Here is a 139,550-nt window from a genome sequence, read left to right as displayed (position 1 = left end):
AACCAAATATTAAAAAAACAAAAAATGTTACTTGCGAATAAAATGAAACTTGGCCATAGGTACAAAAGAAAGAGAGAGAGCTAAACTGCTAGTTGAGGACCCATGACAGGAGCCTGGGCTCCAAGCTCAGTTCCATCATTCCTTACTGAATGACCCTGGACAGCTGAGTTATTTTCTCTCAGCCTCAATTTCTTCATCTGTAAAATGGAGCATTAGCTAAATGCAGTGGCACACTACTGCAATCCCACTACTCAGAAGGCTGACATAGGAGGATCATAAGTTTGAGATCAGCATCAACAACTTAGTGAGATCCTGTTTCAAAACATAAAGGGCTGGGGGTGTAACTCAGTGGTAAACCACCCCTGGGTTCAATCCCCAGTACTGAAAAAAAAAAAGGGAGGTATTATTTATCTCACAGAGCTGCTAGGGGAATTAGATGAAATAACTTATGTAAATTGTCTGAGTTAATACCCCCCACCCCCACATCCCGAGTGCTTAAGACCACCAGTGACAAATACCAGCTCCAGTCTTCTCCCCACTTGGTGGGGAAGACCCTCTGCCCCATTTCACTGCCAGCCTTCAGATTTCACTTCTTCTGGGCTGAGCCTCCTCTGACAAGAAAATGCTGTCTGCCCCTCTAGTGCATAGAGCATAGAGCATAGTGCATAGAGCAGAGGGGCACTTCCAGGAGCTCCAAAGGTTGGTGGGGGAGATGCCCATGTCACCTCACCAGAATTGCTCTTCCTCCCCCTCTCCCTCCAATTCTGGCCACACCCCAATCCTGCAAACACCCTGGATTTTCCCACCTCCTGGGGAAAATTGCTCCCTCCTCATCCTTCCAGATCTTACTTCAAGTTGTGTCCCTGTTAGGAATGAAAGTCCAAAGGGATAGGATTTTTGTTCGTCGCTGCCCCGCTACCTCTTAGCACAGGGTCAGCATATCCTAGATTTTCGACATCTGCCTAAAGAATGCAACCAGGCCACCTACTCCAGGAAGCCTTCCAGGGCTGCCTCCGATTCGTTTCTTCCAGAGAACACCCATAGATCGCTCCTACACACACACACACACACACACACACACACACACACACACACACACACACATCCTAAGCAGCATTCCCTGCCTTTCGGAACTCTGGTAATGTGGGTATCAAAGTATGGGATGGGCCATGGGCTATTCCAAGGCAAGGAGTTGGTTCTGGTTATCGCTGTTCATAAACCACCCCACAATCGCTGCAGCTGAGCGCCTGGCACCGAGAGCCTTTTCTGCATCCAGATGCACTCAATTGTTACAAGTTTCCAGGAAAAGTGAAACTGAAACCAGTTTGGGGGAACTGGCTCCTCGTCACCCCCAGTACAGCTCAGGAAGCTAGTGACATTCCCACCCCACAGGCACCCTCCCCACCCCAACCCCAAACTCCAGCTCTGGACCCTCTGGCAGACCCTTTCTTCTAGCGCGAGGGTGGGGATGCCTGGGATTCGGCCACCCCCGTACCCAGCCCAAATAAATAAATAAATAAATAAATAAATAAATAAGCGCTGGAGGAGCGGCGGAGGGGACGGCGGGAGCGGGGAACCGAGGGCCGCGAGAAAGGCGTCATCCCAAACGCGATTACCTTCGCCACTCGCTTGCTGGCGGTCATCTTGGCACCGAATCTGGGGCGCCCGCGGGCTCCGGCGCGGACACCGTGCGCCCCGCCCCAAGGGCCACACCTCCCGGGCCCCGCCCACGGGCCGCTCCACTTGGTCCCGCTCCCGGCTGTGTAGACCTGCTCCCACCTGCTCCGCAGAGACGCGGAGGGAGAAGTAGAGAGGACGCTCTGGCCGCGGCCGGGTCCCCGCGCGACGGTCCCGGAGCTGGGGAGCGCGCGCTGTTCTGGAGACCGGGCAGGTCCGCCTCAGATGCGCGGGGCTGCGGGGGTCCCTGCGCTCCGCTGGGGGGCGCCGTGCCAGGTCCGCTATCGCGCGGGAGCCGTCCCAGCCTGCAGCCGCGCCGTGGGCTCTCCGGTCTCCATCAGCCCCCCAAATGCACACTCGCCCTAAGAAAATACCGAATGATTGCTGTGCAAACGTTTCTCCGCGACAGGTCGCTTGGTGGCCTCCACCACCGGACCACCACCCTAAGTCCCTCCTACATCAAGAGTCCCAGAGTCCCTTGGCCAGTCCCCTGCCCTTCGTGCGCCCAGTGCCCCATTCTAAAACTAGGCGAGGGGTGTGGCTTAGGCTATATTCCCTCCTAGGATCGCTCCTTTGGCGCTGGGGATCCGTTGTGCTGTCCAGCCTTTGGTGACGCAAGTGCAAAGTTTATTCCGGACACCGCAAGAAGGCGCTGTTAGGGGGTTGCTTTTGTCAACCACTCAGTCCCTTACTAGTCTTACTGAGTAGTAAGCGCCTGTTGTATGCTGATTTGGGAAACAGTTGGATAGCCGAAGCCCCAAGACACGAAACAGCATCTGGAGATCTTCGTTGCAATGGTGAACTAGCTAGGAGCCCCCCCTTCCTCACCCCCACCCCCGTCAACCCAGAAGTCGGCTAGTTCCTCACATAGTTTTTATCTAAGTGTCTTAGAACCATACGACTTCTCTGCTAAGGTGTAGGGTGTATTGGCACAACAATTCTCTTTAATTCAATTCAATAAACTTGAACTGAACACTTTCTATGTGCTAGTCATGTGAACAATTCCTTAGCCTAGGCCGATGAGGGAACCTAGGCATGTGAACACACCGTTGGTCAACAGTCTCAATTATCATGGGAACATGGGGTCCCTGTCCCTGGAGAAGCTCTCAGGCTGTTGGGACAGAGGGAGGGAATGCACCCTATTCACTTTTAATGATGCTGATAGGAGAATGACCTGGTTCTATGAGAGCCTGGAGAAGGCTCATGTGATCTCACCCCAGAATGAGGCAGAGGTTTCCTGGAAGAGAGAAAATTCCAAGAGTCGTGTGGAGCAGGATGAGTTAGCTAGAGTAAGAGCAGAGAGGGAAGGACTTGGAAGAAGAGGGAACAGCCCATGAGCAAAAGGGAGGTGCTGGTGTAGCTCAGGCTGAACGACTTCACAGTGTGGAGCTCAGGTCTCTATTTACACTCCTTGGCCCTCCTTCTCTTGCCTTACAGAAGTCCTGCATCCCCAAAGTGAATTTGTACTCATCCTGGGATGGATCCTCAATCCCCCCAGTCTGGAGGCCCAGATGCATGGCCTTCATGCGCTTTCACAGTGCAGATCTTTGTGTCAGACCAAGCCCTGAGGACACCTGGGTCGAAGTTCCACATCTGCTCCACATGCAGCGTGTTCTCAGCTGAGCCATGGAAACTCCTACCTGCCTCCTAGGACCATTGTAGACTTAGCTCACAGACACAGGGAAACTCTGAAAATGACAAATTGAAGCTAAAAATAAAAAAGTTTGAATTCCACTATTATTGGTGGAATAACTTTAGGCAAATTACTTAGCCTGCCTGTGCCTCTATTCCCAAATGGGTAAAATGGGGCTATTAACAGTGCATATGAGGAACAATGAGTTGGTATTTGTAAATAATTTAATTCAGGGCCTCGGGATGGAGGTCCATGGTGGAGCACTTATCCAGCACATGCAAGGCCCTGGGTTCCATCCTCAGCACTGCAAAACAAAAACTTAAAACTTAACTGAAAAAAAAAAAAAAGAGCTTAATGTAGAATGCTGGACCATAAATGACAGTCATAACCATAATAATATAATAAATAGTGCTAGGGCTGTGGCTCAGCGGTAGTGCACTTGCCTGTCATGTGTGTAGCACTGGGTTTGCTTCTCAGCACCACATATAAATAAATTAGATCTATCAACAAATAAAAAATATTTTAAAATAATAATAATATAATAAATAGTAAAATAATAGATGCCTCCCAGGAGTGCATGAGCAGGGTTGGAGAAGAGCTACTGAGCTTACTTGCTTAATAATACTGCTTTCCGGGCTGGGGATGTGGCTCAAGCCATAGCACGCTCGCTTGGCATGCGTGCGGCCCGGGTTCGATCCTCAGCACCACATACCAACAAAGATGCTGTGTCCGCCGAGAACTAAAAAATAAATATTAAAAATTCTCTCTCTCTCTCAAAAAAATAAATAAATAAAATAATACTGCCTTCCTTAATAGGAGACCCAGTGCCGTTGGGTGTAGTGGTGCACGCCTGTAATCTCAGATGCTCAAGAGGAGGAGGCAAGAGGATTGAGAGTTCAAAGCCAGCCTCAGCAACTTAGCAAGGCCCTAAGCAACTCAGTGAGACTCTGTCTTTAAGTAAAATATATATTTAAAAAAAAAAAAAAAAGAGGGCTGAGTAGGTGGTTAGCACCCCTAGGTTCAATCCCTGGTACAAAAAAAAAAAAAAGAGGAGACCCATGCTTCTTGGCATTTATTTAGCCATTCAACAGAATGTGCTGAGCACCTACTTATTCAAGTGCTGTGTTGAGCACTCCTCGGGACCTAGGCAGGGGGGAGGCCCACTCTGTATCTTCCCTATCCAGCAGAAGAGACATTTCATTCGTAGACAGCAAAAATGAAGGAGAAGGGATTCCAGGATGGACTTTTCAAGACTCTGCTTTGCCAGCTCCAGGCCTTGCCTATTTATTTCGAGCATACAATGGGATCCTGTAGGTGAGGGCCACCCTCTAGGTTCCAAAGCACTTTATTTATTTATAATGCAGTGTTCTAAGCAAAAGGGACTTCTTCAGAAGTCTCCCTGAACCTTCTGTGAATTTTGAGAGATGGATTTGAGCTAGTAAGGAGCAGGTGATTTTCTGTTTATAATTTTTTTTATTACTGATTAATTGATTGATTTAATTTTGGTACTGGGGATTGAACACAGAGACACTTTACCACTGTAATACATCTCCAGTCTTTTGTTTTATAATCTTTGAAACAGGGTCTCACTAAGTTGCTGGGAGTTTTGCTTAGGTACTGAGGCTGGCCTCAGATTTGTAATTCTCCTGTCTCGGCCTCCCAAGTTGCTATGATTATAGGTATGTGCCACTGCGTCCAGCTAGGAGTAGTTAATTTTCTTACAGACCTGTTCTCTGGGTTTGATCCTGTTGAGGGTAGGGAGAGTTCATCTCAGAACTACCTCAGCCCGTCCTTTCTCCCCAGGGCCCAAAGAAGCTCAAAAGGAACCAGAGGCAGAGAATATTCTGCTTCTTTGATTAAGGAAGGGACCTCCTCCTCCTGATCATCTCATACCCCAAAAATTTGCACCCCAGAGAAGGCAAGTCCTGCCTTAAGATTAAAGAAGAGAGGGTTGATCAGCCAGGAGGCAAAACCCCAGGCTACTGACTCAGGAAACCTGCTTCCTTCACCTGGCTCAACCAGTCAATTACTTGCTTGCTGCAGGACTTTGGACAAGAGAGGTAACCGTGACAACAGTGATTACAACAATAACTATGTCTATTTGACGTTTCAGGAAGTGTTAGTTTACTCAGTCTGCTATAACAGAAGACCACAGGCTGCCTTTGACTCATGCAACGTGATATGCACATCTGAGTCCTTGCTTGCTCTTTTTCTTTTTCCCTTTTTTTGTGGTTCTGAAATCAAACCTTGTACATGCTATAGGCAAGAGCTCTACCACTGAGCCACACCAACCAGCAGGCCTTTTTACTTTTGGGGACAGGGTCTCACTATGTTCCCCAGGCTGGCCTCAGACTTGCAATCCTTCTGCCTCAGTACCTCCTGGTCACTAGGATTACAGGCATGCACCACTGTGTACCCCTTCCTTGACTGGTTGTAAGGTGGGCTCTAATGTCCCCTCCAATTCTGTCTCTGGGCCTCCTCCAACTCAGGCAGAGCTGCCAATGATTAGTCCCAGGATTAGTGGGTGAATGTTCATGATTAATGAGTAGAATTAAATCCTTAACTGGTGTCCATATTGTACATGCGTGAGTCAGGATTTTACCTTTGACTAAGGCTTATCTTTGAATAGTTATAGACTAGCCTGGGAGAATGCTTAAGAAATAGGTGAGTGTTTTTGTTTTGTTTTTATGGTGCTGGGGATTGAACCCAGGGCCTCAAGCATACTGAGCATACACTCTACCACTGAGCTATATCCCCATTCCCAGTAAAAGTGATTTAATAGTTTGGAAAGGGAAACTGAGTGTCTTAGGAAAGAAGTAGGAAGAGACCTACTGTCCACCGATTTGCACTGTTAAAATTTCCTATGAAGCTGGGTGTGCTGGCACGTACCTGTAATCTCAGCAACGCAGGAGGGCTGAGGCCTGAGTATCACAAGTTCAAGGCCAGCCTGAGAAACTTTAATGAGTCCCTCAGCAACTTAGTAAGGGCCTGTCTCAAGATGAAAAATAAAAATGAGGAGCTGGGGATATAGCTCAGTTGGTAGAGTGCTTGCCTCTCATGCATAAGGCCCTGGGTTCAACCCCCAGCACCACAAATAAATAAATAAGTAATTAAAATAAAAATGGGTGGGGATGTAGATCAGTGGTAAAGCATCTCTAGATTCACTCCCCAGTAACCACCACCCCCCCAATTTTTTCACATGATAATTTTTTCATCATTTTTTTTATTTTTTAAAAATGTTTTTAAATTTTTCATTTTCAATCGACACATAACAATGATACATATTTATACTTACGATATAGAGTATGATAATTAAAACATGTATATAACATGTAATGACCAAGTCAGAATAATTAGCATTTCCGTTACCTTAAAAATTAACCAATTCTTTGTGTTCTATGAACTCTCTTCTCATAAGTTGCTATAAAGTATAGTCACCCTAGAATAGGTGTTATAGAACCCTTGGAATTTATTCCTCTTATCTAATTGTATTTTCATACCTGCTAGCAACCTATGTCTATTTCTCCTCCTGCTACCCTTCCTAGTCCCTAGGAATCATTATTCTACTCTCCACTTCTATGAGGTCAACCTTTTTAGTTTCCATTTATGACTAAGAATATGCAGCATCCGTCTTTCTGTGTCTGGCTGATTTCACTTAACATGTCCTCCAGTCACACAGTAAAATTGGAATCGAACTTTTAAGTAAAGAAACTACTCACTCAGAACTATAAGCAAATACAACATATTTAAAGAAAATTAATTAAAATGAGAGAAATGAAAATAGGAAGTGTAATCTAGTGATTAAGAGCATGAGATTGAAGGTCAAGCAGACCTGAATTTAAAACTCAAATATTTTAAACAAATTGATTAACTGCTCTAAGCATTAGTTTATTTGTTGGATGGAGATAATGATATCTTGTTTCTGGTGTCACTGTGGGAACTGTATGAGATTTGAATATTTAAAAAAACTTTAAACTGGGCCTGGTATTGAGTAAGATCTCACAACAAATGCGGATCACAATAACATAATGTTCAACATTATCATTGTCCTCAATAGTATCATCTAATCCAGGGTCTTCCAAGCTCAGGATGAACCCACCAAAGCATTTTGGGTGATATTTGGTTTGTTTTTTACAGAACTGGGGATTGAAGCCAGGAGCACTCTACCATTGAGCTCTACCCTCAGCCCTTTCTAAATTTTATTTTAAGAAAAAAAATCTCACTAAATTGCCCAGGCTGGCCTCCAACTCACAAACCTCCTGTCTCAGCCTCTAAATTGCTGGGGTTACAGGTGCATGCTACTGTACCTTTTTAGACAGTATTGGATACCTAAACACCAGACTGGCAGTGTGGACAGAGGCAGAGTGTTTGCCCAGCATGTGTGAAGGCCCAGCACTGCTTTTAAAAAAATAAATCTCGGAATGAGAAAGTATTTTTCAATTTCTTTAAATCCTTCTTGAGGGGCCGGCTTGTGGCTTAGCGGTAGAGCGCTCGCCTAACATGTGCGAGGCCCTGGGTTCGAGCCTCAGCACCACATAAAAATAAATAAGTAAAATAAAGGTATTGTGTCCATCTACAACTAAAAAGTCTTTTAATAATAAATAAATAAATCCTTGTTGTTATCTCAGTTTAACTCCTAACATATGCTAATCTCCATTTCTAAGAAAGAGGGAAGAGGCCTCAGTATACCTTTAAGCAGACAGAATCAGTCAGAATTTAGTAATAGTGTTCTATTTTCGTTTTATAGCTACATTTATTCTAGTGCACTTTTGTCTCATTGTGTCCCTTCCCTTCCTCTATAGAATTTTTACTGGGAATTGAACCCAGAGCTGCTTAATCACTGAGCCACATCTCAAGCCCTTTTTTATTTTATTTTTTATTTTAAAACAGGGTCTCACTGAGTTGCTTAGGGTCTTGCTAATTGCTTGGCTGGCCTCAAACTTGCAATCCTCCTGCCTCAGTCTCCTGAGCCTTTGGGATTACAGGCAGGCACCACTGTGCCTGGTTTGGATTTTTTAAAATTATATTTTATGATTGCATTGTTATAAATAAGAATAAAATCCAGCCAGGAATGGTGGATCACAACTGTAATCCCAGAGACTCAGGAGCCTGAGGCAAGAGGATTGCATGTTTGAGGTGGGCATCCACAATTTAGCAAGACCTCCGCTCAAAGTAAAAAAATAAAAAGGACCAGGGATGTAACTCAGTGATAGAGCCCCCCCTGGGTTCAGCCCCCCCTACTACAAAAAACAAAACCAAACAAAAAATGAATAAAATCCTGGCTAGATAGATTCACTAGAATATATTCATTACTATCATATTCATTTTTTTCCTAATTAAAAAAAAATTATATTAAAGCATTTTTGCAGGCACCTAGAAGTGGGCTCAAGATGCTGTGCCTGCTTGACCCTGATTCATTCTACTTGTGGCAAGTATAAAGGAGACCTACCATCCACTGATTTGCACTTTTAAAACTTCATATGAAGCTGGGTGTGCTGGAACACACCTATAATCTCAGACAGAGTTGCCAATGGGGCTTACTCACTTACTTAGTGTTCCTGTAGGGAGATGAACTCTCCCTACCCCGCCTATAATCTCAGACAGAGTTGCCAGAGAGCCAGAATCCGCATTTACAGAGAAGATGTCAAATTACCTCTTTATATAAGTGCATTCTGGTAAACAAAATGAGCAAGTGAGACCTTGTCTCTAAACAATGTAAAAGTAAATAACAGTAGGAGGGAAGGTGGGTGAGAATATGGCAAAATGAAAGCCCTTCCCTTTACAGACAAGGAGACTGGGCTCTGGGGATGTGACACCTTGTGGAGCAGGGACCAGGGTTCAGCCATCCAGACCCTGCAGCATGTTCAGATGAGGCATCTCAGCCACTCTCCCCCACCCCCCACCCCTGCACATTCCCAGGAATGGGATGATCCCTCCCCACTGGCCTTGGACCAGCTCCACAGGGATGCGGGAAGTTCCTAAATTACCCCATAGCCTGCTCTTGCCAAGCCCCAGGGCCTGGGGAGACAGCTTCCCAGAGGATCCTGGGAGGAAACGACTTCAGAATTGGGTTTTATTTCCATCAGACCACTTCTTCAGAGAGGCCCACGCAAGGAAGGACAAAGTCCCTTTAAATCCAGGCTGCCGTACCTTATTAGAAAAAGGCATTGGGGTGGGGTGGGGGATTTGAGGAAGAGTAAATTATCAGCATTCTGACTGGGGGGGCTTCTTCAAAGGACCAGCACTGACTTGTGTCACCCAGGGAACCACATTCAGATCCCAGGACCCATCCTGAGGTGTAGAGAAGGGCCCCCAGGGTTTTAGTTGCCCCCTGCTTTTCTGTTTTAACTTAATGGAGAGGAGGCAGAAGAGAAAGTCCAGAGGCCTGGCCAGAGAGCCAGAATCCATCAGTGACGCAGCTTCCTGGGGCAGCTCTCTGGATGGCAAATTGGAACAGTGGTGAGAGATGAAAGGTGAGTCTTTAAAATCTCAGGGGCTGGGGCTGTAGCTCAGTGGTAGAGCGCTTGCCTCATGCGTAAGGCACTGGGTTCGATCCTCAGCATCACATAAAAATAAATAAAAATAAAGATATTGTGCCCATCTACAGCTAAAAAACATATTAAAAAAAAAAAAAAAAACTCAGGCAGAGCCAGGTACGGTGGGCTAACCTGTAATCCCAGCCTCAGGCAGGAGGATCTTGAGTTCAAAGCCAGCCTCAGCAAAAGCAAGGTGCTAAGCAACTCAGTGAGACCTTGTCTCTACATAAAATACAAAATAGGGCTGGGGATGTGGCTCAGTGGTTAAGTGCTCCTGAGTTCAATCCTTGCACACACACACACACACACACACACACACACAAACCCTCCAGGCAGAGGATGAGCTCTGTGAGATAGGAACTTTTGCTTACTTGGAGCTGCTCTGTGGCCTAAAGCAGGGCCCCCAAAGGAAGCTTCCCACCAAACGGAAAGAGTAAGCCCAGAAGTGAAGTTAAGTAGTTACACAACACGGCCGCTGGGCTAGATAGGAAGGACCAATGGGGCCGATTTGCAAAGATTTTCCACCTTTGCCAAAAGATCACTTCCTTGCTGCTCACATGCAAATGTAGAACAACTCGTGTTGTGTTCGTGTTTAAATGTTCTCTCTACTTAATAAAGAGGTGCTTTTAGTAGGCGAATGAGCATAACCCAGGACTAGAAGGCATAAGGGAAGCATGACTGAGGGTCCCTGGGGCGGGAGCAGTGGAATGCAGAGCATGCCCCAGCCCTGACCGTGTTTATGTTCTCCTGATGCAGCTGGTTCTCTGGAATTTGGGGCCAGTTTGCTCTCCCCCTCCCCTTGCTCTCTGCCTCCCCACTCCCACCTCCACACAATATTTTTGTGTCTTTCCTCTTGTTCTTATCAGCTGCTTAGAGGAAGAAACAGGCACCACCAGCCTCCTGGTAGCAGCTGCTAGAAGACACTGGAAGAGATGGGCATAGGGATGGGCGTGGAGGGGAAACTAACTGCTAGAGAAGGCACAGCTGGACAACTTAATCTGCGTCCTTGACAGCCAGTATCAAAGGACTTTGCCAATTCAATTGTTCAGGGAATATCTATTGAGTTTCTGCTGTGCGCCAGGTGGTGGGCTGACAGGAAGTCGCACACACCAGAAATGAAATCAGATCCTCCCAGGAGGCAGGCAAGAAGTCTGACCCTGGACCACAATGGGCATCCCCGTTGAGTGCCTCTCGGTGGCCCTCAGCTATAGCCAAAGTTAGCCGATGACATGGTGTGCAGTCTGGGTCTGCTGCTTTGAACACCGCATGCTACCCGTTTGTTGGTATTGTTCCTGTCACTTACTCAGATGAAGGATGGAGATGTATCAGAAAAAACTGGGGCTGTTAGGCATCAACAGACGGGACTCTCAAGTTGCCTCTAGTTGGTGAACTTTCGTACTGGGTGGATTCCCAAGTCATTTACCCTTCCACTCTCAAAGACACACATGGTCATATTGTCATGGTGCAGAGTCATTTAAGCTTTTCAGTTTGTCCTGGCCCCTGGTCAGGGGTCCTTGACACCTCAGAACTTCTGTCTTTCAGCTTAGGCGTGATGTATTCCCTGATTCAACAGGCATTTATGAAATATCCTTTAGATATTTAGTGGGGAAAATAAATAACAACCAAGTAAACAAAGAGCAAATAAAATGATTGTCTTTTGTGTGATAACTGTGATGGGGAAACCCAAAGGGCCACTATTATGGAGAATATCAGGGATGGTGTCAGAAAGCCCTATTTGAGGAAGATCTTTTAAATTTTACACCCTGAAGAATGAACTGCTGCCAGATGTGGTGGTGCACTCCCAGGAATCCCAAATCGCTGGCTTTGAGTTCAAAGCCAGCCTCAGCAAAAACAAGGCAATAAGCAACTCAGTGAGAGCTTGTCTCTAAAAAAAAAAAAAAAAAAAAAAAAAAATACAAAATAGGGCTGGGGATGAGTTCAATCCCCAGTACTCTCCTAAAAAGAATGAACTATCCATGAAGAAGTACTCCTGGCACAAAAAGCAGCAAGGCATTTTCTAGAATCTTCTAGAAAGCCAGGGACTAGATGTAATAATGGGGTTTGGGTCATACAGGAGGAAGTTGGACAGGGAGACAGAAGCCAGCTTGGACCTAGTCTCATAGGCCAGCAAAGAGAGTCTGGATTTCATTATACACGTGAAAAGAAAGCTTTTTAAGTGGCTTCCTAGAAAAATGGTGTGTCGTGGAAAATGAATGTGTAGTTTCATAATTCTGGCTGTGGACCAGAGAACAGATGGAAAGGGCATGGTTAGGAGACTATCCGGTGGTCTGATGAAAGATGGCTGTGGCTGCTTGGGGTCATGACACCAGATGGAGAAAAAAAGGAAGTAGATTCAGGATTTATGCTGGGGATATTACTGAAAAATCTGCTGATGATAAGGATTTACGAAAAGATGGATCTTCCCCTGAGTTAGAGGCTGATGAGTCTTCTACCATTATCTACAGGCATACTTCAAACTGGAGGTAGAAGCAGAGGGCTCAAATCCAAGACCAAAGACCTAAACTCAACCAAAGTGAGAAGCTGAAACAACTGAAAAGTAAATACAAAAATCCCAAACTAGGGGAAAAAATGATTGGGGGTGTGGCGGGGTACTGGGGACTGAATCTAGGGGAGCTTGACCACTGAGTTACATCCTCAGCCCCTTTTTAGTTTTTATTTTGAAACAGGGTTTCACTAAGTTACTAAGGGCCTTGCTAAGTTTCTGAGCTGGATTTGAACTCGTGATCCTCCTGCCTCAGCCTCCCAAGTCACTGGGATTACACACCTGCACCACTGCTCCCAGCTTAAAAAAAAAAATGATTTTTTTGATAATATGATTAGACTAAAATATAAACTATGTTTAAAACCATAAAATATATCAAGTACCTAGGAATAAAATGAACAAAAACAAGTGGAATATGTCTACAGAGAAAAGTATACAACGATTTTGAGAAAACTTGTGGAAGCCCCAAATAGTTCTGAAGCTATAACATATTCATGGATTAGAAGATTTGCTACTATAAATCTGTCAGTTCACCCCAAACTGATCTAGAGATGTAAAGTAACACTAGTCAAAATTCCAACCTGTTTTTTTGTTTATTTTATTTTGTGGGACCTGACAAGCTGATTCTAAATATATACAGAAATGCATGATCTGGGCACAGTGGTACATTCCTGTAATCCCTGCTACTCAAGAGGCTGAGGCAGGAGGATCACAAGATCAAAAATAGTCAGGGCAGGGGCTGGGGATGTGGCTCAAGTGGTAGCGCGCTCACCTAGCAGGCATGAGGCACTGGGTACGATTCTCAGCACCACATAAAAATAAAATAAAGATATTGTGTCCACCTAAAACTAAAAATTACATATAAAAAATAGCCAGGGAAACTTAGCAAGACCAATCTCAAAATAAAACATAAAGGTCTGAGGATGTTGATAGGTGGTAGACTGCTCCTGTGTTCAATTTCCAGTACCAAAAGGGAAAGAAATATAGCTCAATAAGAGCAGGGTCCATTTATGTAGGATGTGTCAAAGTGTATTCTACTGTCATGTAAACTAATTAGAATTTAAAAAAAACAAGAGCAGGGAGTGGGCTGGGTGGTAGAGCACTTGCTTGGCATGCATGAGACCCTCACATCAGTTTCCAGCACTGCAAAAAAAAAAAAAAAAGGCAGAGAACTTCTAGAAGGTCAAAGAGGACTTAGTCTACCAGGTAACAAACTTATAAATGGCGTAGTTATGATTTCATATCACACAGAAAAGAAAAAAAAGATGACAAGACAGGAACACATTCTTGATGACAGAAGGGGAAGTTTTATGAACCTATACAAAATAATACTAGCCATAAAGAAAAAGAGTGATATCACAATGAACACATTTTATTCTTTAAAAGGCATTATTCATAGAATGAAAAGGAAAGCCCCAGGGTAGAATATATTTGCAACATATATAACCGACAAAAGATTTGGAACCACAACATCTCCTAAATCAAAAGGCCCAATAGAAAAATAGGAAATCTAAGTTAAGATGGACAAACAGCTAGGACAACCAACCCCAAACCTTGGTGCCTTGTACAATAGAAGTTGTAGAAGTTTATTTATTGCTTAGATAAACCCTAACAGTGATGGTCCTGATGAGGTGGCTCCACACCACAGTGTCATTCAGACACCCTAAAGGCTGACGGACACTCAGCTCTCTTCAGTGGGAAACCTCGAGAGTGATCCCAGACATTAACATCTGGTCAACAGTGGGGAAGAAAAGAATTTCATGTATGGAAAAATTTTCAAGATCAGGCCTAGAAAAACCTTCCACCAGCATTTCATTAGCTAGATTTCAGTCTTATGGCTCACAAGACTGCAAGAGAAGCCATGAAATGTAGTGATATCCAAAGAAGAAGAAGAAGGAGAAGGAGAAGGAGAAGGAGAAGGATAAATTGTACCCAGAAAAAGAAAAAAAAAATTTTACTTGCTTTTTCTCTTGATCTGTAATGCCAGTGGCTCAGGAGACTGAGGCAGGAGGATCTTAAGTTCAAAGCCAGCCTCAGCAATTTATAGAGGCCTTAAGCAACTCAGTGAGACCCTGTCTCTAAATAAAAACATTTAAAAGGGCTGGGGTTGTGTGGCTCAGTGGTAGAGCGCTCACCTAGCATGCACGAGGCACTGGGTTCGATCCTCAACACCACATAAATGTGAAATAAAGATATCGTGTCCACCTAAAACTAATAAATAAATATTTTTAAAAATATTTATTTAGTTGTAGATGGACACAATATATTTATTTTATTAATTTATTTTTATGTGGTGCTGAGGATCCAACCCAGTGTCTCATGTGTGCAAGGCAAGCCATTGAGCTATAGCCCCAGCCCCAGGAAATGATATTCAATAGCATCAGGATGGTGGTTTCCCACGGCAGAGTGGAGTTGTGGCTGAGAAGAACATAGTGTACTTCTGGACTGCCAATAAAATTCTGTCTCTTAAACTGGGTGATGAATGGTAGTTTCATGATGTTCTGTTAAATTGTATATTCATTCTTTTTTTTTTCAAGTTTTGTACGTTTATTAATCAACTTGATCTCATGCATTTGAAAGAGAAATATTTCCTAGTTAAGTGGAAAAGTGTGTAGATGGCTTCTGAAAAAACCTTCTTTCTAAGCAGCTTTAGAAATCTGGACCTCCTTTTTTCAGTTTGCTGTAATCCACATTCACTGAGTAGAATTTGTCTTAATTGTTGGGACCCAGTTTGGACAACGGTGAAGGCATCACTTATAACCTGCTCCAGTGGTTCCCACTCCAATAAATATGAAGAAGGGGCTTGAGCCTGGAAGCTTCCTGACCTGACTGATGATCTGGTGGAGCATGTTCACAACAGAGGCCTACAGCACAAATGGAGATAAGAACATCTTCCAGGCCTAAGACTAAGCAGCCTCTGTATCCAGGCTGTGTGGTGATCCAAAGTCACTAAGTTGTATATTTATTCTTATGTAATTTTCTTGATGAATTATATGTCACTGTAAATTTTTTTTTCTGGTACTGGGGATTGAACTCAGGGGCACTCCACCACTGAGCTACATCCCCAACGCTTTTTTGTATTTTATTTAGAGACAGGGTCTCAATGAGTTGCTAAGCACCTTGCTGTTGCTGAGGCTGGCTTTGAACTCATGATCCTCCTGTCTCAGCCTCCCAAGCCACTGGGATTACAGACATGCATTACTGTACCCAGCCTGTAAATGCTTTTTAACTGATAGAAACACATTGTAGCTACTGCAAATTCTGCCAGCATCACATATGTCATCAGAAAATGAAAGGGAAAGTCCAAGTGGTCCTACAAACATGCTTGTTTCCAGAACAAACACACCCACTTATCACTGTAAACTCCAGTCGTGAACTACCAGTGCCTGACTACCCTCCTGAGAAACAGAAGTGGTGACTTTCTCTGAAAAATTATGAAAAATTAGTCAATGATGCCCAAATAAGTAGTTAGTAGGGAACTAATCATAACCACTATCACTTTCAAGTACTCTCAGGTGCCTTCAAACCTATCTTATTTAACCCTCAACAATAGCCCTGCAAAGTGGACGGCATCACCCACATCCAGATTTTGTAACTATGATTCCTGAGAGGGGTTAAGTTCCCTTGGACAGGTAATAAGCAGAGAAGCAAAGTCTGTGTGGCGCAAAGGCACAGGCATACCCTTTCTCCTCTCTGCACTGTGTGGAATCATATGTGATGCTGGGAGGGGAAAGGCATAGACACTCTTCTATCTGAAATATATATATATATATATAAAAATTACAATCTGTGGCAGAGACATACTGGGTGATGACTTGTAATTGCATTGTAGAGGTTGAAGCAAAGTCTGACCATAGGAGCCTCAGGTGCAACTTGAGCAAAGACAGATGGGTGCCCCTGTCAGTCACAGAAGAATGTTGGATGAATCAGTTCATTGGCTTCCTGCAACTGGAGCAGGCGCGTTCACCCTCCAGAACAGTGCACAGGTCAACACAAGAGACCACAATCTGAAAAGACCAAATTCACAGCTGAGTCAATAGTCCAAATCTGGGCTGTCTATCCAGAGAGGTGGCAACAGAGCTGGAGCAAAGAATGGAAGTAGAAAGGGGGCAGAGAAACCAGCCAAGCAGCTGCACAAGGACAGTAGAAGTGGGCAAACAATTAGGTAACCTTCTGGAACCAGCCTGCAGTTGTCACAGGGGTGGGTGGGTAGGGGGATTGAGGAGTCAACCCAAATATTGCTCAGTATGAGATCAAAGAGATTGTGCTCTATTGGTACATACGGAATACTATGCAGCTGTTGAAAAGAATGAAGGGGAACAGTATTCAGGAAACTTTATCCAGTGTGTTACTCAGCTTTTGTGCCACTGTGACCAAAACACCTGATAAAAACAACTTAGAGAACAAAAGCTTTCTTTCCCTTCCTCTCTCCCCCACCACTCTTTCTTTCCTCCCTCCCTCCCTTCCTTCCTTCCTTCCTTCCTCTCTTTCTTTCTTGACCAGGGATTGAACCCAAATTATCCACTGAGTCACATCTCCAGCCCTTTTTTAGAAGCAGGATCTTGCTGAGTTGTTTAGGGCCTTGCAAAATTGCTGAGGCTGGCCTTGAACTTGCCATCCTCCTGCCTCAGCCTGTCGAGTTACTGGAATTACAGGCACACACCACCATGTCCGGCATGGAAATATTTATTTTGACTCACAGTTTCAGAGGTTCAGTCCGTGGTCAGCTGGCCCCAAGCAGAACATCATGGGAGAAGGGCATAGAGGAGGAAATTTGCTCAGCTCATGGTAGCAAGTAGACAGAAATGGGGGTGGGGTTTGGAGAAGATGAACCCTTTCAAGCACATGCCCAGTGACCTACTTCCTCCACCTCTCAGTGATCCGTTCAGCTATCAATGGATTAATCCACGGATGAGGTCAGAGTCCTCATGATCCACTCATTGCCGAAAAGCCTCACCTCTGCAGCTTGAAGCATTAAAGACCATGCTTTCAACACACACATTTTTTTTTTTTTTTGGAGAATGTTCTAGATCCAAACCATAACATCCAGTAAGAAAAGAAATTATGGAGCCAGGTATGGTGGTGCACACCTGTAATCCCAGGAACTTGGGATGCTGAGGCAGGAAGATCACAAGTTTCAGGTCACTGGGCAACTTAGAGAAACCCTGTCTCAAAATAAAAAGTAAAAAGGGCTGAGGATGTAGCTCAGTGGTAGAGCACTCCTGGATTCATCTCAAATACTACAAAGAAAAAGAGGAGGGGGAGGAGGAGGAAGGAGGAAAAATAAATCATGTGTGGGGTGAGATGTATAAAAATTAATAAATAGGAGAGTCTGAAAGGACACACTTGGACTGGTTAACAGCAGTTGTGTCTTTTATAACTTTTTTTGTTCCTTTGCAGTACTGGGGACGGGATCCAGGGCTCATACTTGCTAGGCAAGTGCTCTACCACTGAGTTATACCTCAGTCTCTGGTGTTCCCAATAACTTTTAATCTTACAAATGTCTGAATTGTTTGAAAAACTTTGCAAAGTAGTTAAATGACATTGTAGCAATGACTAAAAGAATAATCTGAAGGGTCTTTAGATCAATAAGAAAATGAACCACTGTGGAACATCTACATGCGGAATCCTCAACCTTTCTGTTCTATTCTGAAAAGACTTTCCAGAGTCTTCAAATATGGTATGAATCTAGGGGTTAGAGTGTTTGTGACTCAACACTTATTTGGATCTAACCCCACCTTTGTGGCTCATCCCCACCCACCTCCTTGCTCCGGTTACAGATTGATGGGAGGATGTCAAGAGGGTAGTGAGCCGGATACTGTGAACAAGGTCTCCAGTGAGACTCCTAGGAAGGCTCCCAGTGCGGCTCTGGGGAGTTGAGCAGGACAGAGCCCAGGTAAGTCAGGGCTGGTGAGAGAAGTACTGACTAGGATGTGGGGGTCTGGGGGGCAGGTGGCAATAGCACCAGGAGCCCCCACCAGCTCTCACACATGCTGATCAAACCTGTGTCCTTCTCCAGAGAAGACTGTGCTGAAGGAAGTAAGAGACAGGGCTCCGTGAAGTCAAAGCACCCATGACCTACGAAAGCATGTGTCCACCTATGGATCTCAAAATGGCAGAAACATCATTCTCATACAAATATATGAAGAAAACCTTCCAGGGGCAACCATCAGGATGCCAAAGCTGGGTCAAAGAGTGATGGGAGAAAATTGGCTTATGTGTGTTTGTGTGTGTGTGTGTGTGTGTGTGTGTGTGTGTCCTGAATCTTCTGCCTTATTGACAAATTTTGGATAATTTTTTCTTAAGAGGAAAAACTATAGAGGTATAATAGAGTGTGAGAAAGACTTCAGTTACAGCAATTTGGCCTTTAGTAACTAAAGGACGTGCTTGGGAGAAAAATTTGATAAAATTACTTTTGAGCAAGAGCTTTAGTGAGAACTTGAACCTCATCCAACACCAGGAAATGCACAAGAGGGAAGCCATGCACACTTAGCACTCGAAGGAAAGGTCCTCATGGTGGAGAAATGCTGAACGGGGCCCCAGGACTGGATTTACAGGTAATTGAATATATAAACATATACACACGGAGAAATTTTGGAAACACCTTGATTAAGTGCGTTTCAACTCCAGCTTCATCAGGCAGTAGAGTCTCGGCAAAGCAAGGGCCCTCTGCATGTCCAGAGTACAGAAGCAGCTTTGGCCAGGAGCTAAAATGAAGATCAACCCATAGTCTGGGAAAATCTCTTCACTGGGCCTGGTCCAACCTGAAATTTTGGCCCACAAACCACTAGAAACCCTGCAGCTACACTCAGGATGTTTATTCTGCTGCCTACTTCAGAATATACCCAGTGTCTTTTAGTCATTTATAAGAATAAATAGAGGATTTCAAGGTCAACCAGACTAGGTCCACATCCTGGCTCTGTCAATCCCTAGCTACGCTACATGATTTGAGGTGAATCAGTTAATTTCTCTGAGCCTCATTTTCTTTTTCACTCACTTAAGATGGGATTAATATTAGCACCCACTTCACAGGAGTCATGAGACCGCACGAGAAGGTGGATTTAAACACGTAGTTAAGCCCTCGTGAATGAAATTGCTTTCTACCACTGGCTTTTTGTTTGGCTTGCCCATTTCCCAGAATTCACAGCTCAGTCTCTGTAAGGTCATCAGCTTGAGCCCTGGGCATGGAGAAGCCCTGCAACTTGGGCAAAGATGGCTCTGGTGTTACAGAATTTCCCCCATGGCTTAGGAAGTTCCCAAGGGACTACAGAGAATAAAGCACAAAGCTGGAGCTGACTCTTTCTGGGTCTTTTCCAAGGACCCCCTGGGAGACACAGAAATGTTCTCCTGTTTGTCTTTGGTGGATTGCTTAGAGTAGCAGAAATGGTACTAGCAGCAAACTTTCCTTAATGCGCCGAACATGGCTAGAGGGTGAGGCCTGGGGTAAGACGGTTATAGAGCATCTCACCTGAACTGTATCACATCAGAGGCAACCTCCTTGTTTTGCAGAGGAGGAGGATTGTCCAACTTAGCAAATAAATGAGAGAATCTGAGTTAAGTTTGAATTTCTGATGCAAGACAATCACAAAGATTTTTGGCGTAAGTATATCCCAAGATCGTATGGAATATACTTATATTAAAATTTTGTTGTTGTTGTTCTTGTTGTACTTCTGACATTCAAATCTAACTGGGTTTCCTCCATTTTATCTGGCAACCCTGAGAGGACAACTAGGTGATAAAGGAAAGTAACTTGCCAGAGTCCCACAGCAAGTTGGTCCCATAGCTAGGTCTGTTGTAGTATCCTAGCCACCAACATATACTTCAGCTTTCAGTTTTTAGATTTTTTTGTTTGTTTGTTTGTTTTGGGTTGTTGTCAACATCATCGTCTTTGTTTTGTAGTTCTGGGGATAGAACCTAAGCCTCGGTTTTTTAATTGAGGTGAATGGTGAGCTGGGAGCCTCAGATTCCCTGTCTCGTTTCACAGAGAACCACTGACTATGTTTCCAAGAGATAAAACAGAATTAATACCTACCAGGGGCAAAGTGGGATGGTGGGCTGAGGTTAGGATTTCAGGAGACTTAGATCCAAGTCCAGGCTTATCTCCAAGTGGGGGTGACCATGGGTCAGACATTTAACTGCTCTGAATTGGTTTGTTAACTATCAAATGGACACAGCCAGTCCTGTTTCCCAGAGATTGCTTTGTGGATCCACTGAGATAAGCAATTCCCGAAAACCTTATTCCTTGTAAATTGTGGAGCCCATTTTACTTTCCTGCCGATTTCAGCACGACCCATGAGGACAGGAGGAAGTGTTGGTTGGTTGCCTAGAGCTGAGAGCTGCTCCAAGCTCCTCCACCCCAGCCGGCACCCAAGGGGCTTCGGACTAAATTCCTAGCTTGGCCCACAAAGCGGGACCACTCGGCCCGGTTTACGGGAACTCACTCCAGCGATCAATCATCCTTAATTTGTAACTGGGCAGTGTCCCGGGCCAACCAATAGCTAAGACTGCCCCCCCCCACACCCCACCCTCCCTGACCCCGTGGGACTTAAGCACTCAGTCTGCACTGGTACTGCCTAGTGACGAGGAGTTTGGAGCAGGTTTGGTGCTGGGGGGTGGAGGTGGGGAACCACAGAGTGAAAGGCCTGGGGAGGGGGGTCTTCTAGTCTCCGTCCCTCTCTCCTCCAGTTCTCTGCTCGCTTTTACCTCCAAAGTCTCTGCGGAGGTTTCCACTGGAGACTTGGGTCTCCTCCTCCTCCTCCTCTTCTCCCACCCCCGCGCCCTCCCCAGAGCTGTTGTGCCCAGCCCCCTCTGGACCTCCCGTCCCCGCCGCCTGTGGCCTTATTGTGTGGCTAACGCAGGACCCCTCGACGGAACAGATGGACGGAGACCCGGGCTGGGGGAGAGGGAGGGCCGGCCGGTGCCGGGAAAGGGGAGCGGTTTGCGGAAAACAAAACGGAGGGCGGGGCCAGGGAGAAGGTGGTCCCCGAGGGAGGAGGCGGGGTTGGGAGACCGCGGCCGGGGCCCGGACCCGAGTGGGGGCGGGCCGGGGGATGGGGTGGAGGCCCCCTGAGCTCCCAGCCTCCGGCCCCCGTTCCGACGCGGGCTGGCTTCGCAGGTCGCGGCAGACGTCGCCGCCCAGATGGCCTCCAGGCTGACCCCGCTGACCCTCCTGCTGCTGCTGCTGCTGCTGGCAGGGGTAAGTGGCCCCTTCGCGGGGTGGGGATGGGACGGGGTGGCGGTGGGGCGAGAATTAACCCTTCAGGCCCCGGAGAGTGAGGAGAGCTGCTCCTGGATCCGCACGTGTCAAGTTTGCACCGCGTTCTCCCGCGTGCAAAGAGCCCCGGACCCGGACGGACGCGGGTTCTAATCCTGGCGGGCCACAAGCTGTGTGGCCCTGGACGGGTCCCCCCTCCCCGTCCTGATTTATAAAAGAGAGAGGAGACCCCACCCTGCCCACCAGACTGGCTTGGCTGGAGGATCACCCACCGAGGGCAAGGAGAGGATAGCGGTGGCTGAACCCGAGCCGAGCAGAGTAGGGGCTGCTGTGACGCTGGTTCTCCGAGGGGGGCCCCAGGAGGGACACACCTGGGCCTCAGTAGAGGTTAATGACAGGGAGGTCCCAGTGCTCTGGAGGTCGGGGATAACAGCTAAAAGCTCAGGTGCAGGAGAAAGGTGATTTTTTTTTTTTTTTGCTTGCTTCCCACTCTGTGGGTGCTGCGTGCTGTTTGGGGGAGTCGGCTTCCTGGGTGCGCTTTGAGATTCAGCAGATGATGTAGTTATGAGCGATGGCGGGGGGGGGGGGGGACTTGACTCAGAGACCTGGGTTTGACTCCTGGCTTTTCCTTCCAATCTCTGAGACTCTGGGCTAGTTACTTAATATGTCTCAGGATCAGTTTCTCTGTCTGAAAAAATGGGGATAATACCTGGTTTCTCAGCTGGGGAGCTGTTGACAATTAGAGTTGGGGAAAAAAATCACTGAGGGGCAGCCCTATGCTGATGTGAGATGTTTTGTAGGACCTCCGACCTCTCCCCACTGGATTCTAGTAGCCACTTCTCTCCTTATGACAACCCAAAAATGCCACCAGTCATTGTTAAATCTCCTTTGAGAGTCAAAATGGCCTCAAATGGTCTGTACTACCTTTTCTGTCTGCCCCTCTCCCATTTCCCCCATCTTTCCCACCCTTTCTTCTGTCCTTCCTTTGGGAATGCTAATTGTTTGCAGTACCCACCAGCGGGTTCCAACTGACACTTTGAAAATCCAGTTCCCCTAGAACAAGGGCCAACAAGCTGGAATGTCTCTTGCTGACCAGGCAAATGAGTCAAAACGGGTGGATATTTTAAGATGACCATCCCCTACATGTCAGCAGTGGGTCAGAGAAAACAGAATCCAAGATCACTCCTTTTCTTCTGCAGAGAATATCCTAAATGCTCTGCCCCTAGCATTGTCCCAGCTCTCAAGAATAGTGACCTTAGGGCTGGGATGTGGCTCAGTGGAAGAGCCCTTGCCTTGCAAGTATGAGGCACTGGGTTCAATCTTCAGCACCACATCCAAATAAATCAAGAAAGATATTGTATTAAAATAAAAAAGAATTGTGATCTTAGTCTCAAGGCAGGCCCTTCACCGGCCAGACTGTAACAGAAATTACTAAGTAGTACAGAATGTTTTGTATATCCCCAGCTCCTCTTCCTGCTTTGAGCATTTCAGGGGACTGTGCTGTGGATGAAAAATGAAACTCGGTTTCTTGGACCACAGGGCAGAGCCTCCTCAAATCCTCATGCCACCAGCCACAGCACAGAGGATCCAGAGAGCCTGCCAGAGGAAAGCAAAGGCATGAACTCGGAGGAAGATGTCTCCAAGAGTCAGTCTTCCGGGCCAACAGCCAGCTTAACAACCAACTCGCCCACCACATTGACAGCTAACACCACTAGTGAATCCAACTCCCAACCAACTACCCAGCTCCCCACCAATCCTCCCACTGGGCCCTTCTGCCCAGGGCCTGTCACCATCTGCTCTGATGTGGACAGCAAATCAGCGGAGGCCAAATTGGGGGAAGCCTTGATCGATTTCTCCCTGAAGCTCTACCATGCCTTCTCAGCCACGAAGAAGGTTGAGACCAACATGGCCTTTTCCCCGTTCAGCATAGCCAGTCTCCTCACGCAGCTCCTGCTTGGTAAGACTGACTTCTCTCCAGGCCAGAGGTGGGACCCTCTCATAAGTGTCACCAACCCAGATACCTGCAAAGCTATGCCACTGGGAGGAAGCTGTAAAATGGGCTACATGGGGGTGTTGGTGGTGGCATATCTTTTTATTCTTGAACATTCCTTTATTCCAAAATGATTTAATAGGCATTATGTCTTATAAAACCTTGTGGACTAATCAAGAACATAGACAACAAGGTAACCCAAAACCACCATGGTTCAAAGTAATGCTATAAAGGAGATGAATTCATCAGAGGTTGACCTAGAACAGAATCATGGTAATGCTTGCTGTGTGACCTTGGCAGGTCACTTTAACCTCTCTGAGCCTGAGCCCTGATGTGTGGAGATGGTGATATCTCAAAAGATCAAGAAGCAGGGGCTGGGGTTGTAGCTCAGTGGCAGAACACTTGCTTAGTATATGTGAAGCACTGGGTTCGATTCTCAGCACCACATTAAAGAAATAAATAAAGACATAGTATCCATCTACAACTAAGGCTCTGGAGGCTGAGGCAGGAGGATTGTTAGTTCAAAGCCAGCCTCAGCAAGTGCGAGGCGCTAAGCAACTCAGTAAGACCCTGTCTCTAAATGAAATACAAAAATAGGGCTGGGAATGTGGCTCTGTGGTCGAGTGCCCCTGAGTACAATCCCTAATAACCCCCCCTCCCAAAAAAAGAGCTCAAGAAGCAGCAAGGTGCAGTGGTGCACATCTGTAATCCAAGGGACCCTGGAGGCTGAGGCAAAAGGATTGCCTGGACAACTTAACCAGACCCTGTATTAAAATAAAAAATGAAAAGGGTCAGGGATGTAGGTCAGTGGTCAAACACCTTTGGGTTCCATCTCCAGTACAGAAGAAGAAGAAAAAAAAAATCAAGAAGCAGATAGATAGTCTAGAGCCTGACTTGGTTTGAGGCCAAAAAAAGTATTACACCCCCTTCTCTTCTGAGGGATTGCTGTGAGGTCCTGTGGTGTAATTCTCCCAGGAATTGGCACTAGCAACATGGCACAAGCAACTTAACAGGAGCAATAGAGTGAGAGCTGTCACTCTGGAGGGGAATTCCAGGATGGCTACTAGAGGCCCTGCTGTGAGATATAAGATCCTCCCTCTGGAGTCCCAGAATCCTCACATCCCACTAAATTGCCAACAGCACCGAGATCCCCAGTGAGGACAGACACATTGTATCCAAGTTGCCAAATGTCTCCAGTCACTTGGTTTCAGTTTATTTATTGCCCAAAATGTACAGCTCAATTCCTGCCTCCTCCTTTCACTTTATTACCTCTGTGCCCTTGAATTCAGTAAATTATTTGCTCTCTTACACCTCGGTTTCCTCATCTGCATAATGGGAATAATAACTGTCCTTCTGTGGAAGACTTAGGGTAATGATTCAGTGAGATCTGGAAGAAGCACTTAAAATTCCTGAAACCCAGTGAGTGCTCAGTAAATTTTAGTTATCACTTCACAGAAGACGTGCACAATAAGTATTGAATAATGAAGGGATAAACTGGAAGGGTGTGAGCATCCATCCTCTTTATGACTTTCTGGATTCTGCTGTAAATAGCCATCTAGCTTCCCTGCCTGTAGGGTGAGCCAACTAAATAATGGTTAATGTGGGACAGGCAGTGTGGTTAGACCTGGCTTTGAGAGATGCCTGGGTTTAAATAGAGAAATAGGAAAGAGGAAGGGGGATATTCAAAAAGCCTAAATGGAAAAGCTGAACTCTGGGATTACTCAAGATTCCCCAGCCCCCATCTTTGTGACCTACTTATTGTCTTCCAAAAGAAGGCTCTAGTTCCGGTGTTCTGTGATCCCCTCCATAGCAGGGAACTCAATCCTGCTTCTAAATGGTGGGTCCCCCACTTCTCTTGCAAGAACCCATCATCGCTGTCTTTTCTTGTAGGGGCTGGGGATAGCACCAAGAGCAACCTGGAGAGCGTCCTCTCCTACCCCAAGGACTTCGACTGTGTCCACCAGGCCCTGAAAGGATTCTCGTCCACAGGCGTCACCTCAGTCTCTCAGATCTTCCACAGCCCAGGTGAGCATTCAGTGAGGGCAGCAGCTACAGAGGACCATCCTGAGGGTCCTAATTGGGAAGAGAAGGCAGAGGGAGTGTTGGAGCTAGAATATTGGGAATGGAGTCCAGAGGAGGTAAGGGCATTGGTAGGAGGATCTAGTAGCTGAAGGAGCTGGATACTCCCCTGGTGAGACCTGGGAAAGTCATTTATATTCATTGACTTTTTTAAGGGGTAGGGGAGTGGTGAGGCTACCAGAGGATTGAACTCAGGGGCACTGGACCACTGAGCCACATCTTCAGCCCTATTTTATATTTTATTTATAGACAGGGTCTCACTGAGTTGCTTAGTGTCCCCCTTTTGCTGAAGCTAGCTTTGAACTTGAGATTCTCCTGCCTCAGCCTTCTGAGCCACTGGGATTACAGGCATGTGCCACCGAGCTGAACATTGACTTCTTTTAGAATAGAAATGAAGGGGGTGGAGTTCTTGCCTAGCATGTGTGAGGCCCTGGGTTCAATTCTCAGTACCGGGGGAGGGAAAAAGTACCAGTAGAATAGAAATGCCCTTTGTATTCATTAATAGGTAGAGCTAGAGAGCCATAGACCTAAAATAGACAAAAATTCTTTTGCTAATTTTTAGGTCAAGGGAATTTTGAGACTCTAATTCTTTGTTCTTTTATGTTATAGGAATGTGCTATCATTTACATGTATTATATTATTAAATAGCCAATAATACTAATCAATTATAATATACTTCCAAAATGATCTAAAGCATTCGTTTTTAAACCCGAGCACTAGGGGTTCTACAGAGTTGCTTCAGCAGTAATGATGGGGCTGGGTATCATGGAGGCTGAGTGGTGGGGAGTGGGGCATCTCTCTATGAGAGGAAAGTGGACCCGATGGTCTCTGAGCTCCTACCCAACCTCACTGAGACCCATTTATATTGTGAGCTTTAGAGGTGATGTGATTTGAAAACAGCTCTGCTGCTATAAATAAAAAGTTTAAAAATTACAGATCTGGTCTAATGCACCTTTTATAAAAGAGGAACATTTTCTGTCTTTTTTTTTTTACTGCAAGCTATATAGAATATAGAAAATACAAAGAAGTTTAAAAAAGAAAAGAAAAGAAATAAAACTCACCTAAAAAAATCCTCTTTAATATGGAAAAGATACCGAGTGTGATGGTGGTGCACACCTGTAACCCCTGCAGCTCAGGAGGCTGAGGCAGGATGATCATGAGTTCAAAGCCAGCCTCAGCAACTTAGTGAGGCCCTAAACAACTCATGGGACCTTGTCTCTAAATTAAGATATGAAAAAGGCTGGGGAAGTGGCTTAGTGTTTGAATGCCTCTAGGTTCAATACCTGATTTTTTTATATATATATATAAAACAATATATATATAATATATATATATATATATAACACACACACACACACACATATATATATATATATATATGAAAAAATGACTCAGAGGTGTCAATAAATATTACATTTACTTCCTTGCTATAAATCAACTTTATCCTTTTTTGCCCCTGAAAAATACAATAGTATTTTAGGGCTTCTCCCCAGGCTGTGCCAGGGCTCTGGGTCTTATGTTGTAACTAAAACATCAGCAAAGCCTGGGGAAATATCTTTGATCTATTTAGACCAGGAAATTTTTCTTTTTCAAACACTGGTTTTTGTTTGTTTTTTAACTTTTTTCCAGTAGATTTGGGCTTTGGAGGGCACAAGTCAGGAAGTCTTATCATGAACTGCCCCCTAAGGCCAGGAAGCAGTCTGTTCCCTGGTGAATGGAGGGGGGAAAGGAGGGGAAATACAAGCGAATGGCCGTTAACATCCCAGTTGTCTTGCCAGGCAGGCCGTGGTCACGTGGCCAGCAGAGAGCCCAGGAGTTCCTCTCCTGCTCTCAGTTCAGGGTTTGCTTCCTTTGGGCCTCATTTCTGCATCTGCGACAGAGGCGTGGGAGGGAGCCCTGCTTCAACATGAGCAGATGCCATCCTGGGAAGCTTGATCACTCGCCGAGCTTGCTCTTGGGACTGGCAAAGGTGTTCAGGGGCCTCCCTCTGTTGACCTGCCCCTCAGACCTGGCCATAAGGGACAGTTTTGCGAGCACCTCTCAGAGTCTGTATGGCAGCAGCCCCAGAGTCCTGAGCAATGACAGTGATGTCAGCCTGAAGCTCATCAACGATTGGGTGGCTGAGAACACCAACCACAAGATCTCCCAGCTCCTGGACAGTCTGCCCTCTGACACCCGCCTTGTCCTGCTCAATGCTGTCTACCTGAGTGGTAAGGGACACCTCCCAGGTAGTATTCTCATTTGGGGTTCTTCCTATCCTCCTGGCTTCAAAGTCCACCCAACCCTGAGTTCCACAACCATATCCCAAAGTGCCTGTCCCACTCTTTGCTAGGAGAGTCTTTAGTTTCTCTTCATCCTTTCCCTAACTGCATTAGAACACCCTTTCTTCCCTTTAGCCAAGTGGAAGCAAACATTTGATCACAAAAAAAAGATGGAGTCCTTCTACTTAAAAAACTCTGAGATACAAGTGCCCATGCTGAGTAGCAAGAAGTATCCTGTGGCCCATTTCACTGACCCAACTTTGAAGGCCAAGGTAAGTTCCTGGCCTATTCCCCCCTCCTGTTTCAGACCTCGGTTTCTGCTGTGGCCACATCATTTTGCAGTGCATCCTTACAAAGCCATCATTTCTACTCCTTCCATCTGTATTTCCATTCTAACTTTTGCCCTCCTCCTTTCTCCAGTCTTGACGGAGCCACGCATTCTGTATTTTAGATAGAAAACATGATTCTGAAGTTTCTTGATTCTGCTGCATCGAATGGCAACGAGTGGCCATGCTGCTATTCTGGGCATCTGTTTCTCTTTTCAGTCAGCCCTCTGGGTGGACTGGTGGCTTCACGAGTCCTCTGTGTGTATGTGTGTGTTCGTGTGTATCTGCGTGTGGCATGCATAGTATGTTCATAGGTATATCCACGTGGGTGCATATGTGTGGTAAGGACATGTTTGCACACGTGGTAAAAGGCATAAGTTCCTAAGCAAAAATTGAACAATGATTTCAGTAGGTGGGGAAGGAAGGAATATAGAATATGGAGCCCAGAGGATTCTGGTTATTGAACTATCTCATGCCCGGTGACCAGGTGTGTCAGCCTTGTTGGAAGTGCAGACAGGAATCTGTAGGATAGAGATCAGTGGGGGTGCCTCAGTAGGAGACTGGGAAGGAAATCAGCTTTCCTGGTCAGCCAGGTTTGTTCTGTCCTGGGAGCTTTCTCGAGCTTTTCTCTGCCTGGATTCTTCTTCATTCAGATCTTCTTTAGTTATTTGAGTGTCAGCTCAGAGGTCAATTGAATGGAGAAGCCTTTTCCCCTTTCAAATAACTCCTTCTCACCGGGCAAAGTGGCACACACCTATAATCCCAGTGGCTTGGGAGGCTGAGGCAGGAGGATAAAGAGTTCAAAACCAGCCTCAGCAAAAGCATGGTGCTAAGCAACTCAGTGAGACCCTGTCTCTAAATAAAATACAAAATAGGGCTGGAGATGTGGCTCAGTGGTTGAGTGCCCCCAAGTTCAATCCCTGGTACCAAAACAAAACAAAACAAAAAAACCCCAGCTCATTCTCATCCTGTAAATTCACCCCATCTTATTATATTCATGGTACCAATCACCATCCAAAATTATGTCATTGATTTGCTTATTTGATTATAGTAGTGTCTATCTCCCTGAGATATATTGTCTTTCTACTTGAGTATAGGGACCCATATTGTTTGTTTCTTTTCTTTTTCTTTTTTCACCATACTAGGGCCTTGTACATGTTAGCGCAGTACTCCACCACTGAACCTCCAGTCATATTTTTTATTTTGAGACGCTGTCTTGCTAAGTTGCCCAGGCTGGTCTCAAACTTCTGATCCTCCTGCCTTAGCCTCCTGAGTTGAGTTGCCGAATGGCTACATAGGCTTGCACCACTATGCCTGACTTTGATTTTCTTTTCAAACATGTCAAATGCCTGACAGTGCAGAATTGCAACTCTACATGGCCATTATCATCTTAGTACCTAAAGCCCATTTGTGAACTGCAAATTAAATTTAAAGAGTAAATCAACTCCCAAGTAACATTCCAATATCATTCTCAAACTTAATGAAATTATTCTGTACCTTTTTGCCCCAAAGCATAAAAATTAGCATATCAGATTCTTTTAAAAATTGTAAATAAATGGGTTCAATCCCCAGAACCACATACATTCACACACAAAATTGTAAATACAGGCCAGGTGTGGTGGCATGTGTCTGTAATCCCAGTGGCTCAGGAGGCTGAGGCAGGAAGATGGTAAGTTCAAAGCCAGCCTTAGCAATTTAGTGACGCTCTAAGCAACTTAGCAAAACCCTATCTCTAAATAAAATATAAAAAGGACTGAGGATGTAGCTCAGTGTTTGTATGCCCCTAGGTTCGATCCCTGGTACCAAAAAAAAAAGAAAAGAAAATTGCAAACACAGATTACCTGAGTGTAATCCCTGATGTTAATGTTATTGAATTGGTTTACTATGTCATTCCCATGCTAAATTCCAAATCTTCCTGGGACTTCGGGTGTTTACCAAGTATAGGAGTTAGATTTGCTGACGCTGGTATGTTGAGGTCATTGGCTTAGAAATTCAAGACCACCACATGGTAAATATTTTTGGTCAGAGATTCAAAGTCCATCATTCTTCAAAGTTCTTGTCTACCTCCTCACCCCAACCGTAATGTCATCTAATGATACTCCTCTCTTACTGGAATTTTTCAGCCTTGGCACTGTTGACATTTGGGTTGGATAATTCTTCCGTGTGGGGAGCTGTCTTGTGGGATTTAACATCATCCTTGGCTTCTACTCACTAGAAGCCAGTAGTAGCACTGTTTGCACATCCTGCCCCACCCCATTGGCCAGGCCACCAAAATGTCTCTAGCCATTACCCAATGTCCACTAGAGGAGACATTTGCTCCAGAACAAGAACTACAGGTCCTGCACCTTCTCACATACTTATTTTTTTTTGGGGGGGGGGTGGGCAGGGGAGGCGGCATCAATTAAAGTCCTTTTTTTTTTAATCTCACAATGCCTTTAGTTTATTTATTTTTATGTATTGCTAAGGATCGAACCCAGTGCCTCACATGTGCTAGGCAGATGCTCTACCACTGAGCAACAACCCCAGCCCCCAGTTAAAGTCCTTCTGATGGCCAACTGGAAAGCCAGGCTAAGCTGAGCCTGGGAGCCATCTTGAATGCCGAACCAACAGATCAGCACTTAATCTCATCGGCAGTGAAGTGCCATCAAAAGTTTTTAATGACCCGAGCATCGTAGGTGCACTACCAGTGACTCAGGAGACTGAGGCTGGAGGATGGCAAGTTCGAGGGCAGCAGATAACTTAGGAAAGACCCTGCCTCAAAAACAATTTTTTTTTTTTAAAGAACTAGGGATTTAGTTCAGTGGTAGAACTGGGTTTAGTCCCCAATACCACAATAAAAAAAAGTTTTTAAAGGGATTGACCTGGTAACTCTGGTGACTCTTGTAGATTGTATACTTCGTGCACAACCCACTTGGCAGAAAGGAAGCAGGGCCCTCACAGGGGTGATCCCTTGCCTGTTACTGCATAGCTGCTAGTCAGTGGTAATCAGGGATGAATTTTGTGCGGTTCCTCTGCCTCTCACTAGCACAGTTAGTCCAGCCTGTTGGTTTTGACCAGCTGGGAACTCCATTGCATAGCACAGCACGGGACTAGTTCCGGCTGCTACTTGTCGAAATAGCACACACTGGAGACAGCCTTGGAACCCAAGGTGGGGGCCAGGAGAGAGCTGGGGAGGAAGACGGAGAAGGTGCCTGTCTTATCCTCTAGGTGGGGCAGCTGCAGCTCTCGCACAACCTGAGCTTTGTGATCATGGTGCCTCAGAAGCTGAAGCAGCCTCTTGAAGACTTGGAGCAGGCTCTCAACCCCACCGTTTTCAAGGCCATCATGAAGAAGCTGGAGCTATCCAAGTTCCAGCCCACTTACCTGATGATGCCCCGCATCAAAGTGAAGAGTAATCAAGACATGCTGTCAATCATGGAGAAACTGGGTGAGTCCCGGCAGCTTGAGGTTCCTCTCAGGCCATCAGAGGATGAAAGTGAGGGTGTCCCCTAAAACACAGCATTCTGGGGTTTTTTATTCATCCACCATCTCGGGTGGTCCCTCAACCCTGCGAGTTAAAGGAGTAGGTGCTATTGTCCCATTGGATCCCACTGAGGAAACACACTCCAGAAACTCTATGAGGACTTACTCAGAGTTTACATGACCTACCCTTGAGCTAGTTAGAAGCAAACCAGAACACCAGTACAGATCTCCAGTTCTCTTGGAGGCTTCTACTATGGCTCACTGTGACACAGACACTGAGTGAAGTGGCCAAGGTGGGTCATGGATGCGCCTCCCCCAGAGGCATCTGTAACAGTCAACCACCCCATGAAACACATCTGGGCATGAATTTGGGAGAAGCAACAGAGACTCCATTTCCTAGCCTTTGGCCTCAGGCCTAGATCTGTCACTTCGTTTCCTGTGATAGGACCTGACCACCCCATACACAATCTCACTTTCTAGGATGTGGCATCTGCTTTACTCTGCATTCCCATTTGATCCTTCTGGTCATCAGCTGGGTGGCGGTTTCTTTCCCCACCCCAAACAGTTCTACAGCTCTCTGCAGACACAAACTGTGTGTCCTCCAATTTAAGTCAGATTCCCCTATCAAGAGAGAGCGTCAGATCCCATTCTTTAAGAACTCAGTCCCTGCAAGACCACCCCGACACAGATACCTGTCTCAAGACTAGGATGATACCCATGCTTCTGAGCAACCATCTATGAACCAGAGGGTCCCACAGCCCCCTCCCTGGGTTTCGTCTTTGTTAGAATATGGCTGACAAAACTCAAGGAGCTGCTTTGTTTACTAGTTTAATTATAAGAAAGGACACAGAGAAATAGCCAGATGAAAAGGTAAGTAGGGCAAAATCTTGAAGGGTCGCTGGCAGGGAGCTCCTGTCCCCAGGGGATTAGAGTGCACAACCCTTCCTGCACATGCATGTGGTCCCTAACCGGAAGCTCTCTGAATCCCATACTTTAATATTACTTTTATGGCAGCTTTATTACAAAGGCCTGAGTGATTATTAACTCACCCACTCCCTGCTTCTGTCCCCTCCGTAGAGGATGGGGAGTGGGGCTGTCATTTCCAAGCTCTGATCATGACTTGGTCATGCCGGAGGTTAGCCCCCATCCGGGAGCCCACCGAAAGTCACCTCTTTGGAAGAAAAGACACTCCTATCACCAAGGAGATTCCGAGGGAATTAGGAGTTTAGTGTCAGGAGCCAGGGTCAAAGACCAAATGTTAGAACAAAAAGATGTTCCTAGCTCCCCTATTTGCTAAGGCAATTGTGAAGGTGTTAGGAGCTTGCTGTTAGGTATTTTAGGCAGAGACCAAGATATGTATTTCTTATTATTTACAGCATCACACCCTTGTAGGTGATCTTGGTTCGTAACAAATGACCTCTCTCTCGTAGATCTCTTTTCTTCCAAAGACCTTGGGAATAAAGAAGCAATGACATCATTTTTCAAGGGTATTTTGGAGGTGGGTGGGGATAAGGCCTCCCATATTTGAGAAAGAGGGCTGGTTGGGCCCACTGATAGAGGATTCCACAACCCGGACCAGAAGGCACCAGAAACCACAGTGTGGAATCTGACAAGCTGGGGAGGAGGAGGAAGAGAGTGCAGGGCCCTGAGACTAATAGAAATTTTAAGGCTCCATCATTTGAGTTTCCTGCTGATCTCTGACTTTGTTTTTCTCTGGGTTTGCCCTAGAATTCTTTGACTTTATAAGTGACCTCAACCTGTGCGGACTCACAGAGGACCCGGATCTCCAGGTGTCCACAATGCAGCACCAGACCCTGTTGGAGCTCACTGAGACAGGTGTGGAGGTGGCGGCAGCCTCTGCCGTCTCCATGGCCCGCAGCCTGCAGGTCTTCGAGGTGCAGCAGCCCTTCCTCTTCCTGCTCTGGGACCAGCAGCACAAGTTCCCTGTCTTCATGGGACGGGTGTATGACCCTAATGTCTGAGATCTGTGGGGGATCAGGTTAGGGTAAGCCCTACCACCCAAGCCTCAGCTCTCCCACTTGAAGCTATGCCACTGCCTGCCCAGCCACTTTCCACCTAAAGGGCTCTTGTCTCCAGCCACTTTCCACCTAAAGGGCTCCCTTAGGGTGTGGCAGAGCGACCTGCTTCCCCATGGCCCTGTCATGTTTTCCAGATCACTTTTTGCAGCTTTCTCTGGTTCAAGTTCACCAAACTCTACAAATAAACCCTGGCAGACTATGGTTTCTCTCATTTTCCTTTGGATAGCAGCTAGCTCAATATTAGGCAACCAGAGTTGCCATGCTCCCTCTATCAGCTAGCTCTTGCTGGATCATAAGTCATTCTAAAGTTGGTAACTTAAAGCAGCAAGCAACCATTTATTATTTCCCATGAGTCTCAGGATTGACTTGGCGGTCTTGCTGATCTGGGCTGGACCTGGCCCACCCTCCAGGGGCTCACACATACATCTGTCATAGTTAGCCAGTTGGTTGTGGGATGACTGGTCTTTGATGGTCTCAGCTGGCACTTGTTGGCTCTCTTCCACATGTCTCCTGCATCCTTCCACCAGATTAACCTGAAATGGCAAGGTGCCAAGAAAGAAATCAGAAGCAGACAGTCTCTTCAGCCCACATCTGCTTGCATGCATCAAGTCCCATCAGCCAAAGCAAACGATGTGGCCAAACCTACAGTTAAGAGTGGAAGGGTTCTACAACATCATGGGGCAGCAATCCATTAATGAGGATCCTAATGCAATCCATCTATAACAGTCCTAATCTTGTTTTTATCTGTCTACAACAACTGTGACCATAGTAATTGTAGCTGACATTGTTGAGATTTGCATAGGCATGCTACAAAGACTTTTGCAGACATGTGATCCTTTTTTCCTCTTCCTCCTCCATCTCCGGCCTTTCTTTCCTTCTTTCTTTCTTTCTTTCTTTCTTTCTTTCTTTCTTTCTTTCTTTCTTTCTTTCTTTCTTTCTTTCTTTCTTTCTAATTACTTATTTATTTTTAATTTTGAGACAAGGTTTTGCTATGTTGCTTCAGCTGGCCTCAAATTTGTGATCCTCCTGCCTTAGCCTCCCAAATCACTGGGATTACAGGCATGCACCACAGTGCCTGGCTAGACATTTAATCCCTGCGATAATCTTACCTGGTAAACTCAGACTGTTCAAAGTCATGCAGTTAGGATATGGTAGAGCTGGGATTTGAAAGCAATCTCTATGATTTTTAAATATGTCTAAAGACATACCTACTGTCTTCTAGGTCTTTGACCTTCTCAAACACCTGCTTTTTCTTAATATTTATTTATTTGAAAAAAATTTATAGAATGCTTTGTACTATGTGAAGCACTGAGGATGTAAAGATGAAAACCTAGTGCTATCCTTAAAACCTGTGGCCTGAAAGGAAAGACAGATAGGAAAATAGATCCCAGGGCTGGGGATATAGCTCAGTTGGTAGAGTGCTTGCCTCACATGCACAAGGCCCTGGGTTCAATCCCCAGCACCACACACAAAAAAAGAGATTCCAGCCAGGTGTGATAGCACAGGCCTGGAGTCCCAATGACTCAGGAGGCTGAGGCAGGAGGATTTTAAGTCCAAAGCCAGCCTCAGCAATTTAGCCAGACCCTAAGCAACTTATGGAGACCCTGTTTCAAAAAATAAAAAGGGCTAGGGCTGGGGATGTGGCTCAGTGGGTAAGTACCCCTGGGTTCATTCCCCTATCCCAACCAAAATAAAATAAAACAAAAATAAATAAATAGAGATTTATTATTAGGGATTGGCTCACCTGATTATGATAGCTAAGAAGTCACAATCTGCAGTCTGCAAGCTGGAGACCAAGGAAGTTGGTGGCATAGTTTCAGTCCAAACCCAAAGGCCCGAAAACCCCAGGAACCAACCGTCTTAAGTTCCAGTTGGAGTTGAAGGTCTGAGAACTCGAAACGCCCATGTCCCAGGGCCGGAGACAGGAGGTGCCAGCTGAAGAAGACAGGGAGTTCATTCTTCCTCTGCCTTTTTGTTCTACTCAAGCACTCAGTGGACCGGTGGATGCCCGCTCATGTTGGTGGGGCAATCTTTAAGACAATCTAGGGATTCTAAATGTTGATTTCTCCCGGAAACACTCTCACAGATACAATGTTTTACTGACTATTTGAACATCCCTGAGGCCAATTAGGTTGACACGTCGATTCATTAACACACTCTCTTTTCTCAGTCTCCTCTAAGCCAATCTTTCAGGCTGCTGAGCTGATCTTGCCCTGACTCTTATCTGAGGAACTTTTGACAGCAAAGGCTCCTGCCAACAGGGAGCGTCCCACTGCCCTTGGAGAAGATCCTGATGAGATGAAGATGGTGCTCAGGACCAGCCTGAAATGTCGGCAAACCAAGTGAAGAAGCAAAAAAAGTGGCAGGACACAGCAGAGCACGTCCGTAATTTCAGCACACAGGAGGCTGAGGCAGGAGGATTAAAAATTCCAAGCCAGCTTGGGCAATTTAGGAAGACCCTGTCTCAAAATAAAAAATAATTAGAAGTGGACATGTAGCTCAGTGGAAGAGCACCCTAGGTTCAATCCCCAGTACAGGGGGAAAAAAAAAAAAAGAGGTTTTGTGACCCATGATAGGCACAATACCCTGCAAATCGCTTTGCCCCTCCCCGTCATGCTGAGAGCCAGGTAATAATATTCCTGTTTGTGAAATGAGGAAACAAAATGTCAGATAGACTAAGTAATTATTCAGAGGTCACGCATCTGTAAATTGACCCCACATTGTTTGAATTCAAATGTCGCAGGTGATTTATTTGGTCAGGCTTATTTCCTTTCTTCCTGAACTAGAATATAATTCAGATCTGTGTCATTTTAGGCCCTTTACAACATGTCCTCGCCCAAGCCTATCAATGTACCTTCCACCAAAAAGGAAAAAAAGAAATCTATTAAATAAACAAATGAATCATCACATGCAGGTAACAGGAAAGAGGAGATTCTGTTTTTCTTTCTTATTTTTTTGGTACTGGGGATTTAACACAGGGCACTCAATCATTGAGCCACATCCTCAGCCCTTTTTAAAAATAAAAAATTTTGTTTTTTAAATTTTGATACAATGTCTCACTAAGTTGATTAGGGCCTTGCTAAATTGCTTAGGCTGTTCTCATACTTGGGATCCTTCTGTCTCAGCCTCCCGGGTGGCTGGATTATAGGTGTGGGCCATGGTGCCCAGTGAAAAAAAGAGATTTCTTATTCATTTGGAAACAATAGAAAATCTGGGAGTGAAGAAAATTTAAACATTTTTTGTCATGGCTTTTTATTTATTTTATTTTTTATAAGCGGTGTCACATTATGTTTACTTAAAACAAGGAACATTTATTTAGCTCAGGTGTTATTTAGTCAGTGTGGACCTGGTAGGTCTAGGGTGGCCCTGGACGGGTGCCCAGGGGCTAGCTGGACGGTCTGAGGAGGTTTGACCTTGCTGAGCTGTGTAGACTATTTCACGTGTCTTTTTTTTTTTTTTTAAAGAGAGAGAGGGAGAGAGAGAGAATTTTTTAAATATTTATTATTTAGTTATCAGCAGGTACAGCATCTTTGTTTGTATGTGGTGCTGAGGATCAAACCTGGGCCGCACGCATGCCAGGCGAACGCGCTACCGCTTGAGCCACATCCCCAGCCCTGTTGCATGTGTCTTGTGCCGTGGTAGAAAGGGTCAGCTGGCTGACTCTCTCCTGTGTGAACTCTCACTTCCCAGGAGGCTATGCAATATGGTCTTATTCAAATGGAGGTTGTAAAAGTTCAAGAAGACAAGCCCAGGCATTCAAGGACCCTTGAATCTGAAAGTGGGAAGTAATACTTCTGCTTTGTGCTATTAGCCAAATGGAGTCAACAAACCAGCTCAGATTGGAGGAGTAAGGAAAGAATCTCCATTTCATGAAAGACCTGCATGGGGAAGAGAGAGGTCACATGTCTATGATCCTGGCCGCTTGTGAGGCTGAAGTAGGAGGATCACCAGAGGCCAGTCTGGGCAATTTATGAGATCTCATCTCAAAAAATAAAAGGACAGGGGTGGAGCTCAGTGGTAGAACGCTCCCGGGTTCAATCCCCAATATCTAAACGGTTGGGGATATAGCTAAATTGGTAGAGTGCTTGCCTTGCCTTGCATGCTCAAGGCCCTGGGTTCAATCCTCAGTAACACACACACACACACACACACACACACACACACACACACACACACACACACCCTGAATCTCAATATCACAAAACAAGCAAAAAAAAAAAACAAACCCTGTAGTCATTCTGCAAAGGGCATGGATATATGGAAACATGAATAAATCTGACCATGTTTCCAACCTACGTAAGTAGTCTTACATATTTGTAGAGAAACTATTAGCAAGTTTCCTAGCAAGTTGCTCCTCTTGAGTTTTTCCTTAAAGATTCAAGAGATTTTTTTGAGGGCTGGGGATGTGGCTCAAGCGGTAGCGCGCTCGCCTGGCATGCGTGCGGCCTGAGTTCGATCCTCAGCACCACATACAAATCAAAGATGTTGTGTCCACTGAAAACTAAAAAAATAAATAAATAAATATTTTAAAAAGAGATTTTTGACTATATCATTATAATATTAGAAACAAATCTGATTCATATAGTTTCAAGCTGCTTGCCTTGTAAATTTATTCTTCTTTTTATTTTTATATCTGTGTGTTTAGCTTCTCCCCCTCTTCTTCTACCTGTGTGTACCTTTTTTTAATTTTTAAAAATTTATTTATTTATTTTTATTTTTAATTAGGTATATATGACAGCAGAATGCATTTTGATTCATTATACACGAATGCACCACAACTTTACATTTCTATGGTTGTACACAATGTAGCTTTGCACCATATGTGCAGTCATACATGTACCTAGGGTAATGATGTCCATCTCATTCCACCCTCTTTCCTACCCCCATGCCCCCACCCCACCCTATCCCTACCTCCCCTTTGCCCCATCAAAGTTTCTCCATTTTTCCCATGTTCCCCACATTATAGATCAGCATCCACTTATCAGAGAGAACATTCAGCCTTTGGGTTTTGGGGATTGGTTTACTTCACTTAGCATGATATTCTCCAACTCCATCCATTTACCTGCAAATGCCATGATTTTTTGGGAAAGACAGGGATAATCCACTCAGACCATAACCTTAAGACCCCCCCTCCCCATCCTGCAATTCTACTCTGGAATCGGCCAAGTCTTGTATTTTGGAACCTGTTCCCTGGTCTGCTTCCTGCCCTCAACTACACACGCACCAACTGTCTAATTAGGGTTCTTTTGCAGTTAGTCTTTCCACCACATGATGGCGCTGTTGAAGCTTTGTTCTGTATAGCCTCGTGGTCATTGCCATTCCTTTTCCTATGAGATGTTTTTGCTAACCCAGACTCTTTTATTCAAATACAAAATGCTTCACGAATTTGCATGTCATCCTGGAACAGGGGCCATGCTAATCTTCCTTGTATAGTTCCAATTTTATATAAATGCTGATGAGGTGAAGACTGGTCCAGATTCCTAAACTGCTCAACATAAAAAGAGTTTAAACTGTAATTCAGGGATAGGATATGGCTGAGTGGCAGAGTGCTTGGCTACTCCAGAGCCTTGAGTTTTATTTCCAGCACTGTAGGGGGGAAAAAAGCAATGGGAAAAAAAAAATCAACCAATGAAGCAAACAACAACAACAACAACAAAAATCCTTTGATTCTTAAGTTTAAAGTTTATACTAGTTCAGTCACTATTTCCCAAAGGTCAATACTTTGGATTCTGCCTGGATTCTTAAAAGTTCAGACCTGAGCCACATGTGGTTTCAGAACCATACTTATCCCTACAAATCCTTAAGGTCTTTTCTTGAGCCATGACTGGTGAGCACAATAGTAGCAACAACTATCTAACATACATATTAGACGCTCGCCATCTCAGCATGCTGTTAGGTCTGTGCTAAGAACTTTACATGGATTATGTGGTGGTTCATTTTAGATGCCAGCTTGACTCTGTTAAGGGATCCTTGGACAGCTGGTAAAGCATTATTTCTGGGTGTGTCCAGGAGGCTATTTCCAGAGGAGATTGGCAAATGAGTCAGTGGACTGGGTTGGGAAGATCTGCCTTCAGTGTGGGTGGTCACCATCTGATTGTCGGGGGGCACAGGTGGAAAAAAAAAAGTAGAGCAGGCAAATTTGTGCTCTCTCTCCTGGAGCTGAGACACCCTTCTTTTACCCTTAGACATCAGAACTCCATCTTTTCTGACCCATAGATTCTAACACTTTCACCAGCAGCCCCAGTTCTCAGAACTTTGACCTCTAACAGGAAATTATTCTATTGACTTCTTTGGTTCTGAGGCCTTTGAACTTGGACTGTGCCTTGGTCTTAGTTTTCCTGATAGTCCAGCTTGCAGATGGCTATCTCAGGTAGATACCTACCTACCTAGAGACTTGCATATACTAGTTAAGTTCTCTACCACTGAACTACACCCCCAGCCGTAGTTCTGTTTCTCTGGAGAACCTAATACAGATTATATCATTTCATTTAAGAGCAGATTGCACCTTATGAAAGGGAAATATTTACTGAAGACATGGGATAATTCAATACTTAGATGATTTAGCACCATGATTTCCCGAAGAACAGCTGTAAGAGATAGAAAGCAGAATATTTAACCATTGTGGAATATTTTAGTCTCCATGCTATTTTTTTATTTACTAAACATTAAGCAGAGTAGATGTTCCCAAATTAACTGCTTGGCATATCATGATAACTATTTGGGCTTTTCCATAGTGTTTTATCATATCTAACCTCTATTACAAAGTTATTGATTTTGGAGAGTGTTTTTGGCACCAATACCATTGAATAATGAACTTTGAGATAACATCATTCCAGGATACAGATAACATTTTAAGTGATAATGCTGAATGTTAATATCACAGCACATTAGTCATTAATGTCACTATCAGAAGTTATGATGTACATAAACAACAGCTCGATTCACATAAGATAAGCACTGATGGCAGTTATTTACTGTTGCCAGCTCAAGTGGCACTGTCATTAGCAATAATTGGAAATACAATTTATGAGCCCCTGAGCCAGCCAAGTTCAAAACTGTGTAAACTTTGGTGATTTCTTTTTTCTTATTTTAGGTAGATTTGTAATCTTTCAAATTTGTATAATTAAAATTTACATAATATACAATATCAAAACACCATTTTTAATCCCTTTTTATAAATGAAAATATGAAGCCTAGGGAGCAGTTCATCTAATCTGCTTATTTAAGGTCTCATAGTTAATAATCGGAATTAGGAGTGTACCCCAGTGTCTGGCTCCAGAACCGTGCTCAGTACTCAAGACTTCATTTCTCACAAAGTAATTTTATCTCAGAGAACATATTGATATCCCTTTTCCTAAGCCTTGGTTGAAATTACATTCATCTCTTCCACCAAATTTGCCATAATTTTGAACCTTAGGAAGAAATGTTGGGAAAATATGAATTCTCCTTATCCCAGAAAAACCCGACGTAAACTGAGACACCTCCTCCCTCCAGGGACCTCAAGTGACCGCTTCCATAGAAGCACATAGACCTCTATTCTTCCCTCTCAGAACAGGGGCGCCCACCATCTGCATGCCTCAGAGGGACTAGTCAAGTGAATTGTGAAACTGAGAGTCGGCTTCAGGTGGCACGGATCAAGGTCTAGCATTTCAATCACCCTCTCATTTCATACTCTGTCCAGCCTTTGTCTCGGCTAGCAATTTAACACATGTATCCTTGTACATATATAAGCACAGGAAGCATACATACATATATACACATTCACATGCACCGATAGAAGAGACACAGATATATGCACATCTTCATACTCACACCCTTGTACAAGTGCACACGTTCTATCCTCTGAAAATCTGTGCCAGAATGAGGGGGAAGACTTTACTTCCTAGTCCCAGCCCTACTCCCTGGGGAGAGCCTCCTGGGTGTGAGGGACCAGGGAACAGATCCCAGGCCGAGAGTCACAGAACTTATTATCACTAATTACAAGTCTTAAAATAGGCTCATCCATCATCCTGGAGTGACCACTGGTCCTGCAGCCCGCCTCCTGGACTCCTGGTCCCCTCCCCCATTCCAGTCTATTTATCCTTGAATGACCATAGATCTGCTCCACAGAGTGAAGAAAAATAAATAAATTTATACAATACTCAGTCCTTTCCAAAAACATAAATATGGGCATGCCCCAGCTCAGATATTAGCCTTCTGCTCTTCTTTCCACACCCTGGAGAGTTCGTGTGAATCTGTCCCCCTTCGCCACCCCCCCACCCCGTGCAAAACTCCCTTTCAATTATGCTTTCATGTGTGCCCCATTCTGGGTTTCATTTTCAGTATTTCATAAAAGTTTTGCAATAATCCTGTGGCTTGGAATTGTTTTGCCATGTTTACAAAGGAAAAGAAGCTTCTAAGAATCATTTGCCCAGGGTCAGCCATCAGAGCATTCAAACGAGGACCTGCCAGTGGCATGTCCTTCTCACACTGCACTGGACCTTCTGTGCAAGGAACTTCCCAAATCAGCTGTCAGGACTGAAGAGCCAGTTCTATGACTGAGCATTTCCTCTTAGAAGCCGCACTGGGACCTCTTCTTCATCTTCTCTCTCCTAAGTCAGTGTCAGAGCCAAAAGTTGCATTAGTCCCACAGTGAGACACCCAACACCAACCCCAAGGGCCACAGGTCAGGGACTGAGCGGAAAATGCAAGGCAACAGAGCTATCCAGGGTGGAAGTGTTCTTCTGCGGGCCACATTGATGTGACCACAGTGCGCCAGTCTCTTGGCTGGCTCCAGGGCATGACATCAGAGTCAGCTCCTACTCTGCTGTCCAAGCCAGACGGTCAGCCCTGGATGTTCATCCCCTGACCATCGAAATGAGGCCAGAATGGGACTCATTAGAAAAACTTTTCCCCTGCTGAAATAATTTTGAAAACCTCCTAGAAGACAGGGACCATGTCTTTTTGTCATTATCCTCAGTTTCTAACATGGAGTCTGGCACCTCCCAGAGTTGCCACTCAGTAGATACTGCCTAAAACAAAACAAAGCAAAGCAAATGGAAGAAGGAGAAGGAGGAGAAGAAGATCGTCCTAGATCTTGTCCAGTTAAGTGCCTCTTCTGAGTCCATTGCAAACCCCCATCTCCCAAAAGTGTTTGCTGCTCTTCCCAGGACAGAGCACCATGGCCTTGCAAAATCAGTAACATATTCATGAGTTTTTCCTTTTCACTCCAGCTATTAGGACGCTCCTTTTGAATCTGATTTAGACCATGCTTCTCTCCTCTCACTTAAGCCTACCAATGCTCAGCAACACCACTGTTTCAAAAAGTGTGCGATGTCCACATTGGGATGAAGTTTTTACTTTATAATGGTGACATCGATGTTATTCTTATGTAAGTGTCTCTTTGGGAGACATGGAGGAAGGGATCCCAAAGCATAGCTTCTCCATTGTTATAAGCTAGGGTTTTACCTTTTGAGTTATCTTTCTTCTCTTCTCTTTTTGATTTTGCTCATTTATTTATTGGTGCTGGGGATTGAACCTCGGGCCTCTGTATGCCAGGCAAGCTCTCTACTAGTGAGCTGTATCCTCAGCCCACAAGTTATCTTTCAATGAGGGAATTACCCACCTGTGTCCTCCCTACTCCCTGCTGCTCCGAGTCTTTGTTTCTTGGGGTCAGGATTTGGGACTCCACCAATGTATGACTTTATTTGTTTTTATTTACTTGTTGTAGTTTAGATATGAGGTATCCCTGCAAAGCTCATGTGTGAGACAATGTAAGAAGGCTTAGAGGTGAAATGATTGTGTATTGAGAACTCTATTCCAATCACTGAATTAATCCCCTAATAGAGATTAAATGGATGGTCACTGTAGGCAGGTGGGTGTGGCTGGAGGAGGTGGGTTATTGGGAGCACGTCTTTGGGATATATATTTTGTACAGGGTAAGTACATAATGTGCTTCCTGATCATGTGCTGAGCTACTTTCCTCTGCCACACACTTCTGTCATGATGTTCTCCCTCATCTCAGGCTCTGAGGAATAGAGTTGACCATCTATAGACTGAGACCTCTGAAACCATGAGCCCTAAAATAAACTTTTCCTTTTTTTCTTTATTTAGCTTTTTTGAAGCAGGGTCTTATTAAGTTGCTGAGGGCCTCGCTACATTGCTGAGGCTGGCTTTCAATTGGCAATCCTCCGGCCTCAGCTTTCCAAGTCACTGGGATTACAGGCATGTACGATACCCCGTGGATGGATGATTTCGATCAGATGCGAGAGGTGGTTTTTACCTTTAAGGAAGTAAGCATCTGGAGTCTGGAATTACAGCTGCTCTGAGATTACACAGTGTAGCATCCCTGCAGATTGGCTTTCCCTATCTATTCAAATAGACCACCTCGAGAGAATCTATACTCTGTTATCGTCCTAGGGGCCTGCTGTGGTGTCCCCAAAGCTCCTGTGTTAATGCAGGAGGAGGAATAATAAGATGATGGCAGACACAACCTCATCAGAAATTTCTAATTAGAATGGACTAACTGGGTGGTGACTATGGAAGGCTTCCAGGACTGGAGGAAGTTGGGTGAGTCACTGAGAGCAAACCCTTGGGATTATATATTCTCCCCTGGCTCCTCCTCTCTCTCTCTGCTTCCTGGGTGCCATGAGCCAAGCAGTGCTCCTCTGCCACCTGCACCCTTCCATCATGGTGTACCGCATCACCTTGGGCCCAGAGCAATGGAGTCTGCCAATCACGGACTGAACCCCTGAAATCATGAGCCCAGATGAATTTTTCTCCTCTAAGTTGTTCTTGTGAGGTATTTGGGTCACATTGACAGAAAGCTGAGTAACACATGGGCCTTTTATCGGTCCCCTCATTGTTATGTAGTATCTACAAAATTCCCAAGTTCACCTGTCATGTTTGTTGTCACTTAGAATCCTTAGTCTAACAAATATTTTCACACAGGGGGAAAAAAAAAAAAAGGGCAAACTGACTCGTCAGTGCCTCTCTGGTTTTACATCTCACCATGTGATCTCTTCCTCTCCTACTGTCCCTCCATGATGCCATCTGCCATGTTGTGATGTAGCCAAGGGGACTCTTAACCAGAGGCTGAACTAGTGGGCCTGCCCATTCTTGGACTTTCAGCCTCCAAAACTGTGAGATAACTAAACCTCTTCTCTTTATAAAGTTTCTAGACCTAACCCTTCTATTATAGCAACAGAAAAAGGAGTAATATCATGCAGTATTTAAAGAAGTGAGATTTTTGCAGAGCTCACACGAGGCCTTGGGTTCAATCCTCCACAACATAAATAAATAAATAAAAATAAGTTGTGAAACTGATAAGAACCAAAAGTAAACTTGGGTGCGGTGGTGCACGCTTGTAATCTCAGTGGCTTGGGAGGCTGAGACAGGAGGATTGCGTTTCAAAGCCAGCCTCAGTAAAAGTGAGGCGCTAAGCAACTCAGTGAGACCCTGTCTCTAAATAAAATACAAAATAGGGCTGGGGATGTGGCTCAGTGGCCAAGTGCCCCTGAGTTCAATCCCTGGTACCCACCCACCACACACACACAAAAAAGTAGAACAGTAGTAGTCACCACAGCTGGGTGTAGATGGTTTTTTATTTTATTTATTTATTTTTTATTAATAGTGTTTAAGTTGTGTAAGATGAAAAAGTTCTAGAAATCTTGAACAACGACATACATGTAGATAACACTACTAGATCATGCACTTTGAAAAGATTACGATGGCCAGGTACAGTGGTGCATATGTGTAATCCCAGCAATCCCCAGTATGGAAAAAAAAATTAAGATGGTTAGTTATGTTATGTGGTTTTTTTTTTTTATTTTTTGTTTTTGTTTTTTACTACCAGAAAAAAGAAAGAAGAAAATTGATGGTGATATGATGGTGATGATGATGATTCATGGGCAACAATCTGCCCCAGGGATTGTTCAGCATTAAAATACTCCCCACAGCCATAGCCTTGCATTATGGATAATGCTTTCCTCGCTTCATACAGGAGGAAAGGGCCAGGCCCTGGGGCGCATGCCTGTAATCCTAGCAACTCAGGAGATTGAGGCAGGCGGATAGTGAGTTCAAAGCCAGCCTCAGCAACTTAGTGAGACCCTATCTCTAAATTAAAAAAAAAAAAAAAAAAGGCTGGGGATGAGGCTCAGTGGCTCAGTGCCCCTGGGTTCAAACCCTGGTACCAAAAAGAAAACAAAAACAAAAAACAACTCTAATGAACTGTTAATGTCTCCCTTCTACTTCACATCATGTGTTATGAAACGACCCACTGTGGTGGGGAATGTGGGTGACAAGTGACAACTGAAATGGGAGGGATTTTGAAATGTAGCCAAGGAGCTGTGATTTTCTTGAGCCTAAGATTCCCTCAGGTTGTCCATTTTGGAGTGACATGGGAAACAGTCCTTCCTGGCTTTTCGTAAGGGTTGGTATTAAACCAGGGGCTACAATATAAAAATCAAAAAAAAAAACTCTCCTAGGGGCTGGGGATGTGGCTCAAGCGGTAGCGCGCTCGCCTGGCATGCATGCGGCCCGGGTTCAATCCTCAGCACCACATACCAACAAAGATGTTGTGTCCGCCGAGAACTAAAAAATAAATGTTAAAAATTCTCTCTCTCTCTCTCTCACTCTCTCTCTCCTCTCTCACTCTCTCTTTAAAAAAAAAAAAAAAAAAAAAAAAAAAAAAAACTCTCCTAAAACTCCACCAACCAGATTAGTTTCTCCAAAACCAAAGGGACCCAGTTACAAAAAGGGACTCCTAGCACCCAATAACTGGCAAACGTGGCATGTTCACCAGAGGAGACCCACATTTTCTAAATTACAATCATGGCTCAGGGTCTGAGAAGTCCCCTAACCAATAAAGTTCACTAAAACTGAAAAGTTTAAGCCAGGCGCGGTGGTGCACGCCTATAATCCTAGAGGCTTGGGAGGCTGAGATAGGAGGATTGCAAGTTCAAAGCCAGCTTCAGCTGGGTTTAAGCCCCAGTACCAAAAAAAAAAAAAAAAAATTGAAATCAGAACTCTCCTCAAATATAGATTTGGAGCAGAGGACATTGTAGTTGTTACATGAACGACATCGCCCTGCTGCTGAAAATTAACAGATCTAGCAACCAACTGACAATTTACCTAGCACTGAGCTGGGGATTCTGATTGCTGCTCCTGAGAAGCATCCATTTCATCTGGGGAAATCTAACAAGAAAAAAATGAAAGGCTTTTGGCCTCGGGGAGGAGGAAATCAGACATGAAACAACCATAACAGCACATGACAGAAGGTGCAGCTAGGAAGGCAGGTCAGGATAAGTCTGGGAGGCCTTGAAAGCCATGCTAAGAAGTTTGGAATGTATCCGTTTTAAGAATTCCTAACCTGGAGGGAGATGAGAAAGTGGGTCAAGGAGTGGAATGTGAATAATGCTCTGGAGGGTTCGTGATCCCCTGGAAATGTATGTCACAGTACAAAATACATTTTTTTTTTGTTTTTGTTTTTTTGTATCAGAGAAGGAACCCACAGATGTTTAACCACTGGCCCCATCTCCAGCCTCTTTTTTATATTTTATTTAGAAACAGGGTCTTACTGAATTGCTTAGTGCCTTGCCATTGCTAAGGCTGGATTTGAGCTCGAGATCCTCCTGCCTCAGCCTCCCAAGTCACTGGGATTACAGGCATGCACCACTGCACCCAGCAAGAATACAGATTTTCCTCTTTCTTTTAGAAAGACATACCTATAGTTTTCACCAGTGTTAGGAAAAAAAAAAGAAAAAGATAAAGGCCAGGCTGGTGGTGCATGCCTGTAATCCCAGTGACTAGGGAGACTGAATTCAAGGCCGTCCTCAGCAATTTAGAGATCCTAAGCAACTTAGAGATCCTAAACAACTTAGCGAGAGCCTGTCTCAAAATAAAAAATAAAAGGGTTGGGGATGTGGCTCCGTGGTAAAGCACCCCTGTGTTCAATCCCTAGTACAAAAGAAAAATAACTTCACAAAGGGGTTGGGCTGGAGTACAGTGGCTCAACCTGTGATCCCAGTGGCTAGGCAGGCTGAGACAGGAGGATCACGAGTTCAAAGCCAGCCTCAGCAAAAGTGAGGCATTAATTAACTCAGTGAGACTCTGTCTCTAAATAAAATACAAAATAGGGCTGGGGATGTGTTTCAGTGATCGAATGCCCCTGAGTTCAATCCCCGGTACCGCCCCCCCCAAAAAAAAGCCCAAGACCCAATAATATTTAGGAAGTATTGTCTAAGCCCTAGGGAGCCATGTACAATTTGGGGCAGAGTAACAGTTTGAGGTCTGTGTTGTAGACTCGTACTCTGATGGAGTGGGGATCAGGAGGAAATTTGTTCTGAGGATGATACAAAACCCCAAGAAGGGGCTGGAGTTGTGGCTCAGCGGCAGAACACTCGCCTCACACGTGCAAGACCCTGGGTTCAATCCTCAGCACCACATAAAAATAATTAAATAAATAAAGGTATTGTGTTCAACTACAACTAAAAAATAAATATTAAAAAAAAAATAAGGCAGAAAAAAATAATAATTCGGGCGTTTTCTGAACCATAAGCTCCCCAGTCTATGGCGTGTTTTGACCTGAGAGTCCAACATGCTGTTCTCATCTTCTAAATCATGTGACTCAACGTGAGAAGTTCTGTAAGACTAATGACTTGGAGAGAAACCTAGAGCTCAAGTTTACCTACTGCTAAGATTGTGTTTCTTGGGGCTGGGGTTGTGGCTCAAGTGGTAGAGTGCTTGCCTAGCACATGTGAGGCACTGGGTTCCATCCTTAGCACCACATACAAAAATAAATAAAATAAAGTTATGGAAAAAAAAAAAAAGGAAAGCCTGAGAAGCTGTTATAGCCAGAAGAACTTGGAAAAAAAATAATGTGTTTTTTGGGGTCACCTTAAAGTTTCCCCATCTTAGCAAAGCAGGAGGACTCTCTGAGGGTTCTGTAGTGTCAACCCCTATTGCATAAGCTGTTCCAATTTTTTTTTAGAATATAAGAGAGGAGGGCTGGGATTGTGGCTCAGCGCTGGCCTAGCACCTGCGAGGCCCTGGGTTCGATCTTCAGCACCACATAAAAATAAAATCAATAAAATAAAGATGATATTGATTCCAACTAAACAATTAAAATTTTTAAAAAGAAGAATATAAGGAAGGATAAACACGATGACTAAGTTTCTAGCCTTCGCAACTGTGTTATACTTTTTCTCCCCGCTGGGTGCTGGGACTCAAACTTGGGGCTTTGTTCATGCTCTGCCACTGAGCTAGATCCTCAATCCCACATGTTAAATTTTTTATTGTGAAATAGAATTTCAGAAGAGAAGCAGGTTTGTGGGAAAGGGTCATTAAGAATGAAATGGAGAGCCTGGGGTTGTGGCTCAATGGTAGAGGGCTGGCCTGGCATGTGTGAGGCACTGGGTTCAATTCTCAGCATGACATATAACTAAATGAGTAAAATAAAGGTCCATCAGCAACTAAAATTTAAAAAATATATATATGTTTAAAAAAAGAAAGAATGAAACGGGGCTTGGGTAAATTGAATCCAAAGTATCCAGAGACATTTTCTCGGTCGGGAATATTTTGGTTATGGGTGACAGATGTCAAATGAAATTGATAAAAGGAGAACAGTGATGGTCTTGGATTACTTAACCCAAACCCAGAGGGGTTTAGCTCTATCAGGGGATCTTAATTTTATTTTTCCTTCTTTTTTTTTTGGTACTGAGCATTGAACCTGGGATGCTTTACCACTGAGAAAACACCTGGTCCTTTTTCTTTTCTTTTTTTTTTTTTGAGACAGGGACTCTTTTAAGTTGTTGAGGCTGACTTTGAACTTGTGATCCTCCTACCTCAGCCTCTCAAATTGCTGGGATCACAGGTGTGCGCCACCACACCTGGCCAGACTCTCAAATGCTGCCGTCAGGCATCTCTTTCTGTCCGTTTCTTACCTCTGCTTTCCTCTACTAATGCTGTCATTTTGGGCAGATCTCCCACGGGGCAGCAGTATGGTCCTCAGCAGTTTCCAGCTTCCCTTCTTCCATCAGAATAACAACCCAAAGCCGCTTTCTCAAAGGCTCCAGCGAACATCTCAAGCCAACTTGTGACTGACCCTGGATACACATTCTTGAATCAATTAATCCCTTCTAATTGGTTAAGTTTTGGGTGGTTGACAGCCTTTAAGAAATTGTAGTGTGTGTGTGTGCATGAGTGTGCGTGTGTTTGTGTGTGTGGTGTGTGTGTGTGTGTTCGCGTCCCCCTGCCACACCATGATCCCACCTCCTGGGATCAGAACTTTGGGTAATCCCCTCCTCTTGAGTAATTCATTTCTAACCAGTGGCCTATGGCAAAGTTGAAGGGTTGTTACTCCCTTGATTATGTTGCCAACGGTTGTGTCTTCCATCTTGTTAGCTGGCTCTTTCTTGTTGGCTTTGGTGTGGCAAGTGTCCATGTTGGAGACCCCAAATGCGAAGAACTTCAGCCAGCAACCACCAGAAAATTGAGGCTTAGTCCAATAGCCCTTGACAAACTGAATCTTGCCAATAACTTTGAAAGTGATCTTAGGAACAGATCCTTCTTCCACCGAACTCCAGCCTTGAATGACATTTGAGTGCAGTCTCCTGAGAAACCATGACCAGAGGACCCAGCTAAGCCTCGCCCAGATTTCAGAGCCACAGAAACTGTTGTTTCCTGTGTTGTTTTTAAAGCCACTAAGCTTTTGGACTAATTTGTTCCATCGCAATAGACAACTAATACATTTCAGTTGAGTAACTTGCCCCTGCAAGGGCAGATGAGGCCAGTCTCATGTGAACCATGTGGACTGAAAGTAGAGAATAGGTATCTTCCCAAAGAAAAAATTAAGTGCGGGGGGGGGGGGGGGGGGGGGCGCTGTGGTTGTGGCTCAGTGGTAGAGCACTTGCCTAGCATGTGCGGGGCCCTGGGCTCAATCCTCAGCACCACATAAAAATAAATAAACAAAAGGTATTGTGTCCAACTACAACTAAAAAAAAATAAATATTTAAAAAAGAAAATAAAAGAAAAAAATAAGGGGTAATTACTAAAAAGTGGGATGAAATCTAGTCAGACAAATCAGCAGCTGTTCACCTCATGCATCTGTTTGGGAATGTGAGGAGGCAGCTGGAAATACGTGGGGAGACAGATTTGGCAGTGATTCATGCATAAGCTTTAGCTGAAACCGTAAGAAGGGATGAAATTGCCCCCAAAGAGAGAAAGGTCAAAGCAGATCCCCTAGGAACAGCAGCAATTAAAGGGCAGATGGAAGAAGAGACAAAGGGGAATAGGTGAGGGCAGAGGTGTAGGATGACAGGTGTTTGATGTGGAACCAACTTGGCCTGTTTGACTGGTAAGAAATACATCTAAGGAGTCACAGCCTTCTGTTAGAAACCTGGACTTTCCCTTCAGAAGTTGTACATTAGGCGCCATTAAGACAGAAAGGACTGTCAAAATCAGGTGTGTGGAGGATTTTGTGCAGTGAGAGAGGACAGAAGGACAAGCCTGAAGACATTTCCTTGCAGAATCTCTATATTTAGGCAGCAAGGGAAGGAAGAGGACCCACTGGAAGGGAGCTGAGAAAGAGTCGTTGGAGAGATGGAGAGAAATGAGGCAATCAGGAAAACACCCAGAAGCCAGGGACATTTCAAGACCCTTATAATCAATAACGGCAAATGCTAAAGAGGTATGTGATAAGAAGTGGGTAGAGAATGAGGATCCACGATCAGGAGGTCCTGGGCATCCGAGTGGAACCATTTCAGTGGGTTCAAAAATGGATAGGTAAAGGTGAGTGGGGGAGAGGAGGGAGACAGGGACAGGAAAGATGGTGGAATGAGATGGACATCATTACTCTAGATAGATGTATGATTGCATGAATGGTGTGACCCTACTTTGTCTACAACCAGAAAAATGACCAATTGTGCTCCATTTGTGTACAATGAATCGAAAGGCATTCTGTTGTCATGTATAACTGATTAGAACTAATAAACAAACAAATAAATAAAACTACAACTATTAAAAGAAAAAAATGTGTGGGCAAGTGAGCAAGCCAGACACAGAAAGAAAAAAGACTACATGTTCTCTCTCATATGTGGAAGCTAAAAGTTTTGACCCCAAGACAGATGAAGTAGATTAGTGATTACTGGACACTAGGAAGGGCAGGGGTAAAGGGAGTATAGGGGGTGAGATAACATGCACCCAAACAAAGTTAAATAGGAGCAATAAATTCTAGTATTCTACAGTACAGTAATGTAAGTGACTATAGTTTATAAATACCTATTGTACCATTTTTGTAGGGAGTACAGGGGATTGAACCAGGTATGCATTACCATTGAACTATATCCCCAGCCTTTTTAATTTTTAAGTTTTGAGATAGGATCCTGCTAAGGGGCTTAGGGTTTCCCTCAGTTGCTGAGATTGGCCTCAAACTTGCCATTCTCTTGCCTCAGCCTCCAAGTCACTGAGATTATAGGCATGTGCCCCTGCACCCGGCTACAAGTGCCTATTATAGAAGACATTAGCACAAAGCCTTCAAACATAAAGAACTGATAAGAAGCTGGAAATGCTAACAATCCTGATTATTATACCTCATATGCATGTACTAAATAGTACATCGTACCTAATGAGTAGGTACAATTACTATGTGTTAATTAAAAATGAAAATAAAAGATAAACAGGTGGGACATGAGAGAGAGACGTAGAGAGCAGATTATCCTCATGGGCAGTTTCATGACATGATGAAGGAGGATTTGGGCATATGCCCTGGCTGAGGTGAAAGGTCTGGGTTGTGTCCTTCCACTCCCGTCGCTGAGTCATTGCAGTTGAGTTCTGCTACGTCCTTCTGAGATAACAGGATCTAAAACTGCCCACAACCTATGTGTTGGCAAACTGTTGTAAAGAGCAGGGTGTAGCTGGGCCCTGTGGGGTCCTCCTGTAATCCCAGTGGCTCCGGAGGCTGAGGCCGGAGGATCATAAGTTCAAAGTCATCCTTTGCAATTTAGTGAGGCCCTGTCTCAAATTAAAAATAGCTGGAGATTAGCTCAGTGGTAAAGTTCATCTCTGGTACACACACACACACACACACACACACACACCAAAAAAGAGCCCCTGGGTTCAATGTCTAATACCAAAAAAAAAAAAAAAAAAGAGCCAGAGTATAAACATAGAGCAGATATTGCCAGACACCCAACTCTGTTATTGCAGGGGCTGAGGAAAGTAGCCATAGACAATTTGTAAACAAGTTGAGTACAGCTGTGCTCCAGTGAACTTTATGTACCAAAAACCAGGCACAGGCAGGATTTCACCCCTGGGCTATCGTTTACTGACCCTTGCCCTAAGCTCCTGGAAAGGGACTGAAGAGGCAATAACAGGGACAACTGATGAAACAAGGGTAGAATCAAGGCCTCAGGGAAAGGAATATATGCTGCAGAAAGAAGGGCCTCTCGGACACCTGTTGCAGAGTGACTCCTCTTTATATTCGGTGCCTGGTGGTCCCCACCTGTGAGCACCTCAGGCCAACACTATTCCCTAGCAATGATTCCAGAGCCTTCCATAGAGGCAGTGCCAGACACATAAGCCTTCAAGAGAAGTAGGGCAGTAAAGATGAAGAGGGACCTTATTGCCGGGCGTGGTGGCGCACAAATGTAATCCCAGTGGCTCTGGAGGCTGAGGCAGGAGGATTGCAAGTTCAAAGCCAATCTTAGCAAAAATGAGGCGCTGAGCAACTCAGTGAGACTCTGTCTCTAAGTAAAATACAAAATAGGGCTGGGGATGTGGCTCAGTGCCCCTGAATTCAATCTCCGGTTCTTCCTACCCTCCCAAAAGAGGGACCTTAATTGTGGAAGGAGGGGAAATTGAAAAGGCTCACGTGGAAAATCAGTGAATCAGGAGCCATGTTATTAGCAAGCAAGTCACCTCCACGGATGTTTAAGCAAGGAGTCTCTGTAGGCAACTCTTTCTTCTACATTTCAGATTCAGTCCTTCCAAGGCAGAGGATTTGGGCAGATAGTACAGCTGTCTCATGTTTGGAGCTCTCTGGGGCTTACCCAAATAGGGTGGCAGGACCCACATCTGCATAGCACCATGGTGATAGGGAGAAAGGCAAAGGGGGTCCTGGGGAGAGAAGGTTACTGCAAAGCCTAGGCACATTCTGAAACTCCCAAAGGAGGAAAGAACATGGGAGGTGGGGTAGGATGGCTGAGAGCCAAGTAGTTCCTAGGTACATTTTTTTAAAAAAATACTCCTGGAACAGGTTGGACCATGTTTAGCTGTTCTTGATCTCTAGTTTTTACTTGTTTCTGAGAAGAGACAGAGCTCAGTAGGGTTTTGGAGGCTTGTGAGTGAAAAGAAAGCTCCTCCATGCAGCTCATACTGGGCACTGAGAATCCAGGGCCAGGAGACTGAGTGAAGCAGGACCAACTGAATGTACCCTCTGATGGGGAGCTGGACCCACACTACCTGGGAAGGGTGTTTGTGGTTCACAGATGCACGTAGAAGCAGCAGGAGAGCTGAGGGTGGAGGCACCGGGTCAGCTGGATAAATAGGTGGAAGGTGTCTCTCGGTGAGAAAAAGGGTAAAGAGTACATATCTTTTGAGTAAAGGCTGGAAGGATGAGTTCAAGACCCCATGATCTGTCCCAGCCTACCTTTCCATTCCCTCTATTCCCCTTCATGCATCCTAGGTTCCTGCTGAATTTCCAACCACCTTGAATACATCACACCATTTTTCTACTCTCAGCCTTTATGGTGTCCTCTCTCTTTGGCATGCCATTGTCCTCCTTGCAATCGTCTATTTGTGTCTATATACTTTCCATTTCTCAAGTCTCGGGTGCTGCTACCTTCAGGAGCCTTTTTTTTTTTTTTTTGGATTCTGCCCTTTATTGGAAGCAATCCTTCCCTCTTCTGAAGTCCTCACCTGTATGTCATCAGAGAAGTCATTTAGCAGTTTCATCTAGTCGTAAGGAAGCATTGAAGACAGAAACCATTTCCCAGGCAGCTCTGTGTCTTATCTTCACCCACAGCATATTACCCAGGCAGAAACCCTCTAGAGACAGGGATTAGACAAATACTTCTGTACAAGTTCAGGCTGGTGCAGTCATCCACTTTACCACAGCCCTGTGGTAGTTCTCCCTTTGCTAGATTATGGTCCTGTATGCTCCCGCCCAAGCCCGTGGTTACCAGAATCCTGGACTCCTGGACTCCTTCTCTTCTAGAAGCTCCAGCTAATTCCATTTCCTGGTCAGTCCAAGGATGAACAAACCCAGAGTCATTCTTCTTCTGCTCCTCGGCTTCCTCTCCTCATGATGAGGGATACCACAAGGGAGATCTTTCAATCACATTGATCTAGGGACTAGGCTCTGGGTTGCCTGTATTCTTGTAACTCTGGCAAATTCTGTCCCTCTGGTGCTTTAGATACTAGTTGGAGGGCCCCTGTGTCTGTATTAGTCAGCCTTTTTTTGTCACTGTGACCAAAAGATCCGACAAGAACAATGTAGAGGAGGAAAAGTTTATTTTGGCACAAGGTTTCAGAGGTTCAGTCTATGGTTGGCTGACTCTATAGCTCTGGGCCTATGATGAGCAGAATGTCATGGCATAAGGGCATGTAGGAAAGCAGAGTGCAGGAAAGCAGCTCAGGACATGAAAGCCAGGAAGCAGGGAGAAAGCTCGGCACACCAAGGACAAAACATAAACCGCAAAGGTACACCCCTTGTGACCTGCTTCCTCCAGATACACCCTACCTGACTACAGTTTCTTCCCAATTAATCCATACCAGTGGACTAATCCACTGACTAGGTTATAGCTCATAATATAATCATTTCACTTCTGAAAATTCTTGCATTGTCTCACACATGAGCTTTTGGTGGATACCTCATATCTAAACCTTACCAGTACCCCTCTCAGGAACTGGTTATCTTTTAGTATTAGTCATACTGGTTGATTTCATTCCTGGCTCCCATTTGGTTTGAGTCAGAGAAGCACATTTATTGAATGAACTTAACGATGTACATATATGTGTGCACAGGTACACAAGAGTCCCAAAGGGATTTATTAAGTTTATAGGTGTACATATTGACCTCCTATGTGACCTTAGACAAGTGACATTCCCCACCCCACTACTGAAAACATCTTGGTTTTTATCTCTGGGGGGAAAAAAAATAACAATGAAGTTGGGCAAACCTATAATGGCAAACTGTCTTGGCCACAATCTTTCATTACGTATGTGTGTATCTCAGCTCCCTTATCAGAACAGTGAGTGACATCCATAAAGAAACGGTTCTTGACAAAGATGGAAAGAATTTCAATCTCATTTCCTATGCATTGATGCCCTTGGTGATTTGCAATTTGGATTTAGAGGACTTCATATCCGAAAAGGATTTTTCCCCCCAAAGAATCATAGAATGGTATTCATCATCAGAATCATAAGGATTTTAGACCTATACTGTCCAATATGGTAGCCACTAGCCAGTAGGGGCTACACAGAAGTTAATTAACATTAAATAAAATTAAAAAGCCAGTTTCTCGATTACTATAACCACAATCAATGCTAGTGCTCAATAGCCACGTGTGGGTAGTGGCTATAATCTTGGATGATGCAGATATAGAACACATCTTCATACAGAACCTTCATTGAGAGCACTCTTGTAGTCCAATCTTTTGGAAATAAGGACACAGGCCCAGAAGTGGGACATAACTTCCCCAGGATTCTGTTGGCAGAGCTGGACCTGGAATCAACTTACTCTACTCGCACCCTGACACAGGCCCTATTTCCTGCTGCCTCCTTCCTGGTACCCCTCTGGGGTTCCCCCAACTCTGAGCCCCTTGTGGGTGTACAGCATGTCGGTCAGGGCCCGACGTAGGGCTGGTCTGAGGGGATGTTTGTGACTGAGCGCAACTCCAGATGCTGTACATTCCTGGTCAGGTCAGGCCTGCCCCCAGGCACTCAGGGAATTAGTTCCTCCGAAGAGCCCCAGCTCTTCTTTCAGGAACTGCCCTCTTCCTGCCCAGCCCAGGGGGGCGCGAATGTTCTGGAGGCTCTCGCGTGGTCTTGGATGAGGCTAAGACTGTGAGGATTCCCTGTTACAGAAGTAATTCTCATCAAAGAGGAGTTGGACACGGACGGGAAATTGCACGCCTTGCATCTTCTAAGGTCTACAAGTCCAGCACGGGGGTCATCTTGGAACACGGTTCCAGCCAGCCCAACCTCGGGGCCGCATTTGGCGGGAACTGGATCTGCCTTCACCTGCAGCCCGGTGGGCAGCGTGATAGAAAAAGCAGGAAGAGGGGCGTCCAGGAGAGGCGGGCAGGGGGGCGAGAGGCCAGGGGAGGGGGCGCCCGGGAGCGCCCTGACCTCGCGGGCTGTAGGGAGGCGGAGGGGATGGGGGTTGGGGGAGAAGAGGGCAGCCTGGCAGCCAATGAGAGGGAGGATCTCGTTTCAAAAGGGTTAACCCACAGCCAATGGGAGCCTGGGGGAGCGGATCCTGCTCACTCCATTCAAGAATCCCAAGTATTCAAGATGGACGGCAGGGAGTGTGGAAGGAGAAAGGGGGCGACCGGGGAAGAGCGAGATCGGCAGAGCAGAGGGGCGCCGCACTCGCCAGCCCCGGGGCCTCGGCCCGCGCCGGCGGGTAGCGGGGCGGCCGCGGGGGTCCCGAGCCCAGCCGGGGAGCGGGGCCGGCGGGGTGCGAGAGGGCGTGAGAGGGGAGCGAGGCCAGGGAGGGGAGCCAAGAGGGAGGGAAGGGCAGAGAAAGAGCCCGGGAAGAAGGAGGTGGCAGGCAGAGGAACGTAACGAAGAGCATGTGTAGGTATCGAGAGCTCCCAGAAGGGTAACGCCACCGATTTTCGGTTTTCTTCTGTCTTGGCGCGGGGAGGGGGTGGTCTGGGCTCTTTCTCTCGGCTGCCTCTCCCTCTCCTCATTCTCCACTCGTGGGCACCTTTTCTGTCTATTCCTTTCGAAACAGTGTGTCTGGGAAGCACCAGGCGTGTCTTTCCGAGGTGGCCTCGCTGTCATTTTCCAGTGGGGGGCGTGGTGGGGAAGGGGTGGGGGTCCGCGGGCCGGGCTGAGGCCGGGCCATCTCGGTGCCGGGGCTCGTGTGTGAGGGCGCGGGGCTCTGGGGACTTGGCGGGGGTGCCCTGAGGGGACTGCGGGGCTGGAGCAGGGCAGGGAGTGCTGCACCTCAGAACTTGTGGGGTGAGCCCAGGGCAGGAGGGCGTGAGGCGGGTTCTTGAGCTAGTAGTTGTGGGGTGTTGCTGAATGTTGGAGCTCTGCGCCCACCCTCCACTTCTGGTTGTTGGGGTGAGAGTGTAGGGAGGGTTGAGTTGTGCAGCAAGTATGGCTGAGAGTTTGTGTTTGTTGTGTGCGCGTGTGTGTGTATGTATGTGTGTGTGTATGTATGTGTGTGTGTGTGTGTGTGTGTGTGTGTGTGTGTGTGTGTGTGTGTGTGGTCCAGCCTCCAGGGGCACAGTTGGGTGTTGCGGGAGAGCGCCCCTCACCCCACACTTCCCAGCTGCCCCTCGCATCCCATTCACAGAACATGGCTTTCAGGACCCTCCTGGTCTCCTCCTCCCGTCGCCATGGCTGCGGGGAGTGGGGGGAGGAGACAGTTGGAGCCAGCCCCCTGCCCCTGCTGCTCCAGCTAACCCCCCACCTGCCCTTTCTCTCCCTTCCACAGGCTGGGCCCCATCCCCTGCTGCTCTGGGGGGCAGGGGCCGGAAGATGGTGGCCAATGAGGAGGGGGAGCGGAGAGAACTTGAGCCAGGGCCTCCCCTCCCCCATTTCCTCCTCTGTCTCTACACCCGCTTCTGGAAGGAGCTGGGGGATGGCTCCTGGGCCCAAGGTGGGGGAGGGGCCCTACTAGCTGGTGAATCGCTGGGCCCGCTCCTCAGGAATGAGTTGAGTGTGAGAGCTGAGGGGCTCTTGGTCCCAATCCCCTCTTCCTTCATACCATAAGCAGAGATCTAGGAACTCCTTTGGGAAGAATATTCCCTTAGCTTCTTCCTAAGCTTGCTGGGCAGCCCTGTCCTCTGCCCCCTGTTGGCCTGGTCCAGTTCCCAGCTGGCTTGCCCAGTCCCAGGAGCACAGAGGCCTGGCGACTGACCCCAGCGGGCCTTGGTTTCCGTCCATTGGAACTGTGCAAACTGTGGGGCAGGGCCCCACAGTTTGCAGATTACAGGAATAAACTGCCTGGAAAGGCTGAGAGAAGCTCTCCTGCTTCCTGAGAGGGTGGGAAGAAGCTAGAGGGGAAGCCCAGAGGAAGAGGTCCCAATTGGAATTGGGTCATCCATTTCTCCTACTAGCTGTGGAGTGGAGAGGGAGTCTTTCAGAGGCTGCTTTATTGCTTGGGAGGCCTCATTGATCAGGGCACAGAGGATTCATCCCCCAGCCTTTGCATCTTTGGCCTGCCTAGAGTTCACTGCTCAGAATATAACTGGCTTCCATGGCCATGGCACTAGCTAGAATATGCCACACTAGCGCTCCACCTGGCTCTGAACCTTTGGATTTACAAGTGTTCTTCCAGGTCATCTTCTAGCTTTGGGTTTTAATTAGTCTCAGTTATCCTGGGTTTAATAAGTCCCTTAAACTAGGAGCGGGTGGAAAGGGCTGGCTGGGTGAGCCTGAAGACTCCGTAATCAAAGTCCCTGGACTGGACAGGAAACTCAGCTTCTAGTTCTACTACCTATGAAAGCTTATCCTAATTTGAGAGGGAATCACTAGTAGCATTTTGTTTAATACTAAATCCATAAAGTCTTTTGAGTACGTCCAAAAGGAGATGCAGGTTGTGGAGCTTCCCCCTCTAGCAATGGAAGCTTATCTCTTCCGCCAGGGGACCTATAACTACACTTCTCCACTCTCTGGTCCTTGAGGTTCATCTGAGATTGTCACCTTGAGGCCTAGAACTCCCTTTATATCTAAACTAGAAAGAAGAGAGCTTTAGAGTGGTAGTGAGTAGGGGGCTCTGTGGTCCTGGTCAGCAAACTCCCTCTGGAATAGTTGGCAGAAATGTGAATCCAGAAAAACACACCCTCATACAAGTCTCCTCCAGGCTTTTGCGATTTTTACCAGTTATTTCCTTTGAAACTTGAGTGTCAATCTCAAGGTATCCGTTCTGCTGCCTCATTGGGCTGTGCCCAACCACCCTAAAACCTTAAAAAAATTTCTTCTGGGAAAGGAAGAAGGCAAAACGAGTGGAGAGAGAAGATAGAGGATTAACACAGTGGAAGGGAAGAGAAGAAAGCTGTGCTGATGATGAGAAAATAAGCAGGGGGTGCTGTGAGCTGAGTGGGCCAGGAACTGGGAGAAGAGGTGAGGAGGCAGGGCCGGCATGCCTCTGCTGCTGGCCAGAGCTCTTTTCACATTGTGCTACTGTCTGCACCTATCACAAGCAGTGCAATGTTAAAAGGGCATTGGCCTTGTAGTGCTATCCAACGCCGGCTGCCTCCTCAGCATTGCTAGTGTTCTCCCTTCTGGGCACCAATCAGCTACCTTGGAGGAAATTGGGGAAGCCTCACTTAGTTGTACTAACAGTTCACATTTTTAGAGCCACTTCTGTGTGCAGTGCATGTGCTAGACACTGCATACATGGGTTGTGATCTGTTTTAACTTGGCAGGTAGCATCCCCACTTGACAGGTGAAAACACTGAGGATCAGAGAGGTGTAGGCTGTTTGGCCAAGGAAGGTTATGTGGATTTTCATAATTGTAAGTCGGGCAGCTCACCCATCATTAGTAGACCTACATGGAAGGATCTGAGTAGATTCTCTTACTGGGAGATCTTGCTGAGCTGAGGAGTGGAAGGTTTTGATGCCATCTGCTGTTTATAGGAAGATAATCTTACAAAGTCAAGTATAAGGATAAATGTGACAGCTCCTTGGGTAAGGACCAGGCTATCAGACTCCATGTGGGATAGAGAGTAGGGGGAGAAGATTGGGAAACCACTGAGAAGCTCAGAGAAGACCTCTGTGAGAAAGAGGATCTTAGCCAGGTGCAGTGGTGCACCTGTCATCCTTGCAACTTGGGAGGCTGAGGCAGGAAGATGGCAAGTTTCAAACCAGCCTCAGCAACCGAGACCCTGTCTCAAAAAAGAAAAAAAAAAGAGGGACTGGGTGTGGTGGCGCATGCCTATAATCCCAGCAGCTGGTGGGGAGTGGTCCTGAGACTGGAGGACCAAAAGTTCAAGGCCAGCCCCAGCAATTTAGTAAATCCCTGTCTCAAGATAGATCTCAGTGATAGAGTGCTCCTGGATTCAATCCCCACTAAACACCACCACCCCCTGCCAAAAAAAAAGTGCCACTTACAAGGACCATTCTTTAGGGAAAAAGACCTAGTGCCCCTCGCATCCAATACCTGCAGCTCCTCCCTGGCTTAGGACTTGGAAATGAGATCTCATCCCTCTCCTTTCAATTGCAATTATCAGAATGATCCCTTTTGGTCAGAGGCTATTTGATAATGATGGTTCTTGAAGGTATACCTGTCTGGGCTTCCAAGGATTGGATAGTATTGCTTATGACCTGATTTTAGAGATTAAATAGTATTCCTTAAGCCAAGCACACAGAATGATTTCTTCCAAGAGAGATTATAAGGAATTTGAGAATAACTGTTGTTTACTTCTCTGTCTCCCCTGGTTCCTAGCTGGCTTCATGAGAATGTATTACAGAAAATTGGGAGGTATATTTGGAGTGCTTTATGAAGGCAGCCAAAGGGCAGGGAGGTAACCCAGTGGTAGAGGGTTGGCCTATCATGCCTGGTGCCACGAGATTCCCAGTACTGGTTGGGATAGGATGGGGGGAGAAGGCGGCAATTTAAGCTGGGTACAGTAGTACACACCTATAATCCTAGGTAATTGGGGTTGAGGTAGGAGATCACCAGATCAGATTGAGCAATTTACAAAGGGCTGGGGGTGTAGCTTAATAGTAGAGCTCTTGCCTATCATGTGCAAGGCCCAGGGTTCCATCCCCAGCACCACACACAGAGGCAGCTAGCTTGTGCCTGGTTTTCAAGGACAGGAGGTGGGACTGTGAGAGAGTTGGAGTCCTCTATAAGAGCCTGAGAAGAATCTTGTCATAATTCCTCATGTAGAAACTGCATGAGGATGGTAGCCATGGGTCTTTCCTGGCTTCTGTTTGTTCAGATCACAACCCATGTATGCCACCCAATCCTGGATTGTAGCCATGGGTCTTTCCTGGCTTCTTTCTTTGCCCTTCTCTCACCTCTATACTTGCAGGTGTCTCTCTCCTGCCTGGTCAGCCTCTCCATTCTGAAGTTGACAGTATTTGAGATGGTACAGTTAGCATTATATCCTTACTTTCTTCAGTCTGTTAAAACTTTTATTTGAGCCTCCTTCTGGGCATAAGAGTGATACCTCTTCACTCTTACTAAAAAGCAAAATTTTTCCATGGTTCCACAGTGCCCTTGGGATGTAATCTAGACTTCCTCAATGATTTATAGACCCTGCCTGTCTCTTGTTTCATTTCTTATCTCATGAAGCTGCACCTATATTTCAGCCACAAGAAACGTTTCCTCAAATTAACTAAGCTTGAGCCACCTGACACATGGTTCTGCCTGAACTGCTCCCCTGAGTCTTGCCTTTTGCCTACCTAAATTTTAATCTTTCAAGTGCTAGCATAGTCTCACTTCTGGGTAGCCTTCCTTGACTCCTCAGGTCTAGGCTTTTCCTCTCCTGTAAGCTCTGGAGTCTTCTCTGTTCTGCTAGATCCTTTAATCGCATCCCATTGTGATTATCTGGTTATTGTTTTCCTTGCACTAGACTGAAAGGTCCAAGAGGTCAAGCCACGACTGCCTTGCTCATGATTCCCCAGTACTTAACACCATGCCTAGCAAAGAGGTGGTCTATAAATATTTGCAAATGAATGAGTGAATCTGAAATAACAATGTAGTTTATAAAAGGTGACTTATGTGTCAGTCTCCCCTGAAGGTACTGGTCACCCTAAAATGGTTGAAATTGTCATTGCCCCAAAATGTCCCTTAGGTTACACAGTTGCTTTGATAACTATGTTTGAGCTATTTTGTGCTATTTCCTATTAAGGGCCAGTGCCACACCTGAGCTAAAAGACTTTGCTTTTAGCCTTAAAATGTATCCATACACTTAACAAAACATAAAACTAGGCCAAAAAATATGGGGTCCAAGAAAACCCTTGTTCTGGAATGAGCCTCTTAGAGCCACCCAATCCTGGATATAAGTAAAAGTGGACTTGTTGGTAAGGGCTCCAGAAGACAGCCGGGTGTTTACAAAGCCCCATCCCTTCATAAACAACCCAGGCTGAATACTTTGCTAAAGGCTCAAGTGGGGTATATTGCCACAGACAAAGCAACTGCTGCCCCCTAGTGGTATTAAGGGACAGGCTCCCTTGGGTATAGTGAAGGGAATGGTGAGTAGTACATGCACAAAGGAAAGTCAGAGGACAGGGCCTCACAGTTGCTTTTCCCCTTTTTATTAAAAATAGACCCAAACACTTTATATATCATACAAAAGTTTCTTTCGCTGGTGGCAACCACAGGGAAGACTGGTCCTGTGGTGCTGATGATCCACCTCCCCTCCAGGGGACTGGGTCCCAGGGAGCAGTGGTTGGGCCTTGAAGAATACCCATAAAGACTGCTTGCTCTGGAAATGGCCAGCTGAGGGTGGGGGCTGTTCCAGGGGCAGCTTTCCCCACCCCCCCCCATGGCAAAGATTAGATACTCAAAAGTGCCTCTTTAGTGCCAAGGTAAACTAACAAGTGGAGTGAGATGGAAACCCCCTGTGACTTTATTTCCCAGGGCCTGGGACTTGGGTGTTTCCTCCCATCCCTATCCCCATCCCCTGCCCTGAGTTCTGTTCTCTGCAAATGGGAGTGGGAAGCTATTTGCCCTCAGAGACTCTAGTCTCCTGGTGTATGAGGCCAAAATTTCATTCCAACCTAAACTGTTTCTTTGATATTCTGTGACCTAGGACCTCTTAGCCCCACAACCCAAGGTTTATCCTTTTCTCCACTCAAAAAAAGAGAGGTCAAAATCCTGATTCCTCCCATGATCCTCTGCCTGAGTCCACACCCTGCCATCACCTCAGTTTCCAGGAACTTGGGAATAAAAGGGCCCACAACCATCCCTTTTTTCCCAATTCTGTATTTCCCTAACTGCTGCCCACTCCTGAGCCTTGAACACCCCTGGGGTACCCCAGGCCCCTGTTCCAAAGGGGACCTGGTAGTGATGTGGTGGAGGCAAGGAAGGCGTTGGTTGGAGCCGGGCTTCCCCCAGGGGTGGGGCAGTGCTCATGCTGGTATGGACAGCTTGGTAGGGCCAGGGGACAGGTGTGAAGAGGGTGGGGCATGCGGAGGAAGGGCATAGCCTGCCTGAGCCCCCTCAGTCCCAGCCATTGTCCTTCACCATGTGTGACATTTCAATGATGTACTTCCCTTCCTTGTACTTCTGGCTGGTCTCAAAAGCTTGTTCCTGTGGAGAGCAAAGTGGGTGAACACAGGACAAAGGTGTTCCCCTCCAGGCCCCACCACTGTATTACCCCTACCCAAGGCCCCTGATCCAGTCCAACCCACTTTCCAGCTCCCTATTTCCTTGGACCATGCAGAGACCTGACATGTGGTCACTGGGGCCTGGAAGGCCATGGGGCTGTCTAGAATGTGGCCCTCTTCACCAAGTACTTACATATTTCCAGCCCAGTGTGGTCTTGCAACTTTCACAGAAAATATCTGCTACCGAGTGAAGCCCTGTGAGCAGGAGGCGCTGTTCTGCCGGCCCACAACCCACGTTGACCCTGTCTCAGAAACAAGAAGGATCCAGCCCCCGAACAGCCCAAAGGGACTTCCATCTGGAAAACTGGGGCCTCTGACTTAAGCAATCCACCCCATTGTGACTAGTGCCTGGGCCTTCTTTCTCCAGTGCTGTGATTTCAGTTCTGCCCGGACTCTTCCACAAAGAACTGCAGACTGGCTTTGTACAAAAAGTCTTTTTGCTTTTGCAAAAGGGGAAGTGAAGCCAAAGGTACAAGATCACATTCTGGGCTAGGGGTGTAGCACTGGTAGAACACTTGCCTAGCATGCGTGAGGCCCTGGGTTCCAGCCCCAGAACCATCCCCAATCATCTCCTAACAGCTGACCCCCTTCATCCACAAAGGAAAATTGTTCACACACAAGCACGCACGCACTAAGAAAGAGGTAGACTCACACGGAGTTAAACAGGTAGGCTCGGCCATGGCTCCCCTGGAAGGACTGTGGAGACAGGACAGACAGTGACCACTGGGTAGCCTCAGCCCCATGACTGAACCCCTGAGGTGTGGGGAGACAAGAGCTTTGCTGCCTCATCCCTAGGTGATGTTTGGGCAACCTGTCCTGAGGGGTGGAGTGGCAGACCTCCATTTTAGCATACCTTGGAAATAAGCTCATCATGTTTGGCCAGGTGTGCACGACAGTGGACACAGCTGTAAGTGCGGTGGCAGCGGGGCAGGTAGCTGCGGAACGTCTTGGTGGGAAGGCAGGCAGGGGCCGGACCAGGGTCACAGCTGGGCATGACAGGCTGGAGGACGATGCCCTGGCGGGCTGGAGGGGCTGGTGCTGTGCAGCCCCCACAGAGACGGTCGCAGGTGAAGCAGCGGAGCAGGTTGGCTAGAGCCGTGTTTCAGGGCAGGAGAAATGTGGGGGGCTGCCCGGCCAGGGCCCCCCCAGACGAGAACCAGATAGAAATAGAAGTCACCTGGGAAGAGGAGAAAGTGCATCAGAAGAGCTGTGACCTTATAAGGAGCCACTTATGACTGCCTGGAGGAGGTGGGGCTCGGTTCTCTATGATTTTCTCCCTGTCATCAACCCTGCTCAGTGTCCAGTTGCACTGTCTCCCTGTTCCCTGGAGCCCCATTCTGCTCTGGCAAGCCTGGCAGCAGTTCCAGGCTTCTTATGCCATAGCCAGGGAGCTGGTCTCTCTCTCCTGGGACAGTAGCAGCCTCTATGGTTTTCCACTGAGAGTCACCTGCTGGCATGAGTGCTGCCATGGGAGCAATATCCTCTGCAAGGGCCCTGTCCTTGGTGTTCCTTTCTTGTGTGAGAATCTGTACCCTACAAGCACTAGTAGTTACTATGTCTTGGACTCAGTTGGAGCTTTTGTGGACTCCATTTGCAATGCAGTGGGTTCATTATACATTTCTTATGGGAGGGAGGGGCAAGATGAGGTGGTGGGAGCAGCAGGCGGGTGCATACACCTGGCGTCTCCTGGGGGCAGGTCCTGCACTCTAGGACTCTCCACTAGAACTTTATGGATGTCTCCTTTAGTGCCAAAGATGTCACATGTGGCTGTTCCCCAGTTTTGCACTGTGACTACTCATTCCAGCCCAGAAGGCACACCCAACTGACTCCCCATCCCCTGAGCTCCTCCCCCTTCCCCCTCTAGTACTGATTATGGAACCCAGGTCTTCCCACATGTTAGACAAGCGCTTTACCACCGGGCTACATCCCAGCCGTCTCTTCACTGTTTACTCACTGTTTCCTTATTCCTGGGTTAAAGACTAAGGCATCCCACTGTAGGAGAGAAGATAGCTTTCCTTTGGCAAATCTGACAACTGGACCAATGGGAAATGGGTACCACGTCAAAAAAAAAAAAAATAGACTCCTGGGCTGTGCAGGGTTGTGTGGTGGTATAGTGTAAGAGCAATGTCCACAATGAACAACAGATGGTGGGGGAGAACTCCTTATTTATAAAGGCTATGCTTTGGGGCAAAAGGCAGAAACTATTCCCCCTTCTCCCAGGTTCAGGGACAAACAGCTTTGACTCTAGGTGACGGAAGATGAAATAATTGCCGGATTCTGATTAGGGATCTTGAAGATGTTGGTATCTGCCCACACTCCAGTCCCAAAGTGGCTGAGAATGCTGGAGGCAGGGGATAAGAAGGGAGGTGTCTTCTGTTGGTTCTGATAAGCAGTTGAGGTGCCGCCTTCTCCTTCATCTGCCCGGCTGGCTGTTTTGTATGGCTCAGTCCAATTCTGGTTCAGAGATGCCAGCTGGGTGCTCTGGCAATGCTAGACCACCAAGCAGAGGAGGTGGTGCTGGCTCCAATTGCCAGGGCAAACGGGCTCTCCCTGTACTGTCCTCTGCAGTGGCCAGAAGCGCCCCAGCTGCTCCATTCTTTCAGTAGGCTGCCAGGCAGTCTCTCCACTAACCCCTCAAACTGAGACCATCTTCAGTTTCAGGACCTCTCCCCTTGGCAGGGGCCCAGGAAGACACCTTGGGCTGAATTCAGGGTGACATTGGGTCTGGCCTCAGGAAACAGGCCCTCCTCACTAGGAGACTCCTATTCGGCCTCCTTTTCACATGTTTGCCTTCAACTTTGCTTGAGTTCCCCTCTGACACACACCACCCTGAAACCTCTACTACTACAGGGGCTGGAGGAACAGGGGCCAGCTTAGGTCCCTGCTCTCAGACTCCTTCCCCAGCCTCCATCCGTCACGCCTCCCTCCCTCACCCCTGCTTCCCCAACAGCCCAGGGGAGGTTGCACAGAAGGCCAGAAAATCACGCAAGGGAGAGTAGGGGTCATTTCTTCTCCCCTCTCTGATCACAGGGAGAAAGCAAGTTGGGCAAATGGGGGGGGTGGGATAAAGGCAAGCTGAGTGTTGGGAAGAGGATGATTCTCTGATTTGCGATGGGGCTGGACTGTGGGAGGTGGGGGAGAAGAAGGGCTGGCAGAGGGGAGGACTGACAGCTGACAGCAGAGGCACTGAGGCGGAGGCTGGAGGAACCAGGTGCAAATCCCATGCCTCTCAGGGAAAAAGAGACGGGGGAGGGGGACACCTGCTCATAATGGATGTTCTCATCTGCTCTGAGATTTTGGCCCCCTGGGCTGACATTTTCGGTATGGTATGGTCCAAGTAATTAGCAGTGCAGCCAGCTCCCAGGGCGGGCTTTGGGGGTCTGCACCAGCGGCAAAACAATAAACAGTGATGTCGGATGCTGCAGCCAAAGTTGCCGGAAAATAAGTGCGGGAATTGTCAGAGCTTGGAGAGGGATGGAGGAGCCGAGAGAGAGGAGAGGAGCGGAGGCAGCAGGGAGGGGGAAGGGAGGACAAAGGGTGGATGAATAATGCTTTTGCAAAGGGAAAAAAGCAACACGCAGCAGGAAGAGGAAATTTGCAAAGGGGGGAAAATTCATTTGGAGAAGGGCTGCCCCCTCACCTTGAGGTCTGCTCCAGAGATCTCCGTCTATCTCTCTCTCTCTCTCTCTCAATCTCAATCTTTCTGCTCACTCTTCTCTCTTCTCTTTCGGCTCCTTCAATTGGGAAAGGGATGGGGTGGGGGAAGGTAGTTGAGGGGCTCAAGACTGGGGCTGCAAAGCTGGACAGCTGCTGGGGGGCCAGAGGTTGTCTCTCGTTCTGTACCTCGGTCTGTGGGTGAATGTGGCTGTGTGTTGTGGAACTGCATCATAACACTGTGAGTCATCCATCCCCCCACCCCCCCTCACCTCCCACGTCAGAGCAGGGCTGGGAGACACAGGAGGCGGGTTGGGAGGAAGGGAGGGGGCAGGCATCCAGGGACTGGGCTGGAGGAGTGATGCAAGGGAGTTGGGGCAGAGGGGCGGGTGGAAAGGTGTTGGTGCTGGTGATGGGCGAGAGGCAGTTTGTTAAGAAGCAAGGCAGTATGGCCAAGGAGATAGAACCTGGGGGAAAGACAGAGCTGGGCAAGGATGGAGTAAGGGCGGCAGGGCTGGAGGAAAGGAGATAGCAAGGCTAATGAAGTGAGAGATGGATGCAGACAGCCAGGAAGTGCCCGTATACGAATTTAACATGATGCATATTCCCACTTCGGTTCAGACATCAACCCTGACACAGGGTAAAGGATGTACTGGTTTTCACGGATGGCAAACTGGGTTGCCAGACTTGCACTATACCAGGTACTTCCAAGCTTCAAAGCGTCAGTTTAGTGCTCTGAAGACGTCATAGATTAAATATGACATTTTGCGTGCAGGAACCTCATATCAACTGCCTCCAACTGCCTCCAAATTACTTGTGCTTCATGAATGGAGAAACCTACAACTTACATTACATAAAATTCTCTACTGTAAACTTCTAAGGCAGGTCCTCAGGAAACTTCTTTCTGCATCCCAGGACTGCAGTGCCTAGCGCAGAGCCCTGATACAGAAGAGACTTATAAAACAGTAATTGAGTTGCATCTTCAGATATGGACCAAGTGTATGGCTCAGGCTCAAAGACACTTGAGTTAGAATCTTAGCCCTAGGCACTAGCCAAGTTACTGATCCTCTTTACATCTCAGATTTCCTCTTTTGCCAAATTAAGCTAATAACAGTCATCTCATAAAGGTGCTAAGTAAGATAACATAGAAGTTCCCAAACCGTGCCTGGCACATGATAGGCATTTAGTAAACAGTAGTTAGTGTTATTTCAAAACTGCATCCTCAATTTATTACCCCTAAATCCATACAGGATTTAATAGTTCATTTATCCTCTCTGGATTTAGAGGGATGAGGCATAAGTCCAACTTGTGTCTTACGGAAAAACTACATTTAAAAAATATTTTTTTAGTGTCGATGGACACAATACCTTTATTTTATTTTGTTTTTTTTTTTTTTTAACTTGGTGCTGGGATTGAACCCAGTACCACACTCATGCTAGACAAGCGTTCTAACACTGAGCCACAAACCCAGCCCAAAACTACATTTTTTCCTTGCTACTTTTTTAATATCAGCTTTCCGTTAAATCAAATTTGACATAGAATACTTCCCATGGAGTGCTGTCCTGTGTATGTTACTAAAGTATGTGGACCCAGAACATATCCCTTAGGACAAACCCCCTGGATTTTAACAAAGGTTAACATTCAGAAAGTCAAGTTGTGTTGTAGGTGATTTGCTTTCATTCTCACATGTAAGGAGTGAGGAAGTTAAGGCAGTGGAATGTGGATAATGAGAGGCATTGCTAGGTATGGGGAAAAAAAGGAATTCTGAACGTTTAATCAGAGTCAATTCTGGAGTTTAAGGTAAATTCTGAGAAGAATGTGGGTACTTCGAGGGATGGTACCAGAGGTTTGGAATTGAGAAGAGGAGCTGGGTAAAGAGAAGAGAGAAGTGGTCTTGTCTGGACTGTAGATGAGAATGAAAACAGAGGAGGAATTTGAGGAGCCATTGTTTGTTTTGTTTTGTTTTTTTTTTTTTTAAAGAGAGAGTGAGAGAGGAGAGAGAGAGAGAATTTTTAACATTTATTGTTTAGTTCTTGGCGGACACAACATCTTTGTTGGTATGTGGTGCTGAGGATCGAACCAGGGCCGCACATGCCAGCCGAGCGCGCTACCGCTTGAGCCACATCCCCAGCCTGAGGAGCGATTGTTAAGGAGAAAAAAGGAAGATTAGTTTTTACATTAGGCATTTTTCCTCCCACTGGTGGGGATCAAATTCTGGGCCTTGAACATTCTAGGCAAGCATCTTACCACATCTCTAGCCTGGAAGGTAACTTTTTAGGACATGAATTTAAGGTTTGAAAGCAAAAAGGATACCAGTGAATTTAAATTAATTCAAGAACAAAATTATCAAGCATTAGATGGAGAGTGAGAAGGACATACGAAAACAGTATTATATTTGGGGGTGGGGTGTAGATGACAGGAGTGCTTGGTGGAAGACTAAAAGTGAGAAAAGAGAGTGTAGGCAAGTACAGATGCTTTAAATGTTGTGCCCTTTTTCTGTGTTTAAGAAGCAAAATGGAGAGTGCTCTAAAATGGATGGAAGAGAGGGTTCCTCTTAAATTCTGCTTGAGATGGTTATACAATATCCAAATAAAGATGACCTTTGGGAAATTGGGAGAAATTGCCTCAAGGGTGAGAATGTGGAGGCAAAGAAACAGAACAGGGAGATAGATTACAAGGAAATGAGGAAAGATGAGACCCAGGGAGAAAATTTTTAAATTTAATTAACTAAAATTTATTTTAAATTCATCATCATCATCAGTTTTGCAGTATTGGGGATTGATGGATGCTCTACCACTGATCTACATTCCCAGTCCTTTTTATTTTGAGACAGGGTCTCCTGAAGTTGCTCAGGCTGGACTTGAACCTGCCTCCTGTTTCAGTCTCCTGGGTAATTGGGATTACAGGCATGCTTGGCCCCAGAAAGAAATTTTCTAATTGGAGATTAAATTTAAAATTTTAAAGAATGGCAAACGATCAGTGGAAACCCAGTGGTTAATTGAACAACTAATGAACGCATGATGAATGAATACAATAATTAAAGCAAACCATCAAAGAAAACTGTGACAGGTGAGGACAGTAGTGCTTGAAAAGTGAGTGCTAAGTAAGGCCAGTAGGAGAAAGGCAAACCAGAAAATCTCATGCTTCTCAGCCTAGATTCACCAGGTGAGCTGGGATTAAAAAAAAAAAAAAAAGTACTTATCTGTTTAAAAAAATAAAGTACCTGTAAAATGGGGATGCCAATTATGGTATCTACTGCACAGGCTTCTTGCAAGATTAAATTAACTTACATCTGTCAAGCCCATACGAGTACGTGGCATCTAACACTACATAACTGTCATTATTATAACCATTATATAACTGGGCACAGACTCTCAAACTCTTAGAGTTCTACCTCTACTACTGACTGTGAATGCTTGGGAAAGTGGCTTGCCTTAGTCTCTTTCCCAAACTGAAATTGGAGATAATAAAGCTAACTATGCAGGGTGCTGTGAAACAAGAAACCTGAAAGGACTTTCAGGTAAAGTACTAAACAGACGATATTATTATAGCCCCCCCCAAGCATACAATAAAAACTTAAAAGTTAACATCAAATATTTCCTATAACATAAGGATTGTACTTAGTGCTTTACATGCATCATTTCATCCAAACTTTACAACTTTAAGAGGTTGGGTACTGTTATTATCCCCATTGTAGAAATAAGAAACATCTCAAAGAGATGAAGCCTGTGATTTGCCCAGAGTCACACAGTGAGCAAGCAATTCAAGACTCCAAAGACCAGGCTCTTGAGAAGAGGATTATAGATGTGGCTGACCCTGTTGGCTGCGGGGTATACGATTGACCTTGTATAACTATGAGAGATTTAGGGAGGGAAAGAGTCCCCGACAAAACTCCCCGCTCAGTGGGAGAGAGGTTGTTGGGTAACGACTGACTTAAAAGATAACTGGAAGGAATCACTGGACTTTATTCTTTCTTTAAAGAAAAAACTTTCTGAATGGCTTCCATGTGCCAAGCACTGTGTCAATATGGCCTCTGACGGACAGTTTTCCACCTGCCCAAACTGGCTTTGCCAATTTCTCCACTTACTGGCTTGTGAACCAGGCAAGCAGGCCATCGTGGGACTAGCTAGTGAGTTTCCCCTCCGCCCCCCCTCCCTTTCTAGCGGCCCTTTCCTTTCCTAGGCTGCAGGTGGGACAAAACCCAGCGGCCGACGCGTCTAGGAAGCGCTAGGGCCCCGCGCGGGTGCGTAACCGCCACGCCTCCCGCCGACTCCGTTAACAATGGTGGCCACACCCACCTAGGCCGTCATTGGCTAACAACTCCTAACTACAGTTCCCAAAGGCCGCGCGGCGCGCGTGCGCATTCGTCCGGCCAGACCCGCACGACTCCACGTCCTAGTGGGCTCCACGCGGCCGCGCCTCCTCCTACTGCGCAAGAGCGGAACCATGTTTATTTCCGGCGTGCGTCTGACCCAGCGCGGTTTGTAGTTTTGTGCTGGTCAGGTCCTGGAAGGCTCTTGGGGTTGCTAGTTCGTAAGTGCGGCTGTGCAGGTAAGTTGATAAGCTTAGGAACACAGACGTCGACTGCTTGGGGACCTGGGCAGATTTGGGGGTGTCTGCGACAATTGCTGGACCTAGAACTGTTCAGAAATACTCTTTCACGTTCCCACAGGCCTTGTTATCCCCAGAACAATACTGTATGTCAGGAAGTTGAAGTCCCACCAGATGGCATCTGGGGAAAAAAGCTTCAGAGGTTGATTGTCTAACGACACTACTAGTCGTTGGTGGGCCAGGCCGAATATTGTTGAGTCCAAGTCTGGTGTTCTCTGCTTTGCATCCGGATTTCAGACGTCCTTTTCTTGTTGACTTGCGTTTGCCAGTGGGCATCTGTTGCCTTCCCGTATACCAACAGTGTCGAAGCGAACTATGAGGATGATAAATCTGTCAGTCCGTTTCCTCTAACGCCTGAGTCATTCACTCACTGTATTTATTGAGGTGCTTACAGTGTATCAAGCTCTATTGTGGGTATAGAGATAGGTAGCAAACAAGAATGCCCAACCCTACTTTCTAGTGGTAAACAAAAACATGGTGAGACTGAAGGTAATAAGAAATTCGGTGAAAAAATAAAGGGTGAAATCTATCAGAAGATTTTGAAGAGGCCTAACTCATGATTAGATCTGATATTTGTGTTGTAGGCACAGTGGCTACACAGAAAAGATGGGAGAGGAGGCCAATGATGACAAGAAGCCAACAACTAAATTTGAACTAGAGCGAGAAACAGAACTTCGCTTTGAGGTGGAGGCTTCTCAGTCAGTTCAGTTGGAGTTGCTGACTGGCATGGCAGAGATCTTTGGCACTGAGCTGACTCGAAACAAGAAGTTTACTTTTGATGCTGGTGCTAAGGTGGCTGTTTTCACATGGCATGGCTGTTCTCTGCAACTGAGTGGCCGCACTGAGGTGGCTTATGTTTCCAAGGACACCCCTATGTTGCTTTACCTCAACACTCACACAGCCTTGGAACAGATGCGAAGGCAGGCAGAAAAGGAAGAAGAACGAGGCCCTCGAGTGATGGTAGTGGGCCCCACTGATGTGGGCAAGTCCACAGTATGTCGCCTGCTGCTCAACTATGCAGTGCGTTTGGGCCGTCGTCCTACTTATGTGGAGCTGGATGTAGGCCAGGGCTCTGTGTCCATTCCTGGTACCATGGGGGCTCTCTACATTGAAAGGCCAGCAGATGTTGAAGAGGGTTTCTCTATCCAGGCCCCTCTGGTGTATCATTTTGGCTCCACCACTCCTGGCACTAACATCAAGCTTTATAATAAGGTCAGAGCTGGAGCTAGACTGGTGGAGGGAAGGGTTGCTTTCAGGGTAGGAAGCTGTGGGGAAGTTTGGTAGTTAAAAATGCACACATTGTTCCTCTCATCTTATTGTTCCTACTTGTATCACTACCACATGATTTCAAAAAAGGCAGTTTCAAATATGTTAACCTCAGGTTGCTAGACGTTTTTGTGGACTTAGTAATTAAATTTCCACTTGACATAAAACAGGAAGTGTAAACAACAAAAATAAATCCACGTTAGAGGCTTAAAATCACAGACATTAAGGGCTGGGGATATGCTCAGTTGGTAGAGTGCTTGCCTTGCATGCACAAGGTCCTGGGTTCGGTCTCCAGCATGGGGGGGGGGAATCAGACATTTAAAAAATGTCATTTTGGGGCTGGGGATGTAGTTCAGTGGTTGAAATGGATTTGTTCCCTAGCACAGCAAGCACACAATCATTTTTCTTGGACCTTGAACCAGTTACTCTGTTGTTGAGGAACAGAATAGCCTTGAATCTGTCTGGTGTTTTTGTTCTCATCTTGATCCTTTCTTTTGCAGATTACATCCCGTTTAGCAGATGTGTTTAACCAGAGGTGTGAGGTGAACCGAAGGGCATCTGTGAGTGGCTGTGTCATTAACACCTGTGGCTGGGTCAAGGGCTCTGGCTACCAGGCCTTGGTGCATGCAGCTTCAGCTTTTGAGGTGGATGTAGTTGTGGTTCTAGATCAAGAAAGACTGTACAATGAACTGAAACGGGATCTGCCTCATTTTGTACGTACTGTGCTGCTCCCTAAGTCAGGGGGTGTGGTTGAACGCTCCAAAGACTTCCGCCGGGAATGTAGGGATGAGCGAATCCGTGAGTATTTCTATGGATTCCGAGGCTGTTTTTATCCCCATGCCTTCAATGTTAAATTTTCAGATGTCAAAATCTACAAAGTTGGGGCGCCTACTATTCCAGACTCCTGTTTGCCTTTAGGCATGTCTCAGGAAGACAATCAGCTTAAGCTAGTACCTGTCACCCCTGGCCGAGACATGGTACACCACCTATTGAGTGTTAGCACTGCTGAGGGTACAGAGGAGAACCTTTCTGAGACAAGTGTGGCTGGCTTCATTGTGGTGACCAGTGTGGACCTGGAGCATCAGGTATTTACTGTCCTGTCTCCAGCCCCTCGCCCACTGCCTAAGAACTTCCTTCTCATCATGGATATCCGGTTCATGGATCTCAAATAGAGATCAGCAAGAAGCCTTTCTTTCTGGGCACAGAGATCTTGTGGCTATCACCAAAGACAAATGGGCTGAAATATGAGAATCTTCTGAGGCCAGCTGACCAGGAAACTAGATTAGTAGAAAACATATTCTACCTCTTAAAACAGATGGTGATAACCAAACTCTGAACCAAAAGGAGAGCCATGAGAACCATGAAAATATAATTGTTAGATCACCTAAGATGCTACTTCAAATTCTCTTAAGACCCTGGAGAATTACATTTCTTTCACTTTACTACCATATAGATTTTTTAAAGTCACTTTATATTCCATATATAATACTTGCTGTCTCATTTATCCAGTATGAAAGTATGAATTTAGAGGAACTCCTTTCAACAAACTTCAAATTTAAAAAGTTTTTAATAAATATTTTTATCTCATAGAAGTTGGTGTAATTTTTAAATTTTTTATTTTTTCTTTAAGTGTTATAGGAATGTTATTGGAATGATTTACTGCTCAAATCTTAGAGAAAGAAAAATCAAGAACCTAACCTGTAAGTCAAGCAAGTGAGTTTTTTTGTTGTTGTTTATTGATTTTCATGTGGTGCTAAGGATTGAACCCAGTGCCTCACATGTGCGAGGCAAGCACTCTGCCACTGAGCCACAACCCCAGCCCCAAGCAAGTGAGTTTTTATGATGGTTCCCTTAGCATTTAGGTAAATAAATGGTCAATCTATTGTTTAGTGCTGGATTTACTCTGGGGAATGAAAGAGGCTGGTGATAATCAATGGGATGAAATTTCAGATCTAATTTCCTGGTGGTAGCTTTTTTCTCTCCAATACAGTTAGGTTTTTTTTTTTTTTTTTTTCCCTGTTATCCATTTGATTGGAACCAGGACCTAACTCAAAGTGTAACAGGTGGTATGGTAAGAAGCTGGGAAAGCCCATTTTGATTTCCTGCAAATGACTGGTGTCCCTAGTTTGGGCTTGGATTACTTATGTATCTGATGGCATTCAGCCACTCCTTCTTTCCACAAATATGTAGGTTATTCCACAAATCTATTCTGCCAGGAACCATTCTAGGTGGAAAACATGATAAAGTTTTAAGGAGCTTATTGTAAAGGATAAGCAAATTTAAAAAGGCAAGTGCTATATAGAGGTTTAAATTTGGCTAATATAAAGCTGGGCACTGTGGTGCAGGCCTGTAATTCCAACAACTTGGGAAGCTGAGGCAGGAGGATTTCAAGTTCAAGGCTCATCTGAGCAACCTATATCCTGTTTCAAACTCAAAAATAAAAAGGGCTGAGGACGTAAGTCAGTGGTAATTTGGTGATAAGGTAGTGATAAAGGGAGGTTACTATAGATTGGGTGGTCAGGAAAGATTTCCAGAGGACACATTCTGAGTAAGACCTGAATGGCTAAATTATGCTTTCAACAAAAACCTTGGTAGAGGAACAATGTAAAACCCTAAGAAAGGAATGAACTTAGTGAATCGGGTGAAAAAAACAGCCAGTGTAGTTGAGAGTGTAGGGGGAACCAAGGCAAAGCAGTAAAAGATGAGGCTTGAAGGGGCAGCAAAGACCAGATAATGTAGGGCTTTTATATAAATCAGGGTGATGGACATAACTTTCCTAAGTTCATACATGAGTACACCACAGTAAAACTCTTATCATCTACAACCACAAGAATGTAATCCTAATTAGAGTAAGTTATACTCCAGGTATGTATAATGTGTCAACTAGATTGGTTATATGATTAGGGAAACCTAAGGAGGGAGCAAGGGAATAATAAAAGAGTGTTTTGGTATTGTTAAAGTTTGAGCTATTAGTCATTTGTATAGAGATATAACAAATGGCTAGAGTATGAAGAGTTAGGAAAATTAAGGATGAAGGTTCATGAAAGCTGCTGGCAATATAGAGAGCATTTAAAGCAGCATTATTGGATCAAGTAATTTAAGACTGAAATGAGAAAAAGCAAAGGATAGAATGAAGAGCCCAAGCATGGGCTGTGGATATAGGTCAAGCTCTCAATTCTAGCATGTACAAGGCCTAGGTTGGATCCCCAGCACTACAAAAAAAAAAAAAAAAGATGGGGGGGCATACTAGGAGCTAGCAAAGGAGACTTCACTATGGATCTAGAAGCACTAATGTTATTTCAGTATTTACTTTGAAAAGATAAATGTTGGAATGGTGGGAGATAAAAGCCCTACTGAAATAGAATGAAGAGATAATATGAACTGAGGAAGTAAAGAACTACAGACAACGCCAGGTGCAATGGTGCATACCTGTAAACCCTGCAACTCAGGAGGCTTAGGTAGGAGCCTTGTGAGTTCAAACCAGCCTCAGCAACTTAGTGAAGTCCTAAAGAATTCAGTGAGGCTCTGCTTCAAATTAAAAATGAACTGGGGAGGGCTGGGGTTTATCTCAGTTGTAAAGCGCTTGTGTAGCTTATGTGAGGCACTGGGTTCAATCTTTAGCATGGTATAAAAATAAAGGCATGCTGTCCATCTACAACTACCAAAAAAAGAAGAAAAAAAAAAAGAACTGGGGACGTAGCTCAGTGATTAAGTACCTGGGTTCAATTCCTGGTACAAAAAAAAAAAAAAAAAAGACTAGTCTTTCAAGCTTTGCGAAGAAAGGGCATGGGGAGGTGGAGGAAGTGTTAGTTTTTTTAGATAGGATGATGCCTCTCCACAGCCTAGATGGAGAGAAATTAATGATGGATGGTATTTTTGGCAGTATTTTTTTCTGCATATTTAAAATTTTCAAGTAACATGTCAAAATTAGGAAGAAAAAGCAGATGTGCAAGGGATGGGATTCAGCACATAGGAGAGGATTGTCCTTTATCACAGGGAGAGATTTTTTTCCCCCCAGTGGGTGGGAGATCTAGGTATTGAACTCAGATAGGGCATTCTTCTCTGTGGAGTTGAACTAAAAGTGACCCTGTGGTTTGCCATCTATAGGCACAAGAAAATGCAAATGAAGAAGGTTCAATAAACATAAGCCACATTAGAAAAACTATAAGGAATAAGTTTTTTCTTTTGTTGTCAAGCTCTGGATTGAATCCAGGGCTTTGAACATGCTAGGCAAGTGCTATACCACTGACCCACATTGCCAGCCCAGGAATAAAAACTTAAAACATGAAAAACAACTGGTAGATATATCAAAGTAATATATTTCAAGTATAATGATCTGGCTATATCTAATTGTTTTAGCCTAGATTTCAGTCTGGATTACTTTTCAGAAGTGGCCAGCAGGTTAACATTATATTCTATGAAATATCCTTTCTAGGATGTACTTTGCATGATTCCTAACTGGGCAAGAAAATAGAATCTCTCTCCAAACTTTAGGAGATGCCTCTGTTAGTGCTCCTCCAGCTAAAAATGAGTTGGTAATGGAGAATAGTTTAATGTTCTTATTGACCCAGAGGAGTTCAGTACCTGTGGTTGCATGGTGGAAGGCTGACTTTTTTCCATTGAGCCCTGTCTAGCCAAGAGTTATCACTATTTACAGGTTCTTAGTTGAAAGCAGGAAAATAAAAATGCCTAATTTGTGAAGTATTGGAAATAAAGTTTTAAAATCCAAGAAAAATATACAACAGAAAAATGAAGTTTGACTTCATCTTAAGAACATGAAGAGGCAGAAGATGTAAGAATTGTCTCCAATAATATATATTTTATGATTTAAAGATTTAAAAAAAGAACTCTTGAGTGTATTGCATTATGTGGACTGAAACCTGTAACACAAGAATGAACCAAAATTGATATGTATGTCATGTCAGAGAAGGAACTAAGCTAGTCCCTATTAAACATGAGGCAGACTTCTCCTTTACCTTGCTGTCTAATGCTAAAGTGTCAGAACCACCGTTAAACCACTAACATTGAAACCAAATCCGAGGCCACAGCAGGATTGATCATATTTGACACATCGGGAACCTTGGCCTCAGAGAATTGGCTGCTGGGGCACTTTTTTTGAAGGGCTATTATGTAATAGCCAAAGCTGCTTCAAATGAGAACCGGCCTCGAGTTGAAGGAGACAGCATGTGGCATTGCTATTGGGTTCACAGCTGTCTTGGGCTAATTAGGGCAAAGTGTAGCACTGTGATCTACGGAGAGTCGGCCAGCAGCTCGCCAGGGACAGTAGCTATTCTAGAAAATCTTTTCTGCCTGTGTTCTCAAATTGGGTGAGGTCAGGGATGCAGTTGCCCATCTCTGGTGCTGCAGTGAAGGAACTACAGAAATCAACAGCCGGCTCAGATCGCATGCACTCCCTGCACTTCCCTGCCAAGGCTGGCGCCCGCTCTCCTTCATCTCCATCCCCGGACCTTAACAGGAGCCTCACCCTACACTGGCTCTTCTAGTTGGGGCGCCCCCCTCCATGTGAGAGCCACAGCCCAGACCATTCCACTACCCAGGAATTCTTCTGGGACCATGGAACTTGAGGGACCGAAGACTTACCCAGCAAGATCGTTTTACATAAAGTTTTGGCCATTAGGGGGAAAAAAACCCAAAAAACAAAAACGGATGGTGGAGGAGGAGGCCTACTTAGTCACCTCATCGTTGGCCAATGCGTGAAGGGGCGAAGCAGGAAGACTGAGAGACCTATTGGTAATTGGTTGCTCTAGAAGCCTGTCTGGACTGTACCACACTTACTTGGAGGGGTTTGGCGAATTGGAGAGGGTAGTTATTTGCTTTTGAGCGCTTCTATACACACGCACGATATATATATTTTTAATTTCCAAAGTTTTCTGCTTGATTACAGCAGGAATAGAAAATAGGACGAAAGAAAAAGGAGGACTCGCCTGGCCGTTTCCTCATTCCTGACTCCTGCGCAATTCGCCAATCACCCTTTAGCCGTCGTCGGCGGAGCCCGACTACCTTGCGCGCGCGTTCCCGCTTCTCTGCGTGCCTGCGGCGCTGTGCTCCTGCAGCCAATCAGAACGCGAGGTCGCCGCGGTCGCCTCGGTTCGCGCGCACGCCCCAGAGCGCAGTGGGGGTGGGGGCTACGGGTGAATGGGAGAGTGAGCGGGGGCGGGCACGGCGGCGCGAGCCGCATGAATGAGAGGAACGTGCTCCGCGCGAGACGTCGCGCGCGCCCGGGCCAGGAAACCAATGGGAATGCCGGGAGGGCTTGAGAACCGGCACTGAGGGCAACGGCCGCGCGCCGGCTGGAAGACGAGCGTCGCCAGGCGGGAGCGCGCGGGAGCGGGGCGGGCGTGGAGCGTGCGGGGGCCGCGCGCTGCCTCTCAGAGGCCGGACGGCGCTGCCGAGAGGCGGTGGTGACAACGACGGCGGCGGAGACGGGCACCGCGCCGGGGGTGAGTACCGGGGACACCGGCCCCTGCGGAACCGGAAGTGCCGGGCCTGTGAGGTGGGAGGGGAGAGTGACCTCTAGGGAAGGGGGACTTAGGAGGGGGAGGGGGTTGAGGCCCCAGCCCTCCTCCCGGCCGGGTCATCGGTCCGCAGCAGGACCCGTGGGCCCCGAAACGGACGACGAGTAGAGGCCGGGAATCTGTGCCTGCTGGGGCTCGGAACGGGTTACAGCTGGGCCGCCAGGCTCCGGACCTGGTCCTCAGCGCCTGGTACCCAGCCGCCGCCCCTTCCGCCCCCGGCCCGGCGCCCCCGGCCCGGGCTGTCCCCTGGTAGCCCGCTCCCTCAGCACCGGTGGGCCCTGCCGCCGTGGGATTCCGTCTTTTCGGGCTCAGTGGTGGTCAGTTCTGCCCCGTACGGTGATTCTCCTTGCTCCAGCCCGGCCGTGGGGACCCGGTGCTGTTCCCCTTTTACAAACACTGCAGCTTGGGTCTTTTCGCCTTACTCTGCTGATACTTATTTTGGCTCAAGCTTCATCCTGTTACCTCTTCTCTCCCACCGGTCTGCTTCCTCCCCCTACCCCCACTAACGGGGTGCTTTATGCTTCTAGTACTAAGTACTTTTTGCAAGTGTACTTCGAATGTGTTTGCCAGTATTTTACCTATAGGAATCTCTTTGTGGGGCAGGGAAAGTGTTTTGTCCATTTGGCCAAATGAAAACCCGAAATGAGTAGTAAGAAAGTGACTTAAAGTTATTGAAAGCAGTTGTAATATCAAATATATATTATGTATTTTATACTGTTGACAATTTTTCTGCCTTGGATTTTTCACTTCCTGGTTAATGCCTTCTTGACCAAGTTAACCTTATGTTTATATCCCCCTTCTTTCATCCCAGCATCCCTCTGTCCTGAATCACATCTCTTTAGAATGCTCATTGTCACCTATTCTATAAAACCTGCCTAATGTTTTATTTATTTATTTATTTACTTATTTAGACATAGGGTCCCGCAAAGTTGCTGAGGGCCTCTTAAGTTGCTGAGACTGGCCTCGGACTTGGGATTCTCCTGCTTCAGCCTCCCAAGTTTAAAGATTAAAGATGTAGATGTGGGTCACCACAACCTGTTTAATGTTTATAAAAATTGTTTTGCCATGTGCTTTGCTACCTCAATGTATAAAGATAGCGCACTCATTTTAAACTTCTGGTTGGATCTTTCTCTGATATCTTAATGTGAATTATTCCATGGCATCTGATACTTTGTATTTACTGTCTTATACTATTACCTAATTTATTTTAACAAACATTACTTGTGTTGTCAGTGGTACAGCTTATATCCATTGACTTCTTTAAGGAAGTACTCATATTAAACTTTATTAAAACCTTCAAACTACATATCTATGTTGTTTTACCTATATACATATTTCCCTTTCATACATTACTCTTTGCCGGACTGATAGACATTCTTGTACACTTTTTGGTGCTGGTGTGGATCTAAATTGTTGGCTCTCTTGAACCATACCCTTCTGATCTCATCTCTACTACTGCAGCATGTCCTTCTGCTAAGACTTGGTGTGCCTTTATACCCAATACATTCCTAGGTTTTATCTTGTCTCTTTTAATGTACAACTCCTAAACAACTCAGATGCTAATCTCTTTTGTATCCCAGTATTTACTTCCAAAATTTCATGGCCTTTTATGACTCTGCATTACTCTGGCAGTCTTAGCCCACTTTTTTTTTTCCTATGGAAAATATAATCTGCAATAATACACGATTTCTAAAGACTAAATAAATAAAATTTAAAAATAATTTATGATGTTTAAATGATCTCCTACTCTAGATAAAATTAAAGTAGTGTAATTTTCCATCTTCTCTAATTTTGGGGGTTTTGAGGGAAACATTTGCTTTAATAGTACTGCTGTCTACAAATGAAGAATTTGCTTCTTAGGCTGGGGATATAGCTCAGTTGGTAGAGTGCTTACCTTGCATGCACAAGGCCCTGGGTTCAATCCCCTGCACCTCAAAAATAAAAAAAAGAACTTGCTTCTTGTTAACAGAATTATTTAAGCCTTAAGTCACAAGTTTGGACTTTATTTTTTTTATAGGAAACAGAGGATTAAGTAATCATAAAATAAGGGACTAAAGAGGATCTATTTTAGGAATATAATAATTTCTTGTAATCTCTGGGTCTTAATTCCATTTTAATATTGCTATTTGAACCTCTGAAGTCCTATCTTTAAAGAAAGATGATGAATCTTAAAGGAAGGCACCTTTGCCTTCCGTGCCACAGGTGAGAGAAGAAATGATAAATTCCAGGTCATGTTTGTATTTTACTATCTGAGTCTTCTGATATTTTTCATCTTTTCCTTTGGTATTAAATGGTAGACTGAGGGGAATGAGACTGCTTTGTTTCAGAATTCTAACTTAAATAAAATTTTTGATTTGTAGATTTCAATTTATTACCATTGGGCATGTGGAATATTGAATGAGAAAGAGGGAGAAGGAGTTTGTGTCAGCAAAGGGGCATGTGAACTCTTGGGTTCTGAACCTGATTGCTCAGATGATTCAGTGGAATGACCTTAGGCATTCTCTACCCTTCAATTTTACAGTGGGATAAGGGACTGTGTCACCAGATAATTTGAGTAAAGTACTTTGAGATGAATCCAGATGAAAAACAAGGTGCTGATGTTATTTTGCTACTAACATCAACAAAAATAATTGTTACTTTTTTTAGTTTTATTTTTTACTTTAGGTGTTGGAGTGGCAGGTCCTCCAGCATACTAGGTAAATGCTCTTCCACTGAACAACATTCCCCCACCCAGTTATATCTATTAATTATATCAGGTGTAGGGGGGCTGAGTTTACTTCCTAATAGGCCAATGTAGGAATAAATTATTGAATTGGGAAAAAAGGGACCAACTCCCATGGTAGACCAAGTTTCTCAGAGAGGACATCTCACCTTTTAATGTAAGAACATTTCTTGCTCAGGTCCCTCATTAAAAGGTGATTTCAGAAGAGTACAAATTCAGCTTTTGCCTCTGTCATTGAGCATTTAGTATATGCTAAAAAAGCAAAGAGGAGTAAGAAAGAGACACAGAAAGGAAATGAGATTTGTTATCCTAATTCTGAAGTAACATTTTTCATTGTAGTAATAAATACTCTATTTGTCTAAAGAGGAATATCTATTTTAGGACTACTGCCCTTCACTGTTGTGCCCTTATTTGTTTTTAGATTTTTATATTCTTGATATTTATTACTGCCCATTTATGTAAGGTAAGATGGGCCCCTTACCGAAGCTAGTCCTTTGATAACCTTAGACCAGATAAAGCCATGTTCTCCTTCCAATCTGAACAGCACATAGAATAAGTGAAGGATTCTGAATTCATTTTCTTCCCAATTCAGAGTCCTTTCCCACATGTTAAGTGAAGTAGAAAGTAATCTTTCTCTCAACGCCCGCGGCCCCCCCCCCCCGCCTTTTTTTTTTTTTTTTTTAATACCTGAGATTGAACCCAAGGGTGCTTAACCACTGAGCCATATCTCCCGGTCCTTTTTAAAATTTTATTTAGAGATTGGGTCTCTGGGTTGCTTAGGGCCTTGCTAAATTGCTGAGGCTGACTTTGAACTTGAGATCTTCCTGCCTCAGCCTCCCCAGCCGCATGCTGTTTAAAAAGCACTTTTTAACAGAGTATCTGGTGGGGTTTTAGCCTGAGGCTCTTAAGAAAGGCCCTGAAAGAATTTCTTTGATTAAAGGTATTTGTATTTCTACAGGTGAGGCACCATAACAAAGTTGAACTCTGCATCTGGAAAGCCCAAGATTGAAGAAGAAAGATCAGAGACATTGACTAACCTGGAAACGGGAACATCTTTGGAACTTGGTTTTATCTACAGTAATCATTTAAAGTATCAACAAGTGGAATTAATTTTTTCATTTCATTCTGCTTATTAGGAAAAACATGACTTCAAGGATTTTAAGTTTCCCTTTAGTTTTGCATGAATTCTGTAGGAAACGGAGCCCTTAAAGGGCTTGGGAATAACAAGAAGAGATTGAAGACTGACAAGCTTGCTCTCTATTTTCCCTCCCACTTCAAAGAAAAGGATTTACAACTCAACCTTATAACAGCTGTTGTCCAGCTTTGGCCACCAAGAGAGAAATAAATAAAATTAAACCACCATTGCCAGATTACAAGCTCTGGTGCAGTCAAGGTGTGGGAGTGGTGGCATTGAGAAGACTGCCTAAAAGGGACAAGGACTGCAATAGAGACAACTTCTCTTTAAAGCTGGAAGGGGCCCAGTTTCCGTCTTGGATTAAAATAGAAACCCTGGGCGCACCTTTTAGGTGCAGCTCATATTTTGTGGAAGTGTGGTAGTCGTGGAGGTACTTTTGTATCTCCTCAGAAGAATTTTTCCTTGCCTAACATTTTCTGCCCTGCCCTGATATTTTCCCCCTCTTTCCTTATGAAGACCTGCCTCCATCTATGAGCTATATCTTGATCTCTGACTGTCCATGTTCTCCACCTGCAACATTTGCATGTGTACAGCCTTCTGTTTGTCTTCAATTTTAGAACTGTACAAGTTGTTTTTTAATTTTCCCTTCTGCTTTGTTCTGGGGAGGTGGTTATTCATCATTTGAAATCACCTTTCCCCCTCCCATGTGCTTTCCCTCATTTGAGATCTTTTGACTTTCAGTTTTATTTGGGAGGGGGAAGGGTGATAATTTTAAATTTTCTGTTTTCCCTGGTTTCCTTTCTTTCTATTGTTTCCCTCATCCCATTTTCTTGTCTGTTCTGCCGCTGTGTGGGCCTGGGCTATGCGGCAGGGCGGATCTCCCATCAGAGCTCCAACATGCCCGCAGAGTCTGGAAAGAGGTTCAAACCCAGCAAGTATGTCCCGGTCTCAGCAGCTGCCATCTTCTTAGTGGGAGCCACCACACTCTTCTTTGCCTTTACGTGAGTTTTCTCCCAGCGGTGGTATTGGGGGGATGGGAGGCATTTATGGGAGGTGACAGAGTATGTCTTTTTGAGCTTTGCTAGTTACTTGCAAAGTTAAGTGACTGAGAGTGCTTGGTGTCTGATACAGGGAAATCCAAGTCCTAGAGATATGTAAGAAAAGTTGTTAAAATTTGTTGAATTTTCTACTTTCTCCTTTCTCCCTTCCTTTGGAATCATAAATGTCTTCATGTTTTCCACCCTTCTCCATCATTAATTGATCCTAAACTAGGAAGGAAGTGGGAGGAAACCCCAGAGATGCTTGTTGAAGCAGCTTAAGCAATCGAGTTTGTGAGAGAGAAAGACTCAGACTACAGTCTTCTGAAATTATAATGGTTTTTCTCAAGGATGTCAAGCTTAGGTTTGAGATTGCAGAAACTGAGTGCTGGAGAATTTCAGAATTGATTTATAAGATATACCAACGGTATAGTTTTGGCATTTAGTGCTTCTTGTTGTTAACAAAGTTATTTAAGCCTTAAGTCTGGAGAAGGGAAGACCACTGGGAAAGGGCAGCCTCTTTTATTTTTTGCAGTACTGGGGTTTGAAACCAGGGCCTCACGTGTGCTAGGCAAGCACTCTTTCACTGAATTAACATCCCTAATTTCAAAGGATAGGCTTTATTTAGGAAGAGAGCCCTAGTCATTCTATATTAGTTCCCACTGAAGAGAATGAGAGTAATTTTTTCTGATCTTTTGTCCTGTTGGGAAAAGCAGTTGGAATTGAAAGATTTCCCACTTACGGGGCTGGGGATATAGTTTAGTGTTAGAGCATGTGCCTAATATATAGGAAGCCCTAGATTCAATACCCAGCACCACACACACACACAAAAAATCCCATTTAGGATCTAGGATCTGCCTCATTCCCACTTAGCATCTTCAGAATTGATTCCTCTACTTTTTACAGGAGGAGAATGAGTGGTTTACCCTTCTTTTACCCTCATTATTATAGCTGTCAATCCCCTAGTGAGCTTCTTTGCTCTTTCCAGTTTATAAATTTGCGCCAGCCTTCTGAACCTTGAATTGTTAAGTCATTGAGTTGGCACTCTAGCTGCAGCTCTTCGAACCATGAGAGCATGCTAGGTCTTTTGGGGAGATCACTTTGACATGGTTCAGGTTCAAACCTAATTATGAGGTGCTATTCAGAGCAATGTGAGGTAGCTGAGAAGAATGAATTGAAGTGATAGGGAATAAAAGCAGTTTGAACTCACTGAAGCAGAATTGTTGGGGTGAAGACAGTTACACAGAAAGCAAATCTGATAGGAGGGAAGGAATTTCAGATACCAAAAAGAATTCTTTAAAATGTGGGTCACTTAGTCAAAAGAGTTAGCAAAGTGTTACCAATGTATTCCTATCAAGTTTTTTTTTTTTTTTTTTTTTTTTTTTTTTTTTTTTTTTTTTTAAAGAGAGAGTGAGAGAGAGAGGGGGACAGAGAGAGAGAGAGAGAGAGAGAGAGAATTTTAACATTTATTTATTTTTTCTTAGTTCTTGGCGGACACAACATCTTTGTTGGTATGTGGTGCTGCTGAGGATCGAACCCGGGCCGCACGCATGCTAGGCGAGCGCGCTACCGCTTGAGCCACATCCCCAGCGCCCCCTATCAAGTTTTTAAACAAGAAACTAATCATTAACAAATGAGTATCAGCTTTGTTTTTACCCTTTTTTTTTTTTTTTTTTTTGTAACAAGGATCAAACCCAGAGATGCTCAACCACTGAGCCACATCCCCGGTCCTTTTATTTTTTTATTTTGAGACAGGGTCTTGCTAAAATGCTTAGAGCCTTACTGAAATGCTGAGACTGGCCTCGAACTTGGGATCTTTTTGCCTCAGCCTCCTGAGGGGCTACCCCCACATATCTGGTTTACCTCTTCCTTTGAAGTGTAGAGAAAGATTTTTTTTTTTTTGGCCCCCAGCTCTGTAACCTGATCATACTTGCCAAATCCCTCGAAGACCCAGAGACCCTGTTCTTCTTTCCTTTTTCCCTCTTTTGCTTTCTTTTTCCACTTTGCTTTCCTCCTGTCCTCTTTCTCTCTCTCTCTCTCTCTCTCTCTCTCTCTTTTTATTGGGAATTGAACCCAGGGGTGTTTTACCACTGAGCTACATCCCCAAACCTTTTTTATTTTTGAGACAGAATCTTACTAAGTTGCTGAGATGGCCTCAAACTTGTGATCCTCAGTCTCTTGAGTCCCTGGTATTACAGGTGTGTGCCACCCTGTTGTATGGCAGCCTGTTTTTTGATATTGTGGATTGCTTCACCACTGAGCTATATCCGTAGACCTTTTTACTTTGAGATGGGGTCTTGCTAAGTTGCCTAGACTGACCTCAAACTTGTAATTCTCCTGCCTCAGCCTCCTGAGTTGGGGTTAAAGGGATGTACCATCATGCCTGGCAAGCATGCTTTTCTTTATCTAGCTTCTCTTCATTATCTTGTTTAAACTCATCATGTTCAGTATTCTGTCCTATGTGCATTAACTACCAATAAGGAGGGATGAGTCTATAGTGTCAGAACTTGTTTTAATTTTTGGTTTGATGTCTAATGAGTAGAATCAGAATTTTAACCAAGGGACATTTCTATCATATCTTAGTATACTTTGTAGCAGTTGTGGTGCTGAGTCAGGAGGAGTATGTACTAGATCAGTTTGACACCCTTAGACCTGCTTGATTTGGGAGAGTATGTTTTGCTTTAAGAGGCAAAGCCCTTGAAAAAGCTAGGATATTCAGGAGTAAGTGATTTCTCTTTTAAACTGTCTGTTCTTGAGATAGAACATGCTGAGTCCTTGTTCTTAATTTATTAATCTGGAGCCATTGAAGTGCCTGGCTGGTTATACCAGTTTGCCCACAAAGAGATGTCCTGACATGGGCTTTTTCCTCAACTGATAATTGAAGCTATTTAACCTACTTCTTATTCTTTGGTGCCAATAAAGTAGGGGCTCTTCTTCTCCCATGGTCTCTAAGCCCTGGGAGACAAAATTTTGAAGGACATTATTGACTCACTTTGGAATTATTACCTTTAATATAAAGTTAGAAGAGCCTTCCGTCATAACTGAAGTTCTTGCTGGCATTAGTTTTCACAAGAACAATTTCTGGGCTCCCTTTTCTCCCTAAAGTCTACTCTACCCGCCTTGTGAATGTGTAAACGACCTTTTATATTACTCTATCACCTAGAAAGTCTCATCCTTTTCTCTTAGATAATAGTGTTTCCTCTGTAAGCATGTATCTGTCAAGACCCCATTATTTTAAAGAACTTCCTCCATGGGTTCTACCCCTTTTGAGGTTCAATTCTTTAGAGAATTACCTGTTGAAAACCATATACAATCAAAAATAGAGTTCATAGTGTTATGAGAGGTAAGAGGAAGACTGTCTCTGATACAGTTCCTGGGTGGGGCTTTAAATCTGTAACTACTCTGTCATCCACCTCCTGTTCTTTTCACTAAGCTACAATTGACCATTCTTACATCAGTATGGGCCCCAGGTGAAAATGACTTTGGGACCGAGGACTGGGAATAGGAGGAAGAGTCCCTTTCAGCTGGCAGACATAATTAGTGGAGGCATGTAAGCGTCAACTAATTAGGAACAATTTACCCTCCATGTTTGTAAAGTAAGGAAAGCTATGAGCAAAAATTACCAGTTGGGTTTGGTCATTAAAGAAATAGAGAAGTTTGCCCTAGAGAACTTTGAATAGAACAGTTGAGGTTTTCCTCTCAGCTGGATCCCTTTTATTCACTGAATTTGTCTGGTTCTAAAACCTAAGCTTTGGTGGTTGGGGTCCTATCTTGATTCATCTTCATTATTTTCAAATGAGAGTGTCTGCTAAAGTAACCCATCTCCTCCCAGTTAGGTTGTAGCCTCTGCATTTAAGATAATGTATTTAGATCCTCACTTGTCATAGTTTAGTCTGTTTTTGTGACTGGCATGGGGAATGGTAGGTAAGTGAGATAAGCATCTTTTGGGGATCAGGAGACTGATTTTTGGTAAAGTCTGTTAACCTTTGTAGACCTCAGTTCTTCCTCTCTATAACAAGGAAGTCAACCTAGACAATTTTATTTAAGCAGTATGACCCTGTTTCAGAAGAAACCTTCTATTGAACCCCAGTTTATAAAACAAAAGTAGGGAACCTATGGTTCATAGTAGGCTGACATGTGTAAAGGCTCAGCCACTTGCTGTTTTCCTTCCGGAGGTCCCCTGAGCTCTCCTTAAGGCTCCTGGCAACACCATTTGAAATCACCAAATTCGTCTCTAAAGTCTCCTCTATCTGTAAGTTAAGTGAGTGTTTCTTTTATTTATTTTTGGTACTGGGGATTGGATCCAGGGATGCTTTACTATTGAGCTACAGCTCTAGTCCTTTTAGTTTTTATTTTGAGACAGAGTTTTGCTAAGTTATTTAGGGCCTTGTTATGTTGTTGAGGCTGGCCTTGAACTTGGGATTACAGGTGTGTACTATTGTGCCCTATTCTGTGCTTTATTTTGTCCATTTCTAAAGTTAAAGAGGAGGGAAGGGGTCCTGGTAATGTTTCAGGTGATCCTCTAAGGGTAATCCTAAGGGTAGGAAATGTTTCAGGTGATCCTCTAAGGGTAGGAAAAAAATCAGAATCGTCCAGAAGTACATGATGGTACCATCTATGGTACTGCTCCCTTTTAGTTTCTGCCTCTGGCCTCTTCCAACCCTTTTACTCATGGAGTTGGGCAACCTCAATGGCTCTCCCTGTTTTTTGTTTTGTTTTGTTTTGTTTTAAAGAAGGGAAAAGATGCTAGCATCTGATTTGAGTGGGAGCAGCCTCCTGATTTAAGGCATTAATTGAGCAGTGGTTGTTTCTTTCCTTCCCACCTGTTTTTCTCACCTAGAAGTAAGTACCCGGGTCCTACATATGTAGCACTCAGTTGCTGAAGAGTCTATGTTATAGAAATACCACAAAGCAAATGTTTTAAGAAAAACTTACCACCTGCAAGAGGAGAAATTGTCTTCCTGTGGAAACTTGAAGAAAGCGTTTCTAGATTAGGATCCCAAGGACAGGAAATGGGGCATTCATTACAGCCTTTTCTCATCAACAAGGAACCCTAATCATACACTCAAGTAACAAGCTAGGCATGGGTGGAATGCATAGGCCTGTTCTTCAGGAGCTTAGTGTCTGTTTTTAGTGCTTTGAATCACTGATACCTCAGATTGGGGAAGTGGAATTAAAAATGAAGGTGGAGCTAGAATGATAATTGACCATGGTAATAATTAATGTTTTCTTGAGTCTTCTATCCAGTGAATGCAAAGTATTAATCCAGTTTGTTTTAGAAGAATTTAAGGATTTTTCAAACATTTACCTTCATCCTCATTTTTGTGTTATGTAGCTTAAGTAATAAGTTTGAAAGTTTCCTGTGGATTACCTAAGGCTATATAGTGAAGCATCAGTTGAGACAGGATTAAAATCCAAAGCTTCTTGACTCTATTTTTTCTTTCCAGGAATTTGCACTGGTTTTTATAATAGGAAGTGTTAGGGAGAGCTAGAAAACAGGGTTTTAGATATGTATTAACACCCCTTCTTCCCAATTTTTTTGGCCTTGAAAACAGGAACGTTGAATGGTTGGCAGAAGAACCTGTTCTACCTGGGATGGTTTGGGTCTGAGAATCACATCAATGAGTCAGTCAGCCTTCTGGGCTATAGCCACTCCCTTAGCTTCTGGTGCTCTGTGATTATTACTATAGTCTGAGAACGAGCCCCAACAACTCCTTTCCTCAACTTTAGCCTCGTCTTTAATCAAAGGCATCGGATTCAGACAGGCCATTTGGGGTGATCATTCAGCAATCAGGCAAAGTACTAAAGCAATGGATAGCCTCTTCTCAAGCCAAGCAGAATATGGGCTGTGGCAGGAACAGGCTTTGCTCACACATGCCCCTCCTTGGTGGTCTTCCCTCAGGCAGAGTATAAGGTTAGAAGGTCTCTGAATCTAGAAGCAAATAGTGCTCATGAAGTTGAGGTACTTGTGTTGCTTGTAGATTCTGCTACTGTGGGGGCAGACTTTATTTTGTCAACAGATATTGGAACTCTTTTGGATTATACACTTAAACAGAAATGGTTGATATCAAGAAAGTTGTAGGAGTAAAGTTCATCGTCCAGGGATAGGTTGGCAAGATACCCAAGAAATTGGGTGAGTTGCTTTATTTGGAAATGAAATTGAAGAAAAAGAGGGATCAAAAAGGTCAACACCTGGGCTACAAGGGGACTGGATGATTTACTTTAGTTTTTACTCTAGATGGAAGATACACTTGCTTATTTCTTTTAGAAGCTCAAGAGGCCATAGTGGCCAATACTAGGAATTTAAATCATGGGCACCTCCATGTTCTAAGGATTTAATTTATTTTTCCCTTCTAATTATCTTCCCAGGCTGTAGGAGTGAAGTGAGTCACCCTTTCTCTTCTTCACCAGGCGGAAATTGAAGCGACTGCTAAGTACTAGGGAGGGGCTCTGACCTGGATGACTGGTTTTCAGTTTCTCTCCCTCCCTCCTAAGGAAACCAGGAGGTCAGGCTTTGGGGTGGGGCTGTGCAGGAACTGTTTCTTGCCTGTATTCTACCCCACACCTTGGCAAGGGAACATCTTTTAGAACCAGAGAAAGAGGCTTCACAGGGGACTTTATTTAATGATAGAGCTGTGGCTGAGGGTCTGTTCTTTTTTTTTTTTTTTTTTTTAAAGAGAGTGAGAGAGGAGAGAGAGGGAGAGAATTTTTAATATTTATTTTTTTTTAGTTCTCGGCAGACACAACATCTTTGTTGGTATGTGGTGCTGAGGATCGAACCCGGGCCGCACGCATGCCAGGCGAGCGCGCTACCGCTTGAGCCACATCCCCAGCCCCTGAGGGTCTGTTCTTTAAAAATTTTTAAATGAATGGCTGAGTAGAATTGGAAAAAATAGATACTGGTAGTAAAGATTTGTGAGGTGCTTTGTGACAGTTTTGTCTCTTATTTTTGGTCTTATAACTGTCCTGAATCACTCTGGAGTGCTTTGCTTTTTGTCATGATGGGGGACAGAACACCTTTCTTGACAGAATCCAGCACTGCTGTGGATTAGGTCTTCAGACTCATATACTCTCACTCTCATAACCCTTCTTCCTTTCTTTCAGTGAGCTCTTCTTTTCTTCTGCCTGGTCCAGATAAAGGGGACAAGGACATACTCTGTCCTGATTCTGGTGATTAAGTTCTCAGCTACAAAGTAGATTAGGGCATTTAGCCACTGTCTTATAAAGGGAAGTTCTCCCTTGGCTGAGACAGGAGAAGAGAGTGTGTGAAACTCCTAACAAAGCAAGGCTCACATCAAAAGTTTTTATGAAACTTTGAACTCTTAGGAAATGAGCAGAGAAAGGAGGAATCCTGAAGTGCTTCTACTTAGACTTATCCTGAAAGACCTGAGCTTAACCTTGGATAGAAGCATTCTTGTGTTATCTAAAGCAGTTATCTATTGCAGTTTCTTGATTTGAATGTTGTGGAATACTGGATGTTTGGCTAGTTTATTTTTCTATAGGATTTAGGGCTTCTTTGGTCTGATATGCTCTATTTTTTCCTTCCCCACTTCTTTGCTCCATTTTCAGATGTCAAAGGTGGGTCTAGTTCTATCTTGATATAACCATCTTTGTGTTTTTTAAAATTTCCCAGTGTAGGGGACTAGCACTGAATAAAGCTCTTGGGAATAACTGACACCAGGGAGAAACATTAGGCAGTTGAGAGTGGTTTACAGCCAGTTGGGAAGCATGGAGGTAAGCCAGAAAGCAGGTGGAATCTCATGTTTTGGGTCAGTGTGCAGGTTAGTGGGACATGGCTGGGATCCAGAAGCCTCAGGCTCCTTCAGAGAAAGGAATGTAGCTGGTATCAGTTACATAGTCAGTCCCTAGTTCTCAAGTCTTGTTAAAAAGGAGATAAGTCCACATTCCAAAACATGTGGACAGACCTCTGGGGAATAATGAATCTAAAGAACTAGACCTCACTGCAGGGGGTTAAGATAGGACAAATTCTATGTCTCATATCTTGATCTAAAATGAGCAGTTCCTCGGGAAATGGACTTGGTGGGAAGGAAAGAGACAATAATTTCAAATGGTAAAGATAAACCATGTAAGATTTATGTATGGTATGGAGGCTGAATCTTCACAGAGCTTCGAATAATTGTTTTCAAATGTTAGAGGCAGCCCCTCATCTTCTTTATTATTTGTGTAGGTGTCCAGGACTAAGCCTGTCTGTGTCACCTGCAGTGCCCATCTACAATGCGATTATGTTTCTCTTTGTGCTGGCCAACTTCAGCATGGCCACTTTCATGGACCCAGGGATTTTCCCTCGAGGTAAGAGCTCTCCTCTCTTGGCAACTCCTTGTTGCTTTTAAAACATAATTATTTGGGCAGACATGGTTGATCTTGAGCCTTTAGAGTCCTAGGAATATGGAATACTTTTATAGTCTGATGAAAAGCAGGTCAAGAATAAATGTCATAACTTCTAACCATTTGATTTACTTTGGATCAGATCTCTGAGTTTTAGTTATTCATTCAGCAGAATTCCCCCTCCACCCCTCTTACTGGGGATTGAACTCAGGGATGTTCTTGCCACTGTGCTACATACCTAGCCCTTTAAAAAAAAAAATTTTTTTTTTTGAGACAGGGTTAAGTTGCCTAGGCTTGCCTTGAACTCGAGATCCTCCTGCCTCAGCCTCCTGAGTAGTTGGTATCATAGGTGTGTACCACTGTGCCCAGCCTCAGCAGAAATTTAGAGCATATGGGTTAGGTGATGTTGCTAGGTAATGCCCATGATAAGTTAGATTATTTTAGTTCGATGCAACTATAAAGGAGGCATGAACAAAGTTCCATAAGAACATAGAAAAGGTAAAGTGATATCTGTCCAGAGAAATTGGGGGAAATGCTGCTAAAAGTAGAAGATGGAAGGAGGGGCATTTTTAGATCAAAGAAGCGGCATATACAGAAGCTGTAGCCATCAAATGAAGAACTCAGTGGGAATGGAGCATTTAGTGATAGTGGCACCAGAAGAAGTAGGTGATAAACCCAGAACTAAGTTGGGAACGACTTGATATGCTCAATTAAATGATTTATGTTCAATTAAATAGATGGTACAAGAATTCTTCCCTTCTTCCTTTGACAGTGAGAAGTCTTCTACCTTTTTTTTTTTTTTTTTTTTGCTACTCAGGGGCACTTAACCACTGAACCTCATCCCCAGCCCTTTTATTCATTCATTCATTTATTCATTCATTCATTCTACTTATGTAATACATGATAGCAGAATGCATTTCAATTCATTCTACACATATAGAGCACCATTTTTCATGTCTCTGGTTGTACACAAAGTAGAGTCATACCATTCGTGTCTTCATACATGTACTTAGAGTAATGATGTCCCATCCCATTCCACCATCTCTCCTCCCTCCATGCCCCCTCCCTTCCCCTCTCCTCCCCTTTGCCCTATCTAAAGTTCCTCCATTCCTCCCATGCTCTGCCCCTCATCCGCATTATGGATCAGCATCCACATATTAGAAAAAACCTTGGTTTTTTTGACAAAGCACTCTCAGACATACTGTTTTTTTTCCCCCGTGCTGGTGATGGAACTCGGGGCCTAATAGGCAAGTGGTCTATTACTATGTTATACTCCCCAGCTCCAGACATATTGAATTTGAGGTAGTTATCAGTCATCCAGGTAGAATTAATTAATTAAGTGGGCAGTTTAGTAGACAAAAGACTTTGATTTAAGAATCTTCAGCTATATGGTATTTGAAGCAACAGGAGAAAGATTGTCTAGAGAAAAGAGAGTGATATTACAAAAGAACCAAGATTAAAAATCCTTTGGTTTTTTGACCCCAGCCCTTTTTTAATAATTTATTTAGACAGGATCTTGCTTAGTTGCTTAGGGTGTTGCTAAATTGCTGAGGCTTGCTTTGAACTTGCAATCCTCCTGCCTCAGTCTCCTGAGCTGCTGGTATTACAAGAATCTGCCACTGTGCCTAGCTAGAAGTCTTTAATTGGAGGTATCATGGGATCTGATTTCCTTTTACAAAAATAATTCTTGGGCTTGGGTTGTGGCTCAGTGGTAGAGCGCTTGCCTAGCACGCATGAGACACTGCATTTGATCCCCTGCACCACATAAAATAAATAAATAAACAAAATACAACTAAATAATAATAATAATAATAGTAATAATTCTTATACGAATGTACAGATATACATTGGGTGGGCGTGACAATAATATAAACTAGAGGAGAACTTGAATTCATGACTAGATGTACAAAATTTTCAGATGTAAAGTCACCAGAATTGTTCATGACAGGTTACTGGGGCAGAGTGAAAGGGTAAAAGAATCTACTACCATGCCACTCTGAGTGTGCCTGATCTTGGAAGCCAAACAGGGTTGGAACTAGTTAGTACTTGAATTGGAAAGGATGAATGAATTATCTTAGAGTAATTTCAAGGTTCCTAACTTATGGGATAAATTGGATGTTAATTTTATAAACTATAATATGAGATAGGAATGTTGAACAAGTTTGAAGGGAAGACAAAGCACTCTCAGCATACTGTTTTGTTTTTTCCCTATGCTGATGATGGAACTCAGGGCCTTGCTATGCTAGGCAAGTGGTCTACTTCTGTGTTATGCTCCCAACTCCAGACATATTGAATTTGAGATAGTTATAGATCATCCAAGTAGAGTTAGGCAATTTAGTAGACAAAGACCTTGATTTAGGAATCTTCAGCCTTGTGGTATTTGAAGCAACAGAAGAAAATTGTCTAGAGAAAATAGAGTGAGATTACAAAGAACCAAGATTAGACCTGATCAGCACTGACAATGATGTAATGAGCAGAGGGAAAGGAGCACCCATTGAAGAGAGATTGAACAAGAATGATAAAGAGGACAAAGTGGGAGCTAAGGAAAGTTCATGAAGTAGCAGTGATTGGTAGTACCAGAAATTGAGAGATCAAAAGTATGAAAACACACAACTTCTCATTGTTTTGGTAATTAAGAAATAATTGATCTTAACAATGCTAGTCCTAATAGTGTGTGTATCATGAAGAATGGTTTGGAAGGCAGTTAATGAGAAATGAGGAAGGAGTGTCAGTACTAAAATTCCACTTTCAAGAAGTAAGCAAAGAAGGCAGAAATGGAATAATATCTTACAGGAGAAGAAAGAATTTTAGGATACAGAAGACTTTTTAACATGTTTGTAGGATGAGGAGATTGGACCAGAAAAAGAGAGTGAATTTGTAGAGAGAGGAGATGTTTTCTAGTGCATATTGGAAGGTTATACATACAGGAGAAGGAGGCTGTTCCTGGGATAGGTGAGAGTAAGAACCATCATGAGTGGAATAAGAGGTGAAGGGAAGAGAAGTTGACAGAGATTACTGAGGATATCTAATTTTTCCTCTTAAATGATAGGTTATTTTGTAAGAGCCAGACACTTGGGGTTGGGATAGCAACTGTGAGATGAGGTTTTTCTGGAATTCATTGTGCTCCAAGAGCCTGCATCAGTGTGATTAATTTCATCATTTGTGACTTGTGAGAGGAAGGAACTTGGTGTCCCTAAAGGCAAGGAGGGCTATTTTAGTGAGCCTTTAATGCTCATTCATCAAATATTTAGTGATCTATTATATGGAAGTCATGACAATGATCATTTGGGATGATTTCTTTTAAAATGTCATTGCTTTCAGCTAGGCACAGTGGCACATGCTTGTAATCCCAGCACCTTGAAAGGCTTGAAGCAGGAGGATCACAAGTTGAAGCCAACCCCAGCAACTTGTTGAGGTCCTGTCTTAAAGTAAAATAAAAAGGGCTGAGATGTAGCTGAGTGGTAGAGCAGCACCCTAGTTCAGTTCCTAGAATAAGAAAAAAAATGTCATTGTTTTTAAATAGCTCAGTCTAAGCTAGGTGTGGGGATGTATGCCTGTAATCTTAGCAGTTTGGGAGGCTGAGGCAGGAAGATCACAAGTTTGAGGCCAGCCTCAGCAATATAGTGAGGCCCTAAGCATATTGAGACCCTGTCCCAAAATGGAAAAAAATGGTGGGGGTATGGGGCTGGCATGTGACTCAGAGGTAAAGTGCCCATGGGTTCCATTTCCAGTACAAAAGCAAAACAAAACAAAGCAAATTAAATAGCTCAGTCTAGAAGGGAAGGTAGAAGATATTTATTTATTTGTTTGTTTATTGTGCTGGGAATGGAATGCAGGGCCTCAAGTGTGCTAAATAAGCACTCTACCACTAAGCTACATCTCCAACATTTATATAAATACACTATATGATAAGTTACAAGAATAACCAAAGAGTTATTACAAAAAGAAAGAGTTAATTTCTGTTAGATGATGGTGTGGAAGAATCAGGTGTGTCAAAATAACTAGCATTTGAATTTTTTCCCTTCAAAAGAAAAACTCTTGATTTAAAGTAAAGATTTGGAGCTGTAGTGTAGCTCAGTGGTAGAGCACTTATCTGGCGTGTGTGAGGCCCTGGGTTCAATCCCCAGCACCACCAAAAGTAAATCTATAAATAAAAATAATAAATGAACATTTTGAGTGAGGTACTATCGTGCAAGCCTGTGGCAACTCAGGGCTAGAACAACACTACTGGGAGGAAAAAAAAATCACCATTAATAGAGTAGGGGAAAACATTTAGGGCAGGGGATTTGTATGTGGGAAAAAAATTAATGTTACCTTTCTTGGATCACTGTCATTCAGTCGTGTACTTGTAGATATTGAACTATTAATCAAACTCTATTAAGTTCCTAGTCTCTCTCATGCATTAGACTATGAATTCCTCAAAAGTATAAGCCATATTTTAAACCCTAGTGCTTACAATAGTTTTGGCATAGTTGTTTTATAACTGATTTTTTCCTCTCTATAGCTGAAGAGGATGAGGACAAGGAAGATGATTTCCGAGCTCCCCTTTACAAAACAGTGGAGATCAAGGGCATCCAGGTGCGCATGAAATGGTGTGCCACTTGCCGCTTCTACCGTCCTCCTCGATGTTCCCACTGCAGTGTCTGTGACAATTGTGTGGAGGTAAGAGTCTAGGTGGAGTAAGACTTAGTGCTTAGCCTAAGTTGTTTTCATCCTAACCACAGAATAGATTCTTGGCCTTAGATAAAGTATAATTTTGCTTTGGCTCTCTGTCTAGCTCTGTTAAAAGGTGTTAGCAATGAAGTAAGTACATGAGAAACAGAATAGGAATACTCTTGTCATTTCAGGAGGGAAGCTTTATCCTAGTTGAATATAATTTTTTTTCAACATAAGATTCATAGCTCCAGCTTTCCATCCCTTGGCTCATCTTTGTCCTGGCTTTGTGTTATTTTTTGCTTCCATAAAATCATGTCATTGCATTAAATTTTGTATTTGCGAGACAAGGGATTGAACCACTGAGCTACATCCCAGCTTTTATTCTTTGAGACAGGGTTTCACTTAATTGCCCAGTCTGACCTTTGTGATTCTACTCCATTAGTCTCCCAAATTGCTGGGATTATAGGTATGCACCACTATGCCTGGCTTGCATTCCAATTTTTGTTAGATTTTTCCTCTCAGCTGTCCTCCCTTGTCACTTATCTTTTTATCTCTTGTTTCCAATTCCTTATTATTTACTGTAAGAATTTACCTGCCATACTTTCTTTCCAAAGTCTCTTATGAATCTTAAATGTTTTGCCAAGGCTTTGATGTTTATCCTTTTTGGGAAGTTCCTTGGTCACATTGGATAAACTTTTGGCTTTTTTTTTGTGTGTGTGTGTGTTAGGAAATTGAGTCCAGGGACATTTTATCACTGAACCACATCCTAGCCCTTTTTATCTGTTATTTGAGACAGGGTCTTGCTGCTCCCAGGCTGGCCTTGAACTTGAAATCCTCCTGCCTCAGCCTCCCAAATTGTTGGGATTGAGCAGCGACACCTGGCTTGGCCTTTGCCTTTGACCAAACTCCAAACGGTCTCTCTTACAGATAATATAGAGCAAGAGAAATTGCTTGAGCCTGTTTTTAATTTTGCAAATAAATGGTGAACATGATCATAAATTACTAAAAGTAAAACTCAAGTTCTGCCTTTTGTTCCTCTTCTGACAGAAGTGATCTAGTCCTGTGGTCCAAGGATGCCTCTCAGTGTCTGTTTTTGCCTCTAGGAATTTGATCATCACTGCCCCTGGGTGAACAACTGTATTGGTCGCCGGAACTACCGTTATTTCTTCCTCTTCCTCCTTTCCCTGACAGCACACATAATGGGGGTGTTTGGCTTTGGCCTCCTTTATGTCCTTTACCACATAAAGGAACTCTCAGGGGTCCACACAGCTGTCACGTATCCTTCAAGAACTTTGGGTTGTGGAACTCTGGCATAGGGAGGAATGAGAAAAGCAGAATCCTGTGGTAGTGACAGTCAAAGGGAAAATAACTACAGTAGGGTGGTTAAGGAAGGCAAGATCACATTGCTGTTTTCCTTGACTGTTTGGCAACAGAATGGCAGTGATGTGTGTGGCTGGCTTATTCTTCATCCCAGTCGCTGGACTCACAGGATTTCATGTGGTGCTGGTGGCTAGGGGACGCACAACCAATGAACAGGTATAGGGAAAAGTGACAGAAAATCCCTAAAGAGCAGGGCATGTCTTAAGCCCTCTGATGAGAGTGTAGCATAATATTTCTACAAGTTGAGGCTTAATGATTACTTTTTATTATAATTCAGAGATTAGTGGTAGGAGGTGAGATAGGGCTGTTTTCTTAATGAGCATGAGAACAGAGGTCATTTCTTAGTTCACATTTGTGTACTACACAATTTAGGCTCTGAGTTTATAAAAAACAGTAAAAGAGTTGGGCCAGCCCTTGAGGAGTGTATAATGCTGCTTAATGGGAAAAAAAAAAAAAATTGGGCATATAAAAGTAGCTAATTATAAGTGCTTACTCTTGGATAGTCTGTTCTCTATCTGTGGGTTCTGTATCTGTGAATTCAGCTAACCCCAGATGGAATATAATTGGGGAAAAAAATGTCTGCACACTAAATATAGACTTTTTTTGACATTATTCCCTAAATAATGCAATAACTTGACACAATATTTACAGTGTATTAGAAAAGTAATCAAGAGATGATTTAGAACATATGAGATATGCAGGGATTATGTGCAGATACTGTGCCATTTTATTAAAGTACTTGAGCATCGGTGAATTATTTTATTGTTCAGTATTCAGAAAGCTACTTGCCCCATTTTACATACGTAAACTGATAGCCAGCTATCATGACATAGACCTATGTTTGAACCATCAAAAGTATAAACTTCTTGATGGTAGATTTGTGTTTTAGTCATTTTTGTATCTCCCAGATAATGGGTGCCTAATAATTTTCTGTCAGTTTGTTTTGGCTTTTGGGATCAAGGTTCCATAATTGTCTGATTGGGTCCTTTTTTCCTCTGTCTAGGTTACGGGTAAATTCCGGGGAGGTGTGAACCCCTTCACCAATGGCTGTTGTAACAATGTCAGCCGTGTACTCTGCAGTTCTCCAGCACCCAGGTATTTCTAACTGTTTTGACTAAAGTTAACTCTCAGACTTTTGTCTCCTTTGGGCTTAATCTGGTATGGGGAAAGACTGGTGGGAGATGGCCTTTTAAGAAGGGTTTTCTGTGTTAAAAAGGGACATCACTGCAAGAGACAGACATACCTATGCTTACATGGACTCTGTGAGTTCAGTTGATATGCTTGAGGTAAATTCCTTTGAGGCTTCAAGATGAATAAGATTTTGACTAGAGTACCACGAGCTGGGTCCCTGCTCATAAAGTCGTAGTCTTTTAAGTCTTGCTGTGTTATGGAATTTAATAAATTGATTTAGGGCTAACTTTTCTCTTGACCTACTAGGAACTTTTTTTTTGGGGGGGGGAGTTTCTGGGGGGAATTGAACCTAGAGCCATGTAGTCTATTCACTGATCTACATCCCCAGGAATGTTTCTTGTAAATACATCACACACAATAGGCAATCAGTAGATTTTTTTTTTAAGTTGGACATAATACATTTATTTATTTTTATGTGGTGCTGAGGATTAAACCCAGCACCTCGAATGTGCTAGGTGAGCACTCTACCACTGAGCCACAACCCCAGCCCCAGTAGATATTTTTAAGTGAGTAAATGAAAGCCTTCTCTCTTTACACTTAGGTATTTGGGGAGACCAAAGAAAGAAAAGACCATTGTAATCAGACCTCCTTTTCTTCGGCCGGAAGTGTCAGATGGGCAGATAACTGTGAAGATCATGGACAATGGCATCCAGGGAGAGCTGAGGAGAACTAAGGTGAGGAGTTTTGGGAAGTAAAACTAGGTAACTTGGGGATATCGCTCTCATGGCAAAGAGACGGGAACTTGCTTTTGGTTTACATCTTCCTTTTAGAATCACTGATTTGTGTTAAAATCACTTAGATACAAATCTTTTCTTCATTGGACTTTGTGACAATAGAAATTGAACTTGTTCATTTCCCTGTCTTCATAGGATTTCACAGCTTGCAGATGGTAGAAGCTCAGCAAGCAATTGTTGGTTGAAATGAACAAATACATGACAGAATTAAGTTCTTGTTGAACACTTTGTCCAAAACTGTCCCCATACTGACTCTTGTGCTTTGTCTTCCATTCCCATAGAAACATATAATTGACTTTCCAGTACCTCTTATGCAAATTTAGTACTTTGAGTTAACCAAATGACCAGTTCTTCAAATCTGATTTTACCTACCATAATTTTCTAGTCTAAGGGCAGCCTGGAGATAACAGAGAGTCAGTCTGCAGATGCAGAACCTCCACCTCCTCCTAAGCCGGACCTGAGCCGTTACACAGGGCTGCGAACACACCTCAGCCTAGCTACTAATGAGGGTAAGTGCTTCCTTGATCTATGAGATCCTAGAACTAGAAGACTGGTATGAGGTTACTTCTGTAAGACATAAAGAAAACAAGTAAAGGCTGGGAGATTCTACTTGTGTTGTGACTAAGAACACCCAACAGGAAATAGTAATAGTGCAGCTTTCTTTGAATAGCTGGAAGAGGAAGGATGCCATTTAGCAAGTTGGCAGTGAACTGGATTTTTGTGGGGGAAATGTCAACTTCTAGACAGATCAGTGTGTTTCCTAGGACCTGTTTGGTATATTCACCCACTTTGAGTTCTGGACTGTTCCCCCCCCCCCCCAGTACTGGGTTGAACCTAATGGGTATTGTACACTGAACTATATTCCTAGTCCTTTTTAAAAATTTTGAGACAGGATCTAGCTTTGATTGGCCTTGACTTTGAAATTTTCCTGCCTCAGCCTCCCTCAGTAGGATTGTACAGGTGTGTGTGTGTGTGTGTATGTATGTGTGTTACTAGGGTTGAACCTAGGGGTGCTTTACCACTGTGCTATGCTCCCAACCCATTTTTAAATTATTTATTTATTTATTTATTTAGTACCTGGGATTGAACTCGGGGGCACTCAACCACTGCGCCACATCCCCAGCCCTATTTTGTATTTTTTATTTAGAGACAGGGTCTCACTGAGTTGCTTAGCACCTCATCATTGCTGAGGCTGCCTTTGAACTCGAGATCCTCCTGTCTCAGCCTCCCTAAATTTTTTATTTTGAGACAAGGTCTTGCTAAGTTGCTTAGGGCGTAAGTTGCTGAGGCTACCCTTGAACTTGCAATCCTTCTGCTTCAGCCTCCTGAGTAGCATGAGCCTGGCTCCAGCGAGTACTTACTCTTGATTTCAGCAAAATTACGTTCCTTAGAGTTTTTCTTTTGCTGGGTATATCTGTCTGTTCTTATTTTCTCCTTCCTCCATATTTTAAGGAACCCTAGGAATATTAAGAAAATAGCTTATAAGTGTTTTTCCTGGGCTTTTCTACCTGCAGATAGCAGCCTCTTGGGCAAAGATAGCCCCCCAACACCTACCATGTACAAGTATCGGCCAGGTTACAGTAGCAGCAGCACATCAGCCGCCATGCCTCATTCCTCCAGCGCCAAGGTACTGTGTACTCTAGAAGTGGGGTTGTAATATACACCAACTCTTTGGGGGAAAAAACAAGCTGGTGAGAAGGAAAAGGCAGAAGGGAAGAGAAGAAATGGAAGATATTTTATGAATTGTTGGCCTTAGTAGAACTGAATTTCCTTGATAGTGTGTCCTTTATCAAAGAAGGAGCTACATGTTATCATATAGCATCGATTATAGTGGTCGGATCTGATTCCAAAACCTAATTCTGCCATCATAAGCAAGTTACTTACTTATACCTTCTCCAAGCCTCATTTTCTGCATCTTAAAATGAGAGATTATTTATTCCAGTTTATATATCTGAGTTAAGGAGTTAAACCAAATAATGCATGTAGAAGTTCTAAGCATACTACTGGCATATAATTCCATTCTTGACTCTTTTGGCTCTGGGATCTAGTATTAGTCACAGAGGAGCACTAAGTTTGTTTTACTTTCTTCCTTAGTTAAGTCGTGGGGACAGCTTAAAGGAGCCAAACTCAATTGCAGAAAGCAGTCGCCATCCCAGCTATCGTTCAGAGCCCAGCTTGGAACCAGAGAGTTTCCGTTCTCCCACCTTTGGCAAAAGCTTTCACTTCGATCCCCTATCCAGTGGTTCGCGCTCCTCCAGCCTCAAGTCAGCCCAGGGCACAGGTTTTGAGCTGGGACAGTTGCAGTCCATTCGTTCAGAAGGCACCACCTCCACCTCCTACAAGAGCCTGGCCAACCAGACACGCAATGGAAGCCTATCTTATGACAGCCTACTCACTCCTTCAGACAGTCCTGATTTCGAGTCAGTGCAGGCAGGGCCTGAGCCAGACCCGCCTTTAGGCTACACCTCTCCTTTCCTGTCAGCCCGGCTGGCCCAGCAACGGGAAGCTGAGAGGCACCCACGTTTGGTGCCAACCGGCCCAACACACCGAGAGCCCTCACCAGTCCGTTACGACAATCTGTCACGCCATATTGTGGCCTCCCTCCAGGAACGAGAGAAGCTGCTGCGCCAGTCACCCCCACTACCAGGCCGTGAGGAAGAACCAGGCTTGGGGGACTCAGGCATTCAGTCAACACCAGGCTCAGGCCATGCTCCTCGTACTAGTTCATCCTCAGATGATTCAAAGAGATCACCCTTAGGCAAGACTCCACTGGCACGCCCAGCAGTCCCCCGTTTTGGCAAACCAGATGGGCTAAGGGGCCGGGGGTTAGGATCCCCTGAACCAGGCCCAACTGCCCCATACCTGGGCCGATCCATGTCTTACAGCAGCCAAAAAGCCCCACCCGGTGTCTCTGAGACAGAGGAAGTGGCCTTGCAGCCATTACTGACACCCAAGTAAGTACTTGTACCACCCTGAACCTCAGCCAACTTAAAATTAGCATAGCACCATGCATAAGGTATCAGGGCTTTGCCAGTGCATTCTAATGTGTGTACCCAAGGGCATCCCTGATAGCTCCTCATTTTCATTCATTCCAGCTTCCTTTGGATATTTCCTCCCTAAGAAACTGAAGATTAATACTAATGCTGTTTTATAAAAATATTCTGAGGATCAGTATATAAGATAGCTGCTATTAGAGTGAATAGGGATATAGGGAATCAGCCTATTTTAAGCATGGCAATAAAATGAGAGATTATTTGAATAACAAAAATACATAGAGAAAAGTGCATTTGTTTTCCTCTTAACCAAATTTTAAACTGTACCTTACCTGTATTTTATGCCCCACTTCCTGACAACTGCTTTTTCTTTCCTTCCCAGAGATGAAGTACAGCTCAAGACCGCCTACAGCAAATCCAATGGGCAGCCCAAGAACATAGGCTCATCCTCTTCTGGCCCAGGCCAGCCACCTCTCAGTAGCCCCACAAGGGGAGGAGTCAAGAAGGTGTCAGGGGTGGGTGGTACCACCTATGAGATTTCGGTGTGAGCCTTCAGCGACTCTCCTCCCCCGTCTCTGCGCCTACACCAAAGGGCCCCAGGTGGCCACCTTCCTTCCCTCAAGGGGCTCCCCTCCCCTGCATGGACATTTTTTAAACCACTGATTCCAAGGAGATGAGGTGCGTTTTATAAAATGCAGTGGGGCTGGGGAGTTGGAGAGTTGGGGCCCTGAGACTGGGGTAGCAATCCCCTTTTACCTTCTAAGACCTTCCCTTCCTTAATCCCTGGACCAGACTCAGTGGACATTTGTGCAATTGCTCGCCCTGGAGGGAACCAGATCATTTTTAAAACCAGAAATAATTTTTTTTATTATTGTTACGGATTCTATTTTTTTCCTCTTCTGCGTTACCAGGTGTGTGTGTACATATATATATATATATATATATATAAATATCAAAGAAATTATATATCTATCCTGGGATGGGAAAATGAGGGAGGGATACACAAAGGAGGGGAGATTCTACCTTTCCCCTTTCCTCAGACCAGCAGGAAAAGAGACATCCAGGTCTTCCTTTTTTCCCATGGTTCCCTCTTGTCCCAGTTACCAACTAAGGAAATAGCACCCCCTGTTGGTGTTGATTAGGAAAGAAACCTGGGGAGAGGTGAGTCTGGGATCTTGGTCAGAACAGACTTGGAGAGAGCTAGCTTTCAATGTTCATTGGCATTTAATTTCCCCAGGAGGGGTCAGAGCTCCATGACACTGGTGGTGGTGGTGGTGGTGATGGTGGTGGAGGTGGAGGAGGAGGATCAGGAAGAGAACTTGACCTAGCTCAAAAAATAATACCGGATAATCCCCCTTCTTGGGGGAGAGGGATTTAGAGTGGCTTCTTCAGTGAGCCCCTCATAACTTCCCCCTAGCTTACATGGTTGACGTGATTTAAAAATCAAAGAAGGCCAGGAAAGAAAAAAAGCAATATTTTTCATCACATGCCAAAAATGGGATAGAGCAAAGGAGTGACAGGCCTAGGCCCCTCCGAGTATCCCTTAGGGGTTACCCCTCAGCCCATCTAAGTATGGTGCTGGGTAGAGGGGATACCTGGGTTCTGACCTCTAAATAGGGAAGACCCCAACCTCTACACAGAGGACCTTTTATTTTTTATTCTGATTAGCCATTTTAAACCAACAAGGAATAAAAAGAAATCCTGATCTAACCAGCTCCCACTGACTTGTGTTTTGTCTGGTTAAAGTAGGGTGAATGATCTCTGGTGGGAAGTCATCACAAAGAAAACCTCATCTGCTTCTCTGGTCTCAGCCATCTTTAAGCTGGACATAAAGAAATTTACATATAACAGCAGCTCCTGTTTTTATTTGGGTGAAACTTTGCAACTACAAAAACCTTGTCATTTCAAAGCTTAGGGAACTCTTGTCACAGTTGTTGTTTGTCTCTGAAAATAAGGTTCCTTTTGGATACAGCCAAATGTAAGACAGTATGAATGCAGGTTGACTGGATATGGGTGGCAGGTCAACCAATTAACACACATTGTCTTCTATTTGTCAAAAGCAAAGGATGGTGCCCTAATTTTAAATAATCGTCTTCAGACACTAGATTTCAAGAAACAGGCCAGAACCCTGTTTTCACTCTGTAGCATCAACTCTTTCCTGAAGGGAATTGAATGAGTGGTTTTTTACTCAGAGATCTGGTTCATATTAACTGATTTTAACTGTTTTATCAGACATTACTTCAGGTCAGTGCTGCACACTGTTATCCTCCCAACTCTGGAGGCTGAGGTAGGAGGATCACAAGTTCAAGGCCAACCACAGCAATTTAGTAAGACCCTGCCTCAAAAAGGGGGACTGGGGTTGTGGCTCAGCAGTAGAGTGCTCGCCTAGCACGTGTGAGGCACTGGGTTCAAGCTTCAGCACCACATAAAAATAAATAAAATAAAGGTATTGTGTCTAAATACAATTAAAAAATATTTTAAAAGGGGTGGAGCTGGGGATATGACTCAGTGGTAATGTGCCCCTGGGTTCAATCCCTAGTGCCCACCCCCATCCCCAAAAGAAAACCAAAACCAACCCCCTCTCCCTTTTTGAGGCTCTAGGGATTGAACCAGGGCCTCTCGTATCTTATGCAAGTATTCTACCACTGAGGTACATCCCCAACCATTTTTACAGGGTCTCACTGAATTGCCCAAGCTGGCCTCAAAATCGTGATCCTCCTGCCTTCTAAGAAGCTGGGATTCCAGGCATGTGTCACTGTGCCTGGCTATTTTACAACTTGATGGCTATTTTAGGCTGCCTTTATTGTTGCTATATTAGAAACTTGGAAGTGTTTTCAAAGCAGCCAAATAATTCCAATTCCTAACTAAGGAAAGAAGCAGGTGAAATTATTTTTTAAAAAAGACTAGAAGTGGGCTGAGGTTGTAGGTCAGAGGTAGAGCACTCCCCTTATATTCGGGAGGCACTGGGTTGGATCCTCAGCAACACATAAAAATAAAATATTGTGTCCACTTATAACTAAAAAGTAAATATTTTTAAAAAAAAAAAAGACCAGAAGCATTTGCCTTTCCTCCCAGAGGTTCATTTCAAAAAAATCATAGGCTTCTGACTAAAAACCAATCTTGCTGAAATACACTGGTGATTGTGGATGCCTTTTTAGTTGGCTAATTTATTTCAAAATAAAATAGACCTGGAGCACACTGTTGACCCCCTAATTGGTTCAACTGTTCAGATGGAGCATGAAGATTTATCCAAGCACTTGGTTTATCCTGTTATGTGTTTGCTATGGAAAGTATTAGCAAGCACTGCCTCACTTTTTTCCACTGGGGACCATTTTCCTTGTTTAATTTTCATTGTTTCTCTGCTAACGAGATCATGTAATGACAAGACTCAAGTCCCTTCTGATCTTAGCAATGCTTTTTAAACCCTTACTTTCACAGAAAGGCACTTACCTCTTAACAGGCAGCCACACTTCAGTCAGTTTGATAAATTAAAAAATTTTTTTTTTTTTTTTTTTTTTTTTTTACGAAAAATCCTAACAAACCAAGTCCTGAAATCAGACAAATTGCACAGGAGAGAAAAGAAATAGGAAGCTTCCTGGGAGAGGAAGAGATGTCCATGAGAAAGCCAACAGGGCTGAGCCTTACATGCCCTTCTCTCTTCTAATGTATTATTCTTAATAAAGTACAGCAGGAGCTGGTCTCTGTCCACACTGCTGGATGCTCTCAAAGCAGCATCCCAAGAGCCTGGAAGATAGCTTTTGTTAGCAGATTCAGTACTGCAGGAAAAGCCAGAGTCCAGTGATTCTGTTAACGGAGGCTGCTGCTGCTGCTGGCCTGGGAGCTGCCCATACCTGGATGGTCTGGACTATGTCGGTTCTGAGGGAGACAAAGAAAGGGTAAAAACATTTAGGAACTATCTTGGCCTTGACCAGTGCTATGTAAGAAAAAAAACGTCTTGCGTTTTCAATCTTAGGTCAACTTCAAGCAAAGGATAAAATCTTTAGGACAGGGTGAAATATAAGGAAACTCATTGGGCTGTAGCAACAGGCCTCCACCCTACCTTCTTTTTCTTCTTTTCTTTCTTCTTCCTTTTCCTATCAGGATCCTCTTCTTTTTTCTTTTTCTTCTTTTTGTGATCCGAATCAGATGGTGTTTCTGTAAGGTGACATTAGATGCTTATCACCTCTACAGCTCAAAATCCTCTACTGCTATGAACTCTGAAGGCTACAGCAAAACCTCAAGTCAGGGGCAAATGCTTTTTTCTAAATGGCCAGGAAGAACAAAGTGCTGCTAAAGACCCTCTCCCAAGTCAATGTTTGCCCAAGAGACCCCAGAATATCAGTCATCATCTTCAGGAGATTTAAGAGTCCACACTCTTGTAGGAAACTAACTGGGATTAACTGGAAGGCCAAACCAGATTGAGAAGGTCACATTTTCTTGCTTTTGAATAGAATTGCTTCTTACCTGGGGGGACAGGATCCTGGGTACGGCTCTGTTTGTGTTTGTGTTTATTCTTCTTCTTGGGAGGCTGAATGTGCATCAGACGACACTGCTCGGGCAACTGAAAGAACCAAAGGAAGGGCCAGATGACTAAGAGGAAATGCCCTGCTCCTGTCATCTATTCTGCTTAGTAAATTATGAAGGAACAGACTTGAACAGAAAAGCCACCTCCATGCGTCTTAGGTCTCATCATCATTTGTCTTTCTCCTCCCCAAGAGAGGACTCACCGGGCCAGTATGGAGGCGGAAGCCAGAGAGCATGGTCCCTGTGATAGGATTAAAAGAGCCACCAAGAATAGGTGGCTTCTCAATGAGGGAACGGAGGCTGCTGTTATCATGGGAACCAGGCAGATCAATCATCCCTGGCAAGTCAGGCAGGAAATTACTTAGCTTCTCCTTCACCTTCTTTCCACAGAATTTATTATAGTCATGTTCCAAGTTGTAATGTGTGATCAGATTGGTGCTGCCTGTCAGCTCTGTACTACCTAGACAACACAGAATAATAAGAGATTAGTAATAAAAACAGATTTTTTTGTCATTGACCTAGAGGGAAAGCAAAGGATTATATTTTAACCTAGATAAGGAATCCTAAATGAGAATCACAAAAATTTAAACTGATTTATAAAGCAAGAAACAAAGCAAAAGTAAATTACAGGTTGACCACCCTGAGTCCAAAAACCTAAAATCTGAAATGGCTGGGAAATTGGAAACTTTTTGAACTCCATCATAAGACTTTTTGTTTCAGATTTTGAAGCATTTCAATTTCAGATTTTTGGGTTACAGAGCTCAACTGATAAAATCTATACATTCCAAAATCTGAAAACCTATGAAATCTGAGACACTTCTGGTCCCAAGCATTTTAAATAAGGGGCAGTCAATCTATAATATATAATAAGCACTAAAGACATAGTTGGGCATAGTGGTGTATGCTTGTAATCCTGGCTACTTGGGAAGTGGAGACAAAAGTATCAAGTTTGAGGACAGCCTCAGTAACTCAGACTTGTCTCAAAAAATAAGAAGGAATGGGGATATATTTCAGTGGTAGTGTGCAGAATTTAATCACCAGTACCCACCCCCTCCCCAACATACACAAATAATAATAGTACAGAATGGTAGTAGAAGTGAAGAAAGGGTAAAAATCTAAGCAGGGCATACTGCTCTAGCCCAATGAAGGAGACACTCCTTGAACTAATCTGAACAATAATTCACATGACACTTATGTTTTTATAAGTGCTTTTCATAAAATTTACCAGTGAGACCAGGTGCAGTGGTGCAGGCCTGTAATCCTAGCAGCTTGGGAGGCTGAGGCAAGAGGACCACGAGTTCAAAGCCAGCCTCAGCAACTTAGTGAGGCCCTAAGCAACTCACTAAATTATACATTCAGTCCTTTATTTTTATTTTGAGACAGGCCTTGCTAAGTTGCTGAGGGCCTCACTAATGCTGAGGCTGACCTCAAACTTGTGAGCCTTCTACCTCTGCCTCCTGAACCATTGCCACCACATCCAGTTTTTTTTTTTTTAATAGCAAAAAATATGAATCACCTTCACATTAAAAAAAAAAAAAGATTTGGGGGCTGGGGTTGTGGCTCAGTGGTAGAGTGCTCACCTAGCATGTTTGAGGCGCTGGGTTCAATCCTCAGCACCACATAAACAAACAAATAAATAAATAAAGGTGTTGTGTATGGGGCTGGGGATGTGGCTCAAGCGGTAGTGCGCTCGCCTGGCATGCGTGCAGCCCGGGTTCGATCCTCAGCACCACATACCAACAAAGATGTTATGTCCACCGAGAACTAAAAAAAAAAAAATATTAAAAATTCTCTCTCTCTCTCTCCTCTCTCACTCTCTCTAAAAAAAAAAAAAAAAAAGGTGTTGTGTTCAACTACGAAAAAAAGAAAACTAAAAATATATTTTTCCCACTAGTTATGAGTACCTAACATTTCTACTCTTTTTGTTTTGTTTTGTTTTCTTTTTTTGATATTAAAGATTGAATCCAGGGGTGCTTTACCACTGAGCTGCACCTCCACCTTTTTATTTGAGACAGGGTCTCACTAAATTGCTGAGGCTGGCCTCAAACTTGTGATCCTGCTTCAGCTCCTGTGTTGCTGGGATTACAAGCATACATCACTGCACACATCTCTACTTGTAAAGATGTTACTGTTACCAATATCTTTATTCTTCCTCATGCCAAGTATTAATATTTCACTTAGAAGACAGAATTTTTTTGGGGGGGGGCGGGGTGGGTTCTGGGATTGAATTCACTGGTATTAATCACTGGGCCACATCCCTAGCCTGTTTCTGTATTTTAGAGACAGGGTTTCGCTGAGTTGCTAAGTGCCTTGATAAGTTGCTGAAGGTGGCTTCTAACTTGTGATCCTCCTGCCTCAGCCTTCTGAGCCACAGGGATTACAGGTGTGTGCCACCACTCCTGGCTGACAGAAATGTTTGATTACAAGTGGACAACTAGAATCCTAATTCTGACTGTCTTCCATACCACAGTTCCTCAAATGAAAACATTGAAAAGTTTAAAAATACATGGAAGGCATTATCAATATAAATACTGTATTGCTGATTTTTTTCAAAGAATATAAACTTACTAGAACTTGATGAAGACTGAGTAGCAAGGGCAGAAACATCTAACCTATAACTTCATCTGTAATTATGATCGTCACATGGATACAAATGACAAGTGGCTTGTTTATAATCATTCACTTGGGGAAAACTCAGGTTCTAACTGACTATGAGCCCCCTGAAGACAGAAAGTGTCTTGTTTATTCATGCATTGCTAATGCCCAGCATGGTACACATGTTAACTACTCAATAAATATTAAATGAACAAGGTACTTTTACTCTATGTGTTTGGGTCTTACTCCATACTTTTCCTTCTTGTTATTGCCAAAAATCTCAGAAGAATGGTCTAATTGTAATGGCAAGAGACTTAGTGTCATGGTAAACGTCCTCTAACTCTGGGCACTACCTCCTGCCATTACTGTCTCTTGATTTTTTGCCCTGACAGCTCTCCTCCTTCCAAATGGTTTTACTTAAGGCTCAAGGTGAGAAGGCCCTCACTTTTTCTAAACTTTTTTAATAAGAGTTCAACTTTCTGTTTTTACTATTAGTTCTAAGAAGATAATTTATAAACTTTTATCCCCGGCCCTGACTCACTCAAAAACAAAATCTTGCTCTTCCATCACTTTTTTAGTCAACTCCATGCAGGTGTGATGTTTTTTTCCTTAAAATTCCAAATACTGCCCTCATCACCCATGGCTTCTCTATTTTATGGGTCACTTCTCTTTCACTCATGGGTTCCACCCCAGTACAAGAAAAAAGGGTAGGGGGGACAAGAGAATAAAGAAACTGGTAGACACCAATTACCAATCAAAGGATAGTCAACTTTTTTTTTTTTTTTTTTGGTACCAGGGATTGAACTCGGGGGCACTCGACTACTAAGTCACATCCCCAGCCCTATTTTGTATTTTTATTTAGAGACAGGGTCTCATTGAGTTGCTTAGCACCTCACCATTGCTGAGGCTGGCTTTGAACTCATGATCCTCATGTTTCAGCCTCCAAGCTGCTGGGATTAAAGGCATGTGCCACTGCATCGGGCTGATAGTCAAACAACTTCTTTTTTTTAGTCAAACTTCTTTACACTTCAGTTTTTTAAACTAGAAATGAAGATAAATAATGCCTACCTCAAAGGGCAATTCTAAGTACTAAACAGCATTACATATGTGTGTCTCCCAAGTCATGATATGGTAATAAGACTTGAAATGAACTGAAAGGCATCCTGGAGACTTAACATGTCCAAAATAACTTGTGATTTCTACCATCTAAAACTTATTCTTTCTTCATATTCCAGTCTCAGACTACCATCCACCCCATTCCTCAAGTCAAAATCTTAAATTATCAATTCCTCCCTTTGCTTCACTTCTATATGTGATTCTTCATTCCTGTCAGCTCTACCTCTAACATGTATCCTGTATCCATTCACTTTTCCTGAACTACTGAATGGTAGCTTCTGACTGATTAATCCAATTTTTGTTGTTCATGGAGCTGTTTGGGTAATTAAAAATAAATGATTGGGCTGGGGATGTGGCTCAAGCGGTAGCGTGCTCGCCTGGCATGCATGCGGCCAGAGTTCGATACTCAGCACCATATACAAAGATGTATATGTGTCCGCCGAAAACTAAAAAAATAAACATTAAAGAAATTCTCTTTAAATAAAATAAAATAAATGATCATGTCACCCCATGTTGGCTTCTCTTATAACTTAAAATCTAAATGCCTTCTAAAGGCCTCTGCCCAGCTTTTCCTCTTCACCCTGCCCTTGTTCACTTCACTGGCGTCCAGTGGGTCTTCTGTCCCTCGGAGATTCCAAGCATTTTCTTACATTAGGACTAGCTTATCTAATTTTGTGTATACCTAGAAGTATCTCTCCTTCTGTACATAGTAGCAGGATCTTTGTCTATGCTCAATTTTAGCTCAAATGCTATTTACTCAGAGAGAATGCTATGATCATTTCAGCTAAAATAGTTCTGCCCTCAATTATTTATGTCTGTTCCTCATACAGGCGAGCGGCTACTGCTTGAGCCACATCCCCAGCCCAATCATTTATTTTTAATTACCCAAACAGCTCCATGAACAACAAAAATTGGGTTAATCAGTCAGAAGCTACCCTTCAGTAGTTCAGGAAAAGTGAATGGATACAGGATACATGTTTATATTTCATCTCTTTTGCTGACATGTAATCTTCAAAAAGGCAAGGATCTTATCAATCTTATTCACACTGTATCTCCAGTGTTTAGAATAGTGCTTGATAAATAGTGCTTAACAAAATAATTTTTGTATTCTTGTGGTACTGTCACTTGAATCTAGAACCTTATGGATGCTAGGCAAGTGCTCTCTCACTTAGCCACATCCCCAGTCCCCCAAATAAGTTTTTGAATGGAAGAATTTGGTTCAGTTCTAGTACCCTCTTTTAGTAGATGGATTGTTGAACTTCTGGGAAGGCAGGCAACTTGCTTCAAACAAAATTTGTGTCCCACATAAACTAAAACCTTAGGTCCCCAGAGAAGTTAAATCTGGCTTCTAAAGTTCCAACTTTTTTTTTTCCTAGACCGCCACAAGTCAGTGACAGAGCCTGGCTTTAGCACGAAAAACAGTGCAGAGATGCATGGCCACTCGCCCCCAATCAATGCCATAAATTCAAGCTATTCCTTTGTGAATCCTAACAGCCTTTCCGACTTTGAGCTGCACATCTGGCCAAGCTTTGCCTAGGTTACTTCGCACCGCAGAGAAACACATAGCCACGCCCATTACCTCCTATGTATGATCTGATTGGCTGACTTCGGCCAGGCCTAGTACTCACCTGGCAGTTCCCTCATTAGGTAAAAGGGGCCACAACCAGCCGCTGACTTGTCTGCACCCGAAGGGGCGGTGGCCGCGGATGAAGGCGGGGCTGTGCCGGGTCCCCCGCCCGGAGGAGGTGGAGGTGGAGGTGGAGGTTTTCCTGGTCCGAAGCCGAGTGCAGTTGGAGGCGGTGGTGGGTCAGCTTGAGCTCCGAATAGCGCCGTGAAATTCTCCATCGTCCCCACAGCCGCGGCGCTGCCTTGGTGTCTGTGGCGTTAGTGATATTCATTGGACAATCATTTCACCGGGTACCGCCCTCTTCCTTTAGGAGCCTCCTATCATTGGATATTGCAAGCCACGCCCACCTCATTTCGGCAACTACTTCCGTCGCTCTACGAAAACGTTCAGGAAGTGCTGTCTAACTTTCTTAAATTCTTCTCTGATACCTCGACTCACCACAGTCGCATACCAATAAGATGACCTAGATTAAAAAAACGACAGCTGTATTGGCCAATAAAGTATGAATCCTCTTTTCAGGTCTGACCTGCCTCAACATCCAATCAGAGATCTACTTCCGGGCCCAGAGGCGGTGCACCTTGAGACTTGGTCCAATAGAAGTCTCAGTGGTGCTCGGGAGGCTCAACTACAGACGGCAGAGAGCGGCGGGTGCAGCTAGGGCCGGAAAGATGGCGGTCCTGGCACCTTTATTTGCTCTCTTGTATTCGGTGCCGAGGCTTTCACGATGGCTGGCTCGACCTTACTGCCTGCTGTCTGCTCTGCTGTCTGCCGCCTTCCTACTTGTGAGAAAACTGCCGCCGCTCTGTCACGGTTTGCCCACCCAACGCGAAGACGGTAATCCGTGTGATTTTGACTGGGTGAGCGCCCCCTGTCTCAGTAGCGCACGACCTTGACTGTCCATGCCCTGCCAGGTGCACCTGGGAGCCTCAGGGTTCACCTTTCTGAGAACGCTTGAGTGTTTGAGCCTGCAGCAGGCTTATAGACCGAAGGGTGTAGATCCCGGGTCGTCATCGAGTCTCAGCCTGTGTGTTTAAGATGGGGAAATGGGGCCGGCTAGTTATAGCCCCTGCACAGCAGCATCCCAGTATTCTCTTACACTTGGATGTATGCTTAGCGTTGTACCATTCATTTAGTCAACAGCCTTACCCAAACTCTACACATGTGTAGGTTTTTACACTGCTGCTTGTTGTGTAAAGCCCTCTGAGGAGCCAGTAGTACAAGGCGAGCAGTAGTATTTCCGTTTTTTAAAATTTTATTTTTGCGGTCCTGGAGATGGAACCCAGGGCCTCTTGCAGAACCAGAAAGTGCTATACCACTGAGCGGCATCCCAGTCCTCCATTGATCTCATCATGGTTAGGCGACTTCTCAAGGTCACAGAACTGCTGATATCCTGAGAAACTACTCTGATGGTCACAATACTGCACACTTGATAAGCCATTTCTAAATTCGATAAACTTTTGCAGAGTGAACACTCTGTGTTAAGCACTGTGCACGATCCCAAGGATGCAAAATTGAAAAGAATTTGGGTTGGGGATATACCTCAGTTGGTAGAATGCTTGCCTTGCATGCACAAGGCCCTGGGTTCAATCCCCAGCACCGCATGCACACACACAAAATTGAAAAGGATTTGAGATCTATTGTGAAGAAATCTATTCTAAGCCCCTTGCTGTGCTTTCTAGGTGGGAGTGGAGGCACCTCTTTTAAAAAATGTGAGCCAGGGGCTGGGGATGTGACTCTAGCGGTAGCGAGCTCGCCTGGCATGCGTGCGGCCAGGGTTCGCTCCTCAGCACCACATACCAACAAAGATGCTGTGTCCGCCAAAAACTAAAAAACAAATATTAAAAAAATTTTCTCTCTCTCTCTCTCTCCTCTCTCTCTCTTAAAAAAAAAAAAAAAATGTGAGCCAGGCTCCTGTGGCCCACCCTGTAATCCCAGTTGCTCAGAAGGCTGAGACAGGAGGATTGTGAGTTCAAAGCCAGCCTCAGCAAAAGCGAGTCTCAAGCAACTCAGTGAGATCTTGTCTGGAAATAAAATACAAAATAGGGCTGGGGATGTGGCTCACTTGAAGCTGTATCTCATGCTAAAGAGCTGTACCTGTAGAATTTCTGTCTTTTTCCCCCCCCAGCTCCAAAAGTGAATCTTGACTTTCACCAGAACCCGTTTTCTTATTTTCTTTCCCCCTCCCTTGTTTATTCTTCAGGTTTTTCTTGACAGAATTATTGGTTGGAATTGATTTCAAAAGATCATGTGATTTCAAAAAGATCCTTTTTAAAATATGATGTTTTATGTACATTAAAGATAATGGGTTTCAATAAACTCAAAAGGGTATATGGATAGTAATAAGGATTTTAATAAATGTAGGAGACCTTTTTTAAAAAAATATTTTTTAGTTTTGTAGATGGACAGAATACCTTTATTTCTTCTTTTTTTTTTTTTTTTTTTTTTTAGAGAGAGAATTTTTAATATTTATTTTTTAGTTCTCGATGGACTCGATGGACACAACATCTTTGTTTGTATGTGGTGCTGAGGATCAAACCCGGGCTGCACCCAGCCCTACCGCCTGAGCCCCATCCCCCACCCCATCTTATTATTCTTGATAGCCAGTTTTTGTTTTCATGGAAGAGTCCTAGTTTACTAATTCAACTTGGTGATTGGGAAGTTAGGAAATGAAGGTAAACTCCAAAGTTTTAGTTGTTAAACGTATTTAAAACATTTCTATTTTATTAAACAAAAGGGAAAAATAAAAATCAAGCCTTTATTTTTTTTTCTGTATATACTTACTGTCTTTCATGGTAATCAAAAGATTTGATAAAGGAATAATGATTTCTTTTTCTTTTTTTTTTTTTTTGGTCTTGAATGTCAAACCAAGGGCCTTGCCCAGGCACTCTACTACTGAACCATACCCTCAGCCCCATGTTCATTTCTTAATAGAAGAATTTGAGCTAATAAGTACAGAGGAATGACAGAATTTAAAAGTCATTATTTAGGCCTTTAATAAAATCAGAGATCTTAATGATCATTTGTGGATGCTGAAACCATCAGATGAAATGTTAATGTGTCTCTTGGAGTGCTGTAGGAGGAAGACTATCTAACACTACTTATGGTGTATATTTTTGCCAAAAGATTTAAATTTCATTGAATTCAAATCTCTAAAGCTCATTACCACTTTACAATAAATATGGGAAATATAAGGTCATCATTAAAACACATACTGTGAGTATCAAGCTGATAAATCTAGAAAACTGGGCAAGTCAACAGTACCAATGACTCATTATCTTCAGTTCATCCTGGGTGTGGTGGCACATGTCTGTAATCCCACCAACTGAAGAGGCTGAGCCTGGAGGATTTCAAGTTTGAGGTCAGCCTGGGCAAACTTAGTGAAACCCTGTCTCAAAATTAAAAGGGTTAGGGATGTACCTCAGTGGTAGAGCACCCCTGGGTTCAATCCCCAGTATGGAGAAGAAAAAAATTTTTTTTTCAATGGATATATAACCTGAGATTAAAAAAAAAAAAGGGAGAGCTCGTATCCATTAAAAATTAAAGAAAATGGGGCTGGGGATATAGCTCAGTTGGTAGAATGTTTGCCTTGCATGTACAGTCCCTGGGTTCAGTTCCCCAGCACCCGCCCCCCTCAAAAAAAAAAATTTAAAGAAGCCCATCAATGCTGGGGATGTGGCTCAAGCGGTAGCGTGCTCGCCTGGCATGCGTGCGGCCCAGGTTCAATCCTCAGCACCACATACCAACAAAGATGTTGTGTCCGCCGAGAACTAAAAAAAAATAAATATTAAAAATTCTCTCTCTCTCTCTCTCTCTCTCTCCTCTCTCTTTAAAAAAAAAAAAAAAAAAGAAGCCCATCAAGAGTGGTACATACCTGTAATCCCAGCAGTTTGGGAGGCTAAGGTTTGTAATTAAGCATGGTTTCAGGAATCCCACTGAGGGTTATTAGAATGTTTCCCCTGTGAATAAAGGGGGACTACACACAATAACATTTTTACACACAATAACATTTTGAAACGGGATCATTTGAATAAAGACAATTGGGAATTATTGTGTTGGGTATGTATGTGATATATGAAAAACAAAACTCAGCTTTTACTACTATACTCTAGCAACGCAGAACTTTTTTTTTTGTTTGTTTCGTTTGTTTGTTATTTGTTTAAGTCCTGGGGATCAAACCCAGGGCCTTATGTATGTTGGGAAAGCACTCTACCACTATATCTCTAGCCCCACAGGATATTTCTTTGATTTCTGGTTTAGGAAATAAATATTATTTGGGGATTTCTTCTTATTAAACCAATCATTTTTTTCTTTTTAAAATATTTTTGGTTGTAAATAGACATGATATCTTTACTTTTTAAGTGGTGCTAAGACTTGAACCCAGTGCTTCACATGTGCTAGGCAAGTGCTTTACCACTGAGCCCCAGCCCATAACCAATCATTTCTGTAACAGATATCATCTGGATGTGTTCTAATTCAATTTTATTCTGATATCATCTACGTAGAGATAGAGTCAGATCCCCACGGGTTGAGGGCTTCTTCCTATAAGACTACTTCTATTTCAGATGCCATTAAGAAGCAATAGGGAGCTGGGGTCCTAGTGCAGTGATAGAGTGCTTGCCTATTGTATGTGAGGCACTGGATTTGATTCTCAGCATCACATATAAATAAATAAAGATCCATTGACAACTAAAAAATATTAAAAACAAAACAAAACCACAAGCAATAGGTTGTCACCTATACTTTTGACTAATAGCTATAAAAAGGGGTTCCCAGTATGCACTTTTTAGATTTGACTAATTTGCTAGAGCTCACAGGGAAACGTTTTACTTATATTTACTGGCATACTAATAAAGGATATTACAGAGGCTGTAGATGTAGAGATGCATAGGGTGTGGTTTTTTGAGAAGGCGTAAGCAGCCTCCTCAAGGAACCTCATGTGTTTAGCCCTTTAGAAGCTCCCCCATTTTTCCAGTTTTTATGGAAGCCTTACAATGTAGGTAATGATTGGTTAAATATTGGGCATTGGTGATCAACTTCAGCCCCTTTCTGGAGGTTAGAGGGTAAGACTGAAAGTTCCAACATTAATCATGGCTTGGTCTTTCTTGTGACCAGCCTTTGTCCTCATTAGCACATAAGTTATTTAGCCTTCCATCACTATGAGATAATCTTAAAGAGGTAATCAGTTATGAATACCTGAGATAATTAACTTATAAAGAGAAAAGGTTGATTTTGTTTCATTTATTTTGTGGTTTCATCTGTGGTTAGTCTGATTGCTCGTAGGCTTGTGGCCAGGCAGTGTGGGGAGCCATCCTCACACGTGACTGGGCAACTCCCGGATTGGGTGTGAGCCTCTCTGGCTAAACTGTGTCGTAGCTTTCCCGGCCCTCTCCTGGTGCGAGAGCCTGTCCGTGTGGGGGTGTGACTGACCACTGACTCGGAGGCCAATCACTGACCCTGACCTTGGAGTGCTGCCCCCCTCAAACTTCATTGGATGGAATTCTCCCCTGAATTTCTTGTTCTCCAATAAAAGGCCACTCCCTGGCGTGTTCCCTCTCTTTGTCTCCTGCTAGCCCTGAATAAGCCTTGCTGCCCTACCGGGTGGTTCGAGGTGACAACCAGAGGGGGAGCCGTCTCGGACCTGGTCATAGAAAAAGGTAATTGAGTCTGTGTGTTTATTTTGATCTTACTAGCTAACTTTTATGCCAAGAACCTCTTTAATGAAACCAGTGCGCTGGTCGCATGGTGGAAAGGCAGCACATCATGGCAGGAGCATATGGTGGAGCAAAACCACTCACCTCGTGATCAGGAAGCAGAGAGAGCAAGGGGACCCAGGGTCCTACAGTCCCCTTCAGGTGTACACCCCCAATGGCCTAAAAGCCTCTCAGTAGGATTACCTCCTCCTTGTAGCATCACCTTGGGAACAAACCATTAACACATGGACCTTTGGGGGATATTAAAGATCAAAAACTATAGGGTATAGGGTTGTGCATGCCTATAGTCCCAGCTATTTGGGAGGATAAAGTAGGAGGATCTTGAGCCCTGGAGTTTGAGACTAGCCTGGTAACAGTGAGACCTTGTCTCAAAATAAATTTTTTTAAAAGATGCAAACTACAGCTGGGTGTGGTAATGTATTTCTTTAATTCCAGTGACTCGGGAGGCTGAGATAGGAGGATTAGAACTTTGAGGCCAGCCTCAGCAGCTTAGCAGGACTACATCTCAAAAAATAAAAAAGGCCTGGGAGATGTAGTTCAAGTCCTAGTACCAAAAAAAGAATCCAACTGTTGAAACACATAAAAGACACTTGTTCCTCCAGAGATTTCAAGCATTTTAGGAACTATATGTCAAGAAACAAGATGAAGACCAAATATATATATTTCATATTATTATAGTATAGTTATGGTACTGTGTTGTGGTTAAAAATTAGAAAAAAGTGAGGCGGGAATGTAGCTTAGTGATAAGAGTCTCACCTAGCATGTGAGAGACCCTGAGTTTGATCCCCAGCACTGCAAAAACAAACAAAAGTGTCCTTATGTGTAAGAGATACACACTAAAGTTTCACACATGAAATGAGGTAATTGGAATTTGCTTCAAGTTTTTTCCATCATAAAAAGTGGGTAGCATAGACATATGAAATACCACATTTTCAAAATGTTGGTTACTGTTTTAGCTGGGTAGTAGGGGTTAATTAAAGTATCCTCTCAGGCTGCCAGTATAGCTCAGGAAAGAACATGAGCTTGGCATCACAGGTCCTGAACTTTAATCCTCAGCACTCCTCTCCCCCACAAAAAAATATCCTCCCTACTTTTGTGTATGTTTGAAATTTTACTTAATGAAAATTTTGTTTTGTTTTGGAAGAGCCGTGAAAAGATTTAAAAACTGTGAACAGAGATGTACAAAGAGGCCTGTGCTTCATCTAGTCATTCTGGAACCCATTCTCCTTCCATCTTCTTCCTATAGTCTTTTCTCTCTTTCTTTTTTTGGTACTGGGGACTGAACTCAGGGGCACTCAACCACTGAGCCACATCCCTAGTCCTATTTTGTATTTTATTTAGAGACAGGGTCTCACTGAGTTGCTTAGCACCTTGCCATTGCTGAAGCTGGCTTTGAACTTGCGATCTTCCTGACTCAGCCTCCCGAGCCACTGGGATTACAGGTGTGCACCACCATGCCCGACCTATAGCTGTCTCTTATCTTAGTACCATGGAACTAGTGGATGAAGAAAAAAAACTGGAATGCAAGGCACACTCTTTTTTTTTAACTGTCTGAGTACAGAAGTGGCAAATCATTTCCACTCAGTAATACAGCACTACCAAGATGCAAGGTGATTGGGAGAGAGTCTAGTTGCTGATGCCTAGGGGAAAAAGGAAATAAAGTTTGGAGTACTCATTACCAGTCCATCTTTTAGAATGCTCCTTTTTTGGTTCTGTATTTGTATTTGGTCTTCTGATTGACCATAGTTCTTCTCTCTTTTTGTTTTTTTGGTACTGGGAAGTGAATCCAGGGGCACTTAACCACTGAGGCCACATCCCCAGCTCATTTTTATTTTTTGAGACAGGGTCTCACTAAGTTGCTGAGGCTGGCTTTGAACTTGCCATCCTCTTGCTTCAACATGCTGAGCCACTGGATTATAGGCGTGTGCCACTGTGCCTGGCCTCTTTCATTTATTTATTTGAGAGAGGGAGAGAGAGAGAAAGTGTGTGTGAGGGGTGTGTGTGTGTGTGTGTGTGTGTGTGTGTGTGTGTGTGTGTGTTGCTCGGAATTGAACCCAGGACTTTGCATGTGCTAAGCCTGTGATCTTCCCACTGAGCTACATTCTCAATCCTTAAATCCTAATTCAGACCCACCCAATTTCATTCATGAAAACCCTAATATTTGCTTCAGGTATAATATTTACTATAGTCTGTCATAATCCCGCATTCCCATTTTACATGTCCATATCTAAATTCAATTAGTTACTTTTCTTTTTGGTACTGGGGATTGACCCAGGTGTGCTTAACAAAAGCACATATCTCCAGCCTTTTTTATGTTTTATTTTGAGAAAGTGTCTCACTAAGTTGCTTAGGGCCTCACTAAATTTCTGAGGCTGGCTTGGAACTTTGAATCCTCCTGTCTTAGACTCCCAAGTGACTGGCATTATAGGCGTGTGCCGCCATACCCAGCAATTAATTACTTGCTTTTGGAGATTGAAGCTGAAAGCCTAGGTTCCTGACCCCCAGCTGTAAATCTCAGTTGATTTTTTTTCTGAAATGACCAGTTGGCTCTGTTGTTAGTATAAAAAAAGGATATGGAAGGCCTTAGACCATCTAATCTACAGTCTTTTCCCCCCACCATGCTTTTTCTTTTATTCTCATTCATGTTATCCCAGAGAGCCATATTTAGTGAACTAGTCCTGCATTCCCTCCTATACTCTTTGAAATTATCTTGTTTGTGTCTTTGTTATGTTTCTTCTCTATCTCACATGGATGCTAAAATTCTAGAAGAAAGAACTGAAGCCAGGTGGTGCAAATCCCAACAGCTCAGGAGGCTGAGACAGGAGGATCACAAATTCAGAATTAGCAACGGCAAGGTGCTAAGCAACTTAGACCCTTTCTCTAAATAAAAAATACTGAATAGGGCTGTGGATGTGGCTTAGTGATTGAGTGCTCCTGAGTTCAATCCTAGTACCAAAAAAATAAAGAACTGTAAGCCAAAGGTATTGAAAAGGGCTCTGCAGCTCCCCTTTAGTTCTCCAGTTTCATCAAAAGTACAAGGATTATTACTGCAGATGTTGAGTGGAGAGCAACAATTGAATTTGAGCAAAGCCAAACAAGTAGAACAGATATTTTACTAATAGAATATTATCAAAAAGCTGAGATGAAAAGTGGAGAGGTAGTGGGGGAAGTGTTGGGGAGTAATATCGGTCAAAAATGTGGAAGAAAAAAACAAAAAGAAAGCTTTCCTAGAAAGCTATTTTTTTATACTGAGTTGATTGTAATAATATCTTGGGGATATATCACACTTTATACAACCCTTTCATATCCATTATCTTATTTAATTCTCCCATTAGCACTTTGAAATAGATAATGGTCAGTCAGGAAAGCCAAAGTTTAGGGATTAAGTGATTTGCTGAAATTCACCAGCCAGTTTGTGGTAGGAGTAGAACCTAAACATAGCTTTTCTGACTGTTGCTTTCCCCACTACTACTTAGTGAACTGCAGTTATATCTTTGTTATCATTCTCAGTCTGGATCTCTGTTGGTTTTTCTAACACATTTGATCCTCCTTCATCAATTCTTTTTACTGAATTCCTTGTCATTTTGCTTCTGTTCCAGAGAGAAGTGGAGATCCTGATGTTTCTCAGTGCTATTGTGATGATGAAGAACCGCAGATCTAGTAAGTTCAGCCTGCTTCTAAGTCTCAGGATCAGGCCTGATACCCCTGGAGTTGCTTTTTTCATGTTATGAGAGGGGCACTATTTAGGGCATTTGTTCTTCTTCCCTCTTCCATTTCAAAAATACCCCAAGAAGATGGAAAAAGAATGGGATATGGGATATAGGAGTATACAGCCCAGCCTGACTTGTGACATCTCTGTTTCAGTCACCGTGGAGCAACATGTAGGCAACATCTTCATGTTTAGTAAAGTGGCCAACACAATTCTTTTTTTTCGCCTGGATATTCGCATGGGCCTGCTTTATATCACACTCTGCATAGGTGAGGCAATTACCTTTTTAAAATTCTTCATAAGACTATGTTAATAAAGACTTGATTTAGGGGCTGGGGTTGGGGCTCAGTGGCAGAGCTCTTGCGTAGCATGTGTGAGGCACTGGGTTCAATCCTCAGCACCACATATAAGTAAATAAAAAATAAAGTTAAATCAACAACTAAAAAGTATTTAACAACAACAACAAAAAAAAAGACTTGATTTAACTGGGTGTGGTGGTACACACCTGTAATCCCAGTGGCTCAGTAGGCTGAGGCAGGAGGATCACAGGTTTGAAGCCAGTCTCAGCAATTTAACAAGACTGTAAGCCACCTAGTGAGACCCTGTCTCAAAAATTTTATTAAAAAAGGGTTAGGGATGCGGCTCAGTGGTTAAGTGTCCCTGCCATCAAAAACATAAAGACTTGATTTGAGGAAACAAATTTCATTCCCAAATAGTTATGTGTGTAACCTAGATGGAAAGAAAATAATACTGGGCATAGTGGCACACACTGTAATCCCAGCAGCGTGGGAATCTGAGGCAGGGGATTTGCTTGTTGAAAGCTAGCCTTAGCAACTTAATGAGGTGCTAAGCAACCTCGTTATTTAAGACCTTGTCTCTAAATAAAATACAAAAAAAGGACTGGGGATGTGGCTTAGTAGTTAAGTGGCCCTAGGTTCAATCCCCAGTACCAAAAAAAAGGAAAAAAAAAAAAAAAAAAACCAAAAAACCAAAACTGCAGAGACTGTACTTTAGAGGAAGGAAATGTATTTTTGGTCTACATATATTTTTGGTCTACATATATCTACAAGTATGTATTCTTTGGTGGCTGAAATCCTTGAGTTGGTTGGAGATAAGTCCTGTGTGCAAAGCCTTGTATGTTTTTTACTGGATATCTTTTTTCCTGTGTTCAGTGTTCCTGATGACCTGCAAACCTCCTCTGTATATGGGCCCTGAGTATATCAAGTACTTCAGTGATAAAACTATTGATGTGAGTATTCTTCCTCCTCTGATTCTTGGGTACTTGGTAGATGGTTTTGTAATTATGTTCTCAGTTCACTAGGAGGAATAACAGTGCTTTAAAATGAAAGTCAGGAGCATTTGTGATTCATTATGAGAGTCAGGAAGAGGGAAGTCGGGATGAGGAATTAGGCACTAAGGTCTGACTCCTCCCAGATTCTTACATGATCCAGTTCACTATTTCTTCCCTTTGTGTGGCAGGAGGAACTGGAGCGGGACAAGAGGGTCACTTGGATTGTGGAGTTCTTTGCCAATTGGTCTAATGACTGCCAATCGTTTGCTCCTATCTATGCTGACCTCTCCCTCAAGTAAGTTAGTGCAAAGGGAGGGATAATGGAAACTGAGATGCAGTACCTTCCTTCTTATTTTTGGCCTTGACTTTTATGCTTTCCAGCCAAAGTCATTACCCCCTTTTCTCCTCAAATATCTTTATTTTCACTTTTTAAAATGTTTCCAATATATTAAATAATATGTTCTTCTCAGGTACAACTGTACAGGGCTAAATTTTGGGAAGGTGGATGTTGGACGCTACACTGATGTTAGTACCAGGTATGTAAAGATTAGAGCTAAGAATCTTAGCAAGGAATTACTTTGAGCAATATATAGAGATACATTCACAGACTCCTTTCTGGGCCCTGTAGGTACAAAGTGAGTATATCACCCCTCACCAAGCAACTCCCTACCCTGATCCTGTTCCAAGGTGGCAAGGAGGTAATGCGGCGGCCACAGATTGACAAGAAAGGACGAGCTGTCTCTTGGACCTTCTCTGAGGTATTTGAAGGAATAGGCATTGCAAACGGGTACATATCAGTGGATGAGTTCTGAAACCCAACCTGGATTTGATTTCCAGTGTCTACCACTTGTCCACTAGTTTTGGGGGATATAGACTAGATTCTAGGCCTTATTTTAGTTCACTCACCAAATTTACATTGTATGCCAGACTGCTAGTACAGGGAACAATGATGAGTGAAGACTTAGTCTCTAAGGCGCCTATAGTATATAGGCATTTAGGCTTCTCATCTGCAAATTGCAGATCCATCTGGCTTACAAGGTTATTTTACAGACTACATGTAGATAGTATCATTTATTCTTGGCACAGTGATTGACACATAATGAATACTTAAGTATTAATTGACTTTTCTGGGTACTTAAAAAAAAGAGGAAAGTTAAATTAGGGTAGATTTGTATCCTTTCCTTTCTCCCTTCTTTCCTACTCTGTGTCTAAATACTTCTTACTTTTAGGTTCTGAACTTTACCTTCCAAACCAAATCCTGATGTGTGCATCTCTTTTGTGCAGGAGAATGTAATTCGTGAATTTAACTTGAATGAACTATATCAACGGGCTAAGAAGATATCAAAGACTGGAGACAGTATCCCGGAGGAGCAGAGTGTGGCCCCCGTCCCCACCACAGTGCCAGATGGGGAAAGCAAGAAGGATAAATAAGATTCCTGCCTCATTTTTGCTCCCTCTTCTGTCAATTCCAGGCATCTTTGAGGCCCTGCTCCAGTGTAACCATATGCTCTGCCTGAGGCTGCTGCCTCTTGTTTTCCCTGTTTGGCTGTTGCAGGGTAGGCAGGATGCTGCTTCTGATTTTAAAGAAGCAGGCATAGAATTGTCAGGTACCCTAGAGGAAGGCCTGCCTTGCTGTGGCCAACTGTTTCCTTAAGGGAGAGATCTCATATGATGGGGGAGGAAATGGTTTCCCTCCAAGGTTGGGTCAGTGTGTAAACTGCTGTTCTTCCTTAGACATCAGCAGTCTGTGGTTTCCTTATTCCTCTTAGTGGCTCTGCACAGCCTAGACTAGATCAAACCTGTTACTTACCTGAGTATAGAACACTAAGAATTTTTCCTCAAGGACCCTTGCTTTCCTTAGGCCCTTCTGGCTTGGTCTATGGCATTCATTAAAAAATACAAGCCTAAATTTGTTACTGGTCCCAAGGAGAAACCTTTTACCACAGAGTTTTCATCATTGAAAACAGTATTGAATTATCCTATTTTGTAGGGATCCAGAGGAAAAGGAATAAAAGCTTGAGACTTTCCTTTGTGTGTTGGGACCTGGAGGAGAAAGCCTGGACTGTCCTTTTCTCCTACCTAGTCCCCACACCTAACCAACAGTTTCTATAATAAAAGAGACTGGGATTTCTTTTGATTAATCTTTTGTGTGTTTCTCTTGTGTTGGAAAAAAAGCTAGGCAGGGCTAGGAAAGTGGATCAGTGGGAGTTTACCTAGCATGCTTGAGGCCCTGAGTGGGATCCCCAGCACCACCAAAAACCAGACAGTCTTCAAAGAAAAGCTAAGTAACTGCAAAGGAATAGCCCATCTTTTAATTTTTTTTTTTTTTTTTTTTTATTATCAGTACTGGGGATTGAACCCCTGGGTCCATTACCATTCAGCTACATCCCCAGTCCTATAGTTTTATTTTGAGACAGGGTCTGAGTTGCCCAGATTGGCCTTGAATTTTCGATCCTGATCCTCCTCCTTCCACCTCCCAAGAAATGGATTACAGGTGAATGCCACCATGCTGGACAAGATCACTGTAATATGAAAGGGCATATTGTGTTTCACCAAATGCTGGGCATCAATTCCCAGGATTGATGATGGTTGGGGAAGACCGATTTCTGTAATCTAAAGTGCTAACCAGAGGGGGATGCTTTGTGAACTTAATTTTGGATTGGTCTGTGCTTCCCAGGGAGGAATTTTGGGAGCATCATAAAGCATAGCATTTAGTGCAACGCATAGGCACCTAAACCTCTGTGTGGGATATGAAGCTTGCTTCCAGACTTGAGTCCCCGCCTCCCGGCATGCGGGCCTCACCTGGTCCCCTCCACCCACAGCGCTTAATGGTAGGGCCTGGTTCTCGCACTACCTCCCCCTTCTGGTAGGCGGAGTGGCTGGGCTCGAAGGTCCCGCCTCCCGGCCGCGTGCGCGCTACGGGCCCCGTTTTCCATTCTCGCGGGGAGTTTTTGTTTCGTGAGCGGAAGTTCTGGTTTAAACCTGGTGATTCCGGGTCTTATTGCCCTCCTGCCTGGTGCTATCTCAGTCGTGGCATCTTCACTGTATTCTCCCCTCCGCCCCAGCATCCACAGTCGGCTTGGCGCGCGGCTGGATTCCAGGCGCCATGGCTCCTCGCGTGAGGAAGCGGAAGGCCGAGGCCGCTGCGGTCTCCACGTCGGAGAAGCGGGAGAAACTGGAGAACGGCAAGGAACAAGTGGAGGAGGCGGTAGTCATTGAGCATTGGTGAGCGCCCTGGGAGGCGCGGGCGGCGCGGGAAGAATGGCTGGCGTTGCAGCGGGGCCGCAGTCTGATCTCCCCATCTCTCCCTAGCACTAGCTGACGCGTCTACGGGCGCAACGCCGCGGCCCTGAGCCAGGCGCTGCGCCTGGAGGCTCCGGAGCTTCCCGTGAAAGTAAATCCTTCCAAGCCCCGGAGGGGCAGCTTCGAGGTGACCCTGCTGCGCCGGGACGGCACCAGTGAGTGCGGGCCGGGGCCTGGGGGGAGAGGGGCCTGGGTCTAAAGCTAAGAAGCACTAGTTTTGGAAACCGCGGCCAGCTGTTGACTTTAGAGATGCTCGTGGATTCCAAAGTAATTTCGATTTATTCCCAGGTGCCGAGCTCTGGACCGGGATTAAGAAGGGACCCCCACGCAAACTCAAATTCCCCGAACCTCAAGAAGTGGTGGAAGAGTTGAAGAAGTACCTTTCGTAGGGCGATTTGGGCAGAAGTCCTCATGCTGAGGTTTGAAATGCAAAGGGAATTAATCTTGGGTAGCTTCTTGCAAAGGAGCCCATACTGTTATAATTTATTCCACACAGGATTTAAAAGTGGTTTCCTACAGGGTGTGCCTTTTGCTAACCGTTTTCATTTGAGTCCCTTTACGCCAAATTATAGAACACTAATGGTAATATTAATGATTCTTTATAGAAGCGTAATTTGTATACTTCCGGTTGATTGTGGCCCTGGGGGTATGATCCAGTATTGCTTTTGTTTGAAAATTTATTTCCTCATTCCTGGTGGCTATTTTAATTCTTTGAACCAGTTGTAAATCTTACTGCTTCCCAGAGTTAAATTTTTTTTTTTAATATTTATTTCTTAGTTCTTGGCGGACACAACATCTTTGTTGGTATGTGGTGCTGAGGATCGAACCCCGAACGCACGCATGCCAGACCTACCGCCTGAGCCACATTCCCAGCCCCCAGAGTTACATGGGTTTTTGTGTGGGTTAATGATTTTCCTTCTTTACTGGCACACTGCTGTACCTGCCCCTACACTTTTCTAGGGTTATTCCCCCCCCCCCCCAATGTCTTATGTATTAAACACTGTATTACAACACTGCGTTCTGGTTAGGTGGATTTTTGTCTGTCCATAATGTTTCATTCAATGCTTTGGCATCTTGTCAGGCACTTGTATGTTGAGTGAGCTTTGGGGGAAGGATACAATCCTTGAGCTCCTGGGTGGTGTGGGGGGGGGGGCAGGGATGGCATGCCTGTAATTCCAGGGACTTTAGGAGGCCAAAGCAGGAGAATTACAAGTTTAAGACCAGTCTCAAAAAATATCTCAAAAAATAAAGGGTTGGGGATGTTGTCAGTGATAAAGCCTCCTAGGGTTTAATCCCCAATACCAAAATTTAACAAAGTGATTGAGGGAGTTGTCTTCCTTAGTCTTTGGTGCTGGATCCCTTCTCTAACATTTCCCTTCTCATTATTGCAGCTGTCTCTGGTGGTGTTGGAGCATTTATGATGGGACATGGCTAAACTTCAGTCATGTACCTGAAGCCATTTCTTCCACTCCAGAAATGATGATACAGATGAGGCAACCCTCTAGTAAGGCATTGTAAAAATATTTGAATTTGGTTTGTTTAATAAAAGGTTAAATAAAGTATCTAAGAGTAAAATTTAATGTTGATGGACAAAGCCAGCTGTGGGATTGGTGGTCCTTATTTTTCATTGCCCAAGGTCACCAATTCGCTTGGAACTTGTAAGAGTCTCTGGTATAACATGTGAAACACTTATAAAAACTATGGGAGCAAAGTAAATAATTTATTTTTTTAAAAAAGCAACTATCTTTTTCAATTCACTTCTTAGAAGTGATGCAAGTACATCTTTCTGGCCCTCTGGAGGTTTTACCTAGACTTCACATACTAGCAATGAACAAGCCCCACAAATATAAGATGCTGGAAGTGTCCTATCATTCCCACCCACTAAATGTTTTGCCTAACATAGTTTCACATCTTTTGGGATATTTTTCTCTTTTTACTCTGTGGTATTGGGGATCAAACCCAGGGCCTCATACATGCTGGGCACGTTGTGCTCTGCTACTGAGTAATAACTCCAACCCTTTTTAAATTTTGAGAGGCTCAAAGTAAAACAAAACCCCACCTCAGAGCTTTCCCTGAATTTGCAGACTCAGTGCCTTGTGTACTGAGACACCTGGTTCTTGGCTGTTACCTATGACCCACTAGAGTTGGGGACCACACAGTTTATTGTTTCACTTGTCACTAACTGGAAAGTAGATTACAAAGAAATAAGATAGTTCAAGTTCATAATTTTCTACCTATGATACTACTAAACTTCTGCCTGGTCCCCAAGGCCTGGGGAGGGGAGGGGAGGAGGGAACCTACAAAGAGTCAGGGTAGACCTACCTCTTACACTAAGAGGAGAAGGCATGTGCTAGTTTCTGCCAATAAATAAGCCTTTTACTAGCCAACACTTTCCACCCTCCCAGGGCCCCTAACCTCACCTCCCCTCTCTACTACGTTAGTATGTCTACCTCTGTTTCTGACTCTGAGGAAGGATCAGGCCACACAGAGGGAACACTAGCAGGCCCCAGCCTCCCTTCTGCTGTCCAGTCCACCACATCAATTTCCTCATCTTCAGAGCTGTCAGGAAGTGGGCCTAGCAACTCAGAGTTACCAAATGCCTCCTTGCTGGCCTCTGGAGCAGGGTATAATTCCTCATCCATGGTTAGGGACACGTCTAGCTCAGTCTCTGCCCAGTTTGAGCATGGAGGAGAGAGGTCCCTGTAAGATCTTTGGAGAGGGTCAGGGGAGTCAATATGGAGAAGTTTGTCTCCCTGACCATCCAGTGGCTGGGAGTTGGTAATTTCAAGATGTGGAGTCCAAGAGTCTCCCACTGAAAGCACTCCTCCTTCATTCACCTCAGAGGGCATAACAAGGGGACTAAAGGGCTCAATTGGCTCTTTGTTCTCAGAAGGCATGACAAGGGGACTAAAGGGCTCAATTGGCTCTTTGTTCTCACTAACAGGTTCCTTTTCCAATCCTGTGAGCTCTCTGGGCCAGAGTTCCATGTCTGGTAAACACCATTCTTCCCCTTCAATCCAGTTCTTTCCTGTTTCTGTCAGGTGATAACTAGGGGTTCTGCAGCCCTCAACCTCAGGACTCTCCAAAGACCCAACAGGTGGCTCAATGTCTGAGCCACAGAGCATAAAGTCAAGGATCTCTTCCAGCTCACTGGTGGCTGCAGCACTTGTGATTCGGTATTCCTCAGCTTCACAGGGCTGCCTGAGCAGAGCTGTATCAAATGCATATGGCTCTCTGCAGTCAATATTCATCATGGGTTCCTTCCCTACCAGCTCTGGACTAGACCCAAACTCTGACTTCACCACAGAGTGGCCTGGGGAGTGGCTAGCAGAGAGCAGAAAGTCTTGTAGCCTAGAGACTGGAGAGTCCTGACAGAGTTCTAGTCTAGTAGATGGCATTTCCTGCTCATTAATTGAGGATAGCTGAGCCCCTGGAGGTTCTAAGACTCTCCCGGGATCTGGGATCTGGGGGCTATCTTGAGAATTTTTGAGGGGAGGCTCCTGTACCACCTCCCAGCAGGTCCCGTTTACAATCTTCCGAAGTTTTACTCTCCCAATCTGCCCTTCCTCTGCAGAGTCTGAGTTGGGTGCTCTGACTTCAGGGCTCTGCTTCTTACTCCCACCTGCCTTCCCAAGACCAGATGGGCTTGGGGTGTTCTGTAGAGGACTAGCTCTTCCTGGCTTCTGTTTGTCCTCTGGTGCTTCTTTATTTATACTTCTCTGCCGCCAAAGACGCCGGCCAGGGGCTGTGGGCACTGTGCTGGACCCACTTAAAATGCTAGGCTTTGATGTACAGACATCAGGAGATGGCTTTGAGCGACTTAGCCTGATCTTTCTGGGCAACAATCGCTCATCCACAGTGGGGTACAAGCTGGGTGGGGAAACTGCTGTAGGACCAAGGACAGAGTCATCCTTGTTTTCCTTAAGTCCCTGACTGTGGCTTGAAGGAGAAGAGCTTTTCTCTTGGGGAGTCAGGCAGGCTCTAGCCTTCCTCTTGAGCAGAAGAGTGCCTGACAAGTTCTCAGCATTTGGTCGGTTGCCCTTTTCCTGGGGACCTTCCTCTTTCCCCAAAGACTTCAACCTAACTGCCCCAAGGGGACAAGGAGTCTGAGTAACAGGCAGTGGAGTTCGTGGGCGGTGTGTGGGTGCCACCACTCTGGCAGAGATTGGTGCAGCACTTGGTGGTTGTAAGCACTCTCGGTTCAGTCTTCGGCCCTGAGGGGTCTTCACTAACTTTCCACCCTCTAACTGAAGAGATTCTAGCTCAGACACACGGAGCTGCCGTGCAGCAGAAAGAACGTCCTGGGCTTCTTCTCGGGATACTTCCATCTCTGAGGTATACAGGAAGTCCACCAACTTTCTAAGTGTCCTGATTTTCAGGCCCCCCAGTTCTAGCACCACTTTCCGACCCTGAGCTGGCCTTTCCCGTTCCAGGCGTTCTGTGAAGAAGGGGCTGCAGGCTGACAGAATGCAGCAGTGGGCTGGAACTGCCTCACCTGGGGAAAAACACACAGACTGTCATGTAGACTTGCATGTTCATGGACTAAGCATAGACTAACGACCCAAACGTATTGCCCCTTCTCATAGTTTTTTCTCCACGGAAATTCAAATAAAAGGAGAAATTTGTTCCTTCTGCTTGCCTGGAATCTTCTGCCATACCTCTCTATCAGCTAGCTTATTTTTTAATAATCCAAAATCTAGCCTACAAAAATTCATTCAAAAAGTCTTCCTCTAGGGGCTGGGGTTGTGGCTCAGTGGTAGAGCGCTTGCCTCACATGTGTGAGGCACTGGGTTCAATTCTCAGCATCGAATATAAATAAATGAATAAAATAAAGGCCTATCAACAAAAAATATTAAAGAAACAAAAAAAGTCTTTCTCCAGCTGTGTGTAGTAGTGCATACCTGTAATCCCAGCAATTTGGGAGTTTGAGGCAGGAGGATTGTTAAATTTAAGGCCTGCCTAGACAACCTGATGAGACTGACTCAAAAAATAAAATTGGCTGGGGAGTAGCTCAGTGGAAGAACACTCTTCACTCTTGGGTTCAATCCCTAGTACTGCCACCCACCCCAAGAAAGCAAGTCTTTCAATCCACAAGTATGGATTTGGTGCTCCTAGGCACAGAAAGGTACTCCACAACGATTACTGCACTTACCTACCTCAATTGGAATTAGCCATCTCTATTACATTGTAAGCTCTGTGAGGACAGGCGCCATAGCCATCCTGTTCACTGATGTATAACCATTACTTGCCACAAAACATTCACTGCTTGCCACAAAGTAAATCAAATACTTGTTGAATAAATAGTATTGACACATGAGAGCTCACAGAATTTTGTAGGAACAGCATGTGGTCTAACAGTAGGTTTAGAGGCAGACAACCAGGCTTCAATTTTCCTGAGCTCTTGCTGCTGCCTACTAGGGAGTGGTCTCTTCTGAGCTACCTTCTCATTTTATGGGCAATTTCCAGGCATATCAATCAGGCTATCCCATGTCTTCAGTTACCAAAGCCTTGCTGATGACCCCCAAAGCCCTATCACTACCTAAATACCTTTCCTGTGATACCAAACATCACAGCTGGCATGTCTACATGGATGCCTTACAAATAACTCCAATGCAACCTTCCAAGGAAAGGAAATTTCGCCACCCCAAACCTCCCAATTTCGACACCAAAATAAAGTATCCCATTCATCCTCTTGCCTCAGTCATTTGAATCTAATCTTTCTACATATATCTAATCAAATGTCAATTTTAAATAACTTTCTGGAGTCATTATGTGCCACCAGGCATTCTTCTAAGGGTTTTACCAGTATTAATCTATTTATTCATCACACCCTGTGATGTAGCTACTGGTATTGTAGATGAGGAAACTGAGGCATACTTTGGTAACATCCCCACAATTACACTAAGTAGAAGGGACAAGATTAAAACCCAGAATCTGGCTACAGACTATGCTCTTCCTCACTTGAACAGCACATACATTTTTTTTTTTTTGGCATACTGGAGTTTGAAACCAGGGATGCTCTACTACATTTCCAACTTTTTATACTTTTTATTTTGAGGCAGGGACTTGCTCAGATGCCTAGATAGACCTACTCAGCTTCCTAAGTAGCTAGAATTACAGAGCCAACTACAATCCTTTATTTTTATTTTTGGTACTGGGGATTAAACCCAGAGCATTACCACTGAACTATATCTCTGATCTCCCTAAGTTGATCAGGTTGGCCTTGAACTTTTGATGTTCTTGCTCAGCCTCGAATCACCAGGAAGGATAATATCCATTTTTTTTTCCAGTGCCAGAGATCAAATACCATACATGGAAGCAAGTACTCTTACCATTGAGCTACATCTCCAGCCTGATATCCGTATCTTAAGGAATTTTGATGTTTATAAAACTTTATAACTAGTTTTATTTTTTAGGAGAGAAAAAAATAGTCACAATTTCACTCCTGAAAGCTAACTGTCCCAGAAACATACAGCTTTTTTTTTTTTAATCTGTTTACCAAATAGTTTACTGTACTAGGAGGTAATAATATTCTTCTTTTTTTCCTTCACCCCTGGCCAATAAACTCATTTTATTTATTCTGTGGTAAATTTCCAGCTGAGTTCCTACCAGTCTTACCTTCTGCCTGCAGAAGGACATCACAAAACACACCACTCTGCTGCTGTTGATGAAGCTGCAGAAATGCTAACCGGAGAAATCGAGGGTTCCTGTATAAGATTTTGGAACTGGCAGAAGAGCACATGTTGGTAGTACCTAATGAACCTAGGTTTTCACGGATCAGATTCCTGTAAGTGAGATAATTCATTTCAGAGGTATGGTCATACCTAATATTTTTTGTTTTTGAAATGACAGGGAAATATGGATCAGGGTGTGATGACACACACCTGTAATCCCAGCAGCTTGGGAGGCTGAGGCAGGAAGATCACAAGTTCAAAGCTCAGCAACTTAGGGAGGCCCTAAGCAACTCAGCAAGACCTGACTCTAAATTTAAAAAGAAAAAAAAAAAAATGGGGAGGGGGCGGCTGGGATGTGGCTCAGTGGTTTAGTGCCCCTGGGTTCAATCCTGGTACCAAAAATAAATAAATATATAAATAAATATTTTTTTTAAAGAAGTATAGTATGAACTGGGGAAACATTAACCCTGGAAGTTGTGCTAAGGGTAACTTTCTCTCTTTTTCAATAGTGGGGATTGAACCCAGGGGTGCTTTATCACTAAGCTACATCTGCAGTCCTTTATATTCTCCACTTTGAAGCAGAGTCTTTGTAAGTTGCTGAGGAGCTCATTAAATTTCCAAGGCTGGTCTTGAAACTCATCCTCCTGCCTCGACCTCTCAAGTCCTGGGATTTCAGGCATGTGCCACTAAGCCTGGCTTGAAATTCTCTCTTGAGATACTCTTGGTGCCTGACATGGTGGTGCATGCCTGTTATCCCAGCAACTGGAAAGGCTGAGGCAGGAAAATCACAGGTTCAAGGCCAGCCTCAGCAATTTAAGAGACCCAGCCTCAAAATAAAAAATAAAAAGGTCTGAGGATGTAGCTCAGAAGAAAAGCACTCTGGGCTCCATCGCTAGTATCATAAGTAAATAATATCATCATAGTTGTTACATGTGGGAGCTCAGAGATAAGGCTAGGTTTGAATCTTGGCTCTGTTAGTAGCATAGCTGTATAATCTCACACAGGTGACTTGACTTCTCAGTCTCACATTCTCATCCATGAAATGGGAATAACAATACTTACCTTGTGGGACTGTTTTAAAAATTAAATGAGTCAACACAGGTAAAACTGCTTAGCACAATGTGGGTGTGGCACAAAATAACTATTATCCCCCAAATGGATATTATTATTATCCTTCAATCTTCTTCATTAATATTACCGCTGAGACCCACTCCTAGAGTGCTATTAACGTTCTTCCTGAGCACTTCATCCCCTAGGTTCCATGGTTATAATGCTCAATTTTACACTTTTAAAGAAATAATAATGGGTATAGAACTTTCTGTAGGAAGTTGTATGCATCTTCTTTTCTCTGTGCTATCACACTAACCAGCAGAGGGTGCACAATAAAGAGAAGACTCTGAGTGGGAAGACATTGCCTCTCTTGGTTTACATGTACTAGGCCAAAGTGAGCCTGATTGACCCTGGAAGTTGAAAAAAATGTGACCTTAGGTTTGTCTGTTTGGTTAATTACCTGGCTAACAATGGAGCGAAGATAGGTAAGCATTCTACCTTTCCCAACCAAACTTGATATTCTGACTTCACGCCTATTAACATTTCAAGTTTTGTTTGGTTTTGCATTGAAACACCCACACTCACTGACTGCAGAGCTGTGTTCTTGTCCTGGCATGAAGTTTTCAGTCAGGTGGCACTGAGGGTTCGAATTGTTCACATCAAAACTATCAGGAAAGAAAAGTGGGAAAATAAATTAAGAAAGGGTGGGCTCAATTTCCATCCCAGACAGAGAATCATAGGTGGAGGAGGGCAGCTGTTGCAAGGGTCCCAGGAAACTTTCCAAAACACCAATGCCTGCCCTTGCCCCTGAACCCAACCTGGAATGGCTCTGCAGTAGGATTTGTTCCTGACGTGCTGTCTCTGCTTGGGTCTTCTGTCCAGCCTGCCTTGCTTCCTACCAATGTCTAGCCTCCTGCCAACAGTTTGAGCAAAGCAGCGCAGCGCAGGTGGGCCAACGGCCTGAGCGGTTCCCTTCTTCGTCCAGAAGCGAGGGAACTGGGGTTGAAGGAGAAAGCAGGGCGTTAGGGAAGGCCCTGCAAAGCTGGGCGCCCCGGCCCAACTCCTTTGAGAGACCTCTTGGCGCGAAGGTTTCTGGGAATGGAGCGTGGGGATCCTGGCGGCCTGGATTCAGGGTTGGCCCTCACCGCCACCTCCGACCACACGGGCTTTGCAGTCACTCCCTTGGTGCCCTCGTGGTGCTGCTGATCCTGGCACCCACATGCACTGGGCAGTGGTGACAGCCAGGGCCTGAGTCCACGCGGCCCGCGCCACAACACCGCGCGCGCCGCTGCCCTCGCGCACGCTTCGTCGTGGGGCCCGACGTCCTTCCTCCTCCCAGCTCTCGGCCTACGTCTGCCTGAATACGTCATCCCCATTGGCCGAAGGCCCCCCGGAGAACCAATCAGAGAAGGAGCGGAGCTTTGGGCGGGAGGCTAAGTCTCGAGCGACTTGCGGGCTGAAGGAAGATGGCTGGGCTGCGAGAGGTAGGCGGAAGGGCCCGCCAGGGAGGGATTCTTAGGGGACCCCCCTTGTCCCTTGGCACTCGTTGAGCAGTGAGACAGAGGGCCAGGGAGGTTGGAGAACAGCTCCTCCTTCCCTTGAAGAGGCCGCAAAGGACCTGCCTAGACTCCGCCAGGCTTCAAGGAGGGAAGGGCACATGTGTATAAACAAAAGAGAAACGGAAAGAAAGAACCAACAGCCCGTGTGTCTGAAGCATATCTTCAAAGCCATCAATTTATCTCCATTTGTATGCCTTCCTCCACCTGTGGGTCTCTGGCTGGTGTCTCCACTCGCACCCCATGTCTGGAATCTAGGTATCTTCTGAGGCCAGAGGGGTTCTGGAACAAGCTCCCAGCGCTAGTTTCTGAATTCACTTTCTCCCCAGATTCCACTCCGACCCCGAATCTCAGACAACTGTTGACCCACAGAATTGTAGACGTCCACCCCCCGCCCCGCAGTGGTCTCCTGTGCCCTTCCACAGCTGATTTATTTAGCACAACTTCTCTTGGGAAACGACTTGTTTCAGGAGTGACACTAAATTAAATGATCTAGAGGTAAAACGTTTACAAAGAATGCAAACGCACGGCATAAATCTAGACAGCAGTTCTTTCCCTCCTGTGCATTAGGACCCAGGCCCTGGCTTCCATTGTTGCCCCCTGGGTAGATGTCCAGTGATGTCTTGCGTTTGCCCTGGGCGAAATGGCTGAATACATTAAAAAAAAAAAATGCTGAAGCCAGCTGGAGGTAGAAAGAAAGTTGCTTAAGAAGAGGAGAACCTGCAAAATGACAAAAAGAGGGGTGAGTCATACAGTGCTCTCAAATATGTCTTCATTGGTATCTAACACATTTTCTAAAAGGATTTGAGTGTTGGGAGTGTAGCTCAGTGTACAGGGCTTGCCCAGCCTGTGAGAGGCTCTGGGTTCCAACCTCAGCACAACAAAACAAAAACAAACAAACAAACAAACAAAAACCCATTTGAGGTATTTGGCTGAAATAGTGGTGTGAGGAGTGCATTTTCAAGTCATCCAGTATTTTTCCTGGTTTGAAGCTTCCGTTCTTAAGATGAAAAAAGGAACAAGGAACAGAAGACATTTTCAGTTGTAGTTGTCATGTTTTGAAGAGGAAGCAGTTTCTGAAAGGACATAAAACTCAGCCGAAGGAGGACGGATTTTACTTGCTTGCAAGTGAGGAAAGCAAAAGAGTGAAGGCAGAACAATACTTATTTATGGCCCTGGGTTCAATCCCCAGCACCATGTTAAAAAAAATAAAGTAATATTTATTTATGGCATCTGTTGCTGAAGAATCAAAATTTTATTGGACAGCTGTATTACCAGGATAGACAATTTTGTGGAGGTATAAGGAAAATATAAATATTATATCTCATCATTATTATTTGCATCAGGATGAAATTTATTTTAAAGAAGAGGAATCACTAGTTTGTTTTTAATCTAATACCCTATTTGTGTTAAGATTTTCTAACGGGAATGATAAGTGGCTATCCCAGGGCTTCAGAAATGACAGACTTCGAAGAGAGAGAGAAACAAAACAAAACAAAAATGTTGAATTTTGGATGTGTAGCCACCAGAGGGTAGAAAGGAGTAAAAATATTTTGTTTTTATTTGTACAAATAGCTAGTGGGTTTTTTTAGTTTTTTTTGGAGTTGATTATTTTCATTTCTTCTTGACATAATTTTAAGTCTGTTTTAGAACTAGAATCGTCATTACATAATATTGTGCTGTATATTGATAATTTAAATTTTTTTTTGGTTTTGGGGATCAAACCCAGGGCTTTGTACACACTAAGCATGCACTCTACCACAGAGCTATCTGCCCTCCCTGCCCCTGGGGCCCATTTCTTTTGTAAATACCCACCACTCCCCCTCAGTTCTTTCCTAATCTTTCACCATTTTATTGTATCTTATTTTTCTATCTTTGTATGTGATGATGGTTGTGGGTGGGGAAGTTAAACTTTTGA

General features: G+C 44.3%; 9 protein-coding genes, 2 long non-coding RNA genes and 1 other non-coding gene across 17 annotated transcripts in view; 6 read left to right on the top strand and 6 right to left on the bottom strand.

The window, feature by feature from the left end:
- The window catches only part of Ube2l6 (ubiquitin conjugating enzyme E2 L6), a 10,978-nt gene extending 8,773 nt beyond the window's left edge, over window positions 1–2,205 (bottom strand). The window contains exon 1 of the mRNA XM_005331587.5: window positions 1,617–2,205. Within this exon, the coding sequence (XP_005331644.2) occupies window positions 1,617–1,643 (27 nt within the window). The 5' untranslated portion in view covers window positions 1,644–2,205. The remainder of the gene's footprint in view (window positions 1–1,616) is intronic.
- An 18,604-nt stretch (window positions 2,206–20,809) lies between these two features.
- Window positions 20,810–33,919, top strand: Serping1 (serpin family G member 1). The gene is made up of 8 exons (XM_005331586.5): window positions 20,810–20,946; window positions 21,465–21,545; window positions 23,103–23,520; window positions 25,444–25,578; window positions 27,639–27,842; window positions 28,029–28,165; window positions 31,427–31,646; window positions 33,410–33,919. Exons 2-8 carry the CDS (start codon window positions 21,489–21,491, stop codon window positions 33,661–33,663), a joined length of 1,425 nt encoding a protein of 474 aa, XP_005331643.1. The 5' UTR covers window positions 20,810–20,946; window positions 21,465–21,488; the 3' UTR covers window positions 33,664–33,919.
- A 5,163-nt stretch (window positions 33,920–39,082) lies between these two features.
- LOC120890100 (U6 spliceosomal RNA) lies at window positions 39,083–39,185 on the bottom strand. The gene has a single exon (XR_005734354.1). It is a non-coding gene; the product is annotated as a U6 spliceosomal RNA (small nuclear RNA).
- Window positions 39,186–63,119: 23,934 nt separating this feature from the next.
- On the bottom strand, window positions 63,120–68,121 carry Ypel4 (yippee like 4). Its single transcript, XM_005331585.4, has 5 exons — window positions 67,856–68,121; window positions 65,069–65,392; window positions 64,868–64,911; window positions 64,349–64,457; window positions 63,120–64,138 (listed from the first exon to the last, which is right to left on the bottom strand). Exons 2-5 carry the CDS (start codon window positions 65,207–65,209, stop codon window positions 64,049–64,051), a joined length of 384 nt encoding a protein of 127 aa, XP_005331642.1. The 5' UTR covers window positions 65,210–65,392; window positions 67,856–68,121; the 3' UTR covers window positions 63,120–64,048.
- A 4,158-nt stretch (window positions 68,122–72,279) lies between these two features.
- Window positions 72,280–75,338, top strand: Clp1 (cleavage factor polyribonucleotide kinase subunit 1). Of its 2 annotated transcripts, none has more exons than XM_005331584.5 (3): window positions 72,280–72,420; window positions 73,065–73,692; window positions 74,247–75,338. In XM_005331584.5, the coding sequence occupies exons 2-3, from the start codon at window positions 73,087–73,089 to the stop codon at window positions 74,916–74,918; spliced, it is 1,278 nt and encodes a 425-aa protein (XP_005331641.1). In that variant the 5' UTR covers window positions 72,280–72,420; window positions 73,065–73,086; the 3' UTR covers window positions 74,919–75,338. The 2 variants fall into 2 exon arrangements, with proteins under 2 accessions (XP_005331641.1, XP_013216686.1); XM_013361232.4 differs by having other exon boundaries at window positions 72,294–72,420; window positions 73,045–73,692.
- Window positions 75,339–75,454: 116 nt separating this feature from the next.
- Window positions 75,455–79,980, bottom strand: LOC144377028 (uncharacterized). Its single transcript, XR_013437560.1, has 2 exons — window positions 79,348–79,980; window positions 75,455–78,626 (listed from the first exon to the last, which is right to left on the bottom strand). It is a non-coding gene; the product is annotated as an uncharacterized LOC144377028 (long non-coding RNA).
- An 82-nt stretch (window positions 79,981–80,062) lies between these two features.
- Zdhhc5 (zDHHC palmitoyltransferase 5) lies at window positions 80,063–106,191 on the top strand. Of its 4 annotated transcripts, none has more exons than XM_013361312.4 (12): window positions 80,064–80,207; window positions 83,963–85,140; window positions 93,365–93,486; window positions 98,027–98,184; window positions 99,282–99,454; window positions 99,612–99,714; window positions 100,562–100,653; window positions 101,291–101,423; window positions 101,869–101,992; window positions 102,998–103,110; window positions 103,578–104,437; window positions 104,859–106,191. In XM_013361312.4, exons 2-12 carry the CDS (start codon window positions 85,037–85,039, stop codon window positions 105,022–105,024), a joined length of 2,148 nt encoding a protein of 715 aa, XP_013216766.1. In that variant the 5' UTR covers window positions 80,064–80,207; window positions 83,963–85,036; the 3' UTR covers window positions 105,025–106,191. The 4 variants fall into 4 exon arrangements, with proteins under 4 accessions (XP_077902121.1, XP_013216766.1, XP_040140256.1 ...); XM_078045994.1 differs by lacking the exon at window positions 80,064–80,207 and adding an exon at window positions 80,333–80,599; XM_040284322.2 differs by lacking the exon at window positions 93,365–93,486 and having other exon boundaries at window positions 80,065–80,207.
- Window positions 106,192–107,623: 1,432 nt separating this feature from the next.
- Window positions 107,624–114,618, bottom strand: Med19 (mediator complex subunit 19). The gene is made up of 5 exons (XM_005331582.4): window positions 114,340–114,618; window positions 109,204–109,460; window positions 108,941–109,037; window positions 108,537–108,631; window positions 107,624–108,352 (listed from the first exon to the last, which is right to left on the bottom strand). The coding sequence occupies exons 1-5, from the start codon at window positions 114,554–114,556 to the stop codon at window positions 108,284–108,286; spliced, it is 735 nt and encodes a 244-aa protein (XP_005331639.1). The 5' UTR covers window positions 114,557–114,618; the 3' UTR covers window positions 107,624–108,283.
- Window positions 114,619–114,931: 313 nt separating this feature from the next.
- On the top strand, window positions 114,932–127,190 carry Tmx2 (thioredoxin related transmembrane protein 2). Its single transcript, XM_005331580.4, has 8 exons — window positions 114,932–115,195; window positions 123,649–123,709; window positions 123,914–124,027; window positions 124,931–125,007; window positions 125,238–125,344; window positions 125,520–125,585; window positions 125,678–125,807; window positions 126,334–127,190. The coding sequence occupies exons 1-8, from the start codon at window positions 115,007–115,009 to the stop codon at window positions 126,478–126,480; spliced, it is 891 nt and encodes a 296-aa protein (XP_005331637.1). The 5' UTR covers window positions 114,932–115,006; the 3' UTR covers window positions 126,481–127,190.
- Window positions 115,206–123,138, top strand: LOC144377027 (uncharacterized). The gene is made up of 2 exons (XR_013437559.1): window positions 115,206–119,992; window positions 122,816–123,138. It is a non-coding gene; the product is annotated as an uncharacterized LOC144377027 (long non-coding RNA).
- Window positions 127,191–127,340: 150 nt separating the features above from the next.
- Window positions 127,341–129,914, top strand: Selenoh (selenoprotein H). Of its 2 annotated transcripts, XR_005733500.2 has the most exons (5): window positions 127,341–128,274; window positions 128,362–128,507; window positions 128,641–128,771; window positions 129,130–129,250; window positions 129,744–129,914. XR_005733500.2 is itself a non-coding variant. In XM_078045996.1 (4 exons), the coding sequence occupies exons 1-3, from the start codon at window positions 128,156–128,158 to the stop codon at window positions 128,739–128,741; spliced, it is 366 nt and encodes a 121-aa protein (XP_077902122.1). In that variant the 5' UTR covers window positions 127,341–128,155; the 3' UTR covers window positions 128,742–128,771; window positions 129,744–129,914. The 2 variants fall into 2 exon arrangements, 1 of the variants encoding a protein (XP_077902122.1); XM_078045996.1 differs by lacking the exon at window positions 129,130–129,250.
- Window positions 129,915–129,977: 63 nt separating this feature from the next.
- Window positions 129,978–135,364, bottom strand: Btbd18 (BTB domain containing 18). The gene is made up of 2 exons (XM_005331578.4): window positions 134,971–135,364; window positions 129,978–132,847 (listed from the first exon to the last, which is right to left on the bottom strand). Exons 1-2 carry the CDS (start codon window positions 135,155–135,157, stop codon window positions 130,785–130,787), a joined length of 2,250 nt encoding a protein of 749 aa, XP_005331635.3. The 5' UTR covers window positions 135,158–135,364; the 3' UTR covers window positions 129,978–130,784.
- Window positions 135,365–139,550: the final 4,186 nt, after the last annotated feature.

Source organism: Ictidomys tridecemlineatus, chromosome 4 (assembly GCF_052094955.1).
Source record: "Ictidomys tridecemlineatus isolate mIctTri1 chromosome 4, mIctTri1.hap1, whole genome shotgun sequence".
In the NCBI taxonomy this organism is placed as follows: Eukaryota; Metazoa; Chordata; class Mammalia; order Rodentia; family Sciuridae; genus Ictidomys; species Ictidomys tridecemlineatus.
This window is presented reverse-complemented; position numbering and strand designations above follow the sequence as displayed.

Bases quoted from the DNA above. Each gene is read 5' to 3' on its own strand.
- Btbd18 (XM_005331578.4), bottom strand. From the start codon at position 135,157: ATGAATTATCTCACTTACAGGAATCTGATCCGTGAAAACCTAGGTTCA. The intron at 132,848-134,970 runs GTAAGACTGGTA...GTTTTTCCCCAG, and splicing joins TGTCCTTCTGCAGGCAGAAG to GTGAGGCAGTTCCAGCCCAC.
- Tmx2 (XM_005331580.4), top strand. From the start codon at position 115,007: ATGGCGGTCCTGGCACCTTTATTTGCTCTCTTGTATTCGGTGCCGAGG. The intron at 123,710-123,913 runs GTAAGTTCAGCC...TCTCTGTTTCAG, and splicing joins GATGAAGAACCGCAGATCTA to TCACCGTGGAGCAACATGTA. The intron at 125,345-125,519 runs GTAAGTTAGTGC...TGTTCTTCTCAG, and splicing joins TATGCTGACCTCTCCCTCAA to GTACAACTGTACAGGGCTAA.
- Zdhhc5 (XM_013361312.4), top strand. From the start codon at position 85,037: ATGCCCGCAGAGTCTGGAAAGAGGTTCAAACCCAGCAAGTATGTCCCG. The intron at 98,185-99,281 runs GTAAGAGTCTAG...TTTTGCCTCTAG, and splicing joins TCTGTGACAATTGTGTGGAG to GAATTTGATCATCACTGCCC. The intron at 103,111-103,577 runs GTACTGTGTACT...TTTCTTCCTTAG, and splicing joins CTCATTCCTCCAGCGCCAAG to TTAAGTCGTGGGGACAGCTT.
- Serping1 (XM_005331586.5), top strand. From the start codon at position 21,489: ATGGCCTCCAGGCTGACCCCGCTGACCCTCCTGCTGCTGCTGCTGCTG. The intron at 25,579-27,638 runs GTGAGCATTCAG...CCTGCCCCTCAG, and splicing joins TCAGATCTTCCACAGCCCAG to ACCTGGCCATAAGGGACAGT. The intron at 28,166-31,426 runs GTAAGTTCCTGG...CTTATCCTCTAG, and splicing joins ACCCAACTTTGAAGGCCAAG to GTGGGGCAGCTGCAGCTCTC.
- Clp1 (XM_005331584.5), top strand. From the start codon at position 73,087: ATGGGAGAGGAGGCCAATGATGACAAGAAGCCAACAACTAAATTTGAA. The intron at 73,693-74,246 runs GTCAGAGCTGGA...TTTCTTTTGCAG, and splicing joins ACATCAAGCTTTATAATAAG to ATTACATCCCGTTTAGCAGA.
- Med19 (XM_005331582.4), bottom strand. From the start codon at position 114,556: ATGGAGAATTTCACGGCGCTATTCGGAGCTCAAGCTGACCCACCACCG. The intron at 109,461-114,339 runs GTGAGTACTAGG...TGTGTTGTCTAG, and splicing joins CCTAATGAGGGAACTGCCAG to GTAGTACAGAGCTGACAGGC. The intron at 108,632-108,940 runs GTAAGAAGCAAT...GTCACCTTACAG, and splicing joins CCAGGATCCTGTCCCCCCAG to AAACACCATCTGATTCGGAT.
- Ypel4 (XM_005331585.4), bottom strand. From the start codon at position 65,209: ATGCCCAGCTGTGACCCTGGTCCGGCCCCTGCCTGCCTTCCCACCAAG. The intron at 64,912-65,068 runs GTATGCTAAAAT...CTGTCTCCACAG, and splicing joins ATGATGAGCTTATTTCCAAG to TCCTTCCAGGGGAGCCATGG. The intron at 64,139-64,348 runs GTAAGTACTTGG...TGCTCTCCACAG, and splicing joins CCACACTGGGCTGGAAATAT to GAACAAGCTTTTGAGACCAG.